This window comes from Hemicordylus capensis, chromosome 1 (assembly GCF_027244095.1).
Source record: "Hemicordylus capensis ecotype Gifberg chromosome 1, rHemCap1.1.pri, whole genome shotgun sequence".
Lineage (NCBI taxonomy): Eukaryota > Metazoa > Chordata > Lepidosauria > Squamata > Cordylidae > Hemicordylus > Hemicordylus capensis.
The window spans coordinates 129,786,449-129,904,952 of NC_069657.1; the positions used below are offsets into that span (position 1 = coordinate 129,786,449).

General features: G+C 44.4%; 2 protein-coding genes across 3 annotated transcripts; both read left to right on the forward strand.

Moving 5' to 3' along the window:
- The first annotated feature begins 511 nt into the window (after positions 1 to 511).
- Positions 512 to 32,962, forward strand: CTSD (cathepsin D). Its single transcript, XM_053252161.1, has 9 exons — positions 512 to 752; positions 4,037 to 4,193; positions 15,932 to 16,055; positions 17,643 to 17,761; positions 23,873 to 24,072; positions 25,350 to 25,472; positions 26,683 to 26,827; positions 29,946 to 30,044; positions 30,837 to 32,962. The coding sequence occupies exons 1-9, from the start codon at positions 691 to 693 to the stop codon at positions 31,005 to 31,007; spliced, it is 1,200 nt and encodes a 399-aa protein (XP_053108136.1). The 5' UTR covers positions 512 to 690; the 3' UTR covers positions 31,008 to 32,962.
- Positions 32,963 to 49,344: 16,382 nt separating this feature from the next.
- On the forward strand, positions 49,345 to 95,483 carry IFITM10 (interferon induced transmembrane protein 10). Of its 2 annotated transcripts, XM_053293113.1 has the most exons (4): positions 49,345 to 49,593; positions 49,935 to 50,001; positions 51,236 to 51,668; positions 94,426 to 95,483. In XM_053293113.1, exons 3-4 carry the CDS (start codon positions 51,456 to 51,458, stop codon positions 94,573 to 94,575), a joined length of 363 nt encoding a protein of 120 aa, XP_053149088.1. In that variant the 5' UTR covers positions 49,345 to 49,593; positions 49,935 to 50,001; positions 51,236 to 51,455; the 3' UTR covers positions 94,576 to 95,483. The 2 variants fall into 2 exon arrangements, with proteins under 2 accessions (XP_053149088.1, XP_053149095.1); XM_053293120.1 differs by lacking the exon at positions 49,935 to 50,001.
- Positions 95,484 to 118,504: the final 23,021 nt, after the last annotated feature.

Below are 118,504 nucleotides of genomic sequence, written 5' to 3' on the forward strand. Positions count from 1 at the left end.
AAAACCTGACCTGTGCTATTTTTAAACTATTGTTTTCATTTCTCGTGGCTTGTGGGTGCCTGAATCATGCAGAGTGAGTGCGAAGTGTGGACCGTGCTGAACAAAAAGATTACATTTTTCTTCTCGGCACCCAACCAAGGGTTCTGGAATCCGAATTAATATACACGAACACAACCAAGAGTTCTTGTAGCACTAACACTTTATTTATTTATTTATTTATTTATTATTCATTTAGCATGTTTCTATACCGTCCCAAACAGCGTAAGCCTTCGTAGCAGACCTTAAGCTCAGTGAGCCTAATTTATCAGAGGCATTGGAGAGTGTTTAAGGAGCCACACAAGAAGGCTCTTCACTGCAACAAACACACACGCCGCCTCTAGACTGGAATACATGCCAATCCACAGCTGCGTTTCCTTACAGCGAAGCGTAACTCTCTTCAAGCGCATGACGGCAAAATCAGAGTTAAACCCTTCCTCCTCCTCCTCCCTCTTCGATCACGTGGCACAGTTACACTTTGGGGTGATCAGCTGACCAAGCAGTCACAGGACTGGATTGCTCAGTCATCCCCTTAATATCAGAGGCTGCAAGGCTGCACTTGCAAACAGATCGGGGCTTGCACTGCGGTAGCAACACTGTGTCCAGGTGGAACTCGCACCTGAGTTGCTACGATTCAGCACCGCCGCTGCCGCCATGGGGCTCCGCTCGTTAATACTCCTGGCCTGTCTTGTGGCCGCTTGCTCGTCGCTGATCAGGTGAGGTTCGGCTTCCTCTCAGGCAGACGCAGGGCCTCGGCCCTAGGGAGTCCCTGACTGGCTAGAGGAGACTGGCAAGGCTGTGTTTGGTTTGGGGGAAAGCCTTGTAAACGGAGGCTTTGGGAGAAAGCTGGCATCAAAAAAACACCCTCAGCTGCGTGCTTCAAAGAGTGGCCCTGTTCGCTCGAAGGATGTGATGCTCTCTTTCTGGATTCTTCCAGTCATGTAGAAGGGCGTGGCTGGAAGAAGCTGGCATTATCGGGCGTATGGGATCAATTCGCCTGTGCCCCTGATGTTTTGTTTTTGGCCGCCATTGCTAGCAGCGTGACTGTGAAGTCATAGAGGATTTGGGAGAGCTTGGTAGGAATATAGGAAGCTGCCCTGTACCGAGTGAGACCATTAGTTCATCTAGCTCAGTACTGCCTACACAGACTGGCAGTGGCGTCTTCAAGGTTGCAGGCAGGAGTCCCTAACCCTATCTGGAGATTCCAGGAAGGGAACTTGAAACCTTCTGTGTGCAAGCATGCAGGTGTGCTTCCCAGAGAACCCCCACCCCCAAAGGGGGAATCTCTTGCAGTGCTCACACATGTAGTCTCCCATTCAAATGCAACCAGGGTGGACCTATCAAAGGATCAAAGACCCTCCCTTCTTCCAAAAGGATTGGGGATTAGATTGACATGAACAAGGGGGAAGGAATCCCCAAGTGAGAGCTGGCTTCTCCCCTTGTGCATGCATGGGCTGTGGCCATTGATTGCACACACTTGGCATCTTTGTGCACATGTGCACAGTACTAACTGGCCCTTAAGACATCCCCATGCATATTTATTCTCAAGTAAACCTCATGGAGTTCAGAGGGTTTTGCTTATCAATACGTTAGTCCTTGGTTGTGTCTAGACTCTGTCAAGAAGTGCTCTTGTTTTCTTTACATTCTGAACAGCTGCTACTTGGCTGTTGCAAAATAGGAACATGCTGTATAGATCTTCAGCAGCCCCAGTTCTGAGCTGCCCTGGTGCCCCTGGCTCACAGTGATCTCATCTTGGTGATCGCTTCATCCTGTAGAATGTAATGGAACTAACTGGAAGAGAGTCAATTGTTGAAAACCATTGTGGCAGGAAAAACTGCAAGAGCAAAGTGCTGGGAACTAGACACAAAGAATTCTGCATCTAGTACCCAACAAAAGTCTGTTGCCTAATGACGGATCACTTCAAGTGGATGCTCTTCTTAGAAGCTAATACTCTCACGGTGATTGTAACTTGAAAGTTTTATTTGGTACACACCCGCTTTGGAAGAGATGGCACTAGATAAAAATGAATGCCATCACATTTTCATAGTGAGCAAACAAGTTTGTTGAAGTTCTGACATGCAGAAAGTGCCTCCTACGTGGTTGGTAATGCTCTAAATCTCAGACTTGTTCAAAGCAAAGCTGTAGCGTTCACTATCCTTATCACTTAATACTAGGTTACACAACCATGTTACAATGGCTTAGAACACTCAAGAACTCCAAAGGGGGAGGGGTGAATTACTTCAGAAGGGTTGAGGATTCTACTACATCCATCTGAGGAGAAATTAAGAGCCAGGCATACTTGAAATGGGTCATAACTTCCTGTACAGAGAGCAGTTTATAAATTGCTCTCTGGAGGCCCAGCAATGAGATTTCTCTTCATCTCTTAAGTGCATTACAGGGAACTTGGAAGGGGTGGGGATATCTCCTGCTTTGTGCCTATCCCTCCCATTCTCCAAGCTTTCTGGCATGCATGGAGAGTTCAGTGTTGGGGTGGTGGTTTTTTTTTTTATCATTGTGCCGTGGAGACATTTGCAAGCAGTCAGTCTTACTACTTTTGAATGTCTAAAGCCTGCCATAAAGCAAGAAACTTAACCCTTCCCTGAGTGCATTGTATATGCTGGTAGGGCTGGGATGATGGCAACAAGTAGCTGGCTATTAAAGGTAAAGTGTGCCGTCAAGTCGATTTTGACTCCTGGCACCCACTGAGCCCTGTATTTTTCTTTGAATACAGGAGGGGTTTACCATTGCCGCCTCCTGTGCAGTATGAGATGATGCCTTTTGGCATTTTCCTTATCGCTACTGCCTGATACAGTAGCAGCGGGGATTTGAACTGGCAACCTTCTGCTTGTTAGTCAAGCATTTCCCCACTGCACCACTTAAGGCCAGCAAAATCCTCCCCCCCACTGCATTTCTGTAGATGCTGTGGCTAAAGAAGTGGTAAACTTGCAGGAAGGAGCAGTGGATTTCTAGTGTTTCGGCAAAAGAAATCGAACAGGACCATGCTTGGTGACCTTGGTGTTACTTAAATATTTGCCAGATGCTAAATGGAATCTTCTGCAGTTTCCAGTATGAACAGAATTGCTACTTTAACTGGAACTGTGCGTCTGCATCTTTAATAAGTGTGATCAACTAGCCCAATTGAAACTTACTGTTTATTGGCTTGGCTTCCTGTGGCTTTTTGAATGACGCTATTCAAAAGCTCAGGCTGCCTAGGAGAACTCTCTTTTGCACAAGGCACCCCTAGAGTTGGTGTACCTGGGTGCAAATCTCTACTTAGCCACAAGCTTGTCAGGCACGTTTGTTTCAAGGGTGAATAAGCTTAAAGGTTGTAAAGTGTTGTGCGTATTTGTTTTGAATCGCACAAGATTGGTTGTGCTAGGACCTGCAGGGGAGAGGGTGGGCTGGAGATTAGTACTCTGTTGATACCCAAGGTCTGCTTAACTCTGATCCATTCCTTCACCTTGAGAGAAATTGTTATCAGTGCTTCAGTAAGGTTGTTAGCTTTAAGACCCAAATTATTCATGTGTAAATTACTACACATGAAAGTTGCCACATAAGAGTACTGAAATCTAAGTATCGGTAAACTTCCAGAGATACTTGGAGCAAACCACTTTAAATAGAGAGAAACTTTAAAGTAGGGAGGTTCCCATTAAATGGTGCCAAATTCCCTGCAGGGAAAACAAGCAAGGATCCATTAACTTCACAGGAGCCATGCCAATAAACCCCAATTTAGAATGTGGCTCCCACACAACCTGTGTGTCTGCTCCGATCAAAAGGAAAATGTGCTTTTTTGCTGCAGAGATAAAAGGCCTTACTCTTTATTTAAAATAATCTCTTGTGGATTTAGAACTAGACAATTACTAGTAATGGAACTGTCTCTTGCCTTGGTGCTTAGGTCTTTAAGAATCCTGCAGATACAATTGCTGGTGGGGGGTGGGGCATCAAGAGGACACTCCCTCGGCTAATCCTACCCTTTTCCAATTGTGTTTCTGCTGGACAGAATCCCACTGAAGAAGTTCCCCTCCATGCGCAGCATCTATAATGAATATGGGACCAATATCCAAGACCTGAATGAGTTGGGGGAAGTGCTGAAGTACAAATTTGGAGGTCCAGGTGCTGGTGATCCTACCCCAGAGTCTTTGAAGAACTACATGGATGTAAGTTGAATAGCTGCTATTTAACTACTATATCAAGAAATAAGACTTCCTCCTCTGTGCTTGTGGCCCCTATTACTTTGCAGTGAACAAGACCAATGGGGAAAGGGCTCCTGTATGCCTGCACACACAGCTTTCACATAGTTCTGCAGATAATTCAAGGACATCACAGCACTCAGTATGTTCTGTACTAAAATGGTGAACTTCATTCCTTTGGGCAGGCTCAGTATGGACACAGTTTTATTACACTACCATTCCATGAGTCCCATAGTCTTGCTTCTTATGTGAAATTGACTCCCAGTTGAGAGCTGCAATCCTGGAGACATGGCCTCCGTTCTGAAGAATCCCTGTGTGAATGGCTTGGGCCCAGGTTACCCGAGAGAGCCTTTGCCCCATATGTCCCGACTCAGACTTTGAGATCTTCTTTGGAGGCTGTGCTCTGAGTGCCTCTGCCACATGAGGTGAGGTGGGTGGCTACTAGGGAGAGGGCCTTCTTGGTAGTTGCACCCCATTTATGGAATGGCCTCCCCATTGAGGCTCGTCTGGTTTCATCACTTTGTATTAGGCGCCAGGTAAAGACCTTTTTGTTCACTCAGGCCTTTTAAACTTTGATTTTTAAAACTGATTTTAAAGTAAGTGTGTGTGTGTGTGTGTGTGAGAGAGAGAGAGAGAGAGAGAGAGAGAGAGAGAGAGAGAGAGAATACTGCCCAGAGAACAATTTGTTATGAGGCGGCTAACAAAGTTTATTATTATTGAATGGGAGCCGAGAGAAGCTGATAATGATGATTATAGCTTTATGCAAAGGTAACTGTTGAAACAAATGGGAATGTGTAGGAGGAGCATGAAGAAATCAAAGAAGCAAAGAGTAGGTAAGATAAGGAAGTGTCTTGACTTCCTGAAGGCTTGATGTTTGAGATCATAGAAGTCCTGCTTAGGCAAACAAGCTTAAACTTAACCATGTCCTGATCTGGAGGAGTTGTGGGGGAAAGCCCTTTTGCTCCCTATAGTTCTCCTCCCCACCCAACACACACTGATTACTCAAACTAGAATAGGTTTGGAGGAGGGCAACCAAGATGGTGAAGTCTGGGAATCAAGTTCTGTGAGGGACAGTTGAAAGAGTTGGGTGTGAGAAGACGAAGGGGAAGCAGTCATAAAATATCTGAAGGGATGTCACATAGAAGAAGGATCAGACTTGTTCTCTGTTCCTGAGGGCAAGACTCGGGACCAATGGGTTGAAATGGCAAGGGTGCATATTTGTATTATGAGGAATTTCCCAGCTGTAAGAGATGTTCTGCTGTGCAGCAGTCTGCCTTGGACAGTGGTAGGCTCTTCTTCACTAGAAGTGACAGAGGCTGGGTGGCCATCTGTCTGGGATGCTGTAGCAGCTTCCTGCACTGAGCAGAAGGTTGGACTAGAAGACCTCCAAAGTCCCTTCCAGCTCTAAAATGCTAGGATTCTACAGAATCTGCTCAGAAAATAGAGTTGCTAATCTGTTGAAACTTAATCCAAGTAACCCAGATTCTCAGTAATTCATGGTTTAGCTCTCTGTCACGGTGAAGTCTTGGCATGGACTACTTGGCAGTGTTCGGTTACCACAATTGTTGGTGATCTCGCCTTGTCTTTGGAGATTGAAGAGATGGCAGCACTGTTTTCCACAGACTGTACTCTGTCCAGAGAAGGTGAAATTTGCTTGTGGGATATACCAAAGGCTCTAACCAGTGTGAATACAGAATTGGGATTACTTGTTGACTCTAGTGACATGGATACAAGGATGTTTTGCATGTGTGGTATGAATGAGCACATAATGAAGCGGCTGAGAAACACCATGTGATGCATTCTGTAGCTTGAAATTTTGTTAGGCCAAATTCCTTCCTTGACTGTAACAAATTGAGAGTGTTCTGCTGTCTCAAAGAACTCCACGCTCAAAGTACTCCAAATAACCTTTTGGAGTTATTTGAGAGTGTCAGCAAGTGTGTGGATCAAGGTGATCCAGTTGACATAGTATACCTGGACTTCCAAAAAGCTTTTGACAACGTTCCTCATCAAAGACTCCTGAGGAAACTTAGCAGTCATGGGATAAGGGGACAAGTACATGTGTGGATTGCTAACTGGTTGAAGGACAGGAAACAGGGTAGGTATAAACGGAGCATTTTCGCAATGGAGGGAAGTAAGGTCCCCCAGGGATCTGAATTGGGACCGGTGCTTTTTAATTTATTCGTAAACGATCTAGAAGCAGAGGTAAGCAGCAAAGTGGCCAAACTTGCAGATGATACCAAACTCTTTTGGGTAATGAAATACAAAACTAATTGTGAGGAACTCCAAAAGGATCTCTCCCAACTGGGTGAGTGGGCAACAAAATGGCAAATGGGTTCAATGTTGGCAAGTATAAAGTGATGCACATTGGGATGAAAACCCTCAACTTCAAGTATATGTTGATGGGATCTGAGCTGTCGGTGACTGACCAGGAGAGGGATCTTGGGGTTGTGGTGGACAGCTCATTGAAAGTGACTCAGTGTGCAGCAGCTGTGAAAAAGGCCAATTCCATGCTAGAGATCATTCGGAAGGGGATTGAAAATAAAACTGCTAATATTATAATGCCCTTATACAAAACTATGGTGTGGTCACACCTGGAGTACTGTGTACAATTCTGGTCACCACATTTAAAAAAGGACACTGTAGAACTGGAAAAGGTGCAGAAGAGGGCAACCAAGATTATCAGGGGCCTAGAGCACCTTTCTAATGAGGCAAGGCTACAACACCTAGGGCTGTTTAGTTTAGAAAAAAGATGACTGCGCGGAGACATGATAGAGGTCCATAAAACCATGCATGGTGTGGAGAAAGTGGATAGAGAGAAATTCTTCTCACACATAATACTAGAACCAGGGGTCATCCCATGAAACTGATTGCCAGGAAATTTAGGACCAGCAAACAGAGGTACTTTCACATAATACATAATCAACTTGTGGAATTCTCTGCCACAAAATGTGGTGATAGCCAACAACCTGGATGGCTTTAAGAGGGGTTTGGATAACTTCATGGAAGAGAGGTCTATCAACGGCTACTAGTTGCAGGACTATAGGCCACCTCCAGCCTCAAGGGCAGGATGCCTCTGAGTACCAGTTGCAGGGGAGTAACAGCAGAAGAGAGGACATGCCCTCAACTCCTGCCTGTAGGCTTCCAGCAGCATCTAGTGGCCCCTGTGAGAAACAGGATGCTGGACTAGATGGGCCTTGGGCCAGATCCTGCAGGGCTGTTCTTATGATGTAGTAAGACAACTCTAAAACACTTTTCTTTTACTGTTTCAAGTAGCACAGGTCCCCTTGTAAGACTAAGAAAGGAACTTATAAACATATTAATAACATTGTCACAGCTGCAGTTGGGTTATATTGTTGGGCAAAGACTAGCAACTCAAGGTATATTTTCTGTTTCATAACAAGACATCTGTGTTCTGTTTCCACATGTTCCTTTGAATATGGATCCCTGCAATCCAAAACATGCTTTCTTGGAAGCAGGGCCCAGTGAAATCAACTGGATCTACTTGGAGGAATCGTGTTTAGATCAGGCTCTCTGACTTGGTTTTTTAATCTTATGACTATTGGAAAAAATATGCAACCATGTTTACTAACATTTCAGAAATTACCAGAAGCTTGGGTGTCCTGTGCTTCTTGTACAACTCCCTTTCTTTACTTAAGTAGCATCTTGATGTTGTTGTCCATCCTACTTATTTATTTTATTTGTTTGTTACATTTACCTGTATATACCGCCCCATCCAAATGGCTCTAGGCAGTGCATAGCAACAAAAACATAACCCGCAAATCAGTCATATTTAAAAGCAATCAATACGGAACAAATTTTAAAACAGTTTAAAGCCATTAACAATTAAAATATTTAAAACGGTTTCAAAACCGTGGAAGACCAGGCCAAACAGATAGGTTTTAAGGGCTCTCTTGAAGTCCAACAATGAACTCGAGCTATGGATTTCTGCCGGAATTTCATTCCACAGCCCAGTGGCAGCTACAGGGAAGGCTCGCCTCTGAGTCTCCACCAGATGTACTGGTGGTACCTGCGGACAGACCTTCTCAAATGACCTTCATGTGCAGTGGGGATCATGTCAGAGACGGAGGCATACTTTGCTTCCCACTATCCTAGTTCTTGTTAGTCCCCCTTCCAAATGCTGCGAAATTAGAATCTTGCATTCTAAGGGCCCCTCCTAATATTACCTTTGTGACAAGGAGCCACTGTGATGCAAGTCTTCCTTGTCCACTCTAGTAATGTGACTTGGGTCTCTGACATGGGAGAAACCCACACTGTGGTCCCTCACTACAGAAGGGTCATCCAGAAACGGGGGCAATGCTGAGATGGGGAGAGAGGTCATGGGGAGGGCACTTCTACAGTGTTACAAAGATAATGTTGGAAGAGCCCCAAAGTGATTAACAAAGTATAAACACTGCTTGATTTCCAGGATTTTAACCTTAAAACCCAGAATGCCTTGGTGCAAAACTTGTTGTCTCCATTGAAGCAAATGATGCCTGTGCCCAAGAAAAAAAATGTTGAGTTCTGAAGATAGCACTTAGCAATAGCAATAGCACTTACATTTATATACCGCTTTATAGCCGGAGCTCTCTAAGTGGTTTACAATGATTTAGCATATTGCCCCCAACATTCTGGGTACTCATTTTACCGACCTCGGAAGGATGGAAGGCTGAGTCAACCTTGAGCCCCTGGTCAGGATCGAACTTGTAACCTTCTGGTTAGAGGGCGGCAGTTTTACCACTGTGCCACCAGGGGCTCTTGATAGTAGTAACTGCTTGAGTTTTCCCTCTTCAGCATGTGATAGGAAAGAGGTGGCCCAAGCTGATGAGTGGTAATCCTGTCAGAATCAGCAGTGTGATTGAGCTGCCTGTTGCGTATCTTTGATATCGGCGTGCCAAAGGAAGTGATTTGTGTGTTTACTCTGTAAATCAAGAAAATATTATTATTTATATCACTCTTCATGAAGAAAAGCTTTCAAAGTGGATTACATAGCAATAGGAGTCATACCAAAAGCCAAAACACAACAAATATCTAGGGCCTATTTTGAATATATGTTGCATGACTGGTCTGCCCCACATGATTCATATGTGAGCATGGATGTAATGTTCCCCTTGCACACAACTTAACTATGTATATGGGGGTGCAATTCATCTGGTATGCCCCTCTGTATGCAGTCCAGATACTACTCCGTGCTATTCCTTCACTGAATAGAGGAAAGAGACATGCACTCATATCTTTGCCAAATGGGAGGGGCCAGTGAGGCAACATATTGTCTGAACAAGCCCTCTACTAGGACAGTTTCTTTGAACTTGGGAAGGGATCCTCTTCCCCCATCATCTGCTCAGTGGGAGAAAAATTTGGTTCCTGTCTCTGACAGACTGGCGCCAGTCTCTTGCTTGGAGCAAGCTGTAGTTGGGAATATGCTTTGTGCACACAACAGATTCTCCTTGGCACATTTCCAGCAACTTGAATCAAAGTTCAAGCTGGGCACCCATAAATTGATTGCTTTTGTACTTTGGCAGGCAACTGGTGTGGCTGCTCAATCCTTGGAAGTAGGGTGCGGGCTGGGGAGGAAGACTGCTTGTTCAAATGTTGTGCAGTTTATACTTGTGTGCCCTGGGAAAGTGAACATCTAGGCTTCATTTTCCCCACCCCAGGCTCTTGTCAGCCATCCAATTCTCTTCTCTTGTGATTGTCTCCTCTTTAGTTGGTGATGTGGAAATGTGCATAATGAAGGTTGCTCAGTGCAGTGAATACTGCTTTCTTTTCTTAGGAAAAATTTTTACTTGAGTTGTTGCACTCCTATCTTTGTAGTCAACTTCTGGTATCTGTAGATATTGTGTTTTCCCAATAGTAAATACTTGCTCTGAGAACACTAGTTATAAGATTTTCCAACTGACCACCGTAAGTGTCACAGTGGGGAAATGCTTGACTAACAAACAGAAGGTTGCTGGTTTGAATCCCCACTGGTATGTTTCCCAGGAAACACCTATATCGGGCAGCAGCGATATAGGAAGATGCTGAAAGGCATCATCTGATATTGCACAGGAGATGGCAATGATAACTCCCTCTTGTATTCTACCAAAGACAACCACAGGGCTCTGTGGGCGCCAGGAGTCGCCACTGACTTGACGGCACAACTTTACCTTTACCTGAAATGCCACTGGACCACGTTTATCCAAACACATGTCATATCTCCCTTTGCTCAAATTAAGTTCTTTCCTCTTGTAGTTATCTGCTGTGTGATTGGGATGATGATTCTGGTCCTCCTTCACCCTTCCTGTTCAATAGAAACCCCACCCTGCCACCAGGACTGAGGGAACAGTTCTCATGCTTGGTGACTATTGGCTAAGTCTACATTAGTGCTTTTGCCTTTAAATAAGTATTGCTGTTTATTTTGGGAGTCCTGAGAGCTTCAGTTGCCAACCTGTGCTACAGCTAATCACTTGGGTTAATACAGCAAGACACAGTTTCTCTAACACTTCCTTCAGAAGCCTGAGAAATGAAATATTTTTTCAAAATTGGGACAAAAGGCTACTTAGCTAACTATTTCTTCACTTTCGCCTAAAGATAAAACAACCCACTGACTAATTTGTCATAGGTCAGCCTATGCCACTCAGAATATGTTGTGCTACAGTGACTCCTCAAAAGTTGCTTACAGGGAAAATGGATCCAGAGTACTCAAATAAGTGAGCCATGGCTACCAACACACTTGACGAGCCCCACTGTATTGATCAGCATGAAGCTGAAGTAGTCAGCAATGCATCTCATTCTCATTCTGCATTTGTTGTGTTTACATCCACCAACTGGATGTACAAGTGGCTGTTCCCACTTCCCGCAGATAAAGTAGAATTGTTCTTCACATTCCAAAAATACAGTACACATAATAAAATCCCGAATCTGTGCCACTTTAGAATACAGGTGGGAAACTGGGCTTGATTACTCCCTGTGGCCACTTTTAGGAAACAAGTGCAATGAAAACTTGACACACATGGAAGAAGGCTAGATTAGAACCCTTCTCTGTGGCATGCTGTTCTTGCAATCCCACATCCATGTTACAAAACAGTACAGCCAGCCTTGATGTGTGTTGTGTCCTTCTGAATATGTTGATCACCCCATAATGGTCCAGAGAAAATGAGTGGCGATGCTTGCTACAAAGAATGTAATGGAATTTAGTGGAGTTCTAGAACTCCACTAAGTAATAAATCCTGGATCTACACTCTTTTAAATGGGATAGAAACAAAATGTTGAAAAGAATAGTGCCAGGTCATAGAACATTGATTGTAATGCTGTTACGATCACGGTTTCTCTAAGGTGTGCGCACACTCACAAGTTTTCTGATGCCCACTCAGTTAACTTTAGATCCTGCTCAGGTTGAATTAGGAAGACCCCACTCTGGATGCATGTGCACACACAGTACCTTGATTCTGCCGCCCAGATCAAAACTCATTCCGCACAGAGGAAAATAATTAGAGGTACCACTGGTTACAATACAATGGGAAGAGCATTTCCTTGCAGCTCTAGACTTGTATGTCAGTCCCTGTTTAACAGGATTACCTCCTTATATCAGCCCATTATCTTAGTTTAGAGCAGGATTGGTAAGTCTCTGCTGCTAAAAGGCCACACTGATACTTGCCATCACTTGTGGTTACTAAAACCAATTACCTGTTTATACTCCTCCCCCGCAAATCCTATAACTGTTTGCCTAAAGTTGGCATTGGCATAGTCTCTTGCTAGGAGTTACAGCATGCAGTATTTGCTTGCAGTTTTAAACATGGAATTGGCTATTCGATATCTGTGTATGTGAACTTGCCCAAGCCCTCAAATATCCAGACTCCTCTTTTTCTTCTGCTCTCCCCCTCTTGAGTAGATACTGGCCATGCCACATAGTCTCTGATGGTAGTGGGTTGCTGTAAACTTCCATGACCCAGCAATATGTTCTGTAACCCAGGTCATTTGCAGAAGAGGAGCCAAAGAGGGGAACAGGCAGTATAATCTGAATTCTCTCTTCCTCCTTTTGACAGAAGATGTGGTTCTGTTACTCAGCATCACCCACTGCTTTTCTTTATAGCACTTCCCCAACATTGCAGCATAAATATCAACTGTCTCTATGATCAAATGGCTCATGTGTTTAAAAAAATAAATAAATCTGAAACTAGGAAACGAAAAGCTTCCAGAACTTCCCAGATATGTTTGCATAATAGATATGCAATTGTGTGGATTCCTTGCAACACTTTCAGGAAGTACCTCAGTTGTAGAGAAACTATACATTGCAACTTTCAAACTGCAGTAAGTTGGCTTTAATGGCCAAATGAAGTCTGCAGCCCCAAGCAAACCTCCTTGGAAGCAAATCCCATTGTAATGGCCAGGATTTATTTTGGAATACGCATAGTTGGGGCCAGAAAAAGGAGATAGAAAACACATAAAAGGGGCTGGCTTACCAGTGTTGTGTAGTCTGAACAAGAATTGATCGGTGTGTCTTACCCCTTCTATGAAGTACACCAAAGCTGATCTCTATCACTTCTTACTTGAAGCACATTCTCATGGGTATGTTCGTGAAACTCTCTTCAAAATAACATTTAGTATTTACCATGATTCCCTCGTGTCCTCGTCTCCCATCTCTGTGAACATCCTATCATTTTGTGAACAGTGACTTTGGAAGGCTATGTACTTTATTTTTATTATTTTAACATTTATATCCCGCTCTTCCTCCAAGGAGCCCAGCGCAGTGTACTACATACTTAAGTTTCTTCTCACAACAACCCTGTGAAGTAGGTTAGGCTGAGAGAGAAGTGACTGGCCCACCATTGAGTATACAAGTGCAAAAAATGGGCAGACTATTCCCTAGCAGTGAGCCGTGTGTACGCACAGCTGTGTGCCTTAAGAGGGGGTGGTGCTTGGAGTGGTGCTACACTTCTTGAACTGCTGTTCTAAGAAACACAGCTCTGGATAATCTCTGCTTTTTGAAATTAATGTTGGCAACAAGAAGAATTTATGCGGTTTAGTATGGAGTTTCATTGAAGTGGCAGTGCTGAGCTCTCATCTAGGCATTTTAATAACCTGTCAAGTACAGCCCAGTCCTAAAATGGATTGCATGAAGTCTCTAAGGTAGGGCACTGCGGTAGCTAATCTGATGACCCATTACAAGATGACACAATTTCAGCATATTTAACTGCAGTGCCAACATAATAATAATGCTGCAACACTAATGTGACTGAGCGCTGGGCTACTGGCTAGCTACAGAAACCACCCAACTTTATTAAAACAAAAAACTGGATACTGTTGTTAACTTCTCTTAATCTGTTTTATCTCTCTTTCTCTGAATTCTTATTAATGCTTTTGCTAGCTCATGTTTAGCGCTTGCAGTATTTCCCTCTGACTTTAAATGTGGCGAAAAAGGAAGGAAAAGTATAAAGCCAATCTTGGTTACTGCAGATGTGGAGCAAGTCCTAATAACTGCTGCTGTTGCTAAATAACAGACTTTAGCAATCCTGCTGCACTCTCCGCAGGTGCTTCCGCCTGAAGCAGACTAGAAATGCTGCCACACCTAGCCCACCTCCACAGCTATTCTCATGGACAAAGAATGCATTCCTGATTCTTCTATCGGTAGCCATGCCTAGTCAAATTTCTTCCAAGAACTTTGTCGCATTAGAGCATTTTTGCATTTGAGGCCCAGAAACCACTGACCTGGTATTCCTGACTGCTTTCAGAATGCCTGTTCCATAGACTAGAAGGCTGGCATTTCAACCACCACCTAAACCAAGAGTTTAAAAGTCAAGAGGAAGCTTAAAAAACTGGTTCAGCTTCTTTCTTCTCCCTTGAAGCTCAGGTGGACTTCTGCAGGCATACAGGAAAGTCCTGACAGAAGCTCCCTTCTAGCCTAAAGCCTGAGCCTTCCAGCCAATTGGCTGCCACTCCCCTAACACCTCCTCCTTGGCAATTTGCAAAACAGGACACTTTCTGAATAATACCACTTTAAAAGAAATTATTCTTCCTCTTTAGATCTTGTAATCACTTCATAGCTGCCTTGACTTGATTGCATTGCCCCCCTCTTCCAATGGGCCATGATATGGCTCTTGAGTAACAGCATACCTACACTAGGTGGAAGGTTTTTAAAATCTTGAAATGGCCAATTCATTGTACTCCTCCAGCAGCGTGGTTTGAGTGACTTATGCTTTCTTCCTGCTTTACACTGGCACCTGTCTACTAGTTTCCTTTTCTCTCCAATACTGTCCTCTGTTCTGCTAATACTGATTGTCAAACACAATCTGCTTCATCGTTATTTGTAGAATATATGGACAGAGATTGGCACACATTCTCCTAAGATGTGTGAAACTTAACATTAACATGGGACTTCTGCCTGTCTTTTCCTTTCTCCCTCCCCTGCATATGGGAATGGAGCAAAATAGAGGCCTGCAATTGGCATGTGTGCACATGTACACTATGGCAGCCTATTCTTCAACTGACAAATTAGCAGAATGCCCTTCTATTATAGTTGCTCTGCAGAACAGTTGCCATATTAAACAGGTTGTTCTAAAAAGTGATAGAGGAGACTTGAGGTTTGTGAACCTTCAATTATTGCTCGCTACTAATTAAAAATTCCTACCCAGACCACATAATACATTGCACCTCCAGTCACTGTTGCTGGTGTCTATCTTATGTTTCCTTTTAGATTGTGAGCCCTTTGGGGACAGAGATTCATCTTATTTATTTGTTGTTTCTCTGTGTAAACCACCCTGAGCCATTTTTGGAAGGGCAGTACAGAAATCAAATGAATGAATAAATAAAATAAACAAGTATCCTGGGCTTATGCCAAATATGCTACAGGTGCTTGGTGAAAGGAATTGTGCTGCCCTACTATAGTATGTATCTGGAAAACCTGAGAGGGGAAGAAATGCCATTACCTTTTAATCTTGCAAGTTGTAGGCACAGAACATATGCATGAATAGAAGCATTACCACTTCTATTTCTTATGAACACTAAATTTTATTCAATTTCTATACCACTTTTCATCAAAATAATCTCCAAGCAGTGAGAAACTTCAGCCTTGGGTCACCAGATGTTGCTTGACCACAGTGGCTAAAGGCCCTTGTGGTTGGGGATAACTGCAATTGTAGTCCAACATCTGGGGAGCCAGGGTTGAAAGCAGTTAGCCTAATGTGACTACCTACATCTAGTACACACTTGCCACAGTACCCAGGTATCTTGCACTGGTGAAAGAAGATACTCCTATCCTGAATGGTAGGACTGCTGGCGAAGTTGAAGGAAATTGAACAGCCACTGGTGTGCCCACTTGCTGTTGCCCTAGAGTAGCTGTTAACTGCTATGCACACACTTATGCTTAAAGGAATCCTGGGTGGGTGGGAGGAATATCTGTAGTGATCTGCTGCACATTGACTCCCTCTGCCCCCATAATGTTAGTAACAAAAGTTCAGTCATTGACACAGAAAAGTGAGGCCTCCAGTTTAACTGCTGTTCAAAAATTCCATTTTGTCTGAAACGCTGAACATGAGAAGCTGAAATGACAGCTTGGTACACCACTTTACTCTTCAAGCTTGAACTCTCTTGTTCTCCATATCTACATCTCTGCAGTTCCATGAAGGTGACACACGTCTTGGTTCTATGTAAATTGGCAATAGCCTGAAATAGTCTTCCCACTGACTGAGAATTCACTCTTGTCCTTTCATCTTGCTCTTCTTCTTCTTCAGGCTCAGTATTATGGGGAGATTGGAATTGGGACACCACCACAGAAGTTTACTGTTGTCTTTGACACTGGATCATCCAACCTCTGGGTGCCCTCTGTCCATTGTCACTTGCTGGATATTGCTTGCTGTAAGTATTTTCTATTGAACTTTATAATTGTCTAATCATATACCACAAAGTTATAGTACTGGCACCCATTGCAGCCGCGTGGACTAATTACCTGGGAAAGCAGCTCCTGTGTAGCTGAGTGAAGGTATAAAGGAGTTGGGTGTCTATTCACTTTCTCCAGAATGAACTAGATAAAGTCTCTTCAGTTCCATAGCTGGGTCTGCTTTTGAGGCTCTTGTGCCCATAAATTACCACTTCCACAGCCAGTAGCAGCTTCAGGCAGGAGGACTCCTAAGTCAGCAAATGACAAAAGGTTAGGAACCCCATGCTGCAGCCCCAATTCAATCTTGCCTTCTGTGCCTGTTTCTTAAGGTGGGGGGAGGGGCATGGCATTTGGTACCTGGTTTGCCACCTCCCAGTTATACCTGTGTTTGGTTTTGAATAAAGCTTTATCACATTTCCCCACTTTCTAGAGTCAGTGAAAGCATTTAAACACACTTGGTGTCCTCACAGACCCATTTATCATCTCACGGCTTCATTCTGTGAACACCCATAGTGGTGATAATTGAAGAGCCATCCCTGATCGGTGAAATAAATGGAGCACCATCTGCTTGTGATGAGCTTATTAGAACCCCAGCAAAGATGATGATGTGTCCTAAAAATTGTATTGGAGAAGGTGTAGCTGATAAGACCCACTAAATTAAGTTTTTACATGGAATAGATATAACCTTTTTATTTTATATTTGTGATTTTAGGAGTGTGGTTTGTGTATTTAAGCAGTAAGAGCAAAGATTTATGTCAAGATTTAAGAGCCCTTAGACAAAAACTCTATTCATCTTCTGGCCATGAATAATAGGGTTTTTGTCTAAGGGCTCAAGGTAGTTGGAAGAAGGGAGTCCTACTCATGATATGTAGACAATCTGATTTTGCAAGTTTTTCATGTTGAAATTTACTTTATCAAGGGTTGGAGGTGAAGATGGGAACTGAAGCCCTCTTCAAAATACTTTTCACTCTTGTACAGGTTGAGCTTGTATACTCTTCTCCTGGGGTTTCATCTCTTGGGTACCCTTGAGAAAATAACTAGCCAGGTGTACTTGGATCTCAAAATATTCTTTCAAAATCCAATTTAGCAGCCAAATTGGATCTCACCACTTAACTCACCATATGTTAGAACAGCTTTAGAAAGCTGGTGCTTCCAGGTGAAGACCGTCATGCTGGCAGTCATTTTGCTGTGCTCAAGAAGCTGCTTCTCACCCACCCCAAAAACATGGAAAAAGTGTTTCTTGGATTTTCTAAAATAAAATGTGCATGGTTGTGCTATAAGGCACTCTAGGTCCATATCAGCTTTTTAATAATTTAACAGGACTTACTTGCTGATACTGTAGTCAGAACATGACCAGTGCATTACCAAGTCTTCAAAGTATGTAAACCCTACAGCCCTGGCTCCAGCACTAATTTTAAAAGGTGGGAGATGGAGTTGCAAACTAGTTTGCCCTTCCTATGTTGTGTTTGAGAGTTGTCTCAACTCTTTATCTAGTATTCAGAGTGAGTTGATATGTGTGTGAATGGTAATTGTGTATGCATCTTCTGTACTGTTTCTCTCTGCAGTGCTACACCACAAATATGATTCTTCCAAATCCTCTTCATATGTGAAAAATGGTACTGACTTTGACATCCATTATGGTACTGGAAGCCTATCGGGATTTCTCAGCCAAGACATTGTATCGGTTAGTATGCTAAAATGGTCTGATGTCTTCAAGCCATTTAAGCCTTCTTCCATTTATAAACTTTCCTTAAATAAATGTCATTTCAGTCCTAAGCAAACATAGAAGTACTTGAAAGACTACTCAATGTAGTTACCATTATGGTGGTATTTAAACATAGTCTTTCTCCAACTAAATGGTGCCATCCAAGCTTTGAGCAGGAGAGCACCATTGTTCCATAAGTTGCTTCTGTTAACAAAAAAACCTGTGCTCCCACAAGGGTCCTTCTGTGTGCCAAAGAAATAATTGAATTTCTTCGACGTGGTCTCTGTCTTTCACACAAATGAGCTATGCATCTGCACAGAGACCTCGTTGGAACCTAACAAGCTCAATTCAGCTTGACAACGAGTAGGATCTATCTATCCCCTTGTTTTTCTCTTTGCTTTTTGACTTTCTTTCTTTAGCGTAGTAGCAGTTTTTTTCTTTGCGTTCCATTTTTTGCGGGTTTTCCCCTTCTTTGGAGCTCTGATCTCAGCCAGGATGGAGTGTGGTGGCTGGCTGGCCTATGGCGTTTATGCTGGGCATGGCAAACTTCAAAAAATGTGTTCGTTGGGGATCTAAGATCCCTTCCCCTGATACTCATACTGTGTGTCTCCTGTGCCTGGGGGAATCCCACATTATTGAGATCTGTCTTTATTGTCAGAAGTTTACGAAGCAGGCTCGCAAAAATAGGGCTTCTCGCCTGCGTGCAACCCTGTGGGATTTGGCTCTCAGTTCTTCGGAAGCCTTCTCATTGAAGCGATCCATTAAAATGGCTTCATCGGTGCAGTTGGAGTATTCAGTATCTGTTCCTGTGGAGGTTGAAAACCCGGCCCCGATACCGGTTTTGGCACCTCCTAGCACTAATCCTTCAATGGCGCTTGGAAGACCTCCCTAAGCGTTCTGCCCCTGTGGTACCGAAATCTCCCCCGATTCCCTTGGTGTCAATACCAAAGAAGTTGAAGTTGCCTTGTGATTTGCCGGAGGGTCAACATCTTTCTCCCATACTGAAGAAGGCCACGCAGGTTCCTGTGTCAGAGGCCCCAGCGACCAAGAAGCCTAAAGTGGATTTGGGTTATCCTACACCGAAGTCGCTGGTTTCTGTTCAGCCTAGCTCGCCTTTGGCTGAGAATTGTTTGGACTTGGCACCTGATCGGGCTCACTCGAATAGAGAACACTTGGTGGCATTGGATGAGCCTTGTTATGCTTTCTTGAAAGAGGAGGCCTGTTCCCTGGCCAAGCACACAGAAGACACATCGTGGCTGCCTAGGCATCATTCACCCCCTCAGAGGTGCCAGGAGTGCACCCCTCTTAGGGACTGAAGTGCTCATTGGGACTCAGAAGAGATTGGGTCTGGGACTGTCATGAGCCCACATATTCAGATCGATACCATGCATCGGAGCTCTGTTCTCCCTTGGGTGAGGTTGAGCCTCCTTATGGCGCTTGGTGCCGGGATTCAGGGTTGTGTGGTCAATATCAAATGGACTATCGATCAGGCTACGTTAGACCCCGATATGGCCTTCGTTACCCGGACGGTCCTGCGTATGGGAAACCTGGAGCTGTGTGGGGTTGGCATGAGCCTCCCTCACACTTGGAAGAGAGGCAGTGTTCCCACTCACTGCAACGCTCCCCTTGCAATCGAATGGAGCGACGCAACCCACTCTCTTCAGCGCCTGTGCTACAACAGGCTGGGTTGCCTGTCCAGATACTGCCATCAGAGCTTCCCACTGCAGTACCGGACAACCCAGGAAGCAAACCGGGCTCCCCTACGGGTTCTACACCCTTGGCCCAGGACTCTTTGGCTCCTCCCAAGTTGGACTATGAGAGTCATACTAGTTCTCAGGAATCTGAAGGGGTTTCCCAGGGATCATCCCAGCTCAACATATAGTCGGATTCCAAGCCCATTTCCCTGTTGGAGGACCTTAAACGGTACTTGGTGTATGTGGCCCACATGGCTTCAGCCCTAGGCATGAGCCTCAGTATGCAACAGAAAGGGGAACTGGACCCGTTCAGCCTTACCAATGCGGAGGACAAGATACCGGCCACTTTACCCCTCAACTCGGCATTTTGGGGGTCATGTGCGGTCATTGGAAAAAGCCAGCAACTCTTTCTCAGCCTAATAGGCGCTTGGAGAATTTTGATAGGGCACAACTGCAGGATGATATGGCCTTTCTAAAGAATCACCCCACCCCTAATTAGATCGCCGTAGAGGCATCTCTGCAAAGGACCAGGGGTCACAGCCAGTCAGCACAAAGAAGGCAAAAAATTGGACTCCTTCGGCCTCAGCTCTCCACTTAAGTGTGGCCAACTATCAAGCCTATAACACCTGCTATAACCACCTTCTCTGGGGGGAAAGTGGGCCCATTTTTGGACCTCCTGCCACAGGACAAGCGGGATCCTGCTAAAGCATTCCTCCGAGGCTATTCAGGTAGACAAACAGGAGCTCTACTCGGCTAGGCACTCAGTGGAGTGTGTGGCCAAGGTGATGGCCACATCCGTGGCGCTCAGGTGACATGCTTGGCTGCGTTCATCTGGACTGTATGAGGCCTGTGCTAGGGTCGAGGACCTGCCCTTTTGAAGGCTCTAGCCTCTTTGCGGAGCAGACAGATGACACGCTCCAAAAGGTTCAGAAGCTGAGGAGCATGGTGCGATCCATGGCATATTCTCCTGCAACCGCCAAACCACAGAAAAATTCCAGGTGGTCCCCTTATCATCCTCAGAAGACCCTTTCTCAACAGCAATCTCCATCAGAACATTCCTTTTGTGACAAGTTACAGTTGAGATACAAGTTGGGCCCCCAGCCTAGTAAGCCTGTTTTTCAGAAACAGCACCCAAACACCTTCCAAAAGAAGCAATGACTTGGGACGCTTCCGGATTCGCCTGGCTCCATTTTCATCAAGCTGGGACAGAGTGACTACAGACCAGTGGGTCCTTATAATCATGTTTGGGCTACGCTCTTGAGTTCTTCAGGACCCTGCCTGTGTCCAAGATCGTAACTACTATGTGCACTCTGGAGTTGGACCAGAAGGTCGCCGCTCTCCTGGCAAAGGATGCGATCAAGAGTCGCCAATCCAGAGTCCTGGTTTTTATTCCCGATACTTCATCGTACCAAAATTGGACAGCAGTTGGTGTCCTATCCAGGACCTCAGGGCCCTGAACAGGCACTTCTTGGTGTACAAACATTTCTGGATGCTGTCGGTACTGACCATTATGAGCATCTTACAAAAGGACATGTGGATGGTCTCCCTAGACTTGAAGGACGTGTATTACCACATCTCGATATGTCCTTGGCCTTGCCGTTCGGTTTCATGATGGCGCCGAGGGTTTTTACAAAATGTCTGGCCCTGGTGGTGGCTTTCCTGCAGGAGCGAGGGTTGCAGGTACTGCCATATTCGACGATAGGCTCATCCTGGTGTGCACCAGACGGGCAGTCCTGGATGCCCTTGAGATGGTCATGGATACTCTGCAGGTTCTGGGTTTCAAAATCAATTTCAAGAAATCTCAGTTGGAACCGACCCACAGGATACAGTTCATAGGGCTGATATTCGATACGACCTTGGAAAAGGTCTTCTTTCCAGACGCCCGCATACATACTCTTGGGAGGCTGGCTGTTGCTTTCTTACCAGAGGCCCACAGACTACGCACTCGGTACAGTGCCTATTGGGGCATATGGCAGCCACCACTTATGTGCTGCCTCAAGTGCGCCTTCAAATGTGCATTATCCAAAGGTGGTTCTTGGACATATTCAGTCCTCTTCGGGATCTGGGCTGTTTGGAGTGCATGCCCCCTCGCTTGGTGCGGGCAACTGCGGCATGGTGGGCCGAGCTTCGACATCTAAACGTCTGTGGGCTCCCCAGTCCAGTGGGTGATTTGGAGTTATTGGCCATTTTCAATGCTCTCAAGGGATTCTTGCCTGTGATTGTGGGTTGCTTGGTGACAATCCAAACAGACAATATGACAGCAAATGTCTATATCAATCGACAGGCTGGCATGTCTTCAAGGAACCTTCTGTTCATGTCTCTGGACCTTTGGCATTGGTATGTAGCGCAGTATCACCTCAGGCGGTCTATATACAAGTTTCCCTGAATGTCCAGGTGGGCACCTTGAGCAAGATGATGGTGGTCTCCCACGGGTGGGCCTTGGACCGATGTGTTCTCAGGGACATATTTGTAAAATGGGGAGTCCCAACGCTGGACATTTTTGCTTCCTGGGAAAAATGCTCAATATGCCCTCTGTTGCTCCAGGAGAGGGGAAGGCGAGGGCTCTCTAGGCGATGCCTTCGTTCTATCTTGGACGGGCCCTCTACTGTACGTGTTTCCTCCATTTCCTCTCATTCCGAGGGTGCTGTGCAAACTGAGGCTAGATTGGGCCAGGGCCATCCTGATAGCTCCGTGGTGGCCCAAGAGGCCCTGGTTTCCGGCCCTGAGGTGGCTGGCGGTGGATTGGTTACGCCTTCCCACCCTTCCAGACCTGCTGTTGCGGGAGGGGGCACAGGTGCTCTACCCGGATGTTCAGCCACCTCATCTGATGGCCTGGAAGGTCCTGCCAACTTCCCACTGAGACTCAAGGAAGTTTTGGTCACAGCCAGAAAGCAGTCCGCATGGAAGTCCTATGATCACAAGTAGACTCGTTTCTGTTTGTTTGCTTCTTTGCATGAGTTTGATGCAATCCTTTTGTACAAGATATATGTACGTATCTGCTGTCCCTTAAGGATTCTGGTTCAAAGCCTTCATCCCTTAAGTTACATTTGGCTGCCATTGTGGCACATTCCCTGATGACCCAGGCTTTGTGGTTTAAAGACCCAGTGGTTGAGAGTTTTCTGAAGGGTTTGTTCCATGTTTTTTCCAGATTATCCTGTCATGTCACCAGCCTGGGATCTGTCTGTGGTTTTGGCTAGTCTGCTACAGCGCCACCCCCCCCCCACCTTTGAGCCTTTGGCTTCAATCTAGCCCTGTCTCCTGACCTGGAAGGTTGGCTTTCCGGTGGTCGTTACCTCCGCTAGGAGGGTGAGTGAGTTGCGGGCCCTGAGGGTTGATCAACCATATCTTCAGTTCCACAAGGACAGTTTCACCGTTTGTCACCACTCACTTTACTCCCACCCAAAGCAGGAGAACTGAGTTTGTTAGGTTCCGACGAGGTCTATGCGCAAGCGCATAGCCCATTTGTGTAAAAGGACAGATGACCACTAGAAGAACCAAAGTTTACAGGTAAGGAACCTGTAGTTATGCAGCTCATCTTTCACTAGCTAAACTAGCTTCTGATGATGGAGCATTGCGTAAAAAGGCTTGAATGCCCCCATTATTTCTGAATTACCTTGGAATGCCTCCCCACTTGTATCTTGCCCTTCTAAGTCATGGACTATATTGTGCCCCTGTCGATAATACGTTGAGCCTTCTCCACAAAATAACTGCAAAGGAATGACAGACTTGTGTACCACATGAGCTCTGGAAACACTGTAGTAAGATTGCTTTTGAGGGCAGCTTTGCCTCGGTAATTAGGAATCATTTTGGGTCAATGGGTGGCAGATGCTGAGTAGGATTCCATAGTACCTTTTTCGGCTTTGGTACCTTTTGGTATCATTACCTGGTGGGAGCAGGCACAATTTGTCTACCTAGCTGGTCTCTTGCTAAGACTCACTCATACCATGCAATGTAACCAAATGTTTCACCTTAAAATCTCAGCATCTTAAAAAGCCTATTTCTAACTCTTGTTCTGGAGGGGGGACTTCTCAAAAAGCCATGTGGGGCAAGACGCTGAAATGTTACATTTAAAATGTGCTTAGGAACACTTCCATAATCACTGGCTGCAAAATTTTCTGTACCCTGCATGGTACAATATTTTACCTTTTCTGGCTCCTAATCCCCATCTACCACTCATACCTGTCCTTTTCTTTGTTACCACACTAGTAGCATACTGAATTCTGCAAATACCTGAATCTACTGTCCAAATGTAATGACTTGCACAACTGACAGTAGAATACAATACTCTGGGCAAATTTTTATGTGTTGCTCTTGCATCTTATAGCATATGTTTTGGGGAGAAATTCTAGTACTCGTTTAAATTTACTGTTTTGGATTTTCCCAACTTCCTTTTCAGATTGGTAACTTAATGGTCAAGGAACAACTATTTGGTGAAGCTGTCAAGCAGCCTGGCATCACATTCATTGCTGCAAAGTTTGATGGTATCTTGGGCCTGGCATATGACAAGATATCTGTGAAAAAAGTAAAACCTTTCTTTGACAATGTTATGGAACAAGGATTGGTGGAGAAGAATGTATTTTCCTTCTATCTAAACAGGTGATGTTGGCTCTGGCAGAATGAAACATTACCGTTTCTCACCCGTGTCTGTCCTTGCTGTATTACCACTTCCTATAGTATAGGAATCAAATGCAAGAGCCCTAGTGCTCCCAAATTATTGTGGATATAGATCAGGCCTGCTCAACTTTGCCCCCCCCCCAGCTGTTTTTGGACTATAACTCCTATAATTCCCAGCCAGAATGGCCAATAGCCAGGGATTATGGGAATTGTAGGATAACATCTGCAGGAGGGCCAAAAGTTGAGCAGCCCTGATATAGACCAGAGTTTCCCCAAGAGAGTATAGCTATGCTCTTGAAAGAGAACTGGGAACTAGGGAATGAACATTACATGTGCAAACTTGGTATGGTCTGAATTCATGTAATATAGTCCTGTTGCATAACCTAAGCAGGACTGGCTCTGGGACATCATTGGTCGATAATGAACTCCTCAGAAGAAGTGCATGATGTATTTAAGAGGCTTCTAGTCCAATCTGATTCATGTTTACTTGACGATCGGGGATTGAGTTGCTCTTTCTCAGTAATAAGAGCGTCTCCAAGAAAGAGGAGGAGTGGTCTTAGAGGAGAGCTGGTCTTGTGGTAGCAAACATGACTTGTCCCCATAGCTAAGCAGGGTCTGCCCTGGTTGCATATGAATGGGAGACTTGATGTGTGAGCACTGCAAGATATTCCCCTCAGGGGATGAAGCCGCTCTGGGAAGAGCAGAAGGTTCAGCATCTCCAAGATAGGGCTAAGAGAGATTCCTGCCTGCAACCTTGGAGAAGCCGCTGCCAGTCTGTGAAGACAATACTGAGCTGGATAGACCAATGGTCTGACTCAGTATATAGCAGTTTCCTATGTTCCTATGACCACCCCTCAGCTGAAACCTTGGAGAACTGCTGACAGTTTGTGTAGACAACACTGAACTAGCTGGACCAGTGGTGTGATTCTGTGTAAGACTGTTTCAGTGCTCATGAGAGTGCTTAGCATTGCTGCCTTAATTCTAGCTGTTGAAATCCAGTCTTGAGGGAACATACGTTTAGGATTACTGTAGTTGCCTTGTACTCTGGTGGATACACATCATTCTTCATTTGGCATATGCTCAAACTATGGTGATGGGCAGGCCAATTTTTGTTGAATTTCTCCTAAAAGGAGAAGAAACTAACCGTACAAGGAAGTAGAATTGTATTAAGCTGCTCCTTGAACCAAATCATCTTTAAAGTGATGGCTTTCTAGTTATTGTATTAACATTTGTGTCTGCTTGTGTGCTACCTCTTCCAGGGATCCATCAGCACCAACTGGAGGAGAATTGCTTTTTGGGGGGACTGACCCACAGTATTACACTGGAGACTTCAACTGGGTGAATGTCACTCGCAAAGCTTACTGGCAGATCCACATGGATTCGTGAGTTGATCTTTTTTTATTTCACAAATACATGTCTGCTTATTAATATAGATATTCATGCATTCCCTACAGAATTTGTCAAAGGAAACACACACAAATTGTAGAATTATAGTTTGAGTTGTGTTATTCGCTGATTGGGTGTCCAGCACTTTGCAGAGATTGTCTGAAAGGCCTTTCACCCAACCAAGGGTGCACTATAGTTCTAGGATGTTGTTAGGCCAAGCATTGTACCGCTGAGTTTTGTTTTTTTGTTTTTTTAAAAGGGTGAAGGTTCTCCCCTAATCCCTTTCACTGCTAATAACAAAGAATAATAGAAGCAGAACAGAGTCACTGACAGTCAAGGCACACACTTGAGTTGAGGTCTTCAGTTGCAATATACAATGGCAAACCCCAAACAGACCAAAAATACAAAAGGCTCGGAATAAAATACTCTCTCACCTTGAGGGTCTGCTAAGCAGCTTTCCAAGTTGACTTCTCCATCCTAGGTGTTTCTCGTTCATGTTAGTAAGCACTCAGATCTTTTCACTTATGCCTTGAAAACCGTCCAGGGCACTGATAAACAGTTGCATGAGCATCCCCTCCCCCCACCCTTCAAAACAATTCAGAAGCTGGTGATCTCCTTCTCATGCTCGAAGCTTGGCCTTGTTTTGACTAAGAGCAAAGGCTGTGCATAGAGTGCACAACAGGTGCTTCTGCTGCTTTGCTGTTCTCAGCAAAAACAGGGCTGTGAATACACAGCACAAAATGGCTTTTCCTTAGTGGCTCTGCTCAAGCCCTTCTGTCAATTTAAGATCAGACACCCACCAAAAACTGGGTGATGCCCATAATAGTATATTTTATAGGTGGCATCTGGAACTTCACTACAGTAACATGTAGTCCTCCAAAAGTTCTTTCTCCGTGGACAGAGGAGGTGTGCTCATGCAAGAGAGTCTTGCACAAATGGAAGGGGCCTCCATCAGCACTGCCAAGTCTGGATGCCACCCAGGGTGTGCCTCCCAACCCTCTTCCTCTTGTATAGCCTGCTAAGAGTCTTTGCTTATGTCCCTTTTAAAAATATCATTATTATGAAAAATAAACATGGTCTGTTCTCAGGGCACTCTCCTTCAAATATTACATACTTGTCTTTCTAATTTAGCTTGATATAGCAGTGTTATATTCCAGCTGTACAATGGTGAATGGAATTGTTTGAGGACTTGTCTGTCTTTTATAGAGTTGATGTTGGCAACGGTCTGACTGTATGCAAAGATGGTTGTGAAGCTATTGTGGACACAGGAACCTCACTCATTACAGGGCCTACAGATGAAATTAAAGAACTGCAAAAGGCTATTGGAGCTAAGCCACTCATTAAAGGACAGGTAAATGTAGAAAGGCAATTGGGCCAGATGTTGGAGCATTTATATTGGCTAAATGAGGCCTAATTACAGTTTGTCTATTTTAGTCTGACTTGAGTTTGGATTCAGGCACATTCTAGTGGCTTGGGTTGCCACTCAAAAGGCAACACTTTCTCTCACAGCTGACTTGAATAGGAGCTGGCTGTAATAAATTGTTCCTGTACTTCTTAGTTGCCATAGCAGATACTGTTCCTTGCATCACTGTGCACTGATAATGAGGCAATGATGATTGACCATATCCATGCCTTGAGACTGAAGGCATGAAAGCTGGATGGGGCTATAGCTCAGCAATAGAGATTTGCATGTGGAAGGTCCCAGACTTACTTCCTGGCATGTGGGAAAGATTTGGAGAAGCCACTGCCAGTCAGTGTAGATAATACTGAGCAAGATGGACCAATGGTTTGAATCCATGTAAGAGAGCTGCTCATGTTCCTAGAGCGATTTCTTATAAGCAGTGTTGGGTCTCCACAACTATTTCTGGGTGGCCTAGAGCCTGATCAGATGATACCTTACTTCCCCTTGCAATTGGGGCAGGAACGCCCAAATGCACTCATAGGCTGGGACCACCCATGACTCTGAGCTGGAGGGGACAAGGTCAATCTTCAGTGCATAAACTTAAATTTTAAAATATTGTTACTTGTGGATCTCTTCTCTACATCAATGGACCCACACTTTTTTTTTTTTAACCAAATAGTGGTCAGAAAAGAGGTCCTGTCTCTGTTCAGAAAGGAGGACACCTGGAACCCATGCCAGCCCCAGGTTGGAGTTGGCGGTGGGGTGGAGGGAGGATAAGGCAAGGAGGAAGAGGGATGAGAAACAGCATTGGGGTGTGCAAGCCCAGAGGCAGGGCACATCTGATCTCAAGCAGCCAACTGCATTGAACCGCAGCTTCTGCTCAGCAGGGCGGGCCGTGTGCTCCCACTGTTGGATTAAAAAAAAGTCCCCGAGTCTTACATTGGTGGATACACTGAGAGCATACACATTTTCTGCAGACATCCCAATGCCTTCCCAGCATATCCTTTTATCACTTTGGGTGGGCGGCCAGGGGGTGATTATTTGTTCACTGTACATGCACTCCAGATACATCCACAGAAGACATCACAATGGGTGCACTCAAATCCTTCTAACTGCACGGGTTGGTAAAATGTATGCCAAGTTACTGGTCAGCATTCAAATGGAATCAAATGAAGAAAGATCTAAGGGTCATGATCAGTGTTCCCTGTTACAGGGATTCCCAGATTTGTTGACTACAATTCCCACCTGCACTGTTGCAGCTGGAAATGGTGGAAGATGTAGTCAACACTGGAGAATCCTTGTTATCGGGAACACTGGGCATGATGGATAATTCAGTGGAAGACGTCAGCTCTGTGTGGTGATGAAAGGCGCTCCCTGCTGAGATATGATCCTCCCCATCTCTGGCAATTTTCAAAAAATACCCGAAAATCCATCTTTTCGCCCAAACTTTCTCAGCTTCCTAAACTTTTTAGATTTTAATCTCCTGGTTTATTTTTAAATTGTTAAATTGTTTTAAGTGTTTTGTATATGTGTTTAACTTGTGTTCTGCCCAGAGACAAAAGTTTGGGGTGGTATACAAATTTGTTAGATAGATAAAATTTTTAAAATGCCATTAATTACTACAAAAGACTGAAAATAAGATTGCCAGTGTGCTAACACTCTTATGGTGTGGCCACATCTGGAATACTGTTCACCCCAGCTCAAAAATGATAAATTTATTCAACTGGAGATGGGTGGTACAAGATGACTGGAATAGCTGATGTACTTGTTGCTCAAGACTTCATGTAGACTCTTAACCTCTCTGATGCTTGAGAGGGAAATGCTACATGGCAGGCATAAAGGGCAATGAGAGATCTCCAGGAGTATTTCACTGAATTGGAAGAAGTTGGCCACATAAGTGCAGTACAGATGGTGTGGACTCCTTATTTGTTGTCCACTACTGCTTGTCCTGTTATTTCACATCCCCCTCAGTCAGCTAAAAATTCTAATTGCTGCCAATAGACTTTTAAAAGAAAAGGTCTGGTAGCCTGGTCCAGAGAGAGCTTGCCATATGGATGACTCTGTCGGGAAGATCAGGCTGAGAGATTACTTGCCCCAATCCACATAGTAAGTTCACAGCTGAGATCTTCTCTGAAGCAGGAACTTCTAGCTTACAATGCATTCTAAAGAGAACTCAAGCAGACCAATCTTCTTCAGAGTGAAGGAGGCTAAAAAAGAAGCTTGATGGTTAACTCCTAAAAAGCTACCTCAGTGACTTTGAAGGAAAAGTTGTCCTTGCAATGGAATGGAAGAACTGAAGATGCAGTATAGCAGAGTGAAAGTACGTCTGGTCTGGACTCCTTTCATGGCTATAAACTGGGCAATATTGGTTTAGCCAGATCTGCTTGTCCTTGAAGAACATTAGAACAGAGGGTGGAATCTCTTTATTGGCTGTTAGGCTTGTTGCATGCATATTGGCATATTCAGACTGAACCCAAGCTGGTTTCAGAAGTTTATCTGTAAAGCTGCCAAAGGCATTTTTTAAGAAGCCACAACTATTGCAACTCTCTTTCCTCCATGGTTGATGGCAATTAATTATTGTCACTTCTGTGGCTCCAGGGTCTCCCCGACAAGATGAATGGGGGGCTGGAAGGTATGTCTCAGATAATATGAAGTAGGATTTGGGTAAGTGTAGCATGGCAAAGGGGGAGAAACTGAGGTGGAGCTGGCTTTGGAGCCTTGGCAGCTCCTTGGCTGGTGGTGCCAGGGGACTTAAGCAGCAACCCCAGCCTCCTATTACAGGCAAGGTCTCCAAATCTTATAACAATATGCTCTCCTCTTCTTGGGGTTTCTTTTTTAAACCAAGGTTTACATATGCTAACCCCTGGGGGGAAAAACCCAATTATGTAATGGTGATGAAAGGTACCAATCTACAGGTGTACTGACTGGCTCCAGTGCTGTGTCCTTTGGGTATCAATTATAAACTCTGTTACCTTCTTTCTTGAAGAGCAGGCTTCTCTTCCATCATTCTTGGGGTAAGATGTCTGGTGTCCTCCAGATCTTTATTCCTCTGCTTCTTCTCTTGCAGTACATGCTTCCCTGTGACAAGCTGTCTTCTCTGCCCTCTGTGAACCTTAATCTAGGAGGGAAGGCCTACACCCTCACTCCAGATCAATATGCCTTAAAGGTAAGTCTGCCGTTATATCTATGATCTTCCCTTCTCCAAATGTATCCCAACCTGTCCTAGGCATAGGGCTTTGTCCACTGAATTCTTAAACTTTTGTCTTGTGTTTAATAATATATCTTTTTGAACCTCTTGTCAGATCCCCTCAAGTATAGAACTAGAGTAATTTACGAGCACAGTGCTCTCATCTTGAGGCTTGAGCACAGTGCTCTCATCCTGACATTAGACTGGATCAAAAGGAATTCCAGTTTTATAGATGTATCTACATGGTGTCTTGGAACAAAACTGTGACCAAATTGGTTAGGTCAACAAAATGTGCTTACTGAGATCTGCAGTAAGAAAACTACATCTCAAAGAACCTTAGGATACCACCTTCAGCTCCTGGCATGGAGGAACCTAGGAAGCTACCTTATTCCAAATCAGACCATTGCCAGTATTGTCTCTACAGACTGGCAATAGCTTCACCAAGGTTGCAGATGGGAATCTCAGCCCTGTCTCCAAGGAGGAAACTTTGAACCTTCTGCATGCAGGTGCTCTTCCCAGAGTAGCCCCATCCCCTAAAGGGAATACTTTACAGTGTTTCATAATCATGAATTGCTTGCTACCACAAGACCAGCTCTGAGTATTTCATTATTTTGTCCACTGCTATTCTATTATATAATATAAATAAATTTCTCTTAAAGAAGTATGATGACATTGGGTAGCTCCACAGAGTTCCTTCTGTTCTTTATCCCAGTGATGGTATTGGGGAACATCATGTCTGTCTTCTGGTTTCATTTGTATGTCTCTTTTTAGGTTACTGTTCAAGGAGAAACTCTTTGCCTGAGTGGATTTTCAGGCTTGGATGTCCCACCACCTGGTGGCCCTCTCTGGATCCTGGGAGATGTCTTCATTGGCCCATACTACACAGCGTTTAACAGAGAGGAAGATTCAGTTGGCTTTGCAAAGTGTAACAGCAAAGTGTAAAACTGACTGAGCACCACCTCCCACAGTCTCTCTTTGAAATGCACCCATAAGCACAATGGGAGTTTTTGTGTTGTGACTTATTGGTATTGGGAATACAATCAGGAAAAAAAAGAGGGACAGGACACAAATTTAAATGAGAAAAAAATAGACTTGAGTCTTAAAATGGGACACAGTTGGTGACCTTTTGACAACCACTTCCCCTTGGAGTAATGGCCTATAGAAAATTTCCAGAACAACCACTACATTTAAAGAGCCCCAATACTGCATGGGTTTTTCATGCATCAGGCCACTTAAAATGCTGTCTCTTCATATTTGAGTATCAAGGCTATAAATAAGACCTTATTTACACAATAAGGTCTTATTAACCCAAGGTTTAATAAGAAAAATCTTAAGATTCTATTAATAGAATATCCAAAAGAATATTTCATGGTAGGTTCTGGATGCATTTTGCTAACATTCCCCCTCCCTATTATTACCTCCCCCCCGCACCACACACACAACCTCTCCAAAGGAACAGCTGTGTAGAGAATTGGATCTTGTTCAGAGTTTATTCTGTGGAAGTACTAGGTAACTGGGAGTCTACCAATGAAACTTGTAGCTGTTTAATGCTCCCCAATTTAGTCTGAGGAGAAGAAAAGAAAATATTAGCTGTATTTCTCACACCATGAATGTGTGGGGTGTGCTGAAAAGATCCTGATAGGCAAGAACCAAGCTTTTTCACCAGTTGGAGGTGAACTTCTGCTAGGAAAGAATCTCAGGGAGTAATAATGGCAGGGTACTTCCAGAAAGAGATGACTAGGTTCTTCAGCTTGCATTTCATAAAAGGCCCTCACCTTGGGCTTGAGCAGCCCCATTCAGGGGTAGTCTCAAAATGTCCAGTTGTAAACCTTTCTTTAAAACTTCCTAAACCACCTACTTCCTAGCTTTTTTTCAGAGGTATAAGGAAAGTGACCTTGATGTGGCTTCCCCCACCTGATCAAAACCAGGAAGTATTTTCAAACAGTGATCCTTGTGGGATCTTCTGGCTCATGGTGGTTTTGGAAAAACTCCTGCATTTCACGGTTTCCCTAAGACATTGTCTCTGCCCCCCCCCCTTAAGTCAAGTGGTCACCACCATACACCCCCCCCGCAATACTGAAGTTTTATTGGGTGTGGGGGAAATCGTGAGATAACTCTGCCCCGAGAAGTTTGGTCTAGGAATCCAATCATTTGAACAGGTCTACACAGTGAAACGCTTGCTGCCTCAACAGAAGTTCTACAACAAGTGCTTCTAGATAAGGAACTGTCTCAGTATTGGGCTCTAATTTTGATCTTATGAATAAAATGTATGAGGCATCCATTCATAACAGGAAGGGAGCATAGATGGGGTTGTGGTAAGTTAGTTGAATTGAAATTAATTTATTAGCTTTGTGGATGAAAAGGCTTTCAGCACTTGCTAGGTTTAATCAAAAATGTTTTGTAACACTTTGGATCTAGTCTTGAAGTTGTAAAATGGGATCAACAGTGGAGAGCACACAATGAACAAATGAAGGGATGCTTGTGAGGACTTGTCAGCAGCACTTCGCTGAAGATGCTCTCTAAACTAGCTGAAAATCTGGTACACTCTAGAGCAGTCCCACTGGAAAGCTTGTGAACAGAGGGGAGTAGAAGACATCAGAACCTTGATCATATGTTTATGGATACACTGCTGTTCTTGACTTTTCTTCCTGCTAGGCTGAGTAGTTTGGATACTGATAATCAGCAAGATGTCCTTGAAGACTACAGAGAAAATGTAGGCCCATCAGGATCTCTTCAACCACATTGTTCTAAGACCTGTTTGAGCTTGCTATCAGCTCTCTGCCATTCAGACAAGGTGGTTTAATAAATATGTGGATTGTATGGATGTGTTTGAAAGGCATCAGTGAACTGTAGCATGTTCTGAATTGCCCTCAGTATAATAAATACACTTCTCTAGACTCTCGCTGATTATAGTGGTTTTTATCCCTGTGTTGTCTCTGCAAAATATCAAATGAAAATATTCACTCTCGAGCCTTCATTTCAAACTTTCTTAATAGAGCAACTCCACAGAAAGTGTCTTAACTCTTTTCTAGGTGCCCATTTATACCAGTAGTAGGATTCAGTGTAGGGTTGAATACGATGTTTGTATTGAGGGGTTTACCCTCTTAAATGCCATAAAATAATCTCTGGTCCATTACTATTGAATGTTATATAGGGCAGCCTGTTGGTGGTATTGGACACCAGCCTGGTATAATGCATGGACCAAAGTCTAAAGGCACAGAGTAAATTCACCACAAGCTTTTGAAATGTGTTTAAGCAGGAGAATTTCTCTTTGGAATGCAGATAGAGCTACTGGATCTGGATCAAAAAAACCTAAATAAAATAGTGTTTTCTTCCCCTCACTCCCCACTGCCAGTTGTGTCTAATGATTTTAGGGGTCTTCTCAAATAAACCAGGTGATTCAATAAAGGCATAGTGCCAAACTGGCTGCAAAGGAAGATACAACCCAGAGAGCCCAAAGTGGTTCATGGAATGGCACAGAGGCTCCCAGATTTTTTTATTTATTTAACCATTTGTATACTGCCCAAAATGCAAGTCTCTGGGTGGCTTATAAAAAACACAATAAAAACATAAAAAGATTAAAACATTACAACTATTAAAACTTAAAATATTAAAAACACAAAACTATCTAATTAAAAGCCTGAGTGAACAAATGCATCTTGACTGCCTTTTTAGAAGTTGTAAGAGATGGGGAGGCTCTTATTCCAGGAGGAACTGTGTTCCAAAGCCTTGAGGCAGCAATGGAGAAGGTCCATCCCTGAGTAGCCACCAGATGAGCTGGTGGCAACTTCAGACAAATCTCTCCAGATGATCTCAATGGGCGGTGTGGTTCATAGCGAAGAAGGCGTTCTCTTAAATATACAGGGCCCAAGCTGTTTAGGGCTTTATAGGTTATGTCCAAAACTGTATTTTGCCTGCAAACTTATTGGCATCCAGTGTAGATCTCTTAAGATAGGAGTGATATGGTCTCTGAGATGACCCAGAGACCAACCTGGCTGCCACATTCTGGACCAACTGCAGTTTCTGATTTGCTCTGCAAAGGGGACTTGCAATACTTATTAAAAACAATACCAATAACAAGGGTGTGTGTGGGGAACTAAAAGGCAAATGCCTGGTGAAACGGGTAGGTCTTAAGAATGAAAATGAGAAGCACTGAATACAGTTGCAAGTGAAGACACAAAAGTCCCATGGTGCTATAAACGGGTTTATTTGAGCCCAACGTGTGTCGTCCAAAGCTGCCTTCAGGCAAAATATTATCCACTGTAATCCTGTTACAAAAACGCTTCTTCAAAAACAGGTACCCATATCTTTGAGAAGCCAAAGCTAATGGAGCATCTGTGATATCATGCATACTAACAAGTTTCTTGCCAATTGCTTAATAGCATATGCCTCCACAAACTCTGGTTAAGATAAACGAACTGCATTTGGGCTGAAAGCACAATTGTTCTTGCACTTGAAGCCTGCTGCTTCTTCGAAACCCAAATGGTCAGTGTTCTGGGCATGTCAGATGTACCTCATCTCAGAATCAAAGAGATAGTAGCAAAACAGTCAACAGTTCAGAAAAGACTGGAAGATGGAGGTGAATAGAAGTGACTTTCACTGGGAATAGTTTGACTTGAGATTCCTAGGTCCCATATGAAGGACTGATGTCTCTAAATATTATTCATTATCTAAACTTACCTCCAAAAGATGCCATTTTCCTACATGCTTGTGTGTGCACACTCCTGAGCAAACCAGTGGAATATGGAATTGTCTCCTGGCCGTGTTTTCAAACATCTACTTGGTTCAGTTGTCTGTAGGATATATAGAATGCAGTCAATGACTGTTAAATGTATTGATTGATTAAGTGCCATCAAGTCAGTGTTGACTCGTAGCGACCACATAGATAGATTCTCTCCAGGATGATCTGTCTTCAACTTGGCCTTTAAGGTCTCTCAGTGGTGCATTCATTGCTGTCGTAATCGAATCCATCCACCTTGCTGCTGGTTGTCCTCTTCTTCTCTTTCGTTCAACTTTCCCCAGCATTATGGACTTCTCAAGGGAACTGGATCTTTGCATAATGTGTCCGAAGTATGATAGTTTGAGCCTGGTCATTTGTGCCTCAAGTGAAAATTCTGAATTGATTTGTTCTATGATCCATCTGTTTGTTTTCCTAGCTGTCCATGGTATCCTCAAAAGTCTCCAGCACCAAAGTTCAAAAGCATCAATGCTTTTTCTATCTTGCTTCTTCAAAGTCCAGCTTTCGCATCCATAGAGTGTCACATGGAAACCATTATCCAAACGATTTTAATCTTTGTAGGCGTAGACCCGTCACAGCATCTAAATACTCTTCCCAAGACCTTCATTGCAACCCTACCAAGTGCTAGTCTGCGGCGTATTTCTTAACTGCTGGATCCTTTACTGTTGACAGTCAATTGTAAAAGGCAGAAGCTATCTACCACTTCAATGTCTTCATTGTCAGTTCTGAGACTGGTTGCTGTATCCATTGTCATTAGTTGAGTCTTCTTTACATTTAGTTGTAGTCCCATTTTTTCACTGTGCTCCTTGACTTTCATTACTAGAGCTTGCAGATCATCCTCATTCTCAGCTATCAGAATGGTGTCATCAGCATAGCACAGGTTATTGATGTTTCTTCCTCCAACTTTAAAACCACTCTCATCTTCCAATCCAGCTTTTCTGAGTATATGTCCAGCATATAAATTGAATAAAGAGGGAGAAAGTAAACAGCCTTTAAATGTATACTGCTGGTCTATGACTGTAATAAAGGATGATGAAATGTATACAAGATACAAAACTAGCTGTTAAACTGAGGCCATCATGCACACCTTCACAAAGAGATTTAACAAAGATGAGAGATATACTTATCAGAAAGTATGTTCATAGCTTGTTTCATGGGGGCCATGAGATCAACATATGTAAAATTAGCACACCTTTTCATGGAAATATGCAACAGAAGCAACATTCAGTTTGTCTATCTTATGTCAAGTGTAATGAAATAGATTTTACTAACTTCATTTTAATTTCTGTTAACAAAAACCTGATTTAAAATTGGGCATTTGTGATGGATAGAAAAGAGCCATCTAAGTAGTTTTGCAAAGTTCAATATAGAGGGTCTATGTGAATCTATTGAGAAGGGTGACATTGCAGCTACAACTGCTTCTATAACACTAGAGTGGTGGGTAAAACGTACTGGGCAAAAAGCTGTACTTTAATGGTGTTAAAGGTATATAACCCTAGAGATGCACATATCAGGCAGTATATAAATATTAAAAAATAAATAAGCCCTCTATCAAGAATCTAGTAGACTGTTAATCTAGTAATAGACTGTTAAATAGCAGGGTGTATTAAGGCTCTTTTGTCTCTTTGCATAACACAATGGTGGTGTTAAGTCTGAATCTTTCCCCTGCTGTTATCCTCAGTTGCCTTATGTGAGTCCTGTTATCTATCACTCACATAAGGTAAATATGTGAGTGTTGCATGGAAATTAAAACAAAGTTCCAACACTTACTCCCTTTTGGCAGGGGTGCACCTAGGTAATTTTGGAGCCTGGACCTAAATGCCTTTGGAGGCCCCCCTCCCCTGTGAATTAAGCATCATCATGCTCTGCCAGGCAACCACACCACCCAGGACAGACTAAAGAGGATTTGAGGGGCCCCAGGGGCTGTTGAGGCCCTGGAATTTGGTCCCAAAGTCCAGGGGTAAGAGCACTTCTGCGTTCTGGATGGACAGACTTAAGGTTATGACTTAGTTTTGTAAATTGTGTGGCCTCTAAAAATTGCTCAAACTCCCTGGGGGGTTTTCAGTGGCCTTTTTTTGGTGGCAAGTATTATTAAAACAATATGTATATACTAGTATTTGTAAGCCCGTTTTAATAATGGGCTCTAGGGGGGGGGTGCTGCTCTTGGAGCCCAAGTCCCGACGGGGAGAGTGGAGAAGGGGAGGCTGCCGCAGCTCACCGTGGGTATAGATGTTGCCCGCTGCTGCCTCACCCGCACTGTCGCTGCGGCCGCCGCCACCATCGGGGCCAGTCGCCCCGCCGCGGCCACCGCCACCTCGGCCCGCACTCTCCTCTGGCGTTGGCAGTGGCCGCTTCTCCTCAGCCCGTCGCTTCTCCTCTTCCCGGCCCTCTCGCCGTGGCGGTGGCCGCCGCCATCGGGGCCAGTTGCCCCGCCGCGGCCACAGCTGCCTCGCCAGCACTCTTCTCCGCTTCTTCTGCTCCAACATGGCTGCCCGTGTCTGGGCGGCCGTATCTTTTTGGGCCGATCTGGGCATGCGCTCTGTGCATGCCCAGAACAGCCCAAAAAGACACGGGCAGCACGGCTGCACACTATAGCCTGTTATGATATAGGATTGCTTTTCAATATAACATTCTCAAAAGTGGTTTCCATAGCAAAAAGATATGAGGAAATGTGAGCTTTTGGGGACATGAAACCAATCTAAATAAAAATAGGAATAAATAAAATCTAAACAAACATCCAGAAAACAACAACACATCAATGGGACCAGCAATAACCACTGGAAAGATGCTATGCTGGGCTGAATAGGGATGGTTGCTCTCCCCCTGCTAATTATAAAATAGAACCCTTCTTATAAATGATGCCTCTTTACCCAGTTGGTGCATGTGTAGAATTATCTAGGCTAGTTACTAAATTACTAGTTAACTAGTAATTACTAGTAATAACTAGTAATTACTAGTTACTAACATTACTTTAGTAATGTTACTAAAGACTAGACATCTTTATGCTTAGGTAACAGGGGATATTCTGAACTTGGATCATGAATCCTTGCTCAGTGGTGTGCCTTGGGCATGTACAGGGCCATTGTGAGAACAAGAAGGATAACTCAATGTATGCTACCTTGGGTTCTTGGGAGGATGTGAATAAGATGAAGCAGAGAGAGATATAGAATGAGATGTTTTATTTATGATTTGATTTGATTTGATTGATTTTTATACTGCCCTTCCAAAAAGGCTCAGGGCTGTTTACTTTAACCATTCATAGGACAGCACTGGGAAAGCTATAGCTTCTGAACAGGAGTGAAAAACCACTTACAGATTATTTTGTTTCCTTCACCTCTTCAAAGTGCTCTATATCACAATAGGTGTGTGTGTTTCTGTTTTCTGACTCCTGGAAGTAGGTATGACTTCAATTCCCTTCTTCCTAAATATAGATTTTTAACTACTCTCCACTCTCCACATTTCCCATCCCAAAGGAAACAGCATATACCTGTTCCTGAACCAGGCTTTTTAGCGATGGAGGCTAAAGAACTGAGTCAAATAGAAGTGACAAGAGATGATGTTCTAAACTGTCTGGAAAAATGGAAAACTAACTCACCAGGGCTGGATGGCATCCATCCAAGAGTCCTCAAAGAACTCAAATGTGAAATTGCCGACCTCCTTGCTAAAAATATATAACTTATCCCTAAAATCGGGCTCTATAACAGCGGACTGGAGAGTAGCAAATGTAACACCGATTTTCAAAAAGGGATCCAGGGGTGATCTGGGAAATTACAGGCTGGTTGGCTTAACGTCCGTTCCAGGCAAATTGATGGAAAGCATCCTCCATCCTCCAAATTGTAAAGCACGTAGAACAACTGGCCCTGCTGGGAGAGAACCAGCATGGCTTCTGCAAAGGTAAATCTTGCCTCACTAACCTTTTAAAGTTATTTGAGAGTGTCAACAAGTGTGCGGATCAAAGTGATCCAGTTGACATAGTATACCTGGAATTCCAAAAAGCTTTCGACAACGATCCACATCAAAGACTCCTGAGGAATCTTAGCGGTCATGGGATAAAGGGACAAGTACATGTGTGGATTACTAACTGGTTGAAAGACAGGAAACAGAGGGTAGGTATAAATGGAGAATTTTCACAATGGAGGGAAGTAAGAAGTGGGGTCCCCCAGGGATCTGTACTGGAACCGGTGCTTTTTAATTTATTTATAAATGATCTAGAAGCAGGGGTAAGCAGCGAGGTGGCCAAATTTGCAGATGATACCAAACTTTTGGGTAGCGAAAAACAAAACGGATTGTGAGGAGCTCCAAAAGGATCTTTCTAAATTGGTTGAGTGGGCAACAAAGTGGCAAATGCAGTTCAGTGTTGGCAAGTGTAAAGTGATGCACATTGGGAGGAAAAATCCCAACTTCAAGTATACACTGATGGGATCTGAGCTGTCAGTGACTGACCAGGAGAGGGATCTTGGTGTCGTGGTGGACAGCTCATTGAAAGTGGTGACTCAATGTGCGGCAGCTGTGAAAAAGGCCAATTCCATGCTAGGGATCATTCGGAAGGGGATTGAAAATAAAACGGCTAATATTATAATGCCCATATACAAAACTATGGTGCGACCACACTTGGAGTACTGCGTACAATTCTGGTTGCCACATCTTAAAAAGGATATTGTAGTAGGGATGTGCGAACCGGTTCGAATTCGAACCAGTTCGAATTTGAACCGGGGTGGTTCAAAGGTTCTAATTTGAACCAAACCAGCCATCGGGTTCGAGCTGCAGGTTCGAATTCGAACCAAATGGGGTGGTTTGATTCGAACTGGTTTGAACCGGTTGGAACTGGTTCAAACCTCTAAAAGTGGATGAGGTGGCAGCTGGCATCCATGGGTACTTACCACCCAAATGAATATTTACCACTGAAATGGTAATTAGAAAGATGAAATTGGTACTAAATATTTTCTAGGACGATATCTTGGTCACTCCCTCAAAGGCCTGTTATATTATCCTAATGATTAAGTTACATTTTGTTTGAATTCTCAAACTATATAAATAGTTTATGTAATTGGCTTCCTGGGGAAAAGGTGGTGGACTAGATGGGCCTTGGGACTGATCCAGCATTGCTCTTCTTATGTTTACATTCTAAATGCAAAGTATCTGCATACAAGTGTTTATATCATTTATTGGGGCACAAGGATAGGGGGCTGAAGTCCAAAGCATCCAATGAGCATTTTTAGAAATTTTCCCTATTCCATGCACAGGGCTACCCAGGGAGATTTTTCAAGATCTCCATGTATAGAAGAGATGATGATTCTGGGAAGAAGAGCTGGAATTTGTTAGGCATTGGGGAATATTTTTGTACAAGGGGAGCTGGCTGCTGACAGCACTTAAAATCAAAGAGGCTGTAGAGCAGCCTTCTGAGAGAAAGATGACAGGTATCTGGTTCAGAACAACTCAGTCCTTAGGGGATGGTGATCTAAATGCTCTGTGTTTTCAAAGTAAAGACAGACATTGACAACAAGCACACACATACTATTGGGAGCCAATTAAAACAAACTGTCAAGGGCAAAATTACACATAAAATAGACAGGAGGACAAAACATATAGGTGTATACATGCAAATACTATGTATTTCAAAGCCAAAAAGATAGTGTGCTTGCTGCTAAAGGTGTGTATGAATACAGTGGACATAATCAGTTTGATTTGGCAAAACTGAATATTGAGTTGATAGGCTAATTTATTCCTAGATATTTAAATCTATAGAAAGGCCATACTAGAGGTGGCATCTCTATCTGGATTGGATTGTAGAAATCATACAAGAAACAAGCTTATTCATATGGATAATATCCCAGACGGGAGGTGAGTGTTGGATTTAAGCACACATTCACTGACTACTTGAAAACATTGACCACAATCTTGAAATGCAAAAAGAAGTCACCAAGATTAGAGGCTGTAATGTGACTTTAATTACCCTTAAACTGATAGAATACATATGATCTCCAGTTAGGACAGAGAATCAAAATTTGGATATAAGTGTTCCTTTTTATCTAGTTGTGGATCTTGCACGAAGAGATCTTGATTTTTAAAAAACAATTTACTCCTGAATTTGAAAATTAGTTTCAGTTCCAAATGGTTAATAACTTTTACTACTTCATACTACCAATTTCTGACATCTACATTCTCTGATGTATGGAAGTTGCTTTCTTAAAATTATTTGGCAGAAAGGAGGTATGTCATCCTCTAGCTCACAAAAGAACATAAGAAGGACCTTGCTGCATCAGTCCAATGGCCTTTCCAGTCCAGCTTTCTATTTCTCACGGTGGCCAACCAGATGCCTCTGGGAAGATTATACGCTTAAGGGCAAAACCCTCTCTCCACATTGCTCCCCTGCAACTAGTATGCAGGGTTATACTCAGGGCCTTTTTAAGACACTCAGAAGCTCAGGAGCCTTCCCCACTCCTGACTTTCTTCTCACTGCATCTTGTGTCCTAATTTCTTTCTCAGTTGGGGGAAGCTAGATACAGTTAGGGGTGTGCACAGAAACGGCTGGCCCGGTTCGGTTTGAGTCCAAACAGGACTGGACCAGTTTGGTTCCCCCCCTCCAATCGAAACACACACTCACCCCTGGGTTTGGTTCATGGGAGGGGGGCTCATGAGTAATTATATCTAGAGAGAGGGGTTACTTATCCCCTCTGGGGGGCTTCTCTGAGGCTGTGGGGGGAGGGGCGTCTGTGGAGGTTCTTCCTCCCCCCCCCCCAGCCTTCCTCGTGCCAAAAATTGCCCGGTTCTGTATTCTTTGGCCCTTTTCAGCCCTTTCCCTTTTGTAGGGATGTGCTCAAAACGTGATTCAGTGTCCAAATGACAACACAATATCTTTAAAACAGGTCTGCCACAGCCTCTTTGACACTGATGAGAGCAGGTCCATCCCTGCTCCTCCTCTGCCTGCCACCATTGCCACATACATGGAGGCAGCTGCGGGAGAGTGCTGTTGGCAAGCACTGATAGATGGGGGGAGCACCGCGAACACAGCAATGGCGGTGAGTGGAGGAGGAGCAGGGATGGACCTGCTCTCCTCCATTTTGGGCCGTGGAAGCCTTCAGTTTTAAAGGGATTGTGCTGCGATTCAGACTCCAAATCACATTTCAGCACATCCCTAAGTTTTTGCACCTGATGGACTCCTGTAGTTGTCTGACTGCAATGGCTGATGGGTAGAGTTCATTGATGCATAACATGTATGGAATAAAACTCCACCCATCAGCCAAAGCAGCCAGACAACTATCAGAGTTCAATAGGTGAAAAAAGATTAACTAGACCCAGCACAGATATTGTTTGTTATTCCCAAGAGGCTTGCTTGAGCTTTGCCTGTTCTCCTGTTACTCAATATAACACAGGCAGAGGCAGTTGCTGGTCAATGGGATGCCAAGCAGGATCTTCCAGAGGGGTGGCTGTGTTGAAGCAAATACACTGAAGACAGACTGTGGCACAGGGATGTCATTAGGTGGAGTGGGTCATGAGGGTTCAGAACCTTGAATCTCAGCAACCATCTCCTTCCTTCATGACCCCTTCTAGAAAGGAAGTGCAGCTGTGGAGGCACCTGCAAAGAGCATGGGAGAGAGCTCCTAACCTCACCTGCCTCTCAGCTGCTTCCACTTTCATAGGTGCTGTATTATAATAAGAAGGTGTGTGCCATATTAGAAACTTTAAAAAATATAATTAATTATTCTTGAGGGAGGGATGATTGAATTTAATTATCAAAAGTGAGGCTGTGAGCCCGGGGCCCTGGATCTTTTAAATACCTAGCAACAACCCTTCTGTTGCAGAAGCTTTCATGAACTTTGGGGAATGAATATGTCAGAAGTAACTGGAGTCAAGAGTTGATTGCAGAATAGCTGGTTCCTCTTGCAAAACATGAAGTCTAATTGGTGATGCACCTGCCACCAGACATTTGTGTTTCTATGGTGCACTTAGATTGTATTTAAGAGAAAGTCTTCTTCACCATGAGCCCCACCACCTGTTAAGATCATCTGGAGAGGTCTGTCTGTGGTTGCCGCCAACTCGTCTGGTGGCTACTCAGGAACGGGTCTTCCCCGTTGCTGCCCCTGGACTTTGGAATGTGCTCTCTATTGAAATAAGAGCCTCCTCATCTCTGGCAACTTTTTAAAAGGCACTGAAGACACATTTATTCACCCAGGCTTTTAATTAGAATTATAGTTTTAATATTTTTAATATTGGGTTTTAAATGTTTTATATGTTTTTAATTGTAAATTGCCCAGAGATGAAAGTTTTGGATGGTATAGAAATATTTTAAATACAATAAATAAGTTCGTTCATGGCATAATGGTATTACTACTTCACAGCAGCAGTCACCTAGTGACGCAGTGGGGAAGCAACCTGCCTAGAGAGCAAGAGGCTTTTGATTTGAATCCTCACTGGTGTGTTTCCCAAAATATGGGAAACTCCCATAGCGGGCAGCAGTGATATAGGAAGGTGCTGAAAGGCATCATCTCATACTGCACAGGAGAAGGCAATGGTAAACCCCTCCTGTATTTTACCAAGAAAACCACATGGCTCTGTGGTCACCAGGAATCGACACTGACTCGATGGCACAACCTCAGCTTCACAGCAGAAGGGTGTGCGTGCGTGTATCAGCTAAGCTAGGAGAAGGCAATGACTTAATGGGCCACACATTGATTAAATTTGCAGGTCAAACAACATTATCATTGTCCATTGAAGTCAGTGGTCCCAACAATGGAGTGTGTGGGGAAACCCAAATTCTGGAATAACTCTTGATCCTGGGGTTTTATTTTTACTGCCTTGAATTAAAAAGATTGACCTGATCATTTAAAATACTGAACCATACTTTGGATCCACATACACCCTCCACATGTGGAGCTCAGGACAATTGCCCCCTTGCCACCCCCAGGCCTGGTTATACTGTCTCTGAAGCTGGTGGTAGTGTGGATGGATATAGATATAGATATTATTAGTAACATGTCCTCCATGAATTGAACTAGTCCTTTTAAAACCATCTAAGTTAATGACCATCACCACATCTTGTGGCAGCAAATTTCATAGATAAATTATGCACTGTGTAAAGAAGTACTTCCTGCCAATCAACTTAATGGGATGACCCTTGGTTCTAGTGTTGTAAGAGAGGGAGAAAACCTTTTCTCTATCCACTTTCTCCACAATATGCATATGTATACTGATATGACAAATATTTATATTCAATTTTTCAACAAATGTTCTCAAAGCAGTCTACATAGATATAAATAAAATGGCTCCCTGATTCCAAAGGGCTCACAATCCAAAAGAGAAATTTAAGAGACACCAGCAACAGTGTTAATGGAGCTATTCTGGGACGCTGGTGTAACTTCCCAAGACTACTTTTGGGCTTGTGTGGGGAATTGGTGAGACTAGAGAGAACAGTCCATTACAGTATCAATTTGTGCAAAGCTTTGGTCTAGAAATGAAGGCTTGAGATAGGAGTATGTTACAATCAGATTTATTTAAAGATTATTGGGGTACAGGAAATGAAAAAGATGTTTAGGCAATTGATAAGGCAATAACACTTTAACTAGCAATGTAAATCAGACTCACAAAGAGGCATTTAACTTAAAGGTCGGCTGCTGCTGCTGCTGCTGCTGCTGCTTGAAGGTCCAAATTGCGATGAAATCACTTAAGGCTTGCCAGAGAGGACCGGGAGTGCAGAGTTCAGATTTAGGAAGGAGGGGAGAGGCTGGGATGGGGCCAGGGGGAGAGATTGTTAGTATACCTTTTCCCAATTCTGTCGGGTGTCTGTCACTCTTGCAGGATGGGGAATGCTAGGCTCCTCCTTCCCAGGGCCCAAGCAGAAAGATGGGGTTGAAGGGAGGCAAGCATGCCACTCACAAGCCAGGGATCCAGGAAAGTGGTTCTAGGGAAAATCCCTAAGGCAGCCAAGCGTGGTATGTGGTTTGGATCAAGAGAAAGGTCCAAACCAGGAGCTGGAAGCAAAGCTGGAGCAATGGCTGTGGTAGAGAGAATCACCAGAGCCAAAGCACACACAGGTGGTGGTGGGTCTGAAGAAGGAGCACACCACTGAGTGGGGCTCAGGGTTAAAACAGGCAAATACATGCCTTCAGGCCAAACGCAGGTCGCAACTCAGGTTGCAGGGGCTGACATACACAATTAATGCTGTATGATTCAATCACAGGTATGTTAAGTCTTGAAAGACAATGGAGTGAACTGGTTTAAAAAACCTGTATGGGATGGAGTGAATAGGTGAGCTAAAAGCTTATCTCATGGGTCAGAAGGACCTTCTAGGGGTGGAAACTAGAATGCTTTTCACACTAAGGAGCCTCTTCCCTAGTCTGGCCAGACCATTAACACTGTGATACAGTGTTAATGGGGAGTGTTAATGGGGAGTGTAATAACACTGTGATACAGTGTTAATGGGGAGTGATACAGCCTTATCTTAGCTCCTTTTGAGGTGATGAGTTCAACTAATCCTTTGTGCCAGCAACAAAAGGATTGCTTGTTGCTGGCACAAAGGAACATGTGCCAGCTTCACATACAGCACTACCCCTCTTTTTTTTTTTTTTGTCAATGGAAATGAATTTTTGGCCCAAGGCCTTATTGACCGAATATTTTCTATCTTGTTTTCTAATATGTGTCTCCTGTAGGCATATAATGTCCAAATTTTGCTTTTTAAGAAAATGAAATTTTTTTGCCCTTTTGGTTCTATTATTTAAACCATTGATATTCCATGAAACTATTTTGTAATCCATTTTGACTAGTTGGAATTATGTGTTGAAGGCACTGGGTGCTCTGGAGTTAGTCTTTTTGTATTTACACCAAAATTCTTGTGCTTTGAGGAGCTCTGTAAACCTATTCCTCTTCCCTTTGTAAAAAAAGGAGACCCCTTCAGGCACTTCCCATCCATTGGCCTTTAAGGCATCTGTTAAAAAATTGTAATCCTTATGTTTCGTTAAGATCCTGGATGGTATTTCTTTCAAAACTCTAAGCTGTTGGCCTTCAGTGGTAAGGGCTTTAACAAAATGTGCTTGCAGTATCTGCTCTGTGATTGATTTTGAGTTAAATTGAACCATAGAATCTCTTGGTACCTTGTTCATTGTGGCATATACAGAATTTAGACGAAAAGCTGAATCTATCTGCTTATCCATCTCTTCACTTGAGGTTCCCAAAAGAAGTGCAAGTTCCTCCCTAAGCACTTTTTTGATATCTTGCCCATTTTTTTCTGGGATTCCTCTAAACCTCAGAAAGAGCTCTTTTTGTCTCAGTTCTAGCAAAGCCATCTGGTCTAGTAATTTTTCCCTGTCATCTCTTAATGATCCCAGGTCTTGCTCCAGACTTTCTACCCTTCTTTTAAATTCTTTATTGTCATCAGCTAATTTTTTCACTGTCTCCTCAGTATCTGATGTTCTCTTATTCAGTGTTTGTATGTCCTGACTTACTTGTTGTAAGGTCCCAGAGTTAGCTTCTAGTAGCTGTTTCATAGCAACTAATGTCTCATTCAGCTCTGAGGACATTTTCCCTTCCCCCAAGCCTGGGTTTGGGACAGAAAGCCTTCTGGCTTGTGTTGGATTCTGTTGTTTAACTTTTTGCATTATTTTCAATTCTTCTTCACATAAAGCAGTATGTAAATAGTCAAACCCAGAAACACAACTCTTAGAGCAAAATTCAGTCTCCTTGTTATCCAAAAATGTACAGGCCTCCAATTGTTTCCAAATAGACTCAGCTCCAGACCGCAGCCCTTCTGTCTTATCACCGCAAATTTATTTTCCCACTGTTCAATGGTCCGCCTTCTTCATCTAATTGGTGCGGTTTCTGATAGACATATTCAACAGCAAATAGCACTTGCTTCTTAAGTTTTACTCTCTCTGGAGAATTCACAGAATAGTCCCAACTACTTTACTTTTTAAGTTTTGGAATTTTTAACCATCAGTTCAATACTTAAATTGCAGCATTTAATACACAGATTCAGTTCCCAACCTTAATTTATGGTTGACAGACTCACACGGACCTCTCAGCCACGGCTTGACGGCAGCCCAATCGTTACAGCAACAGCAGGTAACATTCCAGCAATTTATTACAGATCACACTTCGGGGTAAGCTTCTTGACCTATAACCATTAATTATAATCCAAACCAAAAGAAATTGGATGCCGGAGAAGCTTCTGTCCTTGGATTTCCAAAGGAGGAGTATAGCTTGATGAATCCCAGCCCCTACCGCTCGACTGAAATCAAAGCTGTACTTTCCAGCGCAACTTGAGATAAGGATCAGGCTCCGGGGGATGCAGTGGGCAATCTCAGTCCAAACCCTTTAATCCAGGGTGGTGGTGGGGGGGTTAAGAAGGCTCAGAATCCCCCCAAACAACTCCTCCTTGGTCTCCCCTCTTGGGAAGCATGCAGCCTCTTCAGCCATCCAACCAGTAGTCCGTTTGTGCTAAGAGTTAGCCAAATATGGGCATGTGGAAGGAACCCAGTCCCATGAGTCCAGGTGGTCAAGATGGAGACTGTAAACCCACAGTTCCAAGCTATATGGAAGCCCGAAGCCCTAAATGGCTTAGGCCCTGGGTATTTAAGAGAACGTCTTCTTTGTTATGTGCCCCACCACCCATTGAAGTCACTTGAGGAGGTCCGTCTCCAGTTACCACCAGCTCGTCTGGTGGCCACACGGAGACTGGCCTTCTCGATTGCTGCCGCGAGATTGTGGAATGCTACTAAGATACGATCCTACTAAGATACGATCCTCCTCATCTCTGGCGATTTAAAAAAAACATTTGAAGACACATCTCTTCACTCAAGCTTTTTCAGCTTTTTAAATTTGTAGGTTTTAATTTTATGCTGTTTTTAAATTGTTAAACTGTTTTAACCTTTTATATTTGTAAATAAATTGTATTGTACACTGCCCAGAGCCTCTGGATGGGGTGGTTTATAAATGTAATAAATAAATAAATGATAATAATAAATAAATATTTGTTTTAATTGTTTTTATATCACTGTTAACCGCCCAGAGACGAACGTTTGGGCAGTATAAAAGTCAAACAAACAAACAAACAAACAAATAAATAAATAGGGGTGCTGCTTGTAACCTCTGAACAGGCTGTTCTTGTAATAGCAACCACTGGAGGGATGCTGTGCTGGGGATGGATAGGGCCAAATGCTCTCCCCCTGCTAAATAAAGAGAATCACCACTTTTAAAAGGTGCCTCTTTCCTCAGTTAGCAAGGGAATTTTATAAGCTTCAGTTATGTCCTCCATTACATTTCTTCTAAACTAAAAAGCCCCAAATGCTGCAGTTGTTCCTTGTAAGCCCCCTCAATCATTGTGATTGCCCTCTTCTATACTTCTTCCAGCTCTACAATATCCTTTTTAAAATTATCACGGCATTCCAAATGTGGACATACCATAGATTTGTATAATGGTATTTATTAGCAATTTTATTTTCGATCCCTTTCCTAATGACCCCTAGCATGAAATTTGCCTTTTTCACAGTTGCCACACACTGGGTTAATGTTTCCGTAGAGCTATATCCACCACGACCCCAAGATGTCTTTTCTGATTAGCCACTGACAGCTCAAGTGCCATTAGAGTGTGTGTATGTACACGTGCATGTGTGTGAAGATGGATTGTTTTTTTAAACCTCAGTAGGTGTTGGTTTGCAGTTACTTTGAACCATATTTGTCATTTTGTTCCCCATCCACCTAGTCTGAAGATATCCCTTTCTACATCAGGGGCGTAACAAGGCTGGAGTGGGCCCAGAGACAAAATTTTAAAATGGGCCCCTCACTGATACGCGCGCATGCACACACACACACACACACACACACTTCACATGTGACTTTCCTCTGGGGTGCCCCTCGAGGCATGGGTGCCCCCAGGCAGCCACCTCCCCTTGCCTAATAGTAGTTACACCCCTGTTCTACATACATCTTAGCAATCCGTTGTGGTTTTCACCATCCTGAACGGTTGTCTGCTAACTTGGCCAGCTTTCTGCTTGCTCCTAAGACCAGAGATCATTTATGAAAACTACCCATCCCAATAAAGGTCCTTGAGGGGCTTTGCTTCTTACTCCCCTCTCTTGTAAAAATAGTCATTTTATTCCTGCTGTATGCTTCCTGTTTTTTCACCAGTTATCAGTCCATAAAGGGACCTGCTCTCCTACCTCATGACTGCTAAGTTTATTTAAGTGCTTTTGGTGAGCGACTTTGTCAAAAGGTTTTGAAGGAGCCTTTGATCAGGCAAGTATGGTTGTGTGTTGTGTTTTTAGACACAAGCTTCCAACTCTAAAAACCTGGCATCATTTCCCGCTCCTCTTCTTTGCATTCCCCTTCTGTGTTCCCAACCCTTGTTAAGCAGGGGGAACTTCTGGCATGGTTCTATAGGAGGGAGTCTGTGCGTCTGCCCAGTCTGCATTCAATATTTATCCAATTTCTATCCATTCCCCATGACTGGAGCACACAGAGTACTTCTTGCCCCTCGGCGCTCTGCTCAGCGTCACCATTGTAACACCCAGTCCTCGCCACATGATGCTCTCCCCCAAGCCCTCAGTTGGAGGGGATGAGGAAGGGTGGGGGGTGCTGAGCCTAGTACTCTTCCAGCACTGCTGGCCACTTCTGTGTGCCATATGGCAGTTCTCTCTGGCGATGTCCGTGTACGGAGGCCTGGCCTGAGTGAGCGACTTTCTCCGAACAAAAGTCGCCTCTCCCAGAAGTGGCCCTTCTGCTTCTCTGTGCTGCTACGCCAACTCTTTCATTGGGCGTCGAGCGCGCGTGGCCTGGAGATGCCTGCCGCGTTTCCGGCAGGTAGGTGGAAGAAGGGGGGAGGGGAGCAGATTCCCCCCCCCACTCCGCAAAAGGTCTGTGTGTGTGTGTGTGTGTGTATGTGTGTGTGTGTGTGTATGCGCGCGCGCTCTTGGGACCAGAAAGGCGGCGGCGGCGGCGGCAGCAGGGAAAGAGGGGAGGGGGGACCCACAAAAGAGCGTGCCCTCGGAGAGGTGATGTGGAGCTGGCCAGCCTTAAGGCTCCAACGGGCGCATGTGTGCCACAGTGCCTTGCCCTGACTGGGAAGCGGTGCGGGGGGGGGATGCTAGTTGACCTCTTCCCCCTCCCTTTCCCCCTCCCCTCCTCTCCCCCACCAACTCCAGTTGTTAAAGAAGAAGAGCCGGAGGCAGTGCTGAGCTGGAGATGCAGCAACTCCCTGGCTCCCTCCTTGTAAGTAGCCTCTCCTCCTGCTCTTTCCGCTCAGAGGTGGTTGAGTGGATGCATGGATGCATAGAGGGAGGGAGGGACAAACAAACAAACAAACAGGGGGCCACTACGGGCAGGTGGGATGGGATGTGGCGGGGAGAAAGAAAGATTCTTTCGGTCTTATCTCCCCCCCCCCTCCTCCCCGCGCTTTCCATTCTCCTCTTACAGCCACCCCTGACCGTGTGTGACATTGTCCAAAAGGGAAAAAATGCTGATAGGTGAAATGGGGGGGGGGAGTCAATTACATCAGGAATCCAGCAAAGATGAGGACTCAGCGAAATCTATAGAGAGGAAGAAAAAGACAGAGAGCAAGAGACAGACAACGCAGGGCTGATCTGTCGCAGCTGTACAGCCTGCTCCAGTAACAGAGTCGGTTTAATCTCCCACCCAGGCAGCTCCCAGCAAGCAGCTTCGATCCTGGCACGAGACAGAGATCCGGAGGGCTCTGATGAACAGAGGGGAGGAGAAGGGTCGGACCGGGAGGAGGTGGGGAGGGGAGCGCTGCCTGGAAGAGCCGAATCTCCTCTGGGAACTCTTTCCAATCTCAGGCCAGCCGTTGCTCTCTTCTTTGGAAGTGTTTCTTTCTCTTTCTGGTCCTGCTTGGTTTCTTTCCTTTGAAGAAAATGAATGACAGTTCACAGGACGCGCGCGCGTGTGTGTGTGTGTGGGGAGAGAGAAAGAGAGAGTTGTTGTCAGACAATACCGCAAAGGACTTTGGCAGGGATAGACATAAGACAGTGGGGATGGAGAAGAATCGAGAGAGAAAGAGCGTGTGATGGATGTGTCAAGCTCTGTGCCTTTCCCAGTGTGTTAATGAACTCGGGGGCTGTTATGTGTGGGAGGCAGGGGAGGGGAAGCCAAGCATACTGCGGGAGCTGGGAGTGGGACACCCAGCTGCAGGGAGACCAGGAACTGTTACACTGCTGCATACATTGACTGCTCAGTGTGCCAGAGAATACTCCTTTGTGGTACATGTGTGTAAACAGTATTCTCTCTCTTCCTTACTTGCCTGGAAATCCTTCCCTTCACCCCACCTTCACCATCCTTTTTTTCTCCCCAATCTCTTTGCTGCCCCTTCCTCTGTCTTCATCCTATGCCCCCACCTCTCGATTCCTGCATCCTTATACTCTGTTTCCCCCCCTCCCACATCTTTCTCCTTCCCGATCCTTCCTGCCTTCTTCCTCCCCATCTTTCTCAGGGGATCACACTTTGCTGGGATATAGTTGTGTAAACTACGGGCTGCCACCACGGAGAGACCACAGGAACCCCCCTTGGGCCCTCCATGTCCCTTTGACGGGGCCTTTTGGACTCGAAGACCCCCACACGCACCCCAACAGGGGTGCTTTGCTTGTATCTCCAAGACGCCTCCTGTACAGCAAGGATCGCCTGTCCTGTCTCCCTCTTCTGCTGTTTGCCTCATGGAGAACAAGAGCTGCAAAGGGGATAGCCTGCGGCCACCAGTCCAATGCAAACACTCCGTAGAAAAGAAGACGATGACTAATCCCACCACGGTGATTGAAATCTACCCAGACACCACTGAAGTGAACGATTATTATCTCTGGTCCATCTTCAACTTTGTATACCTCAATTTCTGCTGTCTGGGTTTCATTGCCTTGGCGTATTCTTTGAAAGTAAGTACTGATCTCGGCCCCATATCGGGAAGCTTTCTGGGGTCAGGCTCGTGGCTGGAGTGACTCTGTATCTCTCCAGCTGAATTCAGTAGGGTGATGCTGATTTACACTGGCTTTGGAACAAGGTCGGTTTCATATAAGCATATTATGAGGGGGAATGTCTTGGGCTAAGGAAGTGGCATGAACGTTTTGCTTTTTTAGCTGGGAACAGGGATTCTTGTTTTGTGATATGCAAGCATTCACATGCCAAAGTGAGGGGTGTAAATAAAATAGAAATCTTGATAGATAAGAGGAGGGACACCAGCCAGTAGAGATCTGAACTGGTTTTTGTTATTGTTGGATATCTTTGATTATCTCTGTTCTGGTTTCATGGCTTATAAGGTAAGCAAATGGAAATTATAACTGGTAGATATACAATCAGCCAAGAAAAAAGAAAGTAAGTGGCATTTGGGTGGGTTATTATGACATTTATTGTCACAATAATCTTGTGAGGTAGGCCACTGATATTCCCATTTTTAAAAATAGATTGTGAACTGAGGCTGAGATTTGTCCTAAGGTTTTCCAGGGAATCTGTGGCTGAGTGTGGATTTAAATTGCAAGCTAGGTATAAGCTTAAGTGCCACAGGACCACACTAACACTTCACATTTCAGCACTGTCTGTTTGCAGCACTTTCCAAACTTTAGTTCAGGTTTACAATGCTCCTGGAAACAAAGTTGTTTCTAAGCTTAAAAAGCAAGAAGACTGTTACAGCATTTTAAGATGATTTCCTAGTCATCATAGAGTTATGAAAGCTGGAGATGTGGTTCAGGCTCTCTAGGAACAAACCCGGTACCTGATGCATTAGACTCTATTGCATTGTGCAAACACCTGGAGTCAAACTGATGTAAAAGCATGTTATAACACAGTTGCTGCAGTGGAACTATGTTCATTCCTATTAACTGAGTGCATGGCTTCATTCTGGCAAGGGGTACTTAAAAACAAAATGAAGAACCCCATAGAGCACTTCATACAGATCTCATCAGAGTCAGTAGAGAGAGAGTCTCCCTGTCACTAGATTTGTGGTGTTTGGACTAACCCTTAGTGAGAAACCTTTTTGTTTCTGGAATCTAGTAGAAAACATTGTTTGATGAAGAGAGCAGCTGGAAGACTTGAGAAACCTTTGGGAAGTAGCCTTAAGCACAGATCAGTTGTTGGCTTCTAACCCTGCTCTTTGGAGGACCTCTTGTAACCCACACTGCTGACTGCATAGGCCAGTTTCTTCCTTTGGCAAGTAAGAGCAGGAAGGGATGAAAGAAACAGCTGCTGTTCAGATTACCCAGGCAGGCGAGAAGGAAGAGGAAAGTATATCCTGCTTCATTCTCCCCTGGGCCTCATAAATCACAAGGTCAGCAATGGAGACCTTCTGGGAGAGCAAGACTGCTGGCTAGAGTGGTGGAAGTCAGGGGTGGGGGGCAGTATGTCACATGGATAAGAAAGGTGGATCTGGAAATGGGTGTTCTGATTAAAAAAAGGCGGGGGGGAACCAGCAAGCGTGCACTCAGACAGTTGAACTAAAGAGAACCTGCAGCCCACTGGAAAGCTATAGAAGCGTTTTGGCTTGCTTGGTCATCGTAGAACTGGAGATGGCAGGGATGGGGTACCACTTATAGCACAAAGAAGAGCAAGCCATGCAGCTTATCTGGCTTGTGTAACCTTTCCTGAGGTAACACTACCCTGTGAGCACACCAGACCTGCTGTAATTATTCCTCATAACTGCAGGGTGAATATGAGCCAGCTGGGCTCCAGGATTTCATTGCTCAGTGCAGCCAACAAGCAAATTGTAATCATCTATCAAGGAGGAAAGGATGGCATTTCCCCCTCTTTATTTCTTCACACACACCCCTTTTTAATAAACAAGGGGGAAATAGCCAAGTGATTGTAAGAATGAGGAAGGCCTGGGGCTGTCGAACAGTGTCAAATATATCAGAGGTCCAATGCCCTAAAAGAAGGCGCATATAATGGATGTGTTTTGGCAGACGGCATTTACACTATTCAGAGGGATTTCATCACAGAAAATAGATCAATTAATTGCATATAACTCCAGCGACCGTGAATTCCACAAGAGTGCAATGGGCCTGTTTCTAAGCCAGCTGCATCCTTGGTCTCTTTGGTTTCATAGCCTAGCCACCAAAATACCTAGCTTGCATCAAGGGCTTCTGTGCCCCAAGGTCCTTTTGAGTTCAATGACTTGCCTAGATTACCCACTTTCTTCCATTCCTCAGTTTCACTGTGTTTGAAAGTGGGTTGCAAGTGCCCCCCTTCCTGCCCTAAAAGATGTTCCAGGATGTTTTATTGAATGTGCTGTTGTGGGCCAACAGCTATACAAGCATTCTTAGGCAGGTAGCTTGGAAGTTATAGGGCTCACCACCGTTACCCTTTAAACATAGCTTTGCCCTCACTTTAAGTGCTGAGTTTCTTTTGGAAACTGCAGGAAGGTCATTCTGCTCATAAAGTCCCTTGTTGCAAGTTTTAATCCTCAAGCTGCTGTTTTTGTACTGTTATCTGCCTTCCTCACAAGCTTCTTGCAAAATGGGAAAGATTATCACAGCAAACAGGCCATGGCAGTTCTGCATTAAGCGTGGGCATAGATACAATGCAGAATGGCGGTGCACAGGTTAGTTTTCTGTGAATCCCAAATTACATTTTTAGAGGGGGAAATCACATTTCTAGTACTCGTGCCAGAAGAGAGAAGTTTGAAAATGTGCAGGTAATGTGTGCTCAAGATTTTGTATCCACTGGGAGGTTGCAGGATTTGGTCTGATCTTTCTGTGCCCAGGGGTCCAAGTTTCTGGGCTCTACACAGTCCCTTCAGCCCCTCTCTATGACTGCTAGGCTCTGGTTCTCTGTCTTTAATTTAGCCACCATGCTGGTTCTTTTCTTCCTTGCCTTTTACTAATACCGTCATTTTCAGACATAAACATATCCTAAGAGCCTGGCTGGATCAAGGCAGAAGTCCCTCTAGTTCAGTATCCTCTTCCCTACAGTGGCCATCCAGATGCTTCTGGGAAGCCACGCGCAGGACACGAAGGCAAATAGCACCCTCTGTTGCTTCCGAGCAACTGGTATGCAGAGGCAAACTGCCTTTGAACCTCCAGGTAGCATGTAGCCATCATGACTAGAATCATGACTTACTGTCCCTTTATGACACTTATCCTTTATGAATTTTTCAAATGCCTTTTTGAAGTCATCTGAGCTCGTGGAGCCATTTTGAACTAACCATCCTGCATAATTAAGAAGCATCTCCCCTTTCTGTCTTGTCTGCTGTCAGTCAGTTTTATTGGATGACTCTGGGTTCTAGTGTCATGGAAGAAGGAGAAAAATGCTGTTTTATCCACTTTCTCCACCCCATGGGTTATTTTACTATGAATATTAATTTACACAATGCATAATGGATATTTGATAATATTCATATCAAAATTTCCCAAATTCTGTGAAAACCCAAAGCATATATACTTGGTTAAGTCCAAACATTTAGGACACAACTCCACAGGTGTCTCTTAGGAGTTGACTGTATACCTATTATGTATTCAAACCCTGTGGCTCACACTGCTTCACTGCTTTTCTGCTGATCTACATGTCTCAAGATCAGTGCGTCAGGAAAAATCTGTAAAAAGGCAGAAGCTGTGTGTCAGGACCAAAATCCAGACATAGAACAGAGGGAATGTTCTCCAGCTCAAAAAGCTTGAGGTCAGTTGATGGAGATGCAGGCTTGAGCTGGAAGCTGATATGTAGCAGGCAGAAGGTATGCTATTTTGACCAGGCAAAGTCCAAAGGCCAGGTTCCTAATATTTATATATTAGGCCTATTCAGAGTTTTCATCCTGCCTGCCCATTTCAGGGGCTTATTTTGCATACTGATGGAACCATAGCTCAGTGGCAGAGCATCTACTTTGAATGCAGAAGGTCCCTAGTTCAATCCCTGATATCTCCAGGTTGGGCTGCAAAAGTGTACTGCCTGAAATTTGGAGAGCCTCTGACAGTTTATGTAGACAATTCTGAGCTAGATGAACCAATGGTCTGACTTGGTATAAAGCAGCTTCCTGTGTTTCTGTGTTCAGCTCAGGCTTCAGAGCACACACAGCTCCCAGGTGTGGGAGTAGGCTAGGTGCAGCCTCAGGTCATGAGATTCTCTTTTCAGGCCATGGAGACCCTGACACAATATAGGTAAGTGCTCCTCCCATTATAGCTCTTAGCCATTATATGTTTTGCATCATTGCTTCTAGCTAATTCCCAAGTGAAGCAGGAATGGGAGAAATGCAGCATTGAATAATAATGAACCTAGAGAACTGGGATTAAAGAGGAGGGGGTGTGGTTTAAAGTATGATAGTTATATGCAGAATTGTTCAGTCTTTATCTTTGGAGCAAACTCAGATTGTCTGAAGTCTTTGCAGTTGTTTTAGCTATAAAATATTACAATTAAAATTTAAAAATAAAGGATGAGAGCCAAGTCCATGACTTGCTTCTGAATTAGTTGCAGAGGGGGAGTGCATGTTAAGGGGCCGGCTGTGCGTCTTTCCTTCATTCTTTTTATTCCCCCCCCCCCCCGCAAGTATCAGCCCAAACAAAACTCTTCTACAACGTATTGAAGACAGCTCAGGGTTTAGCAAACTTCCAGGAGGAGAGGATTCCACAGCTGCAAAACAGTCACTGCAAGTGCATATTTTATGTGCCCCTTTTGGTCCAGCATGGTGAATGGATAAGGTGGTACTCTTAGTAAACAGAGCACATGTGGAAAGAGGTGGACACTGACATGCCTATTTATCCCTTGCACCCTTGCAAATGTAGGAGATCTGAGCAACTTCTGTTGTAGCAGTTATATTAAAGAGCTGCAGTTTGACAAATCATCAGGTCCACCCTGCCCCAAGAGTTTACAAGAAAATTAGGGGAAAGCCTGAAACTAGACAGGTAAAGGGTAGGGGAAGGAAGCAAATACAAGGGTGTACAGAAGGGATGCTGCTATACAGCAAGAGTTTCATGGGAGTTTTCATTCTGAACTGAATGGATTATTTAAAGAAGCTCTGTATCGGATCATACGAGACAGATTTCAGAAGATATATGCTTCCAGGTAGACAGGGTCTTTTGAAAGAGTATTGTGCCCCTGGCAACCAAATGAAGAGGCAGAATGAAAAGTACTCATAACCCAGTGGGTTTTATAGAGAGTGTCTGACCTGTACTCATCTGATCCTAACGTGGCATTAAATTCTGCCATGAGTTAGGGTTAGACACAAAATGTTTTAAATAGACAGGCATAATATTAGTTGTTCTCATACATGTGAAGACAGGCACTCTAAAGTATGATTCAAGTGGTTTCAACACACATTTGCTGCTTTCCAAGGCATTTGTTTTCAGGGCAGAGAATGTGTGTCTATACCGTTTTGACCACACTGGGAATGCCTGTTTGTCTTCACCCTTAATTTCATTATCAACTTATAATACAGAAGGGGAGGAAAATGAGGCCCATATCTTTAAGGCTGACATGTTTGTGATGATCAGCAGCAAAACCTATATCTGTAACTGTGCTACGCTTATGGCAGTGAAGCCTCACAATTAATAGTAAGTGCATGCTCCAGAAAGGCAGGTGAGCGAGCACTAGAAGAATGAGATTAATGTTGCCACTTTCTGATGGTCACACCATTTTAAAAAATCTCCCTTTTGAGAAGGAGGTAATTTTGTTTTCTTGACTCAGGTGCTCTCTCTTAAGCATCATAATCTGAGAAGAGTTTCCACCTTTCTCAGATCCATGGATAAAAAGCCATCACCCTGCCCTTTGTCAGAAGTCTTGCCTTTGTTTGGGGGGAAACTCAGCTGCTGTGGCTAGAGAAAGGGGAGGCAGAAGGGGACCTCAAGTGAACTTTTTTGTCTAGTCAGAGTACAGAATAGAGTGGCTGTGTTCTTTGGATTCAGCCTTGGCACTGAAAATGGATCCCTGGGCTGATCTCTGGATATGACCATTACAAATGTAGCTTTGTGAATTTGCTTGGTGAAGGGGGGTAGCCGGAGAGGAATCACTTTTGTGAGGAGCTACTAAAAGTACGGTCATGAGGGGAAAACCAGAGGTAGGTTTTTGTAGAGCAGAAAAGCACTTTGTTATCTACACATTATGTTATCAAAGGAGTAGAGGCGCTCTTCCGGTGGACTTTGGGGCCGAAGTCCAGGGCCTCCACAGCCCCTGGGGCCCCCAAAACAGGGGTGAAGCCACCTTTGTGCCAACAGGTTCAAGGAAACCGGGCCACCAATGGAAAGGGCTGCCCAAGTCCATAGGGGGAGGCATGGCTCGGGCTCCAGAAGAGCCCTGAGCAAACTCTCCTCCCCCCATGGCCGGGCTCTGGAGAGCCCCCTCCCCTGTCCTTGCAGGCAGTGTTTGCTGCCTGACAACATCTATTTCCTTTTCTCTCCCTCACTGGAGGGAGAGACAGGGAAATAAAAGGCTGTCAGGCAGCAAACGCTGCCTGAAAAGGACAGGGAAGAGCTCGCTCGGGGTTCTATGGAGCCCAGGCATGGGGAGTTCACTTAGGGCTCTTCCAGAGCCCAAGCCATGCCCTGTGCACATGACATCATGCACATGGGATGTTGCTAGAGGGACTGCCAGGCAGGGCCAGACCCAGGCTGCCATTCGGCTGGCTCCATGCCTGCCCTCAAATCCTCTTTAGTCTGTCCTGTCCTGGGTGGTGTGGTTGCCCAGCAGAGCATGATGATGCTTAATTTGCGGGGGGGGGGGCAAGGGGGCCTCCAAAGGCCTTTAGGTCCAGGCTCCAAAATGCTTAATTTATTTTAAAAGGGTGGTGCTGGAGTTTAGACCTGTGTGAGAATTCTGTCATTAACCCTCTAAGCCAGGGGTTCCCACCTTCTGTACTCCAGATGTTTCTGAACTACAACTCCCATCATCCCCAGCCACAATAATCCATCTTCAGCATTGCGTGCTTGGCCACCTAGCGTGGACTAGCAGGACAACCACCCTAACCCCAGGTGGGACATTTTGTGGGGGGAGGGGGTTGTCAGGCCCAGCCCGGGCCCACTGCAGTGCATGATTCAGCTAATTTAAGTGGCAGTCCTTCCAAATGTGGTATGTGCAGGTCCGTGGGAAGAATTTTATTCAGAATTCCTTCTAAAAATTAAAATTAAAAAAGGTTTCCAGCTTTCCCTGAGTATGTTCTGGTGTAAAAAAATAGTGCATTCAGCTATTTTAAGTGGCAGGACTGTGCATGCCAAATGTGGTATGTGCAGGCCAGTGGGAAGTATCTTATTCAGAATTGCTTCTAAAAATAAAAAGTTTCCAACCTCCCGCTGGGCATGTTCTGGTGTAAAAAATAATGCATTGCAGCTTATCTTCTGCTGGCAACTGGGGATGGGTGGATGGGTGGGCCCCAAAATACCTTCAGGTTTGAAAATTACCTAGATGCACCTCTGGTCTTATGTAGAAAGAGTAGGCAGAAATGTGCATGCACAGCAGACTTGTAAAGCTCCTGGAAAATATTGGAACAATGTTGTGAAGTCTATATCAGAAATTATTAGCTTAAAATGTACTTGGATAATTCTGTAATAGTTCTAGGACTTCTTAGAAGTAATGTCAAGATAAAACATTGTGGCTGGGATCCTCAAATGATTCTCAGTGCAATGTTTCAGGTTTTTTCTTTTGTACAAAAGACCCTCCAGTGATATACTTCTGAAACTCTCTTCAATTTCAAAAGATATTTCCTGCTGTCTGGGAACACAGATCTATTGACATCTGGTATCTCTTTATTTCGGTCAGTGACCAGCATGAGATTAAAACAAATGTAGAAGAGAAAACAAGCAAACTTTTTATCCATACCTTTTTTATCCATCCATTTTTGCCCACTTGCTCATTACTGCTGATTGCATTAAATATTACCAAGGAATGCGGTGGTGGGGAAGAGTAACATTGCAAAGCTTTGAATGATTTTTTTAAAAATGTTTTAACTTTAAAATGTTGAATTGTTAACATATTTCACTCATACAAGAGAGAAAAGGTTATAAGCAATATATTAGCGGAACAAGTTGTATGCGGATTATAAAATGCAAAATCATCTATTGACCTTGTGTTCAGCTTAAGATGGATGTTACTAAAATGCACTTTGCAATGCCACCTTAATCAGGACAGTGAGTCATAGGGCTGGTTCAGATGACCCAACAAACCATGGCTCATTGGGTTGGAAATACAGCCTGAATCCTCCGGAGCCTATTTTTTCCCTCCTCCCCATATCTTCTCTGCTCATGTGCCATCGGCATCCTAGTTAGGTAAGACAACAGCCCCACGTATCATCTGAACCTAGAGGTATTATTATCTAGCTGTATTCACAGCTTAAAAAACAGCTGTGGGTTCAGAGAAGCAGTGAAACATTGTTTTACCTAATTAGAATTTAAAACATCACTGCTCTATGCGGGAACTAAAGAGGGAGTAGTGAGCTTGAGAGGTTTCAACCTACCCACCCCCACCGCAACACATCGTGTTTCAGGCCCAAACACATCGTGGTTTATTATTTATTTTATTTATTTAACACATTTGTATACCACTCAAAATGCAAGTTTCTGGGTGGTTTACAACAAAACCAAAACAACCGATAAAAAGATTAAAACATTTCAATAATTAAAACTTAAAATGTTAAAACTATTAAAAACACAATTAAAACAGTATCTAATTAAAAGCCTGGGGGAACATATGTGTCTTGACTGCCTGTTTAAAAGTTGTAAGAGATGGGGAGACTCTTATTTCAGCAGGAAGTGTGTTCCAAAGCCTCTGGGCAGTAATGGAGAAGGCCCATCCCCGAGTAGCTACCAGACGAGGTGGTGGCAACTGCAGACAAACCTCTCCAGATGATTTCAATGGGCGGTGTGCTTCATAGCAAAGAAGACATTATCTTAAATTTGTTTGTTGATCATATGACCCAGCTAACCAAACATTTGGCACCAGTACAATGACAAAGACAACTAATGAATAATTACTGAGGTGGAAAGAAGCTTTCCTTTACGATTCTAGAGAAACAGGTTTTTGAAATAGGTTTTTGCTTTAAAAAAAAACCCCAATATATTTATTGTTTTAATAAAATGGACTCACATGTGACTTAAGCGAGATACTTTGTGAATATGAATATGAATTAAACTTGTCCATTAGAGAGAGAGAGAGAGAGAACAATTCCTTAACAGGTGTAATGGATGCGGCATTGTTGTCTAATTCTTCACTTATTGTGGTTTTATAACCCCTTGTTCCCCCAGATACACAGTCTAAGCTTTGAGGAAGAGTTAGCCAGTCATATGCTCCATAAAAATTTCATGTAGCGGATGCAGTAGTTCTTAGCCCAGGCTTCAGTAATGATGGAAAGACTGAAGGAGGCACTCAGTACATTGCAGGATCAGAGCCATTTTGCTGTCTGCAAAATGTCATTTGGATGTAAAATTTAATTTAAAAAAATAAGTGCTTCAAATCCTATAGATAGAAGCTGGGTTATCAGGAGCACTGAGTGTCTATAGCTTCCATTGACTTTGCTGGAGCACAGCAATTTGAAGACCCAACAAATTGGCTCAAGTTAAAGAAAAGGAAATGCAAGCTGAACATTAAGGCAGTGGGGATGTCTGCCAGACTGTGGAAACATGATGGTTTGCTACAGCTGAGAAATAAATAAAATAACCTGCTTGGTAAAAGCAGTATAAAGAATAAGTCAGCGGGGTAGTGCGGTGGGCTCGACAGCTTTTGTATCTTCATAGCCCTCACTGCCAGAAGGGACTATTATGGTGGTCAATTATTTTGACCTTCTGTGTGGCACAGGTCAGAATATTTTTTTGTCAGTAATTCCTGCAGCAAGCCCATAGGGCTCTTCACTTTCTTGCAGCTCTGATTTTATAGTAGTGGGAAGGGATGGCTTGGAGAGATGGGGAGGAATGGCAAAAATGCAAGCACAACGTTTTTCAAAGGCACAGAAAGATTGACAAAAGAGGCAAGGACCATTGCATCCACAGCTTATGCACAGGGGGCTGTGAGGCAGAGATAGTGATGGAAAGCAGCAAGTGGAACCCCTGGGGGAAAGACCTGTAGGGGCCAATCAGGGTAAAACCCTTTCTGGACATGTTTCAGATTCTCCTGCTCCTTGACTCTCACAGAGTGCTAGAAACACTTGAAAAAATAAAGTATAAACATCTACTTAAATTTATTTTTTTTCAAACTAGTTTTATATTTGTGTTTTTATTTTTATTTAGAGGATATGCACTTTCCCTTTCTTGTGCTACAGTGGTGCATACATGCAGCCAGGTTTTAAAAAGAATTGGTGAATAGCAGCAGGGCCATCTTCTATCCCCTTCTCCTGGTTAAAAAGTTAATTGAGGTTAGTGAGCCCTGTGGATATGACTGTGACAATCCTGCTTAAACCAATGATTTGAATCCTGGTTATCTATCCTGCTTAAATGCTGGAGTGGTTTGACCAGGATTAACCTGAAACTCTGGGTTCCCACAATCTGCTCCACAGGGCTCACTAATAGGAACATAGGAAGCTGACTTATACCAAGCCAGACCATTGGACCATCTAGCTCAGCATTGTCTATACAGACTGGCAGCGGTGTTTCCAAGGTTACAGGCAGGAGTCTCTCTCAGCCCTATCTGGAACTGCCAGGGAGGGAACATGGAACATTTTGCATACAAGCATGCAGATGCTCTTTCCAGAGTGACCCCATCCCCCAAGGCGAATTTCTCAAAGTGCTCACACATGTCTCCCATTCAAATGCAAACCAGGGTGGACTGTGCTTAGCAAAGGGGACAATTCATCCTTGCTACCACAAGACCAGCTCTTCTAATTATCTGGATTCATTTTTAAACCCAAGTCCTTGTGATTGTGTGAACCCAGCCACAACTGCCTAGTGACAGAGCAAAAGCATGAATCACTGTCTCCAACTTTATTTCCAACATAAAGAGTCTCATTTTTCTCACCATAAAGACCATTATCTTCCCAATGTTACAAGCTAGAATTCCAGGAACAGCAGTGGACCCAGGAATACTGCAGAGCTGCAACCCTGATAAGACTGAATCTCTGTTACTATCCCTATTGCCTGCCCCCAAGTTGTAGATTTTTTTTTTAAATCAAACTTTCTATGATGAGCCTGGCAGCTGAATTGAAAAGAGGAGGCACACTAAGCTCCAAAATAATTACAGACTATCCTATGGCTGATGGCATGGCCATTCCATCTCTCAATGGGAGCTTCAACTGCTGCTGACTTCCATGTGTGAGTGAGCTCTCAAAGACTGAGCCTGACAGACAGAATGTTTCACGTAATCTGACGTCAGCTCAAGCACAAGTCTTTGTATGGCCACAGTTCAACTGGGAGTAGTCAGAGGCTGAGGGACCGAGTAGTGGAAAATCATGTGATGAGAGATCTAGTGATGTGTATGTGAGCCTGCCCCTGTTGTTTTGTGAAAGCAGGTTATTTGTTTTCATTTAGAAGTAGTTCACTCCAGGCACTAAATAGAATTCTGCAAAGAACTTTGACCCACTAACGTCACTGAGTCTGTGTGTCTCTTCAGGCAGTGTTAATTGAGGCCTGCGTTATGAACACAGCCAGAGGCTCTCTCTCAAAAACCACTGTTCTGTGTTAAAGCAAGTTCAGAGAATTGTGGCTGGGAGGCAGCCAATATGCTGAAGGCTATAGGGTCCCCAGAGTTTGTTCCCGGAACTTTTAAATTATTTAAGGACTTCAAAATATAGAACTTTAAAATGACATTAAATAGGGGAAATCATATTTTAAATAGACTGTACTATGGGTCACTTTTAAAATCAGGATCCAAATATCTGACATTAGCACAATAGCATATGGCATTGTGAGTGGCGGTGGCTCCATCAACCCTAAGTGTGGCTCCCTGACTAATGGCTTATTGGGCCTGTGTGAAGCTTCAGCTGAATCTGAAGTGCTCTGCACAGTCCTCCTGGCAGTGTACAGAGGTGGCCATTCCCAGCTTGCAGAGTTGCACTTTGCCCAGTGCCAGTGGATTCCTTTAAGTGAAACTGAGCCCTCTTGAGCTGCTGTACCATCTTGGAAGGCATGCATGGAGTGTTGGCAAGTGTAGCCCTTCCCAGCATTTCCCCCATAGAGCTCTTAAGAGAGGCACTGTGTGGAAGTCAGCCCAATGGGAAATGGCTTTCATTTTCGAAATCGAATAAATAAATAAATAAAAATTAAATTTTGAAGGTCTGTTGCCAAAGTGGCCCTCACTTGAAAAACAGTGAAGAACACTGGCATATAGGATCAAGTTTAAGGTCCCAGGACCACCAAAACACCAGTACGTGATAGCTCTGCACCTGACAACCTAAGGCCATTTGAGTCGTTCAGGGGATGGTCTGTTGTCAGAATTGTACACATGCAGTTTTGGACAGTAAAGGCCCTTTTCACTCTGAGGGCAAAGTCATGTTGAGGGGCATATCTAGAAATGAGCAAAAGGGTTCAAAGGACACGGGCCCCCAGCTCTTGAGAGCCCTCCAGCTCCACCCTTCTCTATTTTCTTCATTATCTCCCTCACTATGGGGGGGCCGCCAGAGAGAGGGATGAAAACGGGCCCCCTCTCCCCTAGCTACGCCCCTGGCTCATGTCCAATGCACAGAGAGGTTTGATTTTTTAAAAGTCATGTCCAGGAGAAGGTCCTAACACAGCACTCTCCCTAACACTTCATCAGAACGCCTTCTTTGTTATGAACCCCACCACCTATTAAGATCTTCAGGGGAGGTTCGTCTGAGGGTGCCATCGGTTCATCTGGTGATGACTCAGAGGTGAGCCTGCTCTGTAGTTGCCCCAGAGCTGTGGAACATTCTTTCTGCTGAGATTAGAGCTGCTCCATCCCTGTTGACCTTTAAGAAACAACTAAATACATATCTCTTCAGCCAAGCTTTTTAGCTATTAAGTGGTTTTAGCTATTTTAATTTGAAATTTTATATGTTTTAAATAGGTGTTTTTTAAAAAAATATTGTTTCGTTTTAATGTTGTAAACCACCTAGAGACTCTGGTAGTGGGTGGTATACAAATATGCTAAATAAATGAATGAATAAATAAAAATTTGAATGAACAGGGAGGCTCTTATTTCTCATATTTGTTTTTTGTAGTCCCCCATTGTAAAGGATCCCGCTGGAGTTTGGGCAGTTTTATTCACTCACCCCTGCTCCAGTGCAGCAGTGCCCAGTAGTGTGTTTCAGCTCTCAGTGCTCAGGGTCTTTGCTCAAGGTCTACTTGATTGTCATATGAGGCACTGGGAAGGAGTTTTTCCCCAGGCCACTTTGGGTAGCAACTCTTTGAGGGAAGTGGGCAGAGCAGGATATTTCCCCCTACAATCTGCTCTTTGTGTGATTCCTATGGAGCTATTTGTTTCCCATGCACCTTCTGTATACATCTGAACTTAGATTACACAACAGTGGATAGCATTTGTGGATTGCATATTGATTTGGATTACATAGTATGATGTGTGGAGGGCCCTGCCTTTGGGTGAGGGCTGGACTAGGTGGCTATTGATCACTTTCACCATGATGGACTGATTCACACACTCATGCACTTCACTTGGTTCTCATCACTTCATGACTCACAAATGAATGTGTGAACTGCCTCCATTTAAAGGCATCACATCTGATGTTATATGCAAATTTTGCTGAGATATTTCAGTTCTGCCCTTAGTAAGTGATAAACATGCATGGGTCAACCAGCCTTGGGGGAAATGGCTTTGAACAGTGTGACTAGGGTCAACTGTAGGGAAAGGAAACAAGAACGTTGGGCTTACAGAACAACTAGATGAGGCACAGGCCATGGGTCCCCCTCAGTTTGTTTGTTTGTTTGTTTGTTTGAAATTTGGAAGCAGCTGTGTGAGTGGGAACCTGCTCTGGTTTAAGCCTACTGCAACTGCAGGGGGGCACAGCATCTGCGGGGAGTGTGTGGTCATGCTGGTCTGTGCAGAAGAACAGCCACAGGAAGGGGACATGAGAATGAGAGCAAGAGAGACTCAGAAGCCATACTCTGGGGATTTCAGACAGGCTGGCCCTCCACCATTACTGAGAGAGAAGGAGAGGCAGGAGCCATGGAGCAGCCTAGGATGATGTCAGCTGTGGGGAGATAAAGGACCTGGCACTTTCTGCATGCAAAGCAGGGGTTTTATCCCATAGATTTCCCCTAGACTTAGGAAGCTGCCTTGCAGTGAGTCAGGACTTTGGTCTGCCTAGCCCAGAATTATCCATCCTGACTGGCAGCACCTCTCAGAGTTCCTCCCCAGCTCTACTACCCAAGAACCTTGCAGCCAGAAATTGAACCTAGGACTTTCTGAATGCAAAATGTATGTTCTGCACACTAAATACCCAGAATGTTGGGGGCAATATGCTAAATCATTGTAAACCGCTTAGAGAGCTTCCAGCTATAGAGCGGTATATAAATGTAAGTGCTATTGCTAAGTGCTATTGCTAAATCCCTTAGATTAATGATAGTGTGAAGAAGTCCTTCCTTTTCTCCATACTAAATCTCCCGCCAGTCAGCTTCATTGGATGACCCAATTGCAATTGCAGGGGAGTAACAGTACCAGTTGCCCCTCAACTCCTGCCTGTAGGCTTCCAGCGGCATCTGGTGGGCCACTGTGCAAAACAGGATGCTGGACTAGATGGGCCTTGGGCCTGATCCAGCAGGGCTGTTCTTATGTTCTCTATCTATCTATCTATCTATCTATTTATTAAGACATTTTTATACTGCCCAAAACTTACGTCTCTGGGTGGTTTACAACAGAATAAAAACAAAGTAAAACATTTGTTAAGACAAAAATGGGGGGGAAAGGGACACACACATTACAATTTTAAAATCTTAAAATAATATTTAAAAACAGCATTAAAACCATTAAAACAACATCAATTGTAAACCGCCCAGAGATGTAAGTTTTGGGTGGTATAAAAATGTCTTAATAAATCTAAGAGAGCGCCTTCTTTTACATGATCCCCACCACATGTTAAGGTCATCTGAGGAGGTCCGTCTCCAGTTGCCTCCAGTTCGTCTGGTGGCGACGCAGAGGCGGGCCTTCTCTGTAGCTGCTCCTGAGCTATGGAATGCACTCCCGGCAGAAATTCGTAATCTGAGATCATTGCTGTCCTTCAAGAGAGCCCTTAAAACGTACTTATTTGGCCTGGCCTTCCAGAGTTTTAAATGATTGTTTTAAACTGTTTTAAATTGTTGCCCTGATTTTCAGGGCTTTTAGCTGTTTTATTGGTTTTATTGTGTTTTAATAGTTTGATTTTAATTGTTAATTTGTTTTTAATTGTTTTTATCATGTGAATCGCCCTGAGCCGTATCAGAAGGCTCAGGGCGATATAAATCTAATAAATAAATAAATAATAAATTAAAAGCCTGGGTGAAGAAATGTGTTTTTAAAGACTTTTTAAAAGCTGTCATAGATGGGGAGGCTCTTATTTCACTAGGGAGTGCATTCCAAAGCCTCAGGGCAGCAGCGGAGAAGGCCCGTCCCTGAGTGGCCACCAGACGAGCCGGTGGCAAATGCAGACAGACCTCTCCAGCAGATCTCAGTGGGTGGTGGGGTTCATGCAGAAGAAGGCGTTCCCTTAAATACCCAGGTCCCAAACTGTTTAGGGCTTTCTAGGTTATAACCAGCACCTTGTATTTTGCCCGGAAACATATCGGCAGCCAGTGTAGCTCCTTTAATACAGGAGTTATATGTTCTCTCCGAGATGATCCAGAGACCAGCCTGGCTGCCGCACTGTGGACCAGCTGCAGTTTCTGGACTACGTATAAGGGCAGCCCCACATAGAGCACATTACAGTAATCCAGTCTGGAGCTTACCAGCAGATGTACCACTGTTTTGAGGTCATTCACCTCAAGAAACGGAAACAGCTGGTGTATCAGCCAAAGCTGATAGAAGGCACTTCTGGCCACTGCCTCAACCTGGGACACCAGGGAGAGGCTCAGATCCAGAAGCACCCTTAGACTGCATAACTGTTCCTTCTGGGGAAGTGTGATCCCATCCAGAACAGGCAGATCAAAATCATCTCTCGAGTTCTAACCCCGGACAATGAGTACCTCCGTCTTAGCCGGATTCAGTCTCAGTTTGTTATCCCTCATCCAGCCCATCACCGACTCCAGGCAGGCATTTAGGGAGGTTATGCCCTCTCCTGATGATGCTGACATGGAGAAATAGATTTGGGTGTCATCAGCATACTGGTAGCACCCTGCACCAAATCTCCTGATGATCTCTTCCAGCGGTTTCATGTAGATATTAAACAACATTGGAGACAATATGGAGCCCTGGGGAACACCATACAAAAGTTCAGATTTTTAAGAACAGCAGTCTCCAAGGGACAACATCTGGAACCTGCCCGAGAGGTAGGAGTGGAACCCCTGCAAAGCAGTGCCTCCAACTCCCAACCCCCTCAGACACTCCAGAAGGATACTATGGTTGATAGTATCAAAAGCCGCCGAGAGGTCCAGAAGGACCAACAGAGTCACACTTCCTCTGTTAATTGCCAATTGGAGATCATCCATCAGGCCGACCAAAGCAGTCTCCACCCCATAGCCAGCCCGAAAGCCAGTTTGAAATGGGTCAAGATAATCAGTTTCATCCAAGACTGTCTGGAGCTGAGAGGCCACCACCCTCTCAATTACCTTGCGCAGCCATGGAAGGTTGGAGACAGGCCTGTAGTTGTTCAAATCCGAGGGATCCAGGGTAGGCTTCTTCAGAAGCGGTCTAATAATTGCCTCCTTAAGACAAGGAGGCATTCTACCTTCCCTCAGAGACACATTTATAATCTCTACCAGGCCTTCTACAACAACCCCCCTGCCAGATAATATAAGCCATGTTGGACAAGGGTCAAGAGAACAGGTGGTAGGCCGCACCATTCCAATCAGCTTGTCCACATCCTCAGGAGTCACAAACTGGAACCGATCCAACCTAATCACACAATAATTCATTAAACACATCACAGTGGGTGATTGATGATTCCAGATTCTGATTCAAGGGAGGAGTGGCACTCACTAGCCCTCTCACAACCCTGAACAGCTCCACCAGATGTGAACTTGTGGATGCAATACGGGCAGAAAAGAATAGCTTCTTTGCCGCACGTATTGCCTGAGCATAGGTCTTCAAATGAGCTCTATGTTGCAATCTGTCGGATTCAAGCCGAGTCTTTCTCCACTTGCGCTCCAGTCGTCTACCTCGCTGCTTCAGCCCCTGTAGTTCTTCCGTATACCAAGGGGCCAATTTTGAAGCAGGTCGGAGAGGACGCTTAGGAGCAGTCATGTCTACTGCCCCAGTGAGTTTGCTGTTCCAATTCTCTACCAGGGCATCAACAGGATCACCAGCAGAGCCAACACTAAATCCCTCCAAGACTTCTTGAAATCCTATGAGATCCAATAACCTTCTCAGGCGGATCATCCTAATAGGTCCCTCGCCCCCGTGAAGGTGGGAAGTGATTGTGAGTCCGACCTTAACCAGATGGTGGTCTGTCCATAACAATGGGGAAATCACAGGATTCCCCACCCACGGAACACCACCCTGATCAGAGGGAAAGTCCAAATCAAGCATGTGACCAGCAATGTGCGTTGGCCCCTAGACCACTTGGGATAGGCCCATAGTCGTCATGGCCGCTATGAACTCCTGAGCCGCCCCGGACAGCTTGGTCCCAAAGTGAACATTGAAGTCCCCCAGCACTACAAGCCTGGGGGACTCTAACACCAAGTCTGAGACCAAGTCAGTCAGCTCGTTTAGGGACCCTGTTGAGCAGCGGGGCGATCGGTACAGCAACAGAAGTCCCAGTCTATCCCTGGTCCTCAGACTTAAGTACATACATTCGATATGGTCTGACACTCTAACAGGGATCCTGGTAAGGGAAAGGTTATTCTTATAGACCACAGCACTCCACCTCCCCGCCCACGGACCCTCACCCACCCCTCAACAGAGTAGCCTGGAGCTTATATAGCCTATATAATTAGCTGTATATAGGGGCCCCAAACCTAATTTTGCAGTAGGCCCCAAAATTTCTAGAATCAGCCCTGGTGGGAAAAGAGGAAGGAATCAGATTAGGCCTGAAGCACTGGTAAATTAACCTTTTACCCCCACACTACTGTGCAAAATTGCTCCCCCCCCCACCCGCCCACTGCTATATTTAGTGGTAGAAAATATATGGATATGTGTTTGTTTTCATCCGTGGTAGAAATAGCAGTTTCAGGGTTGGGGGGCATGATGATTTGAACTGGAAAAACAGAGCAGAGATAAAGGCTTATTCATCCCTTCCCAACCACCAGGGCCCCAGTCTAACTTCCTCCACCCCCCTTGCTTTTGACTTTTAAAAGACTGTGAGATCCTGATCATGGATGTCCCACACTATCTAGTTTTGACCTTCATTGTAACAGTTGCTATGTGTTCACAGGCCTTCCATGGAAGGATCAATAGCAGTGAAAGTGAATGAGTTTAAAATCTCAGCTAGTGCTCAAGCAAGTACCATCCTTGATGCAATTACATAAAATTTGGTGGGAGGATAGTTGAAGTTTTGTGCCAGAACCAGTTTTGTAGCTTTTAAAACTGGTGGTGTTATAACTTTCAAATAAAGATGCATTAGTAAGCAATCTGGAACACCCACTGTAAAACCATCATGCGTCAGCATTTATAGTTAGGTCAAATAACTGAATGTTAGTCACAAGTGAGGAAGTCACAAGTGAAATTTGGAAAAAGCAAGAACTCCATTTTACTAATATTATAATGAGGCACTAGATTAGCAGGAGTAGGATCCAAGTAATTCTTTATTTCAAGATTTCCATAGGTAAAGATTCCTTTCTAGAATTATACATATATTCTAGGAGAGGTTGTACAATATTTTTCATGTACTACCTCTCAGATCTGTGTTACTGAAATGTTCATCATCACAACAGTTCTCTGGGGAAAAAACCCTATAGGCTATTTTATCCTTAAATTCTTGTTCAAATGCTTACTAGAGTAAGCAACGTACACAATCACACAGTTGTTCCTGGAAAAGTCACACAGTGTTGACAGACACGTCTTTCAAATTTCACATTTGTTGTGAAATTCACATTTTTCTCAGAGTAAAATATACCTACTTGAAAACTTAGTTTCCAGTTTTGAACAAGCACCCTGAAATTTAAGAACAGAAGAACAGCCCTGCTGGCTCAGGCCCAATGCCCATCTAGTCCAGCATCCTGTTTCACACAGTGGCTCACCAGATGCCTCTGGAAGCCACAGGCAGGAGTTGAGGGCATGCCCTCTCTCCTGCTGTTACTCCCCTGCAACTGGTGTTTCTTTAGTGCTTATATTTTTGTAGAGCCAACTGTTGACTAATGAAGCACCTGCATAATGAACAAAGTTACACTAGCACAAGAAGTATAACTTTAGTGCAAAGTTGCACTAAAAGTGGGAATTGTGGAATTGTGCTCTTCCACTATAGTGCTGTTGCATGAAAATTCCCTTTAAAAGTCATGAGACATGCCACAGGTTGCACACCTGTTGTGCAAGTGCAAACATGTTTGCGGTAATGCAATCCTAGGCTCCAGGCTTAGTACAAGTAGCTAGCACAACAGCTTTGCACTAGTGCAACAGCAACATCCTTCCACAAGCATATCATTAGTCAGGATATCGGTCCTCAGTATGTTCAATAGCTTTAATGCAAGTGTTATCCATTTGTGGATAACATCTTGCAACCTGCAAAATATACCTTAACAAGTTTGAATATTTTTCAGGTTGCAAAATGTTGTCTGCGAATGGTTAGCATTTGCATTGGAGAGTGTTCACTACATTTCTTTGAGCCAATGTAATATTTCTACAAATTTTTGTAGCTGTGGGCATTGTTTTTGCATCTACAGACATGAAAACAACATAAAATGAAAAGTTGTAACTCAAAGATTTACATGCTGACCAGTTTGGGATCACTGGAATTCATTCAGGCCCTCAAGAGATCACAAATTCTTCAGGTGAGATCCATGAGCTACTACTTTATGTTATGTTAGAGAAGAGTCTATTTCGCTATTGCTTCCCTTCTTACTTCTGGTCATGTATGTATATGTATAGACAGATACCCGTTAATAGGCTTGCCTCTTCATCATGCTGGGCTTCTTATACAGTGTACCATGCCTCATCTTCTTTGAAAGTGCACACTCACCACAACTTGAGCATAAGAAGAACTGTGATGGGGGAAAGCCCATACAGCTCCATTGTCTCATCCTGCGGGTCTTTTTCACAGTTCTCATGCAACATATTCTACTGTAGGAGATACTGAAAGGGCTGCAGTCCTAGAGTTCAAGTGGGAACAAATCTGCCATTCTTCCCAGACTCTGGTGGAGGGTCTAGTTGAAGGGTGAAGTTCTAGTAGGGTGAAGTTATCCTCTCTTCTTCATCACTTTCCCCTCTAACAGGGATTCTCAGATGTTGTTGGCTACAACTCCCAACATCCCCAGCTGCAGTGGCCTTTGGCTGGGGATTTTGGGAGCTGTAGTCAACAACATCTGGGAATCCTTGTTAGAGGGAACACTGCTCTGCATTGTCATTACTTTATCCCATGAAAGTCTGCAGTTTATTTCTTGATCATTCAAACAGGGCCAAGGAGGAAACAGAATTAAAGAGTTGTGTTCTTGTATGGGTGAGTTCACACATACATAATGTATCAAGTAAGGTTACCACCAACCACTTTTTCTCGGCAAGTGCACACTCCCAGCTCAAGCCACAACTTCCAAGCTACTTGTGCCATCTGAACCTGGAAATGTAAGTTTATCCTGCAGCATTTCCCTCTAGCATCCCATCTGGAACTTACTTGAAGCTGGTTACAGATGTTAGGTTACGGGAGGGAAGTGCTGAAGGATAAGCTGACATTTCCAGGTTCAGACAATCTGACTGGCATGGAAGTAGTGGTTTGTGCTGGGAGTGTGCACTTGTGGGGAATCTGCGCTTTGCAGCAACCTTACTTGCCATGTTATGTGTGAACCTGCCCTAAATAAACAAGCACTGTGTTCTGACATGGTCTGGTACCAATGGAATAAGGTTATTCACATAGCCAACCCTACCTGAGTTGGACTGGGCTCGCCCAAGTAGGGGCAGTCGTGTGAAGCATTGGGATCACTCACAATCCCACCAGTCCTCCCCTGGGTAGCCCTGCCTTTAAAGGCAGGCTTAAAGTGATGTCAGAGGATGAGCATGCACCTCCTACCTCACCCTCTGATTGTGTGAGTCATTGAGCTGCTGACAGTAATCTTGCTTAGAGAACCTGGGGGAAGAAAACACCCAGCAGCATTAAGCATTCCCAATGCATCCTGCTGCTCATGTGGTACATTGTGGGATACCTAGTGGCCTGGCTTCCTTCCCCCATCTCCTGATCCTCACCTTCCCCCACCTCCTGGCTCACCGAAGCACCACTTGTGGGCATGCGGGCTGCAAAACCCTGATTGTGTCATGTGGAAGCGGGAAAGTAGGTTTCTGCCTTTCCTTGAGCTTCGCCCCATTTGGTTGTGTGAACAATCTCTGAATGTTGTTGATTGCTGGGATGTCTGTATATCACTGTAATATATCATACGAACTTTGCATACAATCAAGGTTTTGTTCAATAAAACCCTGATTACCCAATAAAATATAAAAACCCAATACACCCCCAAACCCAATACATTTGTCTTTCATATCTTATCAAAATGTTATGTTTCCTTAGTGGGATATTGCATTTTTCTAGCATTTAAGTTGCAGTATTATGGTTCTAGGGCAAAAATTGATACTTCTTCCAGATAGCACTGGAGTTGCAATGTGGACCATACCTGCATAGGAGTCACAGGCAAGTGCTAGATATTATTTGTGACCTTACTGAGACTCCTCTTTGCTCCCCACATGTACCATTTTGTGAGCTATTGTTTTAGTCTTGGCGTTAGGTTTTTAAAAACATTTTTAATAAGTGTACACTTATTGTATACACACTTGCACAACTGAATTGATAAATCTGCTGTGGAAGCAGACACCACATTTTGGGCACACATACAATCTTCTTCTTCCTATCCCCCACCCCACAGATTGTGTTCGGGGAAACCTGGTTTTTTTTAACTGATTTTTAGCAGGAGCCAGATTTGCACAGTGCTCATTGGATGGCCTTGTGTCAGCCATAATTCCACAAATTTCCTGGAACACTTTGTAAATTAAGTATAATTATTTTAATAGTAATAATAAAAACCACTAAACAAACATATGAGCAGGACATCATGCAAGGTGCTTGAAAAACAAAGCAGTCAGCCCAGCTGAAGTATGGAGGGGGAGACAGTGTTGGATTTGGGGGCTACATATTTGTTCTATATTACTAGATGAGGCGGGGTGGGGGAGAAAAAAGGCACCTTACAGCAGAAAAGCCAGCAGCCGCTCCTCTTTAAAGATATGTCTGTCTACAGCCCAACATTTTTGGAGACTGGCGGCGGGAGGGGGCAAAGGGGGAGGGTGCAGTTCTTAGGGCTCGTTCTCATGATCATTCCCACGTTAGTTAAAAGAAAACCTGTGATCCATGTCCTGCATGGGCTTCCATGGAGTGTCTTGTGAGAAGCCAGGATTTTTCAGCACTGTGGGACAGGCACTGAACCAGCTGACATTAAACCAAGATCCATAATCTAGGATCTGAAGTTTACTTGTCAATGGCTAAATATTTATTGTTTGTGGTGCTCATCTGAGATGGTCAGAAAAACTTGGGTTCTGACAATACACTCTTTGGGAGCATGCACATGGTGTAGACCTTGGCTTTTTTGTTTAACCGCCCTGAGCCATTTTGGAGGGGCGATATACAAATCAAATCAATCAATCAATCAATAACTCTCATGCACAGTGGGGAAATGGCTTGCCTACCAAGCCAGAGTTTGCTGGTTCAAATCCCCGCTGGTATATTTCCCAGACTATGGAAAACACCTGTATCGCGCAGCAGCGATATAAGAAGATGCTGAAAGGCATCATCTCATACTGCATGGGAGGAGGCAATAGTAAAGCCCTCCTGTATTCTACCAAAGACAACCACAGAGCTCTGTGGGTGCCAGGAGTTGACACTGACTCAACAGCACATTTTACTTTATCTCATGGAAATGATCATGAGGCTTTTCACACAGGGCTTTTATTTCGAATTCACTCCTGATTGGAGTGTGCCAGTCCACATATTGGCTGGATTTACCCTGAGGTCCCTGCAGGCTATCAGGGACCAGGACAGACAGGACTTTGTTTTTCCCTGAATGGAGGCTGTGAATTCTGGCTTAGCCCAAAGTATGTCCGGCTTTTAAAAATCCTCTCGTTTCAGAGGCTTCTGAAAAAAATAAGGGCTTCTGTTTTGTCCCGCAGTTTTCTCTGTTATATTTGGGTTGGTCATGTCGTAAATTGGCATTTATCAAAACTCAATGAAGGGGAGTTTGACAGCTGTTTGGGGTATGATCTGCTCTAAGTGATTTGCAATTGTAAGTGCTGGGGGTGGGGCGGGTGTTGTTGCAGATTGGCTGAGACTCTGTTGAGGGAGGGGGAGGGAGAAAGTCCTGAGTTAAACACAAGCACAGACTGCAAAATGTGTGTCTTGCTATGTTTTACATAGGCTGTAGATATGTAACCTGATGTAACCTGAATCCTTTGTTGTCTAAGCTGATTCTATTAGGTGTGGGGGGTGGGGGTGGGGGGTTGTAAATATTATGTGATGAAAGCAGTCACTCACAAAGGCAAGGGTTAAGCATTCTGCTGTTTGATCCAGCTGTTTTGGCAACTCGTTGTGTTGGTCTTGCTGGTCTTGCTCTTAGCTGTCAAAAAAAGCTCTCTTGCTTCTTCCTCTGTGGTGTGATTTCTGACTGGCTGGAGGGAAAACCTGGACCAGGTAGGTGCGAACACACAGGAAAAGATTGGACAGGGAGTGAGGGGGAGGAACCGACAGCTATGTGAACTGTCAATTTAATCTCCCGAAGTAAACATCTGCTGCAAAGCAGATTCACTCTTCAGATACCCTGAGGCATAAAGCCATGTGTGAGTAACCTCACACCTACAGCCCCGAGGGTTCCTTTGCCCCCCTATCCTGGAGTGCAGTTGTAGGCGGATTTTTTTTAAGAAAGTCAAAAATGGTATGGCTATTCCCCCACCTCCATATATGACATGTGGACAAGATATTGTGTTGCTTGTCATTGAAAGGATGTGTGTAGGAGCTTTACACAAAGGCAATTAGGATATACTTCTAACAGACTGAGAAGAATAATCCTATGTGCAAACAGAATACTATTTTTCAGATAAGCCTTTATAATATAAAAGAAAGCTTTGAGATCTGATGAACAGGAAACTAAAGCTGCATGAATGTCATTTTGAACAGTTCTGTGTGGCAACTGTCACCATGCAGTAAGCGGTTTAGTGCAGCAGTTTGCCACACTTGCCCAGATTTACTACACACCATCACAAGAAAAATGGTTTACAGTGATGTGGAGAAAATTCCTTCCCTGCTTCATCCATCACATTGCTTCCGTCACAATCCAAAATTCCTTCCATCACAATCCAAATGGCAAGTAGTCACACATAAGTGGCTTGCCACATGGGGGGACAGGCAGAACAGGGAACAATGTGAAGCAGCCCCAATATGGCAGCTGTTTCATATGCCCTGACCTTCAGGTAGGGGTGAGGGTCTGGTGTTATGCCCTGCAGCATCTGTTCTGCACTTCTGAGGGGAATGGGGACAGACTAGAGCAGGGGGAAGCAAACCTGGCCCTCCAACTGTTATTGAACTACAACTCCCATCTTTCCCAGCCAAAATAAATTGTGGGGATTATGGGAGTTGTAGTTCAACAACAGCTGGAGGGCCAGGTTTGCCCAAGCCCGGACTAGAGCAAGCTGAGGCATGTTTATTCAGAAGCAGGTCTCACCGAGTTCTAGTGCATGGAACTACAACCCTAATGAAAGAGATCTTTGTGGATTATTCTCTGTGAGATAAAGGAGATTGCATCTCTGGACCCGCAGGTGGTTGGATGACTGACAGGAAACACTCAGTGAAGAAATACAGCCACCAGGTTCTCATGGTTTTCTCTTTGAAGAACCTGAAAAACATCACGCTTGCCTAAGTACAGGCAAGTACAGGTAGATGAGTCAGGACTGATGCTCATATTCGTTGTCACAGAAATGGGGCTGTTTGGGTACTGGCAAAGATTCAGAGTTGATGGCAATGATACACAAAGCAAAGCAACCAGACAGATAGAGTCGTGGCTTCAGCTTTGGGAGAGGACCCCCTAGTTGCTGAGGGAAGAAGAAGCAAAGGCATGGCCAGAATTTCAAGGGGAATGAGGCATATGAGCATGCCAGTGTCCCCTGGACTCTAGGGCACACACTCACTTGTCCCAGGGCCTGGACAGATTGGATGTGGCACATGTTGCTTCTGACCTGGTCAGACATCTTGCCAAGTGATTGCCAGAACAGTGGAGAAGACTCTTTGGAACTTGGCAGTTGCCCAGCCCTTTTGACCTCTGGCACTTCAAGGCTAGTTTGGCTCTTTAAACTCCAAACTAAACTGGAGTATATAGAGCCAGCGTGGTGTAGTGGTTAGAGTGCTGGACTAGGACCGGGGAGACCTGAGTTCAAATCCCTATTCAGCCATGATGCTAGCTGGGTGACTCTGGGCCAGTCACATCTCTCTCAGCCTAGCCTACTTCACAGGGTTGTTGTGAAAGAGAAACTCAAGTATGTAGTACACCGCTCTGGGCTCCTTGGAGGAAGAGCGGGATATAAATGTAGTAACAACAACAACAACAACAATAATAATATATGTAAGGAGTCAAGCCAGTTTCATCCTAGTGGTTCTATTAAATAAGGAAGCTCAAAATAAGGTTTTTCCACTTAAAACTGGTGGGTAGGGAGAGCAAGCAAAGGGCTTTCCAGGGCATAGTGAGATTGGAGTGTTCTATCCTAGTGTTGCACAGTAACACTAGTCTGCTTGTGATGTGCAACAGTTGCACAACTGTGACACGCCTCATTTGTTTTAACAGGAACCTTTGCACAAGAGCACTGTAGCACAGTCCTGCAAATCTTCGCTTTTAGCACAACTAAGCCATCCTCTTGCACTAGCATAACAGTGCTTGTTCTGCATGCAGTTCCTTGCTCCGGATGTCGGCTAATATGTGCAAATCTTCTTAATTTGCATTAATTTACATGTGTAAATCTTCTTAATTTACATTATATGTACACTTTGTTGGTGGTAAAATTTGGGTTACCTTGATACAAAATTTTGACACACGCACCCCTTGAAGAGCCCTGCCTGTACCTGGCAAAAATCATGTAGCTATTTCCTATCGATGGCAGTTAGTAAGGCTGATGTTCATACCCTCCACCTTTCATATCTGCTAAAGTTTATTTGTACTAGGATGTTAAATACACAAGAGTGTATTATCTGCCTAATGTCTAACTGTTAGGAGTCCGAATGCAACATATGGTGAATGCAGGCAAGCAGCTTACCATGTGGGAAAATGTGGGGAGGTTTGCTATTTTTAAAAAATGTGTGCTGAAGTGCAGCAATGTAGACAACTGTGGCTGTTTTTTGCTTTTTGAATATTCCATGGTTGCTGTTACTCTGCTTCTAGTTACTGACGTGTTCTGTTACTGTAGAGTGAAAACAGTAGGTTTTGCCTATCTGTCCAAAAGGTATCTTCATTGTGTGCATATGTGTAAAATGGGGGGCAGGGAAGAGTACCCCTCCCCAAAGTAACATTTATACATTAAAATTGAGGTTAATTTAATTTTATGCACACTCCACACAGCTCCTCAGCACACGACATATGAACAAACATTACTTTGGAGTTTGTTAAAACTGCAAGTATTTAAATATATATGAGCCACACTTGGAATTGTGAAATCTGAAAAGAATGGGAAACAAGTAAGGAAAACAAGCTGCTTAAGACTCTTGTCGTGAAATTGTATAGCACATCTTCTCAGAATATCATCAAATTAACTAATACAGATGACCATGCAGACCTGCTGTAGAAAATGTGGGGAAGCCTGGTCACATGGTCAAGAAAGTCCCCAGCCTTTACCACACATAAGAACATCTGGCAGAGAAAATATACACCATGTTTGGAGTAGTATTTATTTATTGTATTACACTTACATCCCACCTTTTTTCCATGGTAGAATTCAAGACAGCATACATGGGAACTCTTAGGTAGTTCCCCATCTAAACACTGACCAGACCCAGACCGGCTTCATTTCTACAAGGTAGTTGCATCATGTGGCCCCAAACTGTACTGGCTCACAGAAGAAGGTAGCTCACAGTTTCTTAGAATGTGGATGGATGGAAATGGTTCAGGGGAGGAGGGTTACGCCTTTCTCACCAGCATTAGTGCCTGTCAGCAATAAATTATTGAATTAGATGGGTCACTGTGTTTAAGCCCTGATGGACTGAGTTGGATCCAGTCTGTACCATATACTTACCAGCACCCTACATTTCACTGTACTGCTGTATAGTATGGCCCCATACTATGGGTGCAGATAGAAGGAAGAATTGAGAAGCAACTCGTTACTAATCGTAATTTGGTGGGGGGAGGGAAGGGGGAGAAAAATGTTTTGGGGATTCAAAATATGGGGAAGAGTGGGGGAAGTTCAGAAAAATGAGTGGTGGGGGTGTCCTCAAATGCTGGGGGTGGGCGGGCTCTGCATCCCTGCCCCATACCCTGCTTCTTACAGAGATAACTCTTTATCTAGAAGCAGGGACCGGAGTTTGCAGAATGAGCAAAGCTGAGGAGGATGAGGAATTCTGGAGGAAGTGCTGTGGTGGGATACGACCGGGGAAGAATGCTTGGCAAACAGGTGGAGGGAAATTTTGAGCCTAGAAGAAACAAAATCCATGGCATCTCTTCACTGGGTGGAGGATTTTGGTCATGCACACTTAGTTCCCATGAGGCATATGGCAGCCATGCTGATTCCTTTCAGGTGGCGGGCCATAGGAATCAGTGAGGTCAGCATGGGTGGGAGAGTCCACATGGCAGGAAAATGCGCAGAACCATGTGAAATATAGGCATATCCCTCCACTGCACTTCAGTTGTGTTCTAAGCACCAAACCAGGAACATGGAAAATTCCCGTGCAGCTATACCCTAAGAACGCTGAAAGTGATGGAAGGCAACAAAGGCTCAGGTGACCATAATGTGCTCTCTGGTGTTGAATAGTGGTCCTTGGGAGCAGAGCCAAGGAGCTGAAACATCTTTTTTTTTTTTTAAGCAGGCAGGCTGTGCAGATGAGTTTTGAAGAGCAGGACAGGAAAATGAGCTTTAGCACCACATTTGGAGGTACATTACAGCAAAAAGGTAATAGCGGAAAAGGCATCAGAGAAGAGTCAGGTTTTCTTCAGCTGTAGTTACACTGACAGGCATTTGCACAGAGGGCTAACATTTGGGCCAGTCACTGCAGCAGAATTGTAAGATCTATCCTGCATAAGGCAGGACATCGACTTACATTTCTTGTGCCACTAGGAAATTTATCTTGCTGGATTTTTGTAAATAGCGACACAGTTAGGCAGTTCACACTGCCATTAACTGGCAGGACACGTGTCCTACCCAGTTTCGGGAGCTGTGTGCACTCCCGGCTTTTGATTGTCTGTGAAGGAAAAACAAGGTTGGAGGCACCGGCAGTGATCATCTGCTAAGAAGCAGCTGGGTTTGAAGGCTTTTCCTCCTTCCTCATTAAAGAGCTGGGTATGACTTCTGGGTAGGGACAGAGCCCTTGTACCCAGCTGCCATTTCACAGATGATCACTGCCAGTGCCTCTGACCTTGTTTTTCCCTCCCAGATGATTAAAAACCAGGTGCATGCTCGGATCCCCAAACTAAGTAGGACACTTGTCCTACCAGTTAGTGCTCATGTGAATAAGCCTAATACTACCACTACTACTATGGATTTTTATATACTGCTTTTCAAGTTCCCAAAGCAGTTTATGTAGAGAAATACGTAAATAAATGAGATGAGTTCCTGTCCCAAAGGGCTCACAATCTAAAAAGATACATAAGATAGACCCCAGCCGCCGCCACTGGAGGGATACTGTGCTGAGAGTGGATAGGACTAGTTGCTCTCCCCCGCTCAGTAAAGAGAATCACCACTTTAAAAAGGTGCCTCTTTGCTCAGTTAGCAGGGAGCCTATTGATTATCCAGAGGAAAAGTATGTTTGTAATGAGCTAAAAAAAATGGCCTATGCTATCATTTCAAGGTAGTACTTTGCACAACACAGAACTGACATTAGGGATGTGCAAACCGACTCAATGTTGAGCCAGTTCGACACTGAACCAGTTCAGTTCGACAGTTTGGGGTTGAACCAAACCATCCCCTGTTCGGTCCGAACACCACCCGACTGTTTGGGGGTTTGCGAGGTTTTTTTAACTGGGATTTTTTTTTTTTTAAGGCAATTACCCCCTCTGGGGAAGTTGTTGGAGGTGGCGGGGGGGTGTCCGCGGAGGTTCCCCCTCCTTCCACCGGCCTCAATGCAGCCCAAACTGGCCAATTCGGCCAGCTCTCTGCCCCATTCGGGCCTTCCCCCCTCAGCGCGGTGGCCATTTTGGAGGCCGCCGCGCCTGCGCAATTGACCTCTGAGAAACCTGGCATTTTCCCACAAAGGGCACATATGCCAGGCTGTTGGGAGAGTGAAACTATAGTGCTTATCAGAAATACCAATGTCCTGACCTCGTGCACAGCGGGGTTCCCATCAATCAGGAATATACCTGCAGAAACCCGGGCTGTGGCAACCTTCCTGTGGTCCAGTCAATTAAAGAGACAACACATCACCCCACAAATCTGGTGTCTGTCTCTGTCCATTACACCTATTCATCAACAGTGGGACTTGTGTGCTGGGAAGCAGTGGGAGGCTAGCAAGTCAGATTTTCTGTGGCAATTCTCCTGTGCTGAAATTTGAAAGACAAGCATTCCAAGGTTTTTGACTGGCAAAGACTGACTTGCTCTGAGGAAGGGGGTGGTTGGTTTCTTGCACGCTTGACACCAAGAGGAATTGAGGATTGGATTTTGTGAGCAACCTGCAATGCACACCTTGGTGCATTGCCTGGCGTGCAGGATCTATACTTAGAATTACCACAGGAAATGTTTTGACAGCTTCCATCTAGGGAAAGAGAAGAGGCACATGCGCAATAACCCATTCACTCACAAAATACCTGGCATAGCATGGCTGCTTAGCATGGCATCCTTTTGAAGGTGTTGTATGTGTTTCTGGTTGGGCAGCAATCTATATAAATAGATATGTATCTAGATGTTCAGGCTTGGACCCCTGGTCTGGAGGTACCCCAGATTGGTGCGATATTATGCATCCCAGCAAAGGAAAATCTACCATGAACAGGAAAACACTGAGTTAAAAGAAGGTCCTTGGTTTTTTCAGCGATCTATTTTTTTTAACCAATTTGTAGTGGAAGCAGGGCCCAGCTCCTTCCACTGGGGTGGATGCAGTCTTGGCCATTCCTCAAGAGCGGAGCTGTCCAATGGGACAAAGGGATTAGGCTCAAAAGTTCTGTGTGATGACAGAATATGCAATCGATGCTTATGTCCTTCTCCCAATGGCCACGCTCTCATGAGAGTGACTGGCCATGGAAACATGCATGCAATCCAGAGGGCTGTTGCCACTCAGCCTGGTTGTTAGTTCCATGCAAGCCCTGGGGAAGGGTCCCTCAGTAACACCTTTCCTGGTCCTAGCGACTGCAGCAAACTAAGCGTGTAAGTGCTCCATCTGACAGTCTGGTCTCCCCATAACACATGTCCATACTTTTGTTGTTCTTGTTTTTACCCTGAATGGTCACCTGGCTAGCCAGGGATCATTCTAATCCTCACGTGCCCTGCTCTGGGATGCCCTGTGCCATCCGATTTACATATGCAGCAATGCTAGTCCAAGCCCAGCCTGTTTAGCTCTCGACATAGGATCAATCCCCGGTCTTTCCTCTTTGTCCACCCAAAACCACATGGACACATGAAGTGGACCAGACTCCTTGGAAATCTGGAAGGGTTAAGTGAACAGGGGAAGATATGGAGTATGAATTCTATTATTAACCACTGATACTGAGAACCCCACATCAGCAGAGCCCCACATAGTTGGAAGGCCTATCTCATTAAAGTGTTGTCCAACGGAGAGCTGAAGCACGATGCCTCTGTTTTTCTCAGATGGACTGCCCTCTCATGAGAAGGCTAATCCCCGGCCAGCAAGCTGCTACGAGGGCAAGAATGTGTTGGAGCTTCCTAGACTGCTTGGCCCGGGTCTGCGAACCCAAGAGCACCCTTTGTCATAGTGAACTAAACCCCAGGATCCTTTGCCTGCCCTCATATACATATTCCCTCCAAGGAAATCAGTAAAATTCCTTCCTGAAGCAACAGATAACTGTCCTCGGACCTTCCTGTAGTCCTCCCCTGGGATTCGTTGGCACGTTCCTAGGTATGGTTGCCCCACTAGGGATGTGCATGGAGCCGGTTCCATGCACTCCTGGGAAGTGCGGGGGTGGGGGATAGCTTTAAGGCATGGGGAGGGTGTCCTTATCTCCCCTGCAATGTTTCCTCCTCCAGCACTGCTTCCAAAACCACTGTCATGGGGGGGGGGAGCTGTATACTTTCTTGCTGCTCTCGTCAGCATAATCCTGGAAGTGGCCAGAGTTACACGCACAGTTACACAATGGGGCCAGTAAGGTTATTCTGAATATTTTACCTGTGCTGGCCCTCTGCCTATCTGTACAGAAAACTGGGGTGACAATGGGAAACATTGTTTGCACAGTCTATAGTGCCATGATATCTTGGTTCAGGGGGGTTGGCCTCAGTCACATTTGTCTCTTCTTTTTAGCAATAGCAATAGCACTTACATTTATATACCGCTTTATAGCCGGAGCTCTCTAAGCAGTTTACAATGATTTAGCATATTGCCCCCAACATTCTGGGTACTCATTTTACCGACCTCGGAAGGATGGAAGGCTGAGTCAACCTTGAGCCCCTGGTCAGGATCGAACTTGCAACCTTCTGGTTACAGGGCGGCAGTTTTACCACTGCGCCACCAGGGGCTCTTGTTGAATTGACAAGTTTTTTCAGGAAACTTCTCCAGTTTGGCATTGATGCATTGAACTGGAAGCAAGAGAGGCTCTCATGCAGACGTGCCTTTGCATTTTAAGTAGGATGTGAATTCATCAAATAAGATTTGATAGTTTTATTCTGCTTCCTGATCCCTTTTGAAAATCACACCAAAGGCTACATAATGGAAACTGGATTCCCAGAGGTTTTGTTTTAATTCATTTAATAAATGGCACCTTCTCAGCAAGTCTGGGGATGATTTTGAATTCTGTGCACTCACATAATCTTGCCAGGAGCTTTTGAGAACCATTTGGCCTAAGGAATCTTTGCCCCTGCTACCCATCTCAACTTCTTTGCTTTGTTAAAGCATTACCAGCATAAATACAGTATACCGTATGGAATTGGGGTGGGTGTGTTGTGAGGCTTGGTAACAGTTCCATACAAGTAACACGGATTATTTGAAGTTATTTTAGTTAAAGAGGAGATTTAAAAATGCTTGTCTTGACTCACTTAGTGTAGCACCTACAAAAGAGTATGTCCATAGGAGTACTCACCTCACACTAGCAGCCTTGTCAATTCAACATTGCAAGGTATTTCAGTATCTTGTCAGGTAGGAAGCTGAGACCTTGTGTGTGCTTTGGCTGCTATCAAGAGGTTCTAGTCTGGACAGTTGAGGATGGCCCAGTATCTTCATTTGGCACACACTGCTACGGCCCAGCTTATTGTATCCCTTTTGTGAGAGGTTTTAATTTCATATAGCCCTTTATGACATCTATATCTCAGACCACCTCTCTCCTAACAAGCCCCTTCACTTTTTAAACTTTGGATTCTCCTGCAAATCCTAGGAGAATCCTGAAAACAGTGAGTGGACCCATCTTGGTTGTGGCCCCAGAGGTCTGGAACATGCACCTCTGTAAGATCCACCATTGTTTATTTTTATTTATTTATTTGAAACATGTATTTATTTATTCAGTTTCTATACCGCCCTTCCGAAATGGCTCAGGGTGGTATAACATGCCTTTTATTTAAAGCACTGTTGCTCCCTACGGGACCTCTGGGTTATTGCAAGACGAGGTCCGTTTCTTAGGCACATCCCATCACTTTTTTTGACTGGAGGATTGTGTGGGCTGGGCAGTTTCTTCTTGTTGTTTTCTTTTTAATGCAGTGGTTGGTTATGATTGTTGTTTTAACAATTTTTGCAGTATCTCTCTATATAATTCTCTTAGATGTACCCGTCGCTAATCCCATCCGTGGAAGCTCTTGCGAGAGTTTGCAGGCGAGGGGAGTAGGAAAGGGAGAGGAAAGCTACAACAGCAGGAAATATAAGGCCAACGGACAGGCCAGAAAATGGGCGGGTGGGGAGAGAAAGCAGTGGCAGTTGCAGGGGGGGGGAGTGAAAGTGGTGGGTGGAGACAGTGAAAGCAGCAGCGGGGGGTGGGAGAGAGAAAGTGGCAGTGGCCGGTGGGGGGGGGGGACAAAGCAGTGGCCAGATGGAAAAGGCAGCTGGCCAGAGAGAAAAAACATTGGAAGGGGGAAGAGGAGGGGGAGGGCTGAGAACGAGGAGCTGAAAACGAGGGAGGGGGGCCAAGAACGAGGGAGAACTAGAGGCGCAGATTATCTGCGCCCAGGCCAGCTAGTTACTTCTTACTGTTATAAAGCAAGCTGAATGTGGTAACATAAGGTGGGATTAAAAATGCAGTAAATGAAGTGTAGGACTTGACAGGTGTGGAGGCTTTCCCATTTCTTCTGTGAAAATGGGAATGTTTCCCACACAGCATTCTCATGTGTCCACTAAACATTCCCCTGCCTAGAAAAGAGGCAGCCCCTAAATGTGTGCAGCATTGAGCCCACTGTATTTTATCCCTTTGGTTGCCTTCCCAGGGAGTAACTGCTGCATATATCTTCAGATGGATAGAGTTGTTTCAGGTAAATAGAGGCAGTGGACAGAAGTATTTCACTAGAAATAAATAACTGAGAATCTACCAGAGGTCGTTGGCCTCATGCCCAATTATGGTAATTATTCCACTCACAAATGCTGCAGGAACTTTGTGTGTGCACAACCCTTGGGACAAGATGTCTACACTGCGCCAGGAAAACTATGAATCTTCCTGGTGAGCGTATGATGCCAAGATCTCCTTTATTGATCCTTCTGCAACAGCAGCAAACGGAGAGGAGAGCAACAGCAACACAAAGCTAAATGAGAACAGGAAGAAAGATAGTTGCACCTTGAGAAATGCTGTTGCTCAGAAGTTCTATATAACAAAAACACAGCCGTGTATCTTTTCCCACACATTATACTACAATTGGCATGTCACCAGAATTGCATGGAATTCAAGGGCCTGTTTTCCTAAAAATCTATGCAACACCTATGTAACAGCAAACGTCCCCCAAATTCATCCTCTCAAAATATATGTTTTTGTGTTTGTCATTTTAGCTGCACAGTTATAACAACTGTGTGAAGTCTGGTCACCCTAGGGTGGCCAACCACAAAAGGCAACAGGGCTCTTGTAAGCTTTAAGAATGGTGCTGAAGAGAGAATTTTGCGGGAGCAGCATTTCTCATCCCTGCATGACAAGCTGCACCTCCTTCCTGCACAACTACTAAAGGCACAGAAGCCTCTTTCTCGGGTCACCACAAGGTACCCGCTCGCAATGACTGTGGGATGCCTGGAAGGAAACAGAGACATGTCCTTAGGAGTCCATGGCTGGCAAATTAGCAATTATGGAAAGCAGCAGAGAGATGCCAAGGGTGCAGTGTTTTCGTCCTATGTCAGAGAAAATGCAGCAGCTCCTGCTGCTGCTGCTTGAAATACATTGCCAATGCGCTTGAGGGAGGGAAGAAAAGAGACCTGTGTGAACAGCAGTTGCGGTGACAGGAGGCAGCCTATATTTCTTTAGGATGGGTAGCCAGAAGGACATGTAAAAGGACCCACGGTACTGTCAGCTTGATTAAAGAGTGCCTGCTTTCTCTGTAATAATCCCTACTGACACTATGCACTGTTTCACAAAACACTAAAGCATTCATTGTGCCAGATAATCCACATTAATCTTCAAAACAATGGGAAGTGGGGGAAATAAAGAAATGTGAGAAAAGCGGGGGGGAATGGAAAGGGATGTCAATGATATAAATCAAAAAGAAGGGAGAGCATTCAGTCTGGCATTCCTGGGTGATGTATGCTCTAATATTTTCATTTAGATAGCCTTAATTGTCATCAGCATTCTGTGAGACATTAACAGACTGGTGGCTGTGTGGTTGGCTTGTGCACCACCACCCCCGCCCCGGCCGCCAAAGGTGCTGTGACCTTGTCGCTCCCGGAGACTTGTGCTGGGATTTTGCTTGCCCATCATTGCACAAATCAGACCAGCAACAGTTTTGAAACAGCTTCAGGCCCAGGGCTGACATGAAACTAGACACAGCCTTTTGATGCCCAAGTGGCTGGGAGGGCTGATGTTGAAGACTCTGCTCAATTCTTTCTTAATAGCTGATGACAATCAAGGGAAAGGTATGGATAGAGGAGAAGGGGTGGGAAGGAGAAATAGCAGGGGGAGATTCCAGAAACAAGAAGAGAATGAAACAAAGGGTCATTACCTACACAGTGGGGCAGCAGACCAGTGTTTGCCACTTGCTAGAATGCTATTCTGAAAAGAATACCTGCTGTATGGCACACGTATTTCCAAAGCCATGTTTGTCTCAGTCACATCTTACATGTTTAGGTGCACATCTAAACACTTAAGATTTTAAATCTGGGGAGCTGCTTTATCCTGAGTCAGAGACCACCTAGCTCACTATTGTCACCTGACCAGCAGTGGCTCTCCATGGCAGGAACTTTTATAGTCCTAGATGGGATTGAAGCTGGGACTGTCTACCATTGAGAAATGGCCCCGTCCCCTGGGGAGACCTGTGCTTAATATGTGGTCAATGAAGGGTGCTACTTCACACATGTATGAAGCAGCACTACTCATTGACCACAGCATCAGATGCCTACTAGAACATATGAAGCAGCCATCACTGATGAAACACCACAAACACTTCCATGGAAGAAATTCACATATCCAGTTGGCAGTCACTCAGTGATGGCTGCACTTGGAGGAATGGCTTGAGCTTTTGGATGTGGGAAGGCCCAGTTCAAATCTACAGTTTGTGTCTATAGTCAGCTGTTAAGCTCTTTGGGTGGCTTTGGGCCAGAGACCATCTCTCACCTGCTTCACTTGGGTTGGGATGCCACTTTGAGCTCTTTGGAAGAACGGCAAGATATATACTAATAAGTGGGACTACTGCTTGCTAGTACATTATTTGAAGAGGGTTTTTGCAGAGATTACTGTTAGCACTGTGAGCTATTCACTAGGGATATGTCTGCACTACAGACTCAAACTTAACTGTTAAGGATATTGCTCTAAGGAACTGATTTATAAGTCACCATGTGTACACTGTGGTGCCATATTTTCCCCTGACGATGGATTTCCAGCTGAATTCTCACCAACCTTACAAATCCCAGAGTTATATTCAGAGAGTTATGTGCCAAGATTTTCTTCATGGAAACCTTGCAGAGTAGTACAAATGTACTGAAGCCTAAAATTGCCACCTTTTTAAAGGATAGAGGCTCTGTGTCTTTAACAGTTGTGTACAAAGCAGATATCAACAAGCAAAGCTTTTCTTTTTTATTGAGGCTTGTGGGAAACGTCATTGATTTCTGCCTGCTTCGCAGGTGTTAAAGACAGTTTGCTACAAGTTGGCATCTCTAAAGAACACTTTTTCAAAGAACCAAAACCAGAGGCAAATGAAATCTGGGCAAATGAAATGGTAGGATTTCCACAAGCCTAGTAGTGTTGCTGGTTTTCTTTTCAAAACCTATCCTAATCATGTCAGCATCTAGTCCTGCAGTGAGGTCATTCCTTTAGTGGTGTACAGTGTAGTGTAGTGGTTAGAGTATAGACTGGGAAGACTTAAACTTAAATCTCTGCTCAACTACAAAACTTATTGAGCGATCTTGGGTCAACCTAAGCTATCTTACAGGGTGGTTATGCAGGTAAAATGGAGGTGGGACCATGTATGCTACCTGAAGCCCTTTGAAGGAAAATTGAGACAAAAATGTAATAGATAATTATTTCTGTGTTGGTAATCCATACTTGTGTTTTCACAAAACACAAGGCAGCTTCTTCCAGAAGAGGAAATTATCTCAGTTCAGGATGGAAAGGATTGCATTTGGCAAACGGCAGTATCCATATTGGAAGCTTGGATTTAGTAGATGAATACTCTGGGTCTGCAAACATATTGATCCCCAGTGCATATGCCTTCCCCCTATAATCCCAGGCACTACCACTTATTTTTGCAAATTATAAGTAGAATATATTAGAAAAGATTGCAAATCTTTAACATTATTATTTAATTTATTCAGCATACAGATTTTGAATCTTCTGTCTCATTTGAAACATAGTGCAGAAACAGAAACATATCCCCTCCTATCTTCTCCCCCACTCCTAGCAATATCATTTTTATACTGGCAGCCTCGTAAGAAGAATGCAGATTATCCACCTTTCCAAAGTACTCCAGAGATCTACAGTTAGTGTTCAAGTGAGAAATGCTGATTACCAAAGGCTTGGAAATCTCGATCCTGTTGAGTGATCCTAATGTAGGGAATTGAGTGCTGCAAGTCCTTGAAGGGGCTCTCAACAATGCGCATGCAATCACTCTTCATTATGCAACTATCTCTAAAGGCCAAGCATGTAAACATGTGTACTGAAACCCTGATAGCTACTTCTTTTAGGAAAATGCAGCTGCGGAATGGGACAGATCAGTATATAAATGGTTCCCTCACCTGCTACCTTTCTGCTGTAACACCCCACTGGAAGCCACTGTTTCCTCCCCCTTCGAGGTTCCAAATGTATTTTCCCTTGCAAAAACACATCAATGGGGTGTTGCAGCAAAAGAGCAATAGCTGGGAAACAGTTAAACAGGTCCTTCTCTCGCATTCCTCTGCTGAAGGCCCCAGTACTGCCCCTCCCAGAGCTGCTTTTCCATCTGTGTCTTATTCACCGGTTAATAGATGCATCTGCTAACAGACACATTTTCATATAACATGCAGTTTGGCCCCAAGTCTTGTACACTGCAGTCAACGTTAGCAAGCAATAGATGCTATGCCAGAGAATAGACTACATCTTTCACCAAAGAGGAGTATATCCGTTGCAGAACTGCCTTGCAAGGAGAGCAATGTGGAAGATTCCACATATTTAGGATGCACGGGATGTTGCTCTCTATGGCCTGAAATAAGCTCCAGGCTTTGGAAATTGTTGAGCTAGAATCACAGACCAAATCTGCGGCATTAGTTATTACTGTATGTTCATTAAGCAGTGTCAGCCTCACAAGACAGTAAATGCTGTGGGAGTTATAAAGCAAATCATTTAAAAGTAACTTGCATGAATCACGGAATATTTCTGGAGACGCTTGGTCAATAAAAGCATTTAGCTCTTTCTAGGCAAGGCTCCACTACAGGCTGTTAGGATCTCTATATGTGGCTCACCACTGACATCTGGTGCTTAATTGCATGCATTGCAAGTGGACTACAATTTCTTACTACAATTTTATGGGCGGATGAGAAGACACTACAGCAGTAACCCACTGGAACTCAAATGTCTTTGTCCCCACAGCAAAGACTGCTATGGGCACAAGGTTACACCCACTTTTTGTCCCTTCAGAACACTTCCTCTGTCTCAAGAACCCTTGTCTGGGAATGATGAGCTCCAAAGACTCCAGTCTTTAGTCTCAGCAGATTATGCTGAGGGAGCCAGTGAAACAGGGTGCCCTAACCAACATGGGACTACCTAGCAGAACCCTATGCAGGGTCATCAGCAGCAATCAGGAGAAGCCTCTCCTTCTCAGCACCACCTTAATGTAAGCATGCTTCTGCCACTGAGAAACAGGAGAAGCTGGAGCAATGATAGTGTGTGGTGTCATAGTGGATCTGTGGAAGCAAGTGGGGGCCAACTGCACCTCAAACAAGAGGTGAAGTGACCAGATGCAAAGTAGGATGGGGCTCCTGTGCATTTAATGGTAAATTAAAATTCTGGCAGATGCAGCTTGCCATGCAGGGGTAGGAAAAGCTGCACCTCCACTGACCGTAAAGATGCAGGCATCCAGTTCTCCTTCACCTTTGATTACCCCAGAAGGGAGTGGATGAGGATCCTTTTAAGCCCTGGTGTGAAGCATGGGGGATCAGCCCTAACAACCTTTGGGGAGGAAGGGAGCAAGCCAAGGAATGCAGCAGGCTGCCTTGGCTGTGGAAATCTGCTCCCCTCCCATTGCATGTTCTGCAGCTGAGGCACCAACAGGACTGGCCCGAGGATAATGAGTGTCCTGGCTGAGGAGTGCCTTTGGCACCCCACCCCTGCCCTAATTAGTTTAGTTACCAAGTTGTGTGACTTATGCAGGGTTACAAAAGCGAGTCGCTCGGGTTGGTGCCCCCTTCAGGTAGGTGCCCTGGGCAACTGCCCAGCTTGCTCCGCTCGCCCTTAAGGTTGGCCCTGGGCACCCAAATGTCCAAGGACTGCCCCATGAATATAATTTGCTCAGATAGGATCATTCTGTAGTGCTGATATACACAGCCTTTAATGGAGATAAGACTATCAATATAGTGCTGTGTCAATATCACACTCTTGGTCTCAGACACATTTGGAGACTCAGTATACTGCTGTACACCCAGTATACTGGGTTTGGTGAAATAAATAGCCCTGCTAACTGGGCAAAGAGGCACCTTTTACCATGGTGATTCTCTTTATTTAGCAGGGGGAGAGTAACTGGCCCTATCCACCCCCAGCACAGTACCTCCAGAGACTGTTGCTGGTGTCTATCTTATGTTTCTTTTTAGAATGTGAGCCCTTTGGGGACAGGGATCCATCTTATTTGTTTGTTATTTCTCTGTGTAAACCTCCTTCAGCTATTTTTGGAAGGGTGGTATAGAAATCGAAATAATAATAATAATAAATTATAACAATAAATAATAATAATAAAAGAAAGACCCTTAAATAGGGCATGGCTTCAAGACTGTAGTGGGCAGCAAATGAATTTGGACTGGTGCACAGTCAGAGCATTGGGCACAATATCTGTAGCAGACCTATGTAGCTTATAACCCACCAAGCCGAATGTAGCCCACTGGGCAAGTATCATGGATTGCAGGAGGTTAATAAGCCTGTTTTTCCTGCCTGGGACTGCAAAAACAGTGGGGTGGTCAACCACAATACACAGTGGGTAGCTGTATGCTGCTTTATGAGTTACAAGCGTTACTGCTCATTTATAGTGTCCCCCCCCCCATGCATTTTAAATCATAATGACACATAATTGGTGTGCATTGTGATCACACATCAGTTAAGTGATTCACATGCGCTCAGGAAGTGTCTTCTTTTTTGCAGGCTGGAACAACACCAAATTTCCCTAATCAAGTCTTCGCTTTTATAGTCTTAGCTTTTATAGGAAAGCACTTATCCAGATTACAGTGAGGTGCCTGAAGCGCCAAAAGGAGGTCTGCAGTGAGAGTAGGTTTGACCCACTCTCCCCGCAGACGATCCCTTACCCTTCCTCTGGCAGACAGATCACCCGCCTAGATGAGCTTGCCTGCGGCCCTCCCACACCTGGCCTGGCAGCTCCGGGGGTCAAGTGCAGGGAAGCGTCGCCACAAGGTGCCCCACCCCCCAGGAGCCCCAATAATGAACCGTGCAAGTTCCACAACCATCACCATGTATAGGGCTGAATAACTTACATGAACAGCTTGGATGACGCAGTGGAATCTTGTAGCCAGTTGGTTGCAGTGTCCTCGTAGACTTGGCATTTTTGGCAGGTATCGCCAGTAATGCCATCTGCATAGCAGTCATGATCCCTCCCCAACCTAGTCTTGAATGGTGAGGTCCCCCTTCTCATGTTCTGTGCTTTGCTTGTTAAGGAAGATGCTTTATGATCATTCCCATTGGCCTAATTCAGTTAGAGGCATTACTGGCAGCCCCCACCCCACCCCCAAGCAGCCACGGCAGACACACGATCACTTAGCCTGGTTTTGGACGGGCTACTTAAGAGGGCTCACCACCGCATGGCTGCTGGTGGTTCTCACACACAGCGGGGCTGAGCTTTCCTAGCTCGGTTTTCGCTGCTCGTGAGAATAGCTTCAGTGGGTATCATCCACAGTGGCACACAAAAAACAAAGACCAAATGGAAACAGTTTTCTTCCCGCCACCTCCCTGCAGCCTTCAGAGCCCCCAGAAAAGTCATTCCATAGGGATCTAGGGACTGTTGGCAATTGCATTGCTGAGAGTCCTTAGACCTATGGTTTGCTGCACCAGTGGCTGCAGACGAGGGGAGAGAAAGGCAGAGAAAGGCATCTCTGCACAGCTTCCAGAGTCATCCTCTCCCCATGCCGCCACTGGCACATCATCCCACACTATGCCAAGGGTCCCTCAACCCCGGGAATGGCTTCTTGGCTGCAGGGAGGAGAACGGGAAAGGGAGAACTGCTTCCACTAACTCTTTATTCCTCACACACCACTGTGGCTGCTGCCCTTTGCCATTGTTAGGTATGTCGCTGCTCCAGAATCTGCTGCTTGACTGTTCCAGCCTTAATTACACAAACGATGTGCAGGTTCCTATATCAGATGATCCTGTTGAAGATGAAAAATGCATTCTAGCTGCAATGTCTATAGGCTGAGCGGCACTGGATCTGCAGAAGACCTCCATTAGCCTAACCCCATTAATATTAATATACTGTAAGCTCTGTAAGTGGCCTCTTACCGCAGTGGAATCCTGTGCCAGGTTTTACACTCCCAACCTCTGAAAGGGACTATTGCTGTCTCACTAGCACAAGTAGGATACAAACACAGCTGGGCTGGTGACAGCATTCCCAGTCCCAGTGTCCATACCCTGAGCAGGAGCCAACAGGCTCAGTCACAATAGCCTTCACACTCTGAACTGTATTCTCCTCGGCTGTAACACGTTTTACTCAGAAGGAGCTGTGGAAATTAGCCTGGATGCAATCATGCTGCAAATACCTAAAAGAGTGCTGTCTTGCCGAGCCTGATGGCTTTCTCAGAGTGCTAAATGTTTAGCAGAAAGAACAGATATCTGGGTTTCATGCTTAGAGCTCTGGATCCAGAGTGGCAGGCTGACAGATGTCAGGGAGGTGAAAGTTCTTGACTAGGCACAGATTGTTCCCTCCTCCACATGATTCTCCATTCATCCCCACCCCACCTTTGTTCCTGTAATTTGCATCTTACCTAAACAGATTTTGCAACCAGTGGGTAGGGCAGAAATGCAGTTACATGAGGGGAAGTAGCTGTTGCTCTTGGGCAAGCACAACGTGGCAGTTTGCACCTCTCTGTCCCATCATTCCCAGGCTGCTCACTCACCTGCTCCCTTCACCATCACTAGCCCAATTGTCGCACTCTTTCCCCAGCCTGAAAGAGCACAGCAGCACTTTCCTGAACCTCAAAGCTGAAAGAGACAACCAATCCTGCGATGCTCTTCCTAGCCAGAAGAAATGATGCTGCAGTGGATATGATGTCATTGGAACAAATGCTAGGGATTTCCACCACTCACGGTGTTGGGTCCCAATAAAGAGCACCTGGGTCCCAATAAAGAGAAGGGGGCAGGGCTTGTGGAAGTCACATGCCTTTGTTTTAGGACTTTAAAACGATCCCTATTAGTTCCATTTTTTACATATCCCCAAACATTTTTCTTTTTCCAGGTTCGGGATAAGAAGCTTCTCAATGACCTGAATGGTGCTGTCGAAGATGCCAAGACGGCCCGTCTTTTTAACATCACCAGCTCGGCACTAGCCACCTTCTGCATCATCCTGGTCTTCATCTTCCTACGATATCCGCTCACCGACTACTAGAAAGTGGCCAGCAGTTGCTGCCCAAATTCCTCCGTGCCAGAAGCTGCCACTGAGTTTCTTCTAGAAGGGACGCAAACTAACAAATCCCCACCACAACTCCCTCCCAATGGCAAAAGCCACCCCAATCAAATCAGAGAGGCAATCAGGACTCCTCCCACACTCTCCCATGGCCTGACTGGTATGCGAACTTCTGTAGCAGAGAGTTTTACTTTTACATTTTGTATACAAAATATTTATTTTCATGATAAAGAAATAGGGTTTGATGGTGAGATTGAAATTCGGCACAGATTAACCAAAGGGCTTGGTGAACTACAGTGGAGGAGAAATTGAGATGATACAGGGTCATCGGTGATCCCAAGATGAAGGTTATGTGACCGGCCTGAGTGCGAAACTGAGAGGATGTGGCTTATGGCCCTATTGGGCAAGATTAACTGCAGACCACTTTCTGGATCTACCAAGAAGCCTGTACACAGTTTCAGAGCTCAAGAGAGGGAATGGAGAAAAGATTGCTTGCTGCTAAGAGATAGGCATGGCCTTTGCAGAACCTTATCAGTTGCAGTCAGATGGCTTTCAAGTTCTTTCCTTCTCCCTGCCCCACTCTGAGTCCCCAACACCCACAAACACACATCTTTGCAGTATACATTTTACCTGTTTTCAAATTTATTTGATTGAAGCCCATAACTGCTTGCAAAAATGTTAAAAAAAAACCCACCAGGAAATTTGGATTCTAGACTGTTTACACTAGCCTTGTCTAGTGAACCCTGACGCCTTCCAGGGTAAATCCCAGAAAAGTTTTAATGGTCTTCTTTGGAACCTCATGGAAACACTGAGAATGTAGACAACTTACAAAAAATTTACATAGATCCTGTATCTCTGTCAACTTTAAATAAAAATACCTCTAACCATCAGATACTGTATTATTGTGCAGATCATGTGCTTCAGTCAGCAGCAAGGGAAAGCAGGGCTTTTAAGTTACTGGACTATATTTAGCAAAACAACCCTCTCTTAAACGTATCCGTCACTAATCCCATGCATGGCAGCTCTCGTGAGAGTTTGGAGAGCTGCTGGATAGTGATGGGGACAGGCAGGGGGAAGAAAATGGCAGCAGCCAGCCGGCGGGCCCAGGAGTTAACGGCTGGAAAAACAATGACGGCACTGGCAGGCAGAGAAGGCAGGGGTGGGCATAGCCTAGCTGGCTGGGTGGGGGAGAAGCCAGAAAGTGGCGGCAGGGGGGTGGGGGTGGAGAGAGCTGGCCAGCAAGCCACGGGGGGTGGGGGGAGAGAAAAAGGCAACGTCGGGTGGGGGGGTGGGCCGGCCAGAGGCGCAGATGCTCTGTGCCCAGCCCAGCTAGTTCTGCTTAAATAGCACTAAAGTATGTATATGTCACACTGTAAAGGTAAATGGTCCTCTCAATTTGTCTAAGATAGAAACACTAATCATCAGTTAGTATGCTTATAGATCAATTATATCATTTACTTGATTTATTCCTCAGAAAAATATACTTTGTTGGACAATAGAACTGACCCCTCTAAATGCAATGGAAACCCTGCACCAAATTTCTTTTAGATACTTTTTTTCCTAAAATGAAGTACAACCATCATTGCAACTCCTCAGCTATTGATACATATGTGTAGCCCAAGCCATGTGGACCCTCTGGTGAAATCAAACTACCACTTTGGTGGTGTTCCATATGCCATCCGTGTCCATCTCCTTATCCTGACCTTGTCTCTTGTCCAGGGCCATGCTCTCCTCAGCCTCTTTCCTTCACCTAAAAGGGGGTCTTTGATTCATGGTTCATTAGCTTGCCCAAATAACAACGGCCCTGCTGGATCTGGCCCTAGGCCCACCTAGTCCAGCATCCTGTTTCACACAATGGCCCACCAGATACCACTGAGAAGCCCACAGGCAAGAGGTGAGAGCATGCACCCTCTCCTGCTCTTGCTCCCCTGCAACTGGTATTCAGAGGCATCGTGCTTCTGAAGCTGGTGGCCACCAGACTAGTAGCCACTGATAGACCTGTCCTCCATGAATTTGTCTAAACTTGACAACTGCCAGAAAATATTATTTCTCACTGGAAGTAATTGGAACTGACGTCCTGTAGTTCTTGGTGTGGTGTGTGATTGTTTCCCCCTTCCTTATCTAAACCACAGCAACTAGGTCCCAGTGCGTAAGCTATCCAAATGGCACTTATGCCACTTCTGCATGGCTGAACTCCACATTGCTTTGGTAATGTATGAATAGCTAAATCATATAAGAGAGGTGGAGTCAGATGCCCACATCAGTGCAACACCTCATTTGGAACCAGTAGAGCTGGTATGGGGACATATCATGTAATTATGCTTTTATTATTTCATATATTACTGAATGGCATGGCATGCAGCCACAGAGAATCATCAGCCTTGCCAATGTACACATTGCCAATGTGTAATGTATTAATCAGGCCTAGCACAACAGCTGGTGAGAGGTCAGACCACAACTATCACCATGTATAGGGCTGAATAACTTACATGAACAGCTTGGATGAAAAAGTAGAATCTTGTAGCCAGTTGGTTGTAGTGTCCTTGTAGACTTGGCATTTTTGGCAAAAGTCCACTTTGTTCAGTATCGCCAGTATTGCCATCTGAATAGCAATCATGACCCCTCTCCAACCCAGTCTTGAATGGTGAGGTCCTCCTTCTGGTGTTCCATGCTTTGCTTTTTAAGGAAGACACTTCATGATCATTCCCATTGCCCTAATTTATTTAGAGGCACACCATAGATTTCACTGGGCCAACACTGCAATTGTTTACAAATACTGCTTGTGAAATTTTGCTTCAGACATAGTTTATTCTTCTGAGCAGGTGAAGAATGAAAAACCTACCAAATGGAACCCAAAGCAGGATGTAGCCAAGTGGTGAAATCACCTGTTTGCTATGGGAGGAAAGGGAACTTGAATGGATTACAGTGTGAATTGGCTCTTAGTTTTAGAAATCACTTCCTATTTCTGAATCTTGCTGATGAAAAGCTTTTTAAAGAGCACATTATTATTGTTAGTCACATATACATCTTCTCTCCCTTGCTTTGAACATGGACTTAAATAAAGTAACAGGCAGCTGTGCTTCAACGAATTGAAAGAAATCAGATACATAACAGACAGGGAGTAGCACCACAGGCATTGACGAGTCAGCAGAATGGAGGAACTGATACACAGCCGGCATACAGAGTAGTATGATGTGACAGATTAGGTTAGAGATAACAGCTTCACAAATAGCTTCACAAATTTCCAAATTCCATGTTGGCAAAATGCAAGGACTGGGGCTTAGAAAAATATAAAGTAATTGAGACTTTGCCTCTGAATAGTTGTCCTCATGCATTCACACACTCTCACTCTCACTCTCTCTCTCTCTCTCTCTTTCTCAAGGACAGACAGCAAAGAAATTAAACATGTATCTAAATCTCATTAGATCAATGCGGTATATACCCAAATACTGGCAGCATCTACATACCATCCAACATTTAACTGATTAATATCTAGGTGTGCCTGTGAATGTGTAGAAGGTGTGACCATGCAATCTGGACAGTGCCATACCATTCTGGCTACAAGTATGCCACAAAGGGAAAGCAGAGCACATTATTCCAGATTATCAAAGAAGATGAGCCAAAAACATACTCTCCCACATTTTGTTGAAATGAGATGAAAAAAGGGATACACACATAACAACCAACCCTCATACCAAGGACTACTGCCTGAGCTCCCCACACTATTACACAGCTGCTGAAGACTGGATCCCACCTGCCAGGACAAGACACATAGTGCCTTAGGCTGTTGACACACGTAAGTACACGTGAGATATGATGCAGCCATGCCACCCTCCAAGAGACTCAGTTTTTAGAGACTCTGGGGAGGGAGCTGAATCCTGAAGAATGACAGCTCTAGCAATTCTTGTGAAAAAAATTGAACAAAACCTCCTCAAGAGGGGGCGGGGAGGGACAGTGATTCCCAAAAAACAAGGAAGTGGGGGAGGGACAGTGATTCCCAAAAAACAAGGAGCAGATTCCCCCTAACTGGGAGAATGCCTGGTAAACAGGGCCAATTTGAGCCTATGCATCTAAAAGATGCATGACTGGAATAGAATACAGATTGGCTTGCACCAACGTAAGGACCATGGGGCAGCTCTCTCCTGCTCTCCTGCATTGCAATCCTATTCGAATGTCTTATTACCTCGTAGGCTTTTGGCAGCATACAACAACCTCTGCATTCATTTTGATGGAAGAAGCAGATCTACACATTTCTTTGCACAAATGGATGTGCTTCTGCTGGAATGAATGGAGCTGACTTGGGCACAGAGAATCCATGTGCATCCATGCACACACCCATTTCTCAACCAGAGGAACAGCCTACATGTTAGAATGTGCTAGGAATTGAACAAGATAAACAGGATCTGTTTTGCGTCGCAGAAACTGGCAAGTCTTCCCCTGATGGGTTGCAAACTTTCCCCAGGGAGAAATATTTGAGCCTGAGAGATGTGAAGAAAATCTATTGCAATGTGGCTGTTGCTGTTAGATTTGCTCTTCCCACTGCCTTGCATATTTCTGTTTTACTGCTCCAGTGATCTGAAAACCTTTCTTGTCTGATTGCTTGCTCCATTTGTCAAGGTTAGCATTTTGGAGCCTGAGGAGCAACAAGATGCAAGCTTTGATTTGTGATTTCATTTGGATATAAATTTCCCCCCAGCCCTTGCCTTCTGCTCTGCAGTCATGGGTGTGTTTGCAACAGAAGCTGTTGTTTTCAGTATATTGATTGGCAGAGGAAACTGGCTCCACTCTCTCCTCTGTAGCCATTGCTGCTGTTCGCACTCCTGTGTACAGAGAACAGGAACAAGCCGCTTGTTCATTACAAAAGGTCACCATAGAAATATATCCGGATGGAGGAGGAAGTGGAGGGCTGCAGCCCAATCTGGTTTGCAACTAGTATATCATCATTTGCACTACTAGGGCAATTCCAGTCCAAGGCCCGCTTACACATATTACTTTCCCTGATACAGTTGGAATCATTTTTGGTGGGGATTCAAACCAGCAATTCAACAGTCTTCGGCCCTTTACAGAAAGCCTTCCACAGCAATTGTGCCCTTCCTTCCACCCACCTGTAGTACAAACTACATCATCTTCCAGGGCTTAATTTTGTGCCAGGTTTCAGAACCAGCTGCCCGTAATCCAGGAATTTGCAACGTTATAAAGAAGGAAAGAATCCCTGAGCATATGCAGAGTGCTGCTCTCTCATCACCTATCTGCTACCTGCCTACCTAACTGCAGTCTACCTCCATACACTTGAAATTAAAGAACAGGGTTTTCAGGGCAGCATTAACTCCAGCATTTTACCAGGAAAGCCATTTCAATGGGGAACAAAGATATTTCAGCAGGGAGTTATCCAGATATGGCTTCATGCTGTGGGGTATCCAGCTGTTTAATTGAGGTGATTAGCTGGGCTGTTCACATAGGGTCAGTTCCTCTCCACATTCTTTTTCCACAGCTTGCTCTGGTTTTTTTCTCCAACCAATCACATCCCAAGAGGAGGTGAGAGACGCCTCCCTTCATTATTATTATTTTAGTTTGATGGTTGGTGTTCCGCAAGATTGACTAGTAAAAAAAAAGAACACTTAACCAGATCCTGCCGAATCTGACCTAAATCTTTGCTGATTTTTAAATGAACTTGCCTTTGTGACTGCCTTAATCACCTCATGTCCCCCAACCGCCAGACCATTTAAGAGGCCATGGAAGTTTAAAGTAGAAATCATTGCTTTCTCTCTTGTGATGATGAAAAATGCAGCCTCATGGAATCAGCTCAGACACAAAGGGCTGAGGTTACATCGAACCTGTAGTCTCCATTGTTAAGCTTCCAGGCATCCTCCAACAACATCTGCATATGTAAGGCCTGGTAAAGGGGAGTGAATGTTGCCAACAAACAAACGTTTCTTACATCAAGAAACAGGTGTGCAGAGGAGGCTTGGCTTTCCCTTGCATCCATGCCCATGGAATTCTCCACTGAGATGAGTGAAACAGAGAGCAGAATCTCCCCCTCTCTAACACAATAATGGGTTACTGATAACCAAACAGTAACCTGAATTTGAACACTTGTGACAGAATTTGTGCTGCTGAAGTTTGTTTATGGACTGAAATGGAGGGAGGCTGGCTTTGGGAGCAGGCAGGCAAGGCTTAACGCCTCCTCTTCTGATCCCCAGCAAAAGCCTCTTCTGAGCTGAACGTGCTTTCTGAAGCTGATTGGTGCCACTTGAAGTTTTTTTGTGTTTTTTTTTTAAACCCACAAAAGTGTGAGTTTTGAAAAAAGCTGAATTATTGGCAATGACTCCTCCACATGTCACAGGACAAGCGTCAGGGCATACCAGAAAGCTTGTTTGTTTTTTGTTTTTGTTTTTAAAAAGCCACTGCAAATAGAGGATTTTCTTTACCCCGGACATATTTCAGACTAAGCTAGAATGTGCAGCAATAATTCGGGGGGAAGCAGAACCATGTGTGAACTGGTCCCTGATAGCCTGCTGCAACTTCGGGATAAATCTAGCTGATATCTGGACTCGCACCCTCCATTCTGGAGCACATGCAGACTAAAAGCCATGTGTGTAAAAGTCCTAGGAAAGCACAATTCACAGCAAGCCTCAAATACTTGCTCTTGGATATATTCAAGATTAAGTTGCAAAACAGCAATGAGCTATTTAAGAGCATTTGCTGTAACTGTTTCTTTCTCTTTTTCCGGTTCATGAAAACGATGGCAATGTTAGCAAAGTAGCTGGAGGCACAGGCTGAACAGTCAGCTTCCTTTACATAGGGTTTTTTGACCATTTGGCAAGAATAGCTGCTGCACAGGCCCATTTGATTGTTTCTAACAATAGCCGCCCACAATGCCCACAATCCAACATAGAGTTAAACTGCAATCCAATGTACACATACATGGGAGTATGTCCAATTGAACTCAGTGCGACGCGCTTCTGAGTGGACACGTGTGGAATAGCAGTCTGGCATGCTTGAGCGGACTCATTTCAAAGGACTGGAATGTGCCAGTGTGGGGTTTGCAGCCAGGGAACCAGCCAGAGATACGAGTACTCCTGTGGGTCTAACCCATGGGGTTGGATGGCGGTAACTGCCCTTCCTCCCCGGTCTCTACAAGCAACAACCAAGACAGAGCTGGGGAAAGAGCATAACATGGCAGAGGAGAGCAACTCGAGAGCAAGAAGCAGAAAAATAGCAGCAGGAGAATGGGTAGATACCAGCATGGAGAGAGATGTGGCTGTATGTACACTAGGACAAGAGATGATGGGTTATATGTGTACATATTAGGCAGAGAGGCTAATTCTACTTCTCTGAGATCTGGGGAGAGTATAGGGCTAACAGGGTCTCTAACAATTGGGGGGGGGAACCATCTTGAAGCATCCTGTGGGCAGAACAAGAGGCTGTATGGAAAACATGACATTCGCAGCCCAATGCTCCTCTTGAAAAGCTAATCGGAGTATATAGGAACATAGGAAGCTGCCATATACTGAGTCCGAGCATAGGGCCATCTAGCTCAGTATTGTCTACACAGACTGGCAGCGGCTTCTCCAAGGTTGAGGCAGGAATCTCTCTCAGCCCTATCTTGGAGATGCTGCCAGGGAGGGAACTTGGAACCTTCTGCTCTTCCCAGAGCGGCTCCATCCCCTACGGGAAATATCTTATAGTGCTCACACATCATGTCTCCCATTCATATGCAACCAGGGTAGAGTGAGAGAAATGCTTAACCTTTCCTCCACCCAACAGTTAACCCCTGCAAGTATTCCCTGACTCGAACGTTTTCAATCAGTACCCTCCCCCCGCCACCCTCCACCTGCCCCATACGCACCATTGGCACTAATCCTGTGGTTCTGGGGGATAAGCCTGCAGGCAGTGGGTGGGGCAGGAACAGCCTGGGGTGTGTGTGTGTGTGTGTGTGTGTGTGTGTGTGTGTGTGTGTGTGTGTAAATCCTTTCTCTTGCTGGCTGATCCTCCTCCCCTGCCAGTGTTCTTGGCCCCTGCATTTTCTTTGCCTTACGCCTTGCCCGGATCAGGAAATCCAAGCATAATAAGAATTCATGCATACATAGTAGGTCTGCAGGATGCTACTGGGACAGCCCTTTCATTGCTAATTGTTCAGTTATTTCAGCAACAATGCCTTCATAGAGCTAGAAAGATCGAAACAGCTAAACACAATAGAGTGGAGAAAAGTATATTCCTGAAAACATAATTAAACATCACCTTGTTCAGCCTCTTTCAGAAAGTGCACTTTTGTTCTCTATAGCCACAATACCTTGTGAAGAACTTCCCAAGCATTCAACCTGAGAAGACATAATGACAGGTTCTGTATAAGAAATCACACTGGAAACCACTCTCTTATCATTACTCCTAGCATACATTACTTCATATATTACTCCTAGCAGATATTCTTCCTCAGTATTATTGTTATTATTCAAAAAGCTATTTTCCATTACCTCACTGCCATTTTCTCCAAAGCACCTTTATTACATTTCTCAGTTGCACATGAACCCAGAATTTGAAGCCTCTGCAGCTTTTCAAAATTCTTGGCATAACAAAAAAATATACTGTATATATTTATAAAGAGGAACAGAAGATAATTGATAGTGTCCTTTGAATGTTTACTCAGCATACAATAATGCTAAGATTTAATTATAAATTGGACTGTCCCACTTGCCCTAGAGCTCACCAAGGTGTGGTTTAGGGAATGTACTCCTGTGTCTGTTTGTCCATGCCCCTGGCCACATCCAGAAGTCACAATTTTGTGAGGACAAAGCATCAGCAAGTGCCTTGAGCTTATGTGATCCACCTACCCTTCCTCCTTCCCTTACACTCAATGGGAGATGATTAAAAGCTTCCTTTCATAGTTCTGAACCAATACAGTTTCTGGAGAACTGTGGTTTGTTCAAAACCACAGTTAGTTCACAGTTAGTTCACAAACTTGGTTTACAATCTGGTGTCGCTCTAATTGGTTTACAAACTGGTATCGTTCTAACGGGTGCTAATTAAGCAGGGGTGGTATTCCGTGACTTTGAAGATCAATTATGTGCCCACTGCCCAGCCCAGTTACTGAGGCCGACAATGCTACTAGTCTGGAGAGGCATCAGTAGTAACTGATGAAATGGCACAAGTTGGACGTTAAGCGATGTCTTAAGGTCTATATTAGACGCTCAGCCTCATTCAGATTGTCAGACGCTCTGTTTGCATTCCATGGGGGTCCCAGATTCCTCGACCACTATTGCAACATGGATTATAGCGTGTATATCAATGGCCTACGAGATTCAGAAGTTGAGGCCACCAACGCATCTCTCTGCACATTCTACTAGAGCAGCAGCAGCCTCGGTGGCGTTTTCCACCAATGCACCAGTTGAAGAGATCTGCAAGGCGGCCAGCTGGACGTCGCCTTCCACTTTCACCAAACTTTACAAGATCGAGGATTTCGCGTCTGCCCGGGCAACCTTTGGCAGATGGGTCTTGCAACAAGTTCTTCCTCGCTAGTAGACCAGAGTGCTCCCACCCGAGTTGGACAGCTGTGGTATGTCCCATGAGATGTCCCTGGCCTCAGCAACCGAGAACGGAGCATTGGTTTCACTTACCGTGAAGGCTTCTTCTGGTTGCTGGGGCCAGGGACATCTCAGCCCACCCAGTTGTGATTTTGCGCTCTGGTCTACTTCTGTTGAAATGGTGGAGACTGGCATTTAGTTCTACAGTTGGTTGCTCCACTCTGTGATTCTGGAATGTTTAAACCTGTTTATTCTGACCTGCTGTTTTCTACTGTTTTGTATTGCCTTTGTCCTCTTGAAAAACTGGTTTTTCTGGTTTGGTTCGAATCCAAAGTGGATTCGAACTGGACTGGTTCAATTTTGCCTCCCTCTGGACCGGCATTCAGCTTGAATTCAAGTTGGTTTGAGCGGGGAAGGGGGCTTCCCTAAGTGTGATATTAGTTAGTAAAATCAATAATCAATGTTTATTTCAATCAAAGATCAGTTAGTAAAATCTAAGTACTTACTCCCGGCAGTGGCTGTGGTGGCTAGAGCGGGGGTTGGTCTGGTGTCCGAAGGGGACTGTGGTGGCTCCCCCTGTCCCCACTGGGCTCCCCCCGAATCTCCCGGGTCTGGTTCAGCGCATTTTGGTCCCAATTCGTCCCTCTTCATGTGTGCAGTGCCCTTGTTTTTGGCCTCTGTGCATGGGCACATGCTATTTGCATGACCAGGCAATTGGCCAGTGTGCATGTGCGGAGGCCAAAAACATGTCTGCCACGTGCACGCAGAGGGCCAAACTGGGCCCAGGAGATTCGGGGAGAGACCGGTAGGGGTAGGGGAAGCCACTGCAACCACCACCAGGAGTAAGTAATCCCACCTTGGGATTGTTTTAACGAAAGACAGTATCCAAATTTAACAATAAATAAATTAAAAATAAATTACTTTGATTTTACTAACTAATATAACACTTAGGGAAGTCCTGCCCCTTGAACTGGGCCCAAACCAGCCCAAGTGGTTTGTCTGTACCTCAGAACAAACCGGACCTGGTTTTGTCCGGGGTTGAGCCTTCAAACTGAACTGGTTCAATTTTGAGCCAGTTCGCACACCCCTATTAGGCACTGCAATCCCAATATATGCAATATATGATGCACTCATCACGCACTCATGCTTTGTCTTGGACTTTCAGTTGAACATTGGGCTAGGGAGGGATTCATCCAGGCAGACTTTTAACAGGTGAAGTTTCCCTAACCACTTCCTAGAGATGCCCCTAATGAATTCATACCTGATGCATCTCTGATCAAAGCAAAGTGTAGGTGCTTGGAGCCTAATTTCTAAAGCCAACATCGTATACTAGATTGTACAACGTTTTACAGTTTATATTGTACAGACGTTAAGATGGACACCTTAACTGGCAATTTCCATTCTTTTTTAGAACACAAGTAAAAATGTAAAGCATCTTAACTCTCATCTCAAACTGAAGGTTTTTAGATTACTTAATTTAAATTTCCACACCCCACCCCAAGTCTGCAGATTATAATTTCTATTATAATTGCACTGTGGAATGTAGTTGTGCAAATGACCCAGATACTTACAGAACAGTCGTTTGTGATATAATTTGTGACCAAAATACAAGTCCCTCACCATGCTATCAAATTTCATTAGTTAGTTAGTTAATTCATTAGTAAGCCATGCCACTTCTTGAATCATTTATTTAAAAATCATTTATTTTGTGATTAGTTTTTTGAAGGCTGGGCTACCCTGCTGCACAATTAATGCTTCATTCCATTGTGATAAAAATAATGAATGACAAAAGATTATTTTGCCACGAGACCCAATGTGAAGCATTTAAAATAATTTGTATTTATTTTATACACTTCATCTCCTGGTGTCAAGTGTAAAATCCAGAAGAAGGAGTTGTGGCACACAAGGACCAAGCACTGAAGTAGAATCAGAAAGTTGAGGCAGTTCTTGTCTGTCAAACATAAGGGTAGCAGGTGCCACACCGGTAGAGCAGTGGGGAGTGGACCTGTAGCTGCAGAGGAAAAAAAAAAAAATCTGGTTTCAGATTGGCACCCTCTGAGGTGGCAATCTGGAGAACTTTCTTGAGTGTGCTCATGAGCCTCTCAACTTCCCCATTGACCTGTGGCCAGTACGGTGTGATTTTTTAATGTTTGAAACCTAGATAGCCTGGGAATTGAGCAAACTGGGAGCGCTGAAAAGGTAGTCCATTGTAACTTTTGAGAACAGCTGGTAGGCCACACGAAGAGAAAACCTTATCCAATTTGGAATTACAGTATTAGCTGAAGTAAGTATTAGCTGGTAAGCATTTCCACCTCTGGAAAATGGCTATAGTCATCAATGACAACCAACAGATGCTCACCATTGGGGAGATCACAAAAATCAACACTGACCTCCACCCATGGTGAGGAAGGAAGAGGAACTGCAGCCTGGTACAGAGAGCAAGACTGCACACATTGTCCAGCAAGGAAATCAATTCCAGGAAACTATACTTTCTCTTGTAACAATGCTTTGGTTTTCACCACACTTTGGTGACCTTCATGGACTAAATAAATGACATGGTTCCATAGAGCCCATGGAATAACCAGCTGAGTGCCCCGAAGGAGGAGATAGTTGTCTGTGATAGTAAGTTCATCATGCACATTGGCAAAGGATCAAATGGTGACTTGTGCCTCAGAAGTCAAATGTGCTAAATCATTCAAAAGTGCTTTCCATTGACCACTGTGAATAGTCTTAAGGACAATCTGGAGACAAGAGTCATCATGTATAGCAGTCTCTATCTCCTACCAAGAGAGAGCTTTGGGAACTGTGTGGGAGAAAAGAAAGTTGACATGTGCCTCTGCCTTGGTTGTAGTGTTGTGATCAGAAGCTGTTCTGGAAGTAATCAGCTGGATTATCTTTACCTGAGTAATAGATGACCCTGTGGTCATATCCGTGCAATTTGAGCATCCAGTGTCCAATATGCACTGGAGGTTGAAAGGATGGGTGGTTGAACATAGGTTCCGGAGGCCTGTGATCAGTTATGACTGTGAAGGGACAGCCATAAATGTATAACTGAAAATGAGAACATGCCCAGGCAAATGCAAGTGTCTCCCGCTCTGTTTGAGAACACCGTCGTTCTGTGGGTGAAAGAGCTTTGCTAGCATACTCTATGACAGAAATATTGCCACATTGATCTACTTGTGTGAGGACAAACCGTGGCCACCAAAAGTTCAGTCTTTTTGTTGGGGTCAAAGTGTGACATGACAACATCACTTGAAAGAGCATTCTTGAGCTCTGTGAAAGCAGTTTGATGTTCAGCCAACTATTCCCATGGTTGGTCTTTTTTCTTTTGTAAGATCCCCGAGAGGCTGGGAAATTGTGGCAAGCCACAGGATGAATCTGCCACAATAATTTGCAAGGCCCCAAAGTGTATGAACTTCAGTGGGAGTGGTGGATACAGCAGCATTGTGTATTGCCATTACCTTTTGGGGGTCAGCAGAAATTCCATCTTTGGAAAAGACATAGCCCAAAAACTCCAAGGTAGTTTTTTTTAAAATTTTCATTTGCTCTGGTTAAGAGTAAGATTACTCTCCTGCAGACACTGCAAGACTGCACTAAGACGAGAATCATGCTCCTCTTCTGTGGTGTCAAACACCAAAATCTCATTATTGATATCGAGCATACCTGGGAGTCCAGCTAGCACTTCACAAACCGTATTCTGAAATATTTCTGCAGCAGAAGAAGTGCTAAAACTGAGGCTTTTGTAGCGGCGAAGGCACACGAGTTGAAAATGTCATGATATATCTGGAATCAGGATGGAGTTCAAGTTGGTGGTAACCAGCAGTAAGATCAATCCTGGAGAAAAATATGGTTCCTTTAAGATCAGCAATGATGTCATCCACAGTGGGAGTAATGTATCTCTCTCACTTGATGGCTCAATTGTGTCCACACATATCCTGATTTTGCCCGGCTGTTTAGGTTTTTGGGCAACAGGCTGTTTAGGTTTGGGGGCAACAACTATGGGGGAGAACCATGGTGTAGGGCCATGCATGTGCTTGACAATATCAAGTCCCTCCAAGTGTCTCAACTCATCTTCAACCAGTTTCCTAATATGGAAAGGGATATGTCTGTGTGGCAGGGCAACTGGTTGCATGATTTCATCAATGTAAAATTCTACTTCTTTCCTTTTCAACTTTCCAATGCCTTGAAACATGAACTCATACTTGTGAAGGTTTAAAGCAGGCTTCCCCAAACTGCGGCCTTCCAGAAGTTGCTGAACTACAACTTCCAGCATACCCAGCCACATAAAATTGTGTCTAGGGATGCTGGGAGTTGTAGTTCAGTAACATCTGGAGGGCTGCAGTTTGGGGAAGCCTAATTTAAAGGAAGTGGATCAGAGAGTACAGTCCAGAGCATTATATGATGAGTCCCAAAGCATTGATCAGGTCACAGGTGATCAAGGTATCACCACTAGTATACATTGGATATATAACAGATGTGTATTGTGTTAGAAATTCTCTGTGGTGAGAGAATCCCTTTCTCATTATAGCAGAGTGCACAGAGGCACAACACAGTGGAAATTTAGTTAGGCATGCATGTGTCCTGAGAGTAAAGTAACTTGGAGCCAATTCATAGTTTCAAATCAATATAAAAGGCATTTATTAAAGAACTCCATTCTAGATAGGAAAGTGAGGAGTTAGGATCTCTAATCTATCTATCTAGCTGGATGCAGATGGATTCTGCACCCTCTCTGCACATATGGTGCAGGGAGAGAGACTTGCCATGTTGCAAGGTAGAGGGGCAGGAAGGGAAGGGAGAGAGGAAGGAAGTTGAATCCCTAAGAGTAGCAATCTACATTTCAAAGGGATAGCATCAGAGCAGTGGAGAAGGGATGACCAATGTCTTGACTCTCTAGCCCTCTGACTTACTAGTCTGTCCTCCACTTTCTGAGACAAAGAGACAGTGCAAAGTCCTTTAACTTCCAACACCCCCTCTCGATGTCTCATGACTCAGCTCACAAGATTCATTTTCTCTCTCAGCTTTTCAAAGCGGGGTCTTGGTAGTGGCTTAGTGAGTATGTCTGCAAGCATTTCATTTGTCGGGCAGTAGATCAGCTTGATTAGTCCATCCTTCTGCGGACTTCTCACTACATGGTACTTTACATCAATATATTTGGTACTCCTATTTACATCTTCTTGTCTGGAGAGTTGAATGCAGATTTGGTTGTCTTCATACACTGGTATGGGCTGTGGTACATCTGTACCTAGGTCCTTCAGTAGTTGACACAGCCATTGTATCTCGTGACAGCCCTGTGCAGCTGATACATATTCCGCTTCTGTGGTTGATGATGCTACTATGTCTTGCTTTGTGCTTGACCAGCTTATGGCTCCATCTCCATAGAAAATTATGTAACCACTGGTGGATTTCCTTCCTGTCAGATCTCCACCCCAGTCTGTATCTACATATGCTTCTAGTTTTGGTTGACTGTTAGCTGGTAGCTTGAGCTTAAAGTGTGCAGTACCCTTTAGGTACCTAACAAGCCTCTTCATTGCATTCCAGTCCTTGACTGTAGGTGATGCAGTCTTTCTGCAAAGTAAGACAACTGCTGTGCTAATATTTGGCCTAGTGAGTGTACTAATGTATAAAAGCTTACCCAATGCTTCATGATATCTATGGTTGTCAGATGGTGGCTCAGTTTGATCTTCTTGTTTTATGTAGTTCACTTCCATTGGAGTTGGTGTAGGATTCGCATTTTCCAGTCTGAGCAAGTTTATCAAGTCTTTAATTTTCTGTTCTTGGTTGATGAGGAAACTTCCATCTTTCTCTCTTTGTACTTGAATGCCCAAGTTGCGTGCAATGTTGCCAAGTCGCTTGACTTCCACATCTCTGTTCAGATGATGCATTATTTCCTTGCTGTCATCTGGATTTTCATAGGCAAGAATCAAATCATCAACATACGCCAAAATGTAAGTCCACTTGCCATCTATGCACCTTGTGTATAGACAGGGATCTGCGTTGCTTCTTTTGAAGTTTGCTTGAAGTAGCATATTATTTAGTTTTATGTTCCATGCTCTGGCAGCTTGTTTTAAACCGTAAATGTTCTTTTGCAGTTTGCATACATAGTCCTCTTTGCCTTTCTCTAAGAAACCTGGTGGTTGTTGCATGTAAATGTCCTCTTCTAGTTCACCATGCAAGAATGCAGTCTTCACGTCTAGGTGTTCAACATGCATTTCTTTGCTAGCAGCAATACTTAACAGAGTCCTTACTGTGGTATGTTTAACCACTGGTGCAAAGGTTTCATCATAATCTTCTGGTTGTGGTAGCTGGGATATTTCCTCCCATGATGAAGGTTCTAGTTGTTCCGCCGTTCTTGTGAGGTAGGACCGTCTCGGAGCTGGAACACCTCTGTTTGAGCGCGTTGATCGCCTCACCTCACCCTCTGTGGTCTCTCTCGTTACCTTGGGTGCATCTGGTGGATCGCTGGGGGTCTCTGTGTTGACTGTGGTTGGATCTGGATCTGCTGTCTCCTCCTCCTCAATTCCTCTGAGATCAGGAAGCATAATCCAATCATCAGGGTGCTTGGTCTGGTTGCTTGCTTCGATGTAGTCCCCCTCTGAAGGTGTAGCTCTTTCATTCTCATCAAAATACACCGCTCTGCTTATGGTTATCCTGCTGGTGTCAGGATCCAGAATTCTGTAGCCTTTGGACTGTGCTGAGTAGCCTACAAAAATCCCTTTTGTGGCCCTAGGCCCTAACTTAGTCCCTTTTTCCTTTGGGATGTATGAGTAAGCTGTGCTTCCAAAGACACACAGGTGCGTCATGGACGGCTTATGACCATGCCAAGTTCATATGGTGTTGTTCCTATAGGCTTTGTGTGCATTCTGTTTTGTATGTATGTAGCAGTCATGATGCCTTCTCCCCAGAATTTCTGAGGGAGGTGTGCGTCAGCAAGCATGCATCTTACCATGTCCAGTAGACTTCTGTTCTTTGACACTTCATTCTGTGATGCTTTGGAAGCTGCCGTTGTTTGATGCACGATTCCACGTTCTCTCAGGAACTGCTGTGTGGCGTTGGACATATATTCTCCTCCATTGTCTGTGCGTAGGATCTTTGGCTTCCAGCCAAATTTGTTGCTTGCCATTGCCACATATTCTTTTAATTTCTCGAGCATTTGTGACTTCTCCTTTAGTAGAAAAACACATGTGTATCGTGAGAAATCATCTGTTATTGTTAGAAAATATTTTTGATTACCTATGGTTGCTGGTAGTGGTCCAGATACAGTGGGTATAGGAAAGAATCACCCCCTTTGATAGACCTTAAATTCTGGTTCCCTTACATCCTGAAATGAAAACACAAAGAAAATTCCCTTCACCAGCTGTACTTATCCAATGCAACCTATAACATCCAACTGAAAAACATCACAATTACAGTCCAGAAAAAGTGTCAGAAACAAAAAACAAGAATTACTGAGATTGAAAAAGGATCACACACACACACACACCCAATGTCAATATTTTGTTGAACCACCTTTTGCTTTAATAACAGCCTTGAGTCTGTTGGGATACTTCTCTATCAACCTTGCACATCTAGACGGAGCAATATTTGCCCACTCCTCCATACAGAACTGTTCAAGTTCGGTCACATTGGATGGTAGGTGTTGGTGGACTGCTATCTTCAAATCTCTCCACAGATTTTCTATAGGATTTAGGTCTGGGCTCTGACTGGGCCACATGAGGACGTTCACTTTTTTCTCCTTCAGCCACTGTGTGGTCAATTTTGCTGTGTGCTTCGGATCATTGTCATATTGAAAGGTGAATCTTCTGCCCATCCTCAACTGTCTGGCAGAGGGTAGCAGGTTTTCTTCCAGAATCTGACGGTATTTTGCCCCATCCATTTTTCCTTCTACCCTAACGAGAGCCCCAGTCCCTGAGGCAGAGAAACACCCCCACAACAGGATGTGGCCACCTCCATGCTTCACTGTAGGTATGGTGTGTTGTGGATGGTGAGCTGCGTTGGATTTACGCCAGGTGTACTGTTTGGTGTTGAGGCCAAATAGTTCAATCTTGGTCTCATCTGACCATAAGACCTTTTTCCATTTGGCATCAGAATCTTCAAGGTGCCTTCTGGCAAAGCTCAAACGAGCTTTAATGTGGCCTTTCTTGAGAAGTGGCTTTCTCCTTGCGACCCTCCCGAACAAGCCACACCTGTGGAGCGCTCGTGAAATTGTTGTCACATGCACAGAACAACCACTCTTTGCCATGAAGTCCTTTAACTCCTTCAGAGTGGCCATTGGCCTCTTGGTAACCTCTCTTACCAGTTTCCTCCTTGCTCTTCCATCCAGTTTGGAGGGCCGACCGGATCCAGGGAGGATAGCAGTTCACCAACACCTACCATCCAATGTGACCGAAACTGAACAGTTCTATATGAAGGAGTGGGCAAATATTGCTCTGTCTAGATGTGCAAGGTTGATAGAGAAGTATCCCAACAGACTCAAGGCTGTTATTAAAGCAAAAGGTGGTTCAACAAAATATTGACATTGGGGGGGGGTGATCCTTTTTCAATCTCAGTAATTCTTGTTTTTTTTAATTTCTGACACTTTTTCTGGACTGTAATTGTGATGTTTTTCAGTTGGATGTTATAGGTTGCATTGGATAAGTACAGCTGGTGAAGGGAATTTTCTTTGTGTTTTCATTTCAGGATGTAAGGGAACCAGAATTTAAGGTCTATCAAAGGGGGTGATTCTTCCCTATACCCACTGTATATCGCTGTGGATCAGTTCCAGGGGTCTTCCGGTCTTCCTTTCAGTTTGCTTAGGAAATGGCTTGTTAACTGCTTTGGACTCAAGACAACAAACACAGTTAGTTACAATGTCACATGGTACAAAATCAATGCCATTAGCTAATCCCTTTTCCTTCATGTTCTGGATTGACTCATAACTCCTGTGTCCCAGCCGTCTATGCCATAGTTGCAAGCAGTTTTCATGCAGGCATGACTTAGCAAGGTTCACTTCATTAGGCTGGTATGCCTCAGGTTGGGACTGGGCAGGTCTTTCTCTGTCTGTCTTTGATTGCTCTTCCACAATGTAAAGACGTTTGGAATTAGAGCCTACAAGGCAAACTTCTCCATTCTGGGTAACAACACATTGTCCATTTTTAATATACAGTTCACAGCCTTGTTTCTCTAGCTTGGATATTGAAATCAAGGAGCTTGAGAAGTCAGGGATATACAAAACATCTTTAAGAAAAAATGGTTTAACAGATCCATCCAGCAATTTGCAATACAAAATTCCTTCGCCTTTCTTCTTGGCTTTAATTGTAGTATTATTGCCCAAATAAACAGTCTCTTCAGGAATATCAAATAGTTCAGTATAGAAAGCTAGATCATTTGAAATATGCACAGATGAACCAGAATCCAAATAAATGAACTTTTCATCGCTTTGCATCAAGTAAACATTATAATTCCTGTTCAAACATCTTTCTGTAAACTGATTCACATTCTCCTTAGTAAAATCGGTCCTTGTCTGATTAAAATCCTTTGTCTGATTCTTGGGACAGTTCGCTACCTTGTGGCCAAATTGGTTACATAGAAAACATCTAAAGGCATTAGTCCCAGTTGGCCTCATTTCAGGAGCAGTCTCTCTGCTGGCGGTCATGTGACCTCTCTCTCTGGACTGAGCTTCCTTGGTGGCAATGGCAACGAAGCCAGATCTCTTTGTATGTAAATGTGAGGGCCCCATGCAGTTTCCTCTTGCAGCATTCCCTCCCCACCTTGGGTTTCCTCTGGAATGATCAATTGTTGCTTTAAGAGCAAAGTTACTTGCCAATTCACTTTCATAGCGTGAATTCAAAATTTTTCTTCTGCTTGTTTCAGAGGACAGCGTTTCCACTGCTTTCTCAAAGCTTAGATTGGTGTGGGTTTCCAATTGGCCGATTATACTGCTATAGCTGGGGGGCATGCTTAGGAACAGAGCTTCCAGCTTCTGACTCTCTGTAAATTGTTCCCCTGCCTCTTTAAATTGAAAAAAGAAATCTTCCAAAAATCCCACAAAAGTAGAAAAACAGTCCCCATCTTTATACTGAAGATCCTGCATTTTCTTTCTCAAGTTAAAGGTGTATGCCCACCCCTTTTTCATATGCAAGGAATCTAGCTTGCTTAGCATTTCCTTTGAGGTTCCAAGATCACATATAGTGTAAAGGAGATTTTTACTCACAGAAGCTGAGATCATGGCTCCAGCTTGAGCATCTCTGTGCAACCATTTCTCTTTGGAAGTTTTCTCAGCAGCTGTGGTTCCATCTGCGGTGGGGTTCTCTTCAGTAACGTTTTGGAGTCCTTCTGCTTTCAGTGCAATCCTCAGTCGAGTCTTCCATTCCAAATAGTTGTCTGCATTCAGGATAGTCAGCCTGAGTTTTCCTTCTAGGTATGTAGCCATCCTCACTGGCTCCAAAAGGCAGTTGCTGTAGATTAGCAATTCAAAGTGTCCACGCTAGATCTCACTGGATCTCCTGGAACAAACCTAACTCTCTAGTTGCAGTACACGCAGCTCAAAATACTGGGCTCCCATAACCTGTTGGAAATTCTCTGTGGTGAGAGAATCACTTTCTCATTATAGCAGAGTGCACAGAGGCACAACACAGCGGAAATTTAGTTAGGCATGCATGTATCCTGAGCGTAAAGTAACTTGGAGCCAATTCATAGTTTCAAATCAATATAAAAGGCATTTATTAAGGAACTCCATTCTAGATAGGAAAGTGAGGAGTTAGGATCTCTAATCTATCTATCTAGCTGGATGCAGATGGATTCTGCACCCTCTCTGCACATATGGTGCAGGGAGAGAGACTTGCCATGTTGCAAGGCAGAGGGGCAGGAAGGGAAGGGAGAGAGGAAGGAAGTTGAATCCCTAAGAGTAGCAATCTACATTTCAAAGGGATAGCATCAGAGCAGTGGAGAAGGGATGACCAATGTCTTGACTCTCTAGCCCTCTGACTTACTAGTCTGTCCTCCACCATCTGAGACAAAGAGACAGCACAAAGTCCTTTAACTTCCAACATATTGGAAGACAAAATGTGCCTGGAACATGCCACATAAAAGCAACAGAGTTGGAGTTGCATAGGGATACACTTTCATGGTTGAGTGCACCAGCAGTGATTTCTGAGGAAGTGCATCATCGTCACACTGGACCATCACATTTATAGTTGTTCCGCTATCAGTTAAAACATGAACTTTGTGTCCTTCTATGAAAACACAATGCTGAGGCAGACCCTTATGGTAAGAAGTAGTTGGGGCTGGAGAACAGACAGTATAGATGTATGAGATATCTTTCTCAGGAAGATCAGCCTGAAGTACATTTGCCTGCCCATGACCTGCTGGCAAGGACACAAGGTAATCTGTGAGGACCTGCAGACTCTTGCATAGTGGTTTTTCCACAGTCATGGCAAGTTGTGCCCCTGGCTGGGCAAACACCCTTATGGGATAAGATCCACCACAGTTTTAACAAACTTGTTGAGCCTTCTGCTCAGGTACATACTGCATGGTTGAAGATGGATGAGTAGCTCAAGAAAGTATTGGCTGCAGGGGCCCCTATTCACCCCTCTCCCTGGGGCCCCTTGGAGTGAGGGAGATAATGAAGAAAATAGCGAGGGGTAGAGCTGGGGTGCTGCTCAGGAACTCGGGGGGCTGGGTTCTTCGAACACATCTGCTCAATTATAGCTACACTCCTGGTTGGCTGCTTGAAGCTGGGGTGTCTCTGAAGCTTTTGTACAATTTCCATTTGTGGGGCATGGCTGCGTTGCTCAATCAGTTGGGCATGTTTTTCAGACATTTCATTTGCTCGAGCAGTGTCCAATATTTTGGTGAGAGTCATCTGGGATTCACACAGAATGTGTCGCCGAAGCTTGGCTGAGGAACATCCTTGTATTATCTGTGCCCTTATCTCATTTTCTCTGTTTGTGAACACACAGCACTGTGCAAGGTGATGAAGACGGGTGTGATATGCATCACTTACTTTCTCCTTCCTTTTGATGTGCTTGCTGAAACATATACTGCTTAAAGTCTATGTTTTTGCAGGGCTTAAAATACATGGTGAATGCTAGCCTTGCCTTTTCATAATCATCACCATTTCCAGTATCAGGTAATATTTTGAAAATCTGGTGAACTTCACTGCCTGCAAAATGTAACAGCATTGCCTGCTTGGTGGTGGGCTCATTTCTTTTATTACAAGAAACAGAATTTCCAAGTCTTTCAAGCCAGTGGTCCCATCTAGGTCCCAAAGTAGAGTGGGAGTTATGAAAAGCTAATTATGGAAAGGCAGTAAGCATATTGATAACAACTGCAGAAGCTCATAAAACTGGAAGAGGAACCAGTCACTGTTGGAAAAATATGTTGTGCCACTGAATAAAAGAAGCACTCAAAATGGCTGCTACACCACTCCTTCAGGCAGAGCTTATACAGTTAGTAAGATGGCTGCTGCACTCAAAAGTAGGCTATTACAAAAAGGTCGTGTTATACAGTCTGTTATCTCTATGAAGAAAAAAATTCAGAATTCCAAGTGAGGGAGTGACAGAAATACCTGTTTAGAAGAATGGTGTATCTTTGTTGCCGTCCCTTTGTCCTCTCCATGTCTTGCAGGCTTTCCCTCTCTCTGTTGCTTTCTGTTAGCGAGAAAAGAGTTTTGTTAGTTTGTTAGTTTATGGAGGGATTCCTAGCCACTCTCAATCCCAGTGTAGAATCCAGAAGAAGGAGTTGTGGCACACAAGGACCAGGCAGTTAAGTAGAATCAGGAATATTGATAGTTTAATGAAATAGATATTATGTACAGAGAGGCAAGTGCCAATTGCTTTTCCCTGCTCTTGCTGCTGGCTGTTTGTTAATCCCACCTCTACTCCAGGACTGGAATACAAGTACCAAAAGCCCCATTCAAAAGTTGGTCTGGATCAAGGAATCGATTAACCAAAAACACCACATCAAGTATGCTTAGAAAAAAATCCTATGGGTTGTGATCCTGAAGATGGTTGAGCCCCATTGGAAAAGTGGAATGAGTAGAAAGTTTGAATAGGGAATCAATGAATATAAGGAATTTATGGGAAAGACCCTCATATTAGACATTTAGAAGGGAAAGGTATTTGTGGCTGTTCAATGTCCACTTTAAATGTGATTTCCAAAATATGAGTAGAGCGTGTTCTGAATTTTTTTAACATCTATGATTTTCTCAGTTGAGACCCTCAAAATATGTTTTTGACCTTGTGAATCTAAAATTTATTACTTTTCAGGTGGTTAAAGTAATCATTCATATTTGATTTGATTGATATGTAGAACAACCACTGACTGAATTAGACCTAGTGCTTATGGTGGCCACATGTTTTGCTCTTAGTAGTTTCCTTCATATGAGGAGCAGGCCATTTGACTCAATTGCCATGAGCAGGTGCCAAGTTTGGCTTGCAGTGGCTTGAACAATTTGCAGCTTCTGTTCATGGAGGTTGATCCAGGAGGTCAACCTGATTGCCAGATTGAGAGCCATCACAGTCTGAAGGAAAAGGTGGCAACCATGAGAATGGCAATTGTGTGTAGAGGTTCTCTGAGTATGTAAGCAAAACCATGTGGACTCTCTGCAAATTGCTATGCCAAAGAAGCAGCTATACTGTTGTTGTTGTTTGTTTGTTTGTTTGCTTATCATGACTTTACAGAGAAATACAGGTGCCCCTTGTTATTTACGGTCCTGGCACCTGTGGTTTTGTGTATCACTGGCTGGATCATAGGGAACCAGTTTCTTTATGCATGGTTTAAAAATAAGCAAAATCCACCTACCGGGGGTGGCCGGAAATGACTTCCAATGTCATTTCCGGCCACCATTTTGCAGGATGGAGCAATTTTGTGGCTTTCTAAAAAAAATCCCCCCTGGAAGAATTTTCAAAAAACTTGGAGCTGACGTCTGGAGGAAGAGAGGTTGCATCACTTTAGTGTTCTTGCAGAATCCCAGGTGTTAGAGGCAGCAAAGAAGAACAGGTGAGAAGACTCATAGGCTGTAGTCCCTCTAAGCTGTGTGACTGGGAGCACATGCACAAGAGTTTAGCTCACTTCTTAGCCAGTTCCAGCCACTGCACAGTCTCCCCCTGTGCTGGGATGATTGCTTTAATTGCCGGCGCCTTTCCCCCCATTCCTAGTGCTGTCTCTTCACCTTCTTCCATGTCGGCTTTTGCAAAATCAGCACTCTCCTGCACGCACGTAGTCCCACCAAGCAGCAACAGGGCAGTGAGGGCTGGCTGTGCTGCTTTATTATTATTTTATTATTTTATTTTTATTTAGAAATGCCAAGCTGGTTGGGCATGTACAAAACCCTCACTCACACTATTTACACTGTATGTCATCAGTCAGTATGATTATGTAATGATATGAAATGTTAAGGAGGCCCTGCACAT

What these genes read in the sequence shown, in the direction of transcription:
- CTSD (XM_053252161.1), top strand. Translation starts at nt 691, where the DNA reads ATGGGGCTCCGCTCGTTAATACTCCTGGCCTGTCTTGTGGCCGCTTGC. An exon ending in CTTTGAAGAACTACATGGAT is followed by an intron (nt 4,194 to 15,931) that starts GTAAGTTGAATA and finishes CTTCTTCTTCAG; the next exon opens with GCTCAGTATTATGGGGAGAT. An exon ending in TCAGCCAAGACATTGTATCG is followed by an intron (nt 17,762 to 23,872) that starts GTTAGTATGCTA and finishes CTTCCTTTTCAG; the next exon opens with ATTGGTAACTTAATGGTCAA.
- IFITM10 (XM_053293113.1), top strand. Translation starts at nt 51,456, where the DNA reads ATGGAGAACAAGAGCTGCAAAGGGGATAGCCTGCGGCCACCAGTCCAA. An exon ending in CCTTGGCGTATTCTTTGAAA is followed by an intron (nt 51,669 to 94,425) that starts GTAAGTACTGAT and finishes TTCTTTTTCCAG; the next exon opens with GTTCGGGATAAGAAGCTTCT.